This window comes from Schistocerca americana, chromosome 3, assembly GCF_021461395.2.
Source record: "Schistocerca americana isolate TAMUIC-IGC-003095 chromosome 3, iqSchAmer2.1, whole genome shotgun sequence".
Classification (NCBI taxonomy): Eukaryota; Metazoa; Arthropoda; class Insecta; order Orthoptera; family Acrididae; genus Schistocerca; species Schistocerca americana.
The window spans coordinates 245393477-245537655 of NC_060121.1; the positions used below are offsets into that span (position 1 = coordinate 245393477).

At 44.0% G+C, this 144179-nt stretch overlaps 1 protein-coding gene and 1 non-coding gene across 2 annotated transcripts; one reads left to right on the forward strand and one right to left on the reverse strand.

Moving 5' to 3' along the window:
• Positions 1–66819: 66819 nt before the first annotated feature.
• On the reverse strand, positions 66820–111312 carry LOC124605999 (skin secretory protein xP2-like). Its single transcript, XM_047137962.1, has 3 exons — positions 110745–111312; positions 110318–110705; positions 66820–67115 (listed from the first exon to the last, which is right to left on the reverse strand). The coding sequence occupies exons 1-3, from the start codon at positions 111099–111101 to the stop codon at positions 66820–66822; spliced, it is 1041 nt and encodes a 346-aa protein (XP_046993918.1). The 5' UTR covers positions 111102–111312.
• Trnas-cga lies at positions 80699–80772 on the forward strand. Its single transcript has one exon. It is a non-coding gene; the product is annotated as a tRNA-Ser (tRNA).
• Positions 111313–144179: the final 32867 nt, after the last annotated feature.

Genomic DNA, 144179 nt, shown 5'->3' on the forward strand with positions numbered 1-144179 from the left:
CGGAGCGTATTTTCATCCGGGAAGGAAGTTCCTTGAAGTTTGTTCGATAGAGAGCGCGAAAGTGAAAATTTTAGGGCGCAAGACTACGTGATTAAGGTGGGTGTGGATTGACTTCCCAACCAGACTCAAGTATAGTGCTTTCTGTCAGTCTAGCAGAATGCGAGTGGGCTTTGTCCTGGAGTAGCATGACTTCACGCTGTCTTGCTGCTTGTTGTTCGTCGACTGCGCCTGCAAGATGTCTCAGATGTGATGGTTACACCTCGGGGAAGAAATTCGTAGTACATTACACCGTTGCTGTTCTACCAGATGCACAACTTTTTTTTTGTGGGTGTTTGTACGGGGAGGTTGTACGGGGAGGTTGCTGCTTTAGCCCGAGGCAGGATTCGAACCTGTGACCGTAGAGGCAGCGCGGTTCCAGACGGAAGCGCCTAGAACCGCACGGCCACAGCGGCCGGCTGTCCCCTTTCCAATTATATATTATATTCATACATTTAAGTAAACGGCCGTGCGGGCGCGACCATGTATATTTGACGGTTTTCGGACTGAAATTTGATTTTTTTGAAACACCCGCCTCCGAGGGCAACTATTTAGGAGGCGGGGATTCAAAAGTTTTCAAAACCCATTCTTGGCCTTTGCCCTCCAGGAAATGATTCATGGCACAACAGACTACAGGAAAATGGTGAGAAATTTGTTCACCGACGAGCAGTACCTTTTATCATAGTAGAAGTCCTGAAAGAAACTTTCAAAGATTTGTTAGATATAATATTATTGACGAAACGTCTTCAGTGCCGCACCCAGAATCCTAACGAGTCAATCAGCAGCATAATCTTGGCCATAATTCCTAAGACAGTGTTTGTGTCAATTAGTACACTGCATACTGGTGTCTTTGATGCCGTGGCAACGTCCAATGAAGGAAATATTACAAGATTTGAAGTCCTGAAGAGAGTACTACAAACTGTTGGTCGTATCGTGGTGAAACTGATGGTAAATTTAGATAAAAATGTCTTAGGCCGTCAGAGAGAGAGAGAGAGAGCTGTCACAGACGTCGAAACAAGGGATAGACAACGCAGGCGAGCAGGAGAAAAAATACTGTAAGATGTGATACTAGTGGATGCAGACAAATCGTCATAAAGAAGCGCCCGCCCCTGGTAGCTTAGTGGTGCCGGCATGGTAGCTCAGCGTGTTCGGTCAGAGAGCTGGTTGGCCTCTGTAATAAAAACACTGAGTGGAAGGATCAACAAACGAACTTGAACGGATGTCATGTGACGTCCGAAACGACCAAACACAACAATCAACAACGAAGGAAATGAAAAAAAAAGTGGTAAGCGTGACGGAATGTCATGCCTAACTGTCCGGGTTCAATTCCCGGCTTGGTCGGAGATTTTCTCCGCTGAGGGACTGGGTGTTGTCCTTATCATCATTTAATCCCCGTCGACACGCAAGCCGCCGATGTGGCGTCAACACGACAGACTTGCTCCAAGCGAACGGTCTACCCGACGGGAGGCCCTAGCCACATGGCATTTCCATTTCCATCATAAGAAGTGGGGATGTATTGCAACTTTAACGGCTGTATTTTTTTTAAGAACAAAGTGTACTTTTTCTCAGATTCTTCTAGTCAGACTTTGTTCAGAATTGCGGGATATAGTTATTGGAATGCTTTGTGCATGTTTTAATGTAGTGGTTTTCATATTTTATAAATCTCAAAGAAGTTAGAGCTTTGAAACTTCCTGGCAGATTAAAACTGTGTGCAGGACCGAGACTCGAACTCGGGACCTTTGCCTTTCGCGGGCAAGTGCTCTACCAACTGAGCTACCCAAGCACGACTCACGCCCCCTCCTCTCAGCTTTACTTCTGTCAGTACCTCGTCTCCTACCTTCCAAACTTTACAGAAGCTGGAAACATCCCCCAGGCTGTGGCTAAGCCATGTCTCCGCAATATCCTTTCTTTCAGGAGTGCTAGTTCTGCAAGGTGCGCAGGAGAGCTTCTGTAAAGTTTGGAAGGCAGGAGACGAGGTACTGGCAGAAGTAAAGCTTTGAGGAGGAGGCGTTAGTCGTGCTTGGGTAGCTCAGTTGGTAGAGTACTTGCCCGCGAAAGGCAAAGGTCTCGAGTTCGAGTCTCGGTCGGGCACACAGTTTTAATCTGCCAGGAAGTTTCATATCAACGCACACTCCGCTGCAGAGTGAAAATCTCATTCTAGTTAGAGCTTTACATACATAGAAAAATGTGGAGAATTATTTATTTTTATGTCGACTTGTTACAAAAACATTTATCTTGAAATTAATCAGAAGTTTTAGAAATCCTTCCTTTAAAGTGGTTAGAAATGTGTAGCGTACATTTCCGTTTTTCTTAGAATTTTTATTCTCAGAAGTTTGTGAGAAAAGGTACTATTTACATGAACAGATTTTCCATTGTTTGTTATGATTTTATTTTTAATTTCGTCATATTTAGAGTCTGTATGGCAGAAGAGCAGCCACCTTATCGCTGCCGTTGTGAAAATAAAAAACAATTATTGGCTTCAGGCAGTTTGTCATTCACTGGCTCTCGGAGGATGCCTTTGAATACACATAAATCAACAAAGACTAAAGCCTCCAGTATTGCTGTCAACAGAGAGACCTATTTCGCGAGGAGCGTGGCTTTAAGCTAAATAAATAGTGTAAGCAGAAGTGGTCCATTAAGAAGGCGTGGTTGTATCGGGCCGCGCTATAAATATCAGCGGTTCGTAAATTTGTCCGTTCATTAAAGACGCTGACGTAAATATACGGCGAGCGGCGTGATGCATGGGCCGGGCGTCGTCCGTGCCGGGGTCTCGCCTTTTATTTGTCGCCGCAGCCAACAAGCTGTGTCACTGCCAGGTGGTTACGGCCCGCAGGCGCTGTCACAGCAATGCTTAATAACTCTAGCCCAGTTATTCAGCAGGCTTATTCGTTACTTGCTGCGTTATGTTCACTCCACATGCTAGGTAGGTCAACGAACAGAGCCTTCCCACCACTTGCAACTTTCTAACATTAACTCGTCTCTGCAACTTGCCTTCCAGGGTCTTATACATACTGAAGAGTCAAAAAAACTGCTATAAGCATGCGTATTCAAATGCTGAGATATGTAAACAGGTAGAATACGACGCTGCGTTCGGCAGCACCTATGTAAGATAACAAGTGTCCGTAGCAGTTGTTAGATCGGTTACTGCTGCTACAATCGCAGCTTATCAAGATTTAAGTGAGTTTGAACGTGGTGTTATAGTCGGCGAGGGAGATAGAACACAGCATCTGCAAGCAGCGATGAAGTGCGGATTTTCCCGTACAACCATTTTACGAGTGTACCGTGAATATCAGAAATCCAGTAAAACATCAAATCTCTGGCATCGCTGCGGGCGGAAAAAGATCCTGCAAGAAAGCGACCGACCACGACTGAAGAGAATCGTTCAACGTTGCGGAAGAGCAACCCTCTCACAAATTGCTGCAGATTTCAATGCTGGGCCGTCAACAAGTGCCAGCGTGCGAACCATTCAACGAAACTTATCGATATGGGGTCCGCGGCTCGTGGTCTTGCGGTAGCATTCTCGCTTCCCGCGCAAGGGGTCCCGGGTTTGATTCCCAGCGGAGCAGGGATTTTCTCTGCCTCAAGATGACTGGATGTTGTGTGTCCTTCATTATCATTTCATCCTCATTCACTCGGAAGTCGCCGTAGTGGCGTTAAAGAACCTGCGGCGGCCGAATCGGCCGGCGAGGGGTCTCCCGGCCACCAATGCCATACGCTCATTATCATTATTAACGATATGGGATTTCGTGTACCCTTAATGACTGCATGACACAAAGCTTTACGCTTCGCCTGGGCCCGTCAGCACCGACATTGGATTGTTGGTGACTGGAAACATGTTGTCTGGTCGGACGAGTCTCGTTTCGAACTGTATCGAGCAGACGGACGTGTACCGGTATAGAGACAACCTCACGAATGCATGGACCCTGCATGTCAGCAGGGGACTGTTCAAGCTGGTGGAAGCCCTCTAATGGTGTGGAGCGTGTGCAGTTGGAGTGATATGGGACTCCTAATACGTCTAGATACGACTCCGACAGATGACACGTACGTGAGCATCCTGTCTCATCACCTGATCTATTCATGTCCGTTGTGCATTCCGACAGACTTGGACAATTCCGGCAGGACAATGCGACATCCCACACCTCCAGATTTACTACAGAGTGGCTCCAGGAACACTCTTCTGAGTTTAAACATTTCCGCTGGCCACCAAACTTCCCAGACATGAAAATTATTGAGGATATCTGGTATGCCTCGGAACGTGCTGTTCAGAAGAGCTCTCCATCCCCTAGTACTCTTACCGATTTATGAACAGTCCTGCAGGATTCATGGTGTCAGTTCCTTCCAGTACTACTGCAGATATTATTCGAATCCATGCCACGTCGTGTTGCGGCAGTTCTGCGTGCTGGCGGGGAACCTACATGGTGTTAGGCAGCTCTACCAATTTTCTTTGGCTCTTCAGCGTATTACAGCCCGTTGTATGAGCTGTTAGGCTGGTGCACAAGTTCATAGTGTTTTTGTTTTGAATGTTTGTATCCCGGTTGCTATGGGTTTATTTATCCATTGTCATTTTTTATTTCCAGTTCATTGTTGCTATTTGAATTTACATATTGTCATTTGGCCATCTGGACACAGTGAATGGAGCTGTGGACACCAGAAAATGAAATGCCAGGTGGATAAATCGGAACATTTCCGACATATTCTTCTGGTTGAGTGCAGTAGGGGAGTGAGAGCTGCGAAGGCAGCCAGAAACATTCGTGCCGTGTATGGGGGACGAGGTATTTGGATAGAGCACGGCAAGGATACGGATTTCCAGTTTTAAGGATTGACAGTGGTAACTCTCCACGTTTATGGTGACGTTCAGAATTCGATGAAGATTATGTAAAGGCATTAATGCAGTATGATCCACGTTAGTGTACTCGAGAACAGGCAAATGTGATGAACTCTGGTCATTCCACCATCGTGCGACATTTCCAAACAATGTGGAAGGTACAAAAATCGGGTGTACGTTTGCTGCATGCTCTAAGCCAAAATCACAAAAACCAGCGGGTCACTATAGATGCATCTCTGCTTGCTCGTCATTAATGACTCGTGAACAACACCGACCATTCCTGTCCCGTATGGTTACTGGTGACGAGTTATTTTTTTTTTGCTAAAGTAAGGTAAAGAAAGGACTGGTTGAGCCCAAACAATGGAGCAATTCCCTTACACAGACCTACACGCATCCACAACCGATTATGTTGCGCATCTGGTGGAACGACGATGGAGTGGTGTACTACGAATTGCTTCCCGGAGGTATAACCTTCACTGCTGACATTTGCTGTCAACAACTGAGACATCTTGCAGAACTAATCCAAAAACAGCGACCCGGAAGACTTAGTGGAGTGATACTAGTACACGATAATGCCTGCCTGAATTCTGCTAGAATGACAAAAAACACTAATCAGAAATTGGGTTGGGAAGTGATTCCGCAACCACCTCATTCACCTAATCTTGCACCCTCAGATTTTCACCTCTTCCGCTCTCCATAGAAAAACCTTCAACAAACTTCCTTTCCGGACCAAAATGCTCTCCGAAATGGCTCGAAGAGTTTTTCGTGTCAATACTACGTGATTTCGACAGTTGGGAATCCAAAAGTATCCCCAGACTGTACTAAGTAGTGAATAATGAAGGAGAATATACTGTATTATTGATGACTAAAATCTCTGTTACCTGTATCTGTTGCGATAAACGTATATCAAAACCCTACGAACTTATGCACATACACAAAATGTTTTTCTGAACCCACTTCGATCCTTCTTTCGGTTCTTTCCCAGATTATGCGTCATCTGTAGCCACTGTTTATACCTCATTGGCGTCTGGAAACTACGAAGGCTATTATTTTTTCAGTGTTCAATCGGTCGCGAAATTAAAACCATAATGAATATCGGATGAAGCTTTGCGCAGATGTGTTGCTCAGTGTCTCCACGATAACCGTTGACGCCTCACGTCGCACTTTTCAGTAATGAGTCCTCTGTGACGAAATACAGATACCTAGAACAATAAGGTCTCGCGCCAAGTGTGAAGTGCGTGCTGTTATTCGATTTCATCATGCTGAGGCGTTCCTCCTGATTTCCAAGCAGCCCATATATTGTAACTGTCAAGAGTGACAGCAAAATTCGGTACCGGTGAGAGTAGGTGGAAGCAGGACGCACAAACGTTTATGATGCGGTTCGAAGGTCAAAGCAGAAAAACCGGAGAGCGATGTTGTCCTTCAATACACTGTTCTGCCGCACACTGCAGCTCCAACAAAGATGCTTATGCAGCGTTTCATCAGCCATCACTCATACTGGAGTTGGTTCTCTCTGATTTTCATCTCTTTGCTCACATGAAACGCTGGCTGGCTATGAGGACAGCGTTTCGGCAGAGAAAACGAGTTGCAGATCAGGGTAGAGAATTGATGGAAAGCACAGGCGAATGCCTTCTTTGACGAGGGTATTGGAAACTTGTACAATGCGACGCCAAATGTCTAAGTCGGTGCGGCGGTTATGAGGACAAGTAGCTGGAAGGTGCTAATGTTGGGAAAAAAAGTCACTATGGTTTCCATTTTGCGGCTGATCGGATATTGATAGCAAAATAGCTCCATATAATATCCTGAGTCTAAGTGTCTCATTACCTTCTCACGATTTCCAGATTTCTAATATTAATTATTCTACACCGATTTCGCCTCTCCCCGTTGTTTCTGTAACTTGCCTTACAACGTTTTACATCTTCTGCTGGGTCCGCTTCGATCCTTATTTCACTTCTTTTACCAGCTCACTGTTCATCTACAGGTACTGTTCACAACCCACTCCCATCAGATACCTGTACTACGAGGTACGCCTATAAAGTAATGAGACTGATGTGAAAAAAAAATGTTGGTTACCGTTTTATTCAAGTTCAGTGTTGTCTCCTTCAAAGTAGTTCCCTTCTGACTGCACACACTTTTTCCAGCCCTTCTGCCATTGAGGGTAACATTTCTGGAATTCATATTCTGTAATATCCTCCAAGACCCTCGTCACAGCTTTTTGGACATCTTGTGTTGTTTGAAAATGGCTTCCCTTGACCGCCTTTTTGACTCTTGGAAATTGAAAAAAGTCGCATGGAGCGATATCTGGTGAATAAGGTGGCTGTGGTAGTACTGAAATTAGTTTTGAGGTTAAAAATTGCTGTATGGACAGAGAAGTATGGGATGGCGCATTATCGTGATGCAGAATCCAATTATCAGCAATATTGGCACGGACACGAAGAACTCTTTTACGAAGTCTTGCTGAAATTTCTTTTTAGTAATATTGGTTAACTGTTTATCCAAGAGGCTCCCACTCTTTATGAACAATTCCCTTGGAATCAAAGAAGCACACAAGCATGCATTTCACTTTTGACTTTGACATGCGAGCTTTTTTTGGTCTGGGTGATCCCTTTGCGCACCATTGCGAACTTTGGCGTTTTGTCTATGAATCGTACTGAAAAAAACAACTTTCATCACCAGTCATAACACGGCTCAACAATTCTGGATTGATTTCCATTTGCTCTAACAGACCGGCTGCCACATATTTCCGTGTTTCTCGTTGTTGTAGTATAAGATTTTTAGGGACATTTTTGCAAAAATCTTTCTCATACTAAGATCTTCAGTTATTATTAGACGAACCGTTTCTCGATTGATGTTCAGTTCTTCTACAATCATTTTCACGGATGATCTTCGATCAGATCGTACGAGTTCACGCACCCTGGCCAAGTTGACATTTGTCCGTGAGGTTGATGGTCGTCCACTGTGGTCCTCATCTTCAACATTGGTTCTGCCTTCACTAAACACTTTATGCCAACGAAAAACTTGAGCTCTTGACATAACCTCCTCTCCAAAAGCCTTCTGAACCTTACCGTAAGTTGTCGTCACGTTTTCACCCAATTTAACGCAAAAAGAAATGGGATACCGTTGCGCAATATTATGCGGTTCCATTTCCGTGACGAGAGACACAAACACGTGTTAACTTATTACAGCACAACTCACGACTGAACAGTTGCATCGATGTGCCACTTGGACTAGAAGCAGCTTATAGACCAAGGTCAAAGATATTGTGCCTACGCAAGCCTGCAGGGCTGCCACATCTTGCAAAGAAAATCAGTCTCGTTACTTTGTTGTCACACCTCGTATATTGCCTCCAAATACCTTAGTATTACTTAGCAGCAACCGGTGCTCTCTTACCATTGACCCATTCTACAACCACCATCTTCATAGTTCACCATAGGTCCGTTCCGTTTAAATCAGAATTCCAAGGCATATGACCTCAAGAGTTAAGATGGCAAGAGCGTGGAGACTACCCAGTACAAACAGATGGAAATGGAAAGGAGCGTTTGACGTCAGTAGGCGGGAGGCCCCTTACGGGGCAGGTCCGGCCGCCTTGGTGCAGGTCTTATTACATTCGAGGCCACACTGGGCGACCTGTGCGCCGGATGGGGATGAAATGATGATGAAGACAACACAACACCCAGCCCCTGAGCGCAGAAAATCCCTGACCCAGCCAGAAATCGAACCCGGGCCCCTGAGGACGGCAGTCCGTCACGCTGACCATTCAGTTATCGGGGTGAACAGTACAAACAGATAAAGGAGTAGAAGTCACACAAGACAGGAGCACAACAAATGGTGGGGAGGGCAGTGGTGTAGAGTATTCCTTACATATTAAGAGGCCAATTCAAACCGCACACCGAACTCAGAAATGAAACAAAGCATAAAAACATTAACCACGCTAAAGGATGCTTCTCTATCCATAGCCTTTACGGCGAGGTGACAAAAGTCGAGGGATAGCAATATGCACACTTACAGATACCAGTAGTATGGCGTACACAAGGTATAAAACAGCAGTGCATTGGTGGAGCTTTGTTTCCACTCAGGTGATTCATGTGAAAAGGTTTCCGGCGTGATTATGGCCGCACGACGGGATTTAACAGACTTTGGACGCGGAATGGTGGTTGGAGCTAGACGCATGGGACATTCCATTTCGTAAATCGTTAGCAAATACAATAGTCCGAGGTCCACAGTGTCAAGAGAGTGTCGAGATTACCAAATTTCAGGCATTACCTCTCGACGGCCTCACTTAACGACCGAGAGCATCGGCGTTTGCGTAGAGTTGTCGGTGCTGACAGACAAGCAACACTGCAGAAATAAATGTGGGACGTACGACGAATGTATCAGTTAGGACAGTGCGGCGAAAATTGCCGTTAATGGGGTACGGCAGCAGATGACCGACGTGAGTGACTTCGTTAAGAGCACGACGTTGCCTGCAGTGCATCACCTGGGCTTATAACGATATCGGTTCATCCCTAGACTAATGGAAAACTGTGGCTAGTCAGACGAAACCCTATTTCAGAAGGTACGAGCTGATGGCTGGGTTCGAATGTGGAGCAGGCGCCACAAAGTCATGGACCCAAATTGTCAACAATGCGCTGAGCAAGCTGATCATGCCTCCATAATGGTGTGGGCAGTGTTTACATGTAATGGACTGGTCCTCTGGTCCAACTGAATCGATGGAATGGAAATGAGCGTTTGGCGTCAGTGGCCGGGAGGCCCCTCGCGGGGCAGGTCCGGCCGCCATAGCGCAGGTCTTATTACATTCGGCGCCACATTGGGCGACCTGCACGCCGGATGGGGATGAAATGATGATGAACACAACACAACACCCAGTCCCTGAGCGGAGAAAATCTCCGACCCAGCCGGGAATCGAACCCGGGCCCAGAGGACGGCAATCCGTCACGCTGACCACTCAGCTACTGGGGCGGACTACTGAATCGATCATTGGCGGCAAATGGTCATGATTGGCTACGTGGAGACCATCTGAGCCTTTCATGAACTTCATGTTCCAAAATAACGATGGATTTCTTATGGATGGCAGTTCGCCATGTCACCGGGCGATTGGTTTGAAGAACATTCTGGACAGTTGGAGCGAATTATTTGACCACCCAGATCGCCCGGCATGAATCCCATCGAACATTTATGGGACATAATCGAGAGGTCAGTTCGTGCACAGAATCCTCGACCTCAACCTTGTAGCAAGTATGGCCGACTATAGAGGCAGCATTGCTCAATATTTCTGAAGGGCACTTCCAACGATCTTTAGAGCCCATGCGACCTACAGCTGCTGCAGTATGCCGGGCGAAAGGAGGTCCGACACGATCTTCCTACCATCTGATATACAAAAATCAAAATTAAATCGGTCTTTTATGCAATTAATTAAGATCAGCCCCAGAAACTACATGCCTTAGAAACAATATGGGTCGACTTATTTCTTTTTTCATTCTTATGTGCCGCCCTGTGTCCTTATTTCCCTTTTTTTCACCCTTCCTGAAAGTGTGTGGTCAAGTGTGAGTGATTTGAATGTAGTAGCAGACGAACCAGAGAAGTGGTGAGTTTCTCAATCTTCTACCAACCTAAACGGTGTCGGTGGATAGCAGAGAGCAGGACGAGGAGGGTTTGGCGAAAGATGTGTAAAGCAAAACGTTTTTCTAGCAGAGGTTGGTCTTCCCCCCCCCCCCCCCCCCCACCACCACCACCACCACCACCACCACCACCACCACCAACTCGGGCGGTTCGGAGAGAGCTCCGCGCGACGGTTACAGAGTGAGTTGTTCTGAAGACAGGTAAGCGAGCATACATTCCCTCAGAATGGCTGTGTCGAACAAGGGTTAAAAGGTATTTAAATAGGTTATTAATTTGTTAAACTCAAAAGTTTCTTTTCGTAGCTATTTTTGCAAAGACCATTAGGTACTGGTTATAATTTTTGGTTCAGTTAATGTGATTTCCGTTAGGTGCAACCACGCGGTCTATTAAATTCAAATCTCAACCCATCCTTAAAAGTTACACTTTGTCTTCTTATTTTTTATTTGTGGTGAACATTTTAATTTATAAAAAAAATGAATCGAGCGTGCGTTTGGCAAGATGAGTCGATTTGTTTCCAAGCGCTTCGCGATATGCAGCCACCAAATCCTGCTCGATGCCAACCACGAGGTGCATACAATTCTTCTGACTAAAAATGCTGTCGACATTTTGCTTGCCGTGTGGATTTAGCGCATGTGAATGTCTGTGTTTCAAAATTGAGCAGTGACCAGGTGCTACCCAGATCTCCCAACCCCACAGGACTCTGAAGATTAAGGCCAATGTGGCTTGTAATCCTCAAGTGAGGAAGACATAGGATCATTTATACAAATGTATCATGAATGTTTTGTCCATCTGTTAAATACAAAAAGATTCCTGTTAACGCGTGAAAGATTAGTCAAAATAAAGATTTTGTCATATGAAGCTAACTTCCGTTATCGTTAATTTGTTTCTTGACACGTCGGAAAACAGTGTCACAGTAGTAGCATTTGATGGATACGCTCCCCAAATCTGAAGTTCTTGGCACAAGATTACTTCACAGCACGTAGTTTTCTCTGAGTGCCCCAAAGAATATCATTACGTTATCCGTTGCGACCTTAATAAATTCAGCCAGTAAAGGGATTGTTCTGAAAATTTAGATGGGCCTAAACCTTAATCAAATAACGGGCAAAATAATCAGAGAAGGTTACGTCGCCAAAGATAAATAAGAATGTACAGAAGATATTCTATCACAGCAGGCTGGAACAAAAAGAAATAATAAAAAAGAAGTTCCTGCTAGCGAAAGTAAGCGACCCTTCATAGCCTGCCACGAATAAAAGTAAGTAACATGCAAAAAATTGAGTTACAAGCTTATTCTACTATTCTCACATTTATCCTTCATGTTGTACGGAAAACCAGCTTCGCGGTGTGGTCGAGACAGTGCACTAGATATAATGTTCAGCTTGTGAGGTTTCCAGGTTGCTTTTGGTATTCTATGAAAGTGATGTGAGCTCTCTTGTTATTCGATGTCTCATACTTCATATCTGTACGTCGGATATTTTTCAAACAGAAGTCTTCAATAGTCGATATTCTTCGCAATAGAGGTTCTGAGTACCAGTAATTTTATCTTTGGTTGACAGTTTTGTCGTTGCCAGTCTAGCATTCAGGGAAAAGCGAGTGAGAGAGTAGTGTTTTGGTAAAGCTGCTGAGCGGTCTGGAAATAACCAACAGAACACAGAGATGTAAATGCAGAGAATTTTTGGAAATACTATTCTGTAACGACTGATTTCAGAAGTGTGAAAATATTCCGGTAATGTTGCCGCTATCTTGCTTGTTCGCGCGTAATTTATGATGAATTTGAAAGAGGCAGTTTTTTAGGATGATTTTTATTTATTGATTCGGGTCAGTTACTCTAATTTTCAAGTCAAGATTAAGCACAATTATCTGCCCAAGTGGTTTGCACTCAGAGTTATAGATTCACCACTCCTTAACCAGCCAGGACACAGTAAAATCGTTCAGTCAAGCTTTGCATTTCAAAATTATTATCAGCTTTAGTTTAGTGAAGCTTAGTTCAGATCTCATTTACTTTGTCAGACGGTCGTATTCTTACAGTGTAGTGTTGCATACGCGCCTGTGTGTTATGTAGTGTTCGGGATTTTAGTTAGTCAAGTTGCTTACGTAAAATCAAAAGCATTTTAACAAAAGCATTTCAGGCACTTATTCTTTCAAAATTCCATTTGCAATTTCAAGTAAAATTTTTATTCTGTTAGGTTTTGTGTGTTGAAATTACGAGTGACGTTCACTGCGCTGCTCGATACAGCTTCCTTCGTATACTATTTTTCGCAATAGTTTCAGATGGATTCGGCAACTCATTTCACCAGGCAGCGTTTACATAAGCACAGCACTTGCATTGTTCACGTTCACATAACTACGCAGACATACACGAAAGTTTAAAAACAGGAATTCTGTCTACAGTTTACATACACAACAACAAAAAATAAACAAAATAATAAAAGAAAATAGCTACATACAAGACTGAAATCAGTCCTCAAGATTGACCAACCAATTACTCTCGGCAGAGGAAAATTAACAGTAGATAGCTTAGCATTTGCAGACGATCTAGCCATCTTAACTCGCGATGTTTCAACAGCCGAAAAACAGATTGAACTCCTGAAAGAAACTGCGGAAAAAGTCAGCCTGCAAGTATCTTTTGAAAAGACAGAATATATGACTTGCAGCAAATAAGCACCAAAATTCGTGGAGACAAAATGTGGCAAAATTAAATGAGCCCCACAATTTAAATATCTCGGTGAAACGATTCAGGAAAATGGAATAGAAGCGAAAGCCAACGAAGTCAGATGCCAAAAGATGGACACTGCTTATCGACTGACTCAAAATATCTACAATAAAGTATGTGTCTCCAAGCACACAAAACTACAACATAACAATACCGTCGTAAAACCGGAATGCGTATATGGATCAGAGACACTATTTTTAAACAGGGGAACAGACATAGAAAACATTCAGAAAAAGGAACAGAAGATCATAAGAAAAATTTTAGGCCCAAAACTTGTAGATGAACAGTGTCGGCTCAGAGGCAAACAGGAAATCAAACAATTCTCTAATATTCACAGTGAAATTAGAAAACGCAGATTAATATTCTATGGGCACATCAAAAGAATGAATCCGGACAGACTTACAAAGCAAATAGTTGAATTCTATGAAAACAGGAGTAAATCTAAAACAGACCCAATGAAATGGATTGGCTACACCAAAACAGATCTGAAACTAGCAGGAATTACACCAGAGAATATCCAAAACAGGGAAATCTTCAGATCCAAAATTTACAAATGGCAAGTTGACCAAGTGGAGAAACGAAAGAAGAAGACTGGAACAACGTGGTCTCAAGAAAGAAAAGAAGCCCAGAGCAAAAGAATGAAAGAAGTATGGGCATAAAGAAAGGCAAATGCACGGCGCAAAGTACTTTGCGTAGTCCTAATGGGCTCATTCGTTACAACCGGCATTGTCATGGAACTTCTGTTTTTATGACTGAAGTTTAGATTGAGAGACACATCACCGAAATTTCATTGAGTTTTTCTCCTCAGTACTGTTATTTTTTTGCGTACAAGTTCCCTTCAAGTTCGCTATTTCTGTTAGTAGTTGTATTTTCGCTCATTTTTTTAGTTAATGCAACATTCAAGACTTCTAATTACTCTGGGGTCACTTCAAAATAAGTTTCTGCTTACCAGCTCTGTTGAAGTCCTTGGTTTCTGTTTGTACAGTGTGTTCTTGTACCGAAGTGGCATTTTTTGAGCTACTGCTAATTAGAAGTTGTTTACATGTGGTACAGTCGGCCAGATGTTTGCGGCAGCTCTTCTTCGGACGCTAGGGAAGTGTTTTGCGGTGCTGTAATCTATACTTAGTAATGAATTAAAGTCCCACGCCGATTTCTTCCGTTTGTATGTGAAGGCTAATCTCAGAAATCGCTGTAGGTATGATGGTACGATTTTCACTAACAGACAGACTGATTCACAAAGAAAGTTTGTGCACGTAATTAATTACCGTTACATCAGAAATGTCGTCTGGCCCTAGGTATTTAGTGATACGAGGGGCGTTTGAAGAGTCCGTGCAAAGTCCGAGAGATAGCACCACTGGCGGTTTTGAGGTCATGTTTAGTTAGTAGCATCTTTGGAAAGAACGCAGACCAAGTGTCAGCCATATTGGTCTATTTCTTTGTGTTTGGCATTCGTGTGAATCAAGGAAGTCGAGTAATTGGAAAAAAAATGGACGAAAAAGAATTTAGTGTGGTGATTAAACATTACTTTATGAAAAGCAAAACGCCTCAGGGGACTAAAGAGAAGCTTGATAAACATTACGGTGACTCTGCACCTTCCATTAGAACAGTTTATAAGTGGTTTCAAAATTTTCAGAGTGGCCATATGGGCACAAGTGATGCTGAACGTTCTGGTTGCCCTGTGGAGGGTACGTCTCCAGAAATCATTGACAAAATCCATGATACGGAGATGGATGACAGAAGAGTTAATGTGCGTGAGATTGCTAGAGCTGTGGGCATCTTGAATGAACGGGTACATAATATTTTGCATAAACATTTGGACATGAGAAAGCTATCCGCAAAATGGGTTCCGCGATTGCTCACGCTTAACCAAAACCGGAATCGTGCCAAGTGTTGCAAGGATAGTTTGCAGCTGTTCATGAAGAATATGCAGGACTTTAAGCGTCGTTTCGTCACTGTAGGTGAAACATGGATACATTACTATACTTCTGAGACCAAATAACAATCTAAACAATGGGTTACCAAGGGAGAATCTGGACCAAAAAAGGCGAAGACCATTCCTTCGATCGGAGCGTTTATGGCGACTGTCTTTTGGGATTCGCAAGGGATAATCTTCATCGACTATCTGGAAAGGGGTAAAACTATTAGAGGTTCATTTAATTCATCGTTATTGGACCGTCTGAAACCGAGCTCCAAGAAAAACGCAGGCTATTGGACCTCAAAAAAGTCCTTTTCCATCGCGACAATGCACCAGCACACACCTTAGCAGTTGTGGTCGCGAAATTAACGCCGGCCGCGGTGGCCGAGCGGTTCTAGGCGCTTCAGACCGGAACCGCGTGACTGCTACTGTCACAGGTTCGAATCCTGCCTCGGGCATGGATGTGTGTGATAGCCTTAGGTTAGTTAGGTTTAAGTAGTTCTACGTTCTAGGGGACTGATGAGCTCAGATGTTAAGTCCCACAGTGCTCAGAGCCATTAGAACCATTTGGTCGCAAAATTAATGGAAATAGGATTCCAACTCGTTTCCCATCCCCCCTATTCACCAGACTTGGCTCCCTTGGAATACTATTTGTTACCCACTTTGAAGAAATGGCTGGCGGGAAAAAGATTTTATTCAAACTAGGAGGTGATTGCAGCAACTGATAGCTATTTTACAGACTTGGACAATTCCTATTATTCGGAAGGGATCAACAAATTAGAATAGAACAGACTATGTCGAAAAATAGAAAAGGTTTACCCCAAACACGTAAGTATTTTTTTGTTTTTGCACGGACTTTTGAAACGTCTCTCGTACCCACACCATCCCACGGACTGTGTGATATTAGCCTGGTGCATAAAACGTAAGGACGACAAAAACTTTCGCGTAATGTCTCACTGCCTAGTACCATAATTCTATGAAACTTTGATGCACATAGAAAAAACTACTATAGTGTTTACAGAAGTTAACTGACAGGTATATACAGTGCGACAGTGCGACGAACAGAAATAATACTTTTAACCAAAGGTAATAATGACACTGAAGTCACCGCGATTGATGATGGTCGTCTGGACATTACAAACGGCGAGACATGGTTCTTAATAAAGTGTGTGATCAACACTGACGGCGCTGAGCGCTCTGCGACATGCTGCCATTCTTGTCGCTGAAGTGCTATTCGAAGACTGTTCAATTGCAAAGAAGTAAGTGTGTAATACTACGTGAAAAACACTAGATCAGTGTCGTAATTCGGCAGCTATAAACGATAAAAAGTCTTTAGTCGTACATATATCAGAAAAGTCGCCACATTGTGAAGTATAAGCGAAAACCGCAGCTCCAGATATTTGATCTTTTTAGATATCCTTGGGGGTGGTCTGGCCTCTCTTTGTTGCCTGACTCTACATAAAACTCACAGTTGCGTGAACTGTTATATCCGGTATGACACCGTGACCACGTTAATCTGATTGTCTCCCAAACTGATGGCGTTACATTGCAGTATCGATGCTGTACTAAAATTGTTGTGTATCGAGTGTAACGTTTCGGTAATCTTCTGTTGCGTTTCTTGTCTCTTGTAAGTACTATTGATTATTTGCTCTGGCAGTTAATCCACTATTCGCAAAAAAAAGCTAAGTTACCATCAAGAAAATAACGACGACGTCGGTAGTATAGAATAAGATAGGGAAACGACAAAATTGCAAGTGACATAAAATAAATGTTAAAACATTGAATAATGCAGTAAGTTTTAATGACGGCGTGCATGTACATAATTTTCGATTTACTGTGCTGTTACAAACGGCAGTCACATGGTATGGCGAAGTTGTGTCCTGTTTGGTTACATACACCACGACAAACTCTTATGCAATCTGGAATGCTTTTTATTTCAATGGCTCAAGGAAAAGGTCATGAATTCTCCAGAAATCGTATGTCTTACTTCTATGATCGCTGCACAATGAGTAAGGTTCATAGCTCTTCTAAACTATGTAGAAAGAAATCACATGCAGTGAAGTATTTGAATGTCAGGTACCGTTGTAAGGGACCGACACAAAAAGTCACACGTTTTAAAAGGCTTATATCGATTGCTGTTTCTAGGTCTCTGGTAAATCCTGCTGCGTCATTCGTGTGTGTCCAACATTCGACTCTTACACACTTTTTCCCTCCACCAAGGCTGAATGCCTCTTTATCTGCAACTCTTTATTTGCTTTTTTCATTCTCAAATCATCCTTTTCAGGGCGCAACTGAATAGAATCGATGATGACACATACCTTTCTTTCACTCCAGGAGGTCGCACCTCATTGATTCTATTTATCTGCGATTTAGAAAATAGCGCAGCCACAAAAAACGGAAAATCCTGCAGTGGCACCTGCTACTGAGCATTATGTCTGTGGGGTATGCTAATAGTGTCATACTAAAATGCATGAGTGAATTCTAAATTTCATGACGGGTTTAATGCAATGCTATGAGTGGTTTTCACGATTCAAAAGTGATTGTCGGGCCACTGAAGAAGACCGTCGACCAGGTGTGCCTTCCACCTCATTTAGTCTTGCTCATTGGAAATCAGGGATCTAGTGAGGGCCAGTCCCCGCCTTTCAGGTAATTTGCTAAAGATATACGCCTAATGAGATTTTAACCGAAAATTTTGAACATGCATCACTTTGCACCGCGTCAGCAATTGGACGCTCTTGGTACCAAGCTTTTCAACCTGACTTTGGAAGCAGCTGTTTGGAAACGCCACACATCTGGTTGTTTATACAGAAATTCTACTGCATAATGGCACATGCCGACAATGTGGCCATTATAATTAGAAAAAGAGGGCCTCTGGAATGAACGGCGAGTGAGTCGAAGGAAGCCAAACAACCACAAGTTCTTGCTTTCAGTTAAATAAAGACAAAGTACATGATGTCCATCAGGTCGGAAAATAACAATGAACCATTAGTTTCGAGCAGGTGCGGAAACTGGCACATATGGGACGTAATATTAATAGGACAGATTAAAGAAAAAATGGTCAGTTGCGCGGCCTCGCGCACTGAGACTTCTGTACAGACATAACTATGTGTACAGACAGTTCATCCATGTAGGGAATCAAGAATCTCGATGATTTTTGGCTGTTATTGATATCGCTGCTGGCAAGATATCGGCCGCGGGAATACCAGGAGTTTCGAGAATAATGTAACCCTTTCGGGACACGAGGCCCGTATACGTGGCCCGATTGTCGCGTCACACACCCAGCGATGTATCTAGGGACTGGCTTGGAGTATCGACACAGGACGGTGCGCATCCTGACAAAAGGGTAATTTTTGTGGCTAATTTCAGGTGGGGATCGTCAACTATTTCTTGCTATATGTCATCATAGCAAAGAAAAGAGGAGAGACACCAAAGAGTCATTTGCAGTTTCGGAAGAGTCTCGTCAAGGAGCTTGTGGGCGACGTCAGGGCTCAACCAACCCATAGGGGAAGACGCCACGCTCTGAGCATGGTGACCTACACAGGATGGACGGCCTGTACCATGCTATCGCAAGAATGGACGCCGTTTGCAGTGATCGCTCCAAGACAGGAGGGTGAAAACGGTCCCCCTTTTTTGCGAAACTTGTCCGTCCAACCCTTCTCTTCGCGTGCCTGAGTGCTTCAACAGGTATCACAAGGTACCAAAGTACGGAAAGGACGTGTAAAATGTGTTTTCCTATCGAAAAATCGATATGCCAAAGTTCTAAAGTTTGTTTTAAGCAAATTTTATGAAATATGAAATTTTGTTGTTTATTGACATAAATTAAAAATGGACTTTTTATTTTTCTCCCCACGGACGTCCCATAAGAGATAAAATTGTATTTTATATGTCGTTTTAAAGCTAAAACTTTAAAGAATAAGGTACAACTAATTTTAATATGTCTAATTCAATTCATTACCTTTCAACTACAAAAAAGTAAAAAAAAAATCATTTTTTTCTATTTTAACACCACCGCCAAGTCAAAAAGTGCGCGATATGGAATAATGAAAATAGAATTCCAGTAAAGAGTGTGTTTTAAGCTTCATTTACAACAAAAAAATTTACACCGATTAGTCAAAAACTCTGGATTTTGTAAGCGATGAAAGAAACCTAAGGGATATGGAACCCGCACAGCACCGCCGAATTGCTCCACTTTGGAGAAACGCGCTCCGTCCCAAAGGGTTAATTTTAATTTTGAACTCAGATAACAAATGACAAAAGAAATATTTTTTTCGTGTGATATAATTACAAATTAAAAATTTTCTGATTTTTTTTCCCTTTACTCGTAATGTAAAACGTTGCTTCCTGCAAAATTCCATGATTGTAGGTCAACGGGAAGTATCCTATAGGTTGTAATGAACTACTTTGCGAATATCAAATTATGTGACATAAATGGCCATAGCTTCCGACTGTATTAACTTAGAAGCTTTAACTTTTCTACATCACCAAAAAACAGCAAACCTAAGTATTTGACATAGATTTCAACTTGATACGTCTATTTATTCCTGAGAAAAAGGGGTCTTAACAGGTGAATGGACAGCCAGATGGATAATAAATTACAAAAATATTTTTTTCGTTTGATGTAATTACAAATTTACAATCTTCGGATTTTTTTTCCTGACTTGTATTGATAAACCTAATTTCTTGCCAAATTTCAGTATTCTAGGCTAACAGGAAGTACCCTACAGGTTTTGATGAGTGAATTTCGGAGTATAAAAGTATGTGACATAAATGGGCTATCTGTTGAGCGCATTGACTTAGAAGCTTCAATTTTTTACACCACCAAGAGACTGTAGATCTTAGTACGTGACATAAATTTCAACTTGCTACAGCTATCGTTCCTGATAAAATGACAAACAGACGGAGGAGTGATCTTACAAGGGTTCTGTTTTTACTGATTTAGATATGGAACCCTAAAAATTACAGACGAAATTAGGAAGAGAAGTTTTATGTACCATGGGCACAACCAAAAAATGAATCCTAGCAGACTTACAAAAAAAGTAATTACAATAAAGTGAATTCCCCGTAGCTGGATGCAGGCGTTGATATAAGTCAACGGAGACAGTCGAAAATGTGTGCCTCGACCGGGTCTCGAACCCGGGACCTACTGCTTTCATGGCAGACGCTCTATCCATTGTTTTTTGAATTTTTTGTTTGTTGTTGGTCGTTGTTTTTGGTGGTTTCGGACGTCACATGACATCCGGTCAAGTTCGTTCGTTGATCTTTCCCTTCAGTCCTTTTATTACAGAGGCCAACCAGCATCCATCTGGGCCACCGAGGGCACAGAGGATAGTGCGACTGTAGGGACCTATCTCTGGCACGCCTCCCGTGAGACCCACATTCCCAGCTTATTGTCCCGCACTATATTCATAGTGCCCCTGTCGATTGTGCTCATTACTTGCGGCTTTTTTTGCCGATTCCCGTAACAGTTCGGGCACTATTTGTGCATGCACACAGAAGAAGATGATCAAATGGCCGAAAGAACAGAAACCATCTTCATATTTTACTAAAAAAGAATTACGTGGTATTGTGAAAATTTAAAAGACGAACTCAGCTTACAGGCAAAGTGCATTAAGACCTAGAAGAAACTGGCCTAAATAAGCGAGACAACTGTATCTCCTGTAAACAGCGCCGCACAACTTCAATGTATTTAAAGAACGGCATCATAGTACCTCCAAAAGCTGCTGTAATGTTTATGTATTCACGGACAATGAGTTCCGATCAGACGACCATCATCGTGTCAGAGATTGACACTATATCATGTTAAAGGAGGGTTCCCTTCGTGTACACTGCCTGACAAAATGAAGAAGCAGCCAGAAAGGGAGGCGGAAACGAAATGAAACTTCGCGGATTGAGAGGGTACGTGATGTTATTTCAGTTATTACAAAATCGAGTCAAATTTACAAAGAGTTTGGCAGTACGAGCCCACCTACCAGTATGGTGTTGCACCACCTCTAGCTTGGATGTATGCACTGATTCGGTTGGGAAGTGTGTCATAAAGCTTCTGAGGCAAGTTCGTCGATAATTCTTGCAACTGGCCCTTTGTATCCTGAGTACTGATCATGGGATGAACTTGACGTCAGAGGTGGTACCACAGATTATCTACTGGGTACAGAGAAGGGGACCTTTCTGGCCACGGATTACCTCAACACGCAGTTCACGACACACGTGCCATGTGGAGACAACCATTGTCGTGCTGGAAAGTGGCACCATGATACTGTCGTGTGGCAGATAAAGCATTAGAATGCTAGACGTCTGTGATCTACCATTGTGCCATCATAATTCCCTCAGGCACTACCAGCCGTGACCTCAAGACAAACCTGATGGCTGCCCACACCATGACGCCTGGAATAACACCGCTGTGCCTCTCCGAAACACTGGAAGAGTGGAACCTTTTCCCACGTCACAGCCACACTCACCCACAATGGTCATCCGGGGTAGTGCAAGGCTGCGATTCATCGCTGAACACAATACGACGCCATTGATCTGCAGTCCATTTATTGCTGTTACGCACTAGTCCAAACACAGACCTTTGTTTGTGGTGTTAACGACTACCTATGTGTCGGACGGTAATTCCCTATATCTCGCAGTGCTGGTCCCTGATCAACGGCGTGGCATGACAGAATGTTGCTGGTCGTTCATTACTCGTTGTCGGACGGTACACCTAGATATGAAGCGGTTGCGATGGGCTTGGTGCACAATACGAAGATACTCTCTTGTGCTAGTCAAACGTGATCGAATGGAACCTTGACCAAAAGTATGCCTGACATAATGTTCCTATGAAGTCCAACATGGACCTAATGTCGCATGCGAATGCATGAAGAATCTGGATATGGCTCGATTAGACCAGCCAGCCAATTGGAGACACATAACGAGCCGCTTCTCAAAGTATTACGTGCTGATCATGCTGTCTCTCACGAGTATGTGGCAACTACGTGTCCTTCAGTGGTCACTCAACTTCTGAAGCTGTTGACGTCCCTTATATGCCCTACCAGACCTGTGGACACCACTCAAAATGAACAACGATAATGTACTCTGCTGGACGTTCTGTCACAAAGAACAGTAAGTCTAAAATTTACATATATGCCATGGTGTGTACGTGTATGAAGTTACATTGACATCCAATCATGTCTTCTGGGTGCTTCACTTTTATTTTCAGGCAGTCATCGGACTGAAAGCCACTACAGTAACAAGAATTTTTATAGAGTTCAGATCTTTGAAAACTTCACAAATTAATCATCCTATTGCAATTGAGCTTTCAAGTGATAAGTTACAGGGGTTGGACAAAAATATGGAAACACTGCAAAAAATGCGTGCTTGAACGTAAATGCAGATTACAGCCAAGCCTGCAGCTTGTGCTGTTGTATTTGTCGCGAACGGCACCTGTGAAATCTCCTCAGTACGTTCCATGTCTCAGTTGCGCTCAGAACAGTGTTTTGTGGAAGATGTGAATGCGTTATGTCGGAGCTAAGTGAATTCGAACGTGGGCAAATTGTTGGTGCTTGTATGGTGGTTGATTCCATAACCAACACTGACGAAGAGTAAGGTGTTTGAAGAGGCATCGCATCAATGATTTATACCGAATACGGGGAAGGCAGAAAAATGTCTCCTCTAAATCACAACCCGAACGAAAGAAGGTGTTAAATAATCATGACAGACCGTCACTGAAGAGGGTTGTGTCGAAAAATAAGAGGACGGCAGATGCAAAAGTCATTGCAGAACTGAATGTCCATTTGCGATCCTTGTCAGCACCAAAGCAACACGGAGAGAGCTCCATCAGCAGGTAACTGCAGGGCAAGCTGGGATTCCAAAATCACTCAACAGTGATGCAAATGCCCGTACCTGACGGGAATATGTGGCGCCAGAGCCATAAAACCTGGACCATGGGGCAATGACAGAAAGTCATTTGATCGAATGACACTTGTTTCACACTGTTGCCAACTTGTGGACGAGTTTACGTCCCAAGAGTGAAATATGGCGGGTTTTTTTTGGGCAGCTACACCGTGATATTCCATGGGCCTCTTGGTTGCTCTGCAGGATCGCATTACTGCCAAAGATTACGTGACCATTTTTGTGACCATTTTGGCTGATCAGGTCCATCCCATGGTACAATGTTCGTTCGCAAAAACACGTGTTCACATAGCTCGCATCGTCCAGGATGGTTTCGTGAGCACAAGGATGAACTGTCGCATCTTCCCTGGTCACCAGATTTCTGTATTACGAAGCCTTTGTGGTCTACTTTGGAGAGGAGAGCGCGTGATCGGTATCAACCTCCATCATTCTTACCTGAACATGGTACTATATTTCAGGTAGAATGATACACTATGTGATCAAAAGTATCCGGACGCCTGGTTGAAAATGACTTACAAATCCGTGGCGCCCTCCATCGGTAATGCTGGAATTCAGTATGGTTTTGGCCCACCCTTAGCCTTGATGACAGCTTCCACTCTCGCAGGCATACGTTCAATCAGGTGCTGGGTTTCTTGGGGAATGGCAGCCCATTCTTCACGGAGTGCTGCTCTGAGGAGAGGTATCGATGTCGGTCGGTGAGGTCTGGCACGAAGTCGGCGTTCCAAAACATCCCAAAGGTGTTCTATAAGATTCAGGTCAGGACTCTGTGCAGGCCAGTGCATTAAAGGGATGTTATTGTCGTGTAAGCACTCCACCACAGGCCGTGCATTAGGAACAGGTGCTCGATCATGTTGAAAGATGCAATCACCATCCCCAAATTGCTCTTCAACAGTGGGAAGCAAGAGGGTACATAAAGCATCAATGTAGGCCTGTGCTGTGATTTTCCCATAAGAAACAACAAGGAGTGCAAGCCCCCGCCATGAAAAACACGACCACGCCGTAACACCACCGCCTCCGAATTTTGGCTCTGAGCACTATGCGACTTAACTTCTGAGGTCATCAGTCGCCTAGAACTTAGAACTAATTAAACCTAACTAACCTAAGTACAACACACACATACATGCCCAAGGCAGGATTCGAACCTGCGATCGTAGCGGTCGCTCGGCTCCAGACTGCAGCGCCTAGAACCGCACGGCCACTCCGGCCGGCGCCTCCGAATTTTACTGTTGGCGCTACACACTCTGGTAGATGACGTTCACCGGGCATTCGCCATATCCACACCCTGCCATCGGATCGCCACATTGTGTGCTGTGATTCATCATTCCACACAGCGTTTTCCCACTGTTCAGTCGTCCAATGTTTACGCTCCTTACACCAAGCGAGGCTTCGTTTGGATTTTATCGGCGGGATATGTGGCTTAAGATCAGCCGATCGACCATGAAATCCAAGTTTTCTCACCTCCCGTGTAACTTTCATAGTGGATCCTGATTCAGTTTGGAATTCCTGTGTGATGGTCTGGATAAATGTCTGCCTGTTACACATTACGCCGCTCTTCAATTGTCGGCGGTCTCTGTCAGTCAACAGACGAGGTCGGCATGTACGCTTTTGTGCTGTACGTGTCCCTTCACGTTTCCACTTCCCCATCACATCGGAAGCAGTGGACCTAGGGATGTTTAGGAGTGTGGAAATCTCGCGTACAGACGTATGACACAAGTGACACCCAGTCACCTGACAAAGTTAGAAGTCCTTGAGTTCCGTGGAGCGCGCCATTCTGCTCTCTCACGATGTGTAATGAGTACTGAGGTCTCTGATGTGGCAGCATACTCCGCCTAATGCGAAAAAGTCTGTTTTTGGGGGTGTCCGGATATTTTTCATCACACAGTGTATGATTCCCTTAAAATTCATACATGATCTTTATCCATTTCGAGGCGAGTGGGAGCTGGTTTGAATGCCGAAGGTTTTCCTACGTCGCATTAAGCATGGCAGTGTGATGTGCTTTTGCTGTTTCCGCATTTTTATCTATTCCCTGTATATTCACTTCATGTCAGTTTAAAGAGAGCTGTTCTTTGAGAAAACAAATGCAATGTGTCCTACTCGAAGAAGCCCCATAAACATGTTTAGTAATTCCGCTGAAATTGCACTGTGTAATTTGTGACGATGACATGGTGTTGTGACTTGGCAAGACACTATGAGATAGCCGAAAGGCACGCGGTTAGTTCACGCAGGCTGGCGTGAGGTCTGGAACAGTTAAAGGAATAGAGACTAGCAAAAAAGGTACGTAGCTTCTGGAATACTTAACTTTAATCCATAATTGGTGAACATCGGTCTGACGGTACACGCATCACAAGATAAATAGCAAATGATAATGGCGCCTTGCTAGGTCGTAGCAAATGACGTAGCTGAAGGCTATGCTAACTATCGTCTCGGCAATTGAGAGCGTAATTTGTCAGTGAACCATCGCTAGCAAAGTCGGCTGTACAACTGGGGCGAGTGCTAGGAAGTCTCTCTAGACCTGCCGTGTGGCGGCGCTCGGTCTGCAATCACTGACAGTGGCGACACGCGGGTCCGACCTGTACTAACGGACCGCGGCCGATTTAAAGGCTACCACCTAGCAAGTGTGGTGTCTGGCGGTGACACCACACATAGCAACACAGCACTCTGCAACATCGTTTAACGCAACAGTGTGTTTCCGCGTGTCTCTGTGGTTGGTGATCGGTGTTCGGTGTTTAGTGACAATGTATTACCATTCTGTCGAAGAGCGCGTGTTTCTTGTGAAACAGTATTGGATTAGTGGTTCTATCAAGACATGTCAGTGAATGTTTGTTGAACAGTTTGATGACCAACATATACAGTTTAAATGTTGTGCACAAAAGTTAGAGAATAAGGTGGAGAGCAGTGGAACGATGTTGGATCTTCATGGCGGGGAACGGCCACCATTACCGGAAGAAAAAGCGACTGACGTGAAACATCGATTGTTGACCTCTACTGCTAAGTCTATTTGACGTTTGTCTCAGAAATGTGGAATGCCACGGAGCACATGCCACAAACCTGCGAAGAAGGCTGGCATGTGCCCATACAGGTTTAGAGTTGTTCAGGAACTGCATGTCAATCACAAAGACAAACGCATTACATTTTGCTGCTTGTTTCAGCAATTTATCACTCAGAGGCCAGGAATAATGCAGCACACATGGTTCAGTGATGAGGCGTGATTCCACCTCTCTGGCTATGAAAAGTCTCAGAATACACGTTTGTGGTTTAACGAAAATCCACAATCATTGGTCGATCGACCCCTGCATTCACGAAAGATTGGCGTATTCTGTGCAATATCACAGCGTCGCATCATCGGATCAATATTTTTCGAGTCTTCTGTGGCAAGTGCAGTTTACACCGATATATTTCAGGAATTTGTGAACGAGCTGGACGATGAAGGACTTACCCTCGGCTGGTACCAAAAGGAGGGGAGCTGCATGCCACACGTCTCGGGTGACCGTGGCTTGGGTCAATCATTTTTCTGTGACAGAGTGATTTCAAAAGAACTGTGGTCCCCAAGGTCACCTGACTTAACACCACCTGACTTTTTCCTCTGCGGTGGCCTAAATAGCAAGGCCCACAGGAACAAATGGCACACCTTGTAAGATTTACGACAGGACATACTTCTGTGAAATCCAGAGAGTGACACCAGAGGATCTGGCAACAACATTCGAGAGTCAGCGGCGTTGTGTCCAACTGTGTTTACAAGTCGAGGGCGGTCACTTCCAGCACCTTTTGTTAATCTGCTTTAGCCGGCCGAAGTGGCCGTGCGGTTAAAGGCGCTGCAGTCTGGAACCGCAAGACCGCTACGGTCGCAGGTTCGAATCCTGCCTCGGGCATGGATGTTTGTGATGTCCTTAGGTTAGTTAGGTTTAACTAGCTCTAAGTTCTAGGGGACTGATGACCTCAGCAGTTGAGTCCCATAGTGCTCAGAGCCAAGCCAAGTTAATCTGCTTTATTTCTCCTCGGACAAGGTATGGCGTATCCATCTCGTTTCATTTCCTGAATTTTAAGCAAAACCTTTAAGTGTAATTTAAGCAAATGTTTGTTTTTGTGATCTCTTTGGAACGGGACAACCTGTACATTCGAGCCGTACACGTCCTTTGACACGCACAGGTGCCGTTCCTCGCCGCAAGCGAATGGCCGCCGTCAGCGGGGCAGCTTACGCGGCTGGCTTTAACGCCCGCGGTAGGGGCTGACTGGAGTGAGAGGGGCCTGGCCGATCAATGGAGCCGGCCGTGTGTCGCCAGCCGATCACAACAATACAGCGTGCAGTGCGTACACAGCTCGGCGCCAGCACACACGCCGTGGCGTACGCAACCCGCCGACGCCGCGGCCGCTGCGCTCCAAAAGCACCGGCGGCGAACCGCTGCGCTGCGTGCAATAGCAGGCCCGTCCAGCCGCAGAGACCACACCTACACTGCTGGCTAGAGCTGTAAAGCTACCGTAGGCTACCGTGCACTATACTTTATTCGCCATAAGAAAAAAAACCTGTTGTAAACAAACACAAACGCGATGATTGTTCAGCAGCTGTAAAACTACTGTAGGCTACCGTGGGCTATACTTTGTTCGACATAAGAAAAAACCTGATGTAAACAAACACAAACGCAATGATTGTTCAGCAGCTGTAAAACTCCCGTAGACTACCATGGACTATACTTTGTTCGCCATAAGAAAAAACCTGACTTAAACAAACCACAAACGCGATGATTGGTCAGCAGCTGTAAAGCTACCGTAGACTACCGTTGACTATACTTTGTTCGCCATAAGAAAAAACCTGACGCAAACAAACACAAACGCGGTAATTGGTCGGCAGCTGTAAAACTACCGTAGGCTACCGTGCACTATACATTGTTCGCCATAACAAATGTTCAAATGTGTGTGAAATCTTATGGGACTTAACTGCTAAGGTCATCAATCCCTAAGCTTACACACTATTTATCCTAAATTATCCTAAGGACACACACACACACACACACACCCATGCCCAAGGGAGAACTCTAACGTCTGCCAGGACCAGCCGCACAGTCCATGACTGCAGCGACCAAGACCGCTCGGCTAATCTCGCGCGGCTCGCCATAAGAAAAACCTGACGCAAACAAACACAGACGCAATGATTGGTCAGCAGCTGTAGTAAGCGTACACTGGTGTCGTTAGGCTCTTTGAAGTAGGTCCTACTCATGTGTTAGATATCTATTTACTATGCTACAGCCGGCCGAAGTGGCCGCGCGGTTCTGGCGCTGCAGTCTGGAACCGCGAGACCGCTACGGTCGCAGGTTCGAATCCTGCCTCGGGCATGGATGTGTGTGATGTCCTTAGGTTGGTTAGGTTTAACTAGTTCTAAGTTCTAGGGGACTAATGACCTCAGCAGTTGAGTCCCATAGTGCTCAGAGCCATTTTTTTTACTATGCTACACTAAATCAACCTCTATGATACACTAATGTATTAACTACCATCAACGTTCATCTTAATCATATGTTAGCTATGTAGTTTTTATTTCAAAACTTATTTACAGCAGCAGCCTATGTACCGTTGTGCTCCGAATCCGCACGGAATAACGCGACCGGTAGTTGCGCAGTCGGTAAGGTCGCCGTGGTGGTTGCGAGCAGGCGATGCAGGGGAATCACCGTTCCAAGTTGAAGCTTACGCTATTTCTTTGGTAAATATTAAGTGGACCCCTCCACGTCCATACTTGTATGGTGACCAATCAAAGAGATCCACTGTCACCTCTGCTTAGGTAATTATCTAAAACGAATTCCGCTGAAAATGCAACAAGAGTAGCGATTTACTTTCGCCGGCCGAAGTGGCCGCGCGGTTCTGGCGCTGCAGTCTGGAACCGCGAGGCCGCTACGGTCGCAGGTTCGAATCCTGCCTCGGGCATGGATGTTTGTGATGTCCTTAGGTTAGTTAGGTTTAACTAGTTCTAAGTTCTAGGGGACTAATGACCTCAGCAGTTGAGTCCCATAGTGCTCAGAGCCATTTGAACCATTTGATTTACTTTCACCTGGCTTGTTAACCACCTGTAACTTGCAGAGAAGCGCCTTGAGTGGCGAATTTTCAGTAAAATCTGCATTTTTCTTCTTGCCATGTTAAAATTTACTTCTTTCCCCAAAGCGCAGTTTATGAAATGCACCTCACTAGCATGTTGTGTAGTCGCAACTGCGAAAGAATTCTGAAACAGTGGTTTCAAATGGTTCAAATGGCTCTGAGTACTATTGGACTTAACATCTGAGGTCATCAGTCCCCTACAACTTAGATCGACTTAAACCTACCTAACCGAAGGACATCACACACATCCATGCCCGAGGCAGAATTCGAACCTTCGACCGTAGCAACAGTGGTTTATTAATTTCACTAAATGAGGAACTAGGAAAAAGTGAACTCAATAACTTAGGAAAAAGCTCATCACCGTTATAAAAATAAAAGTGTAATGTCTTCACTTAAGGTGTGCCTAAACTCACATCATTGTTCATTTCACCAACTATCGATGGCCCCTTGAACTTACATTCTTTCATCTAAAAAGCCTGTAGTTAGTGGAATAATAATGAAGTTTTGTGTAATAACTACATAGCAAAATAGTCTCCTCTTCGAGTGATATCATTTTCCAAAATCTCATTTCGATACATCAAACTGTTTGTGATACATGATAAATGTTGTGGATATTTCAATCTGGCTTTATTGCTGCTGCGCTCGATGGCAAATGATTGTGCTTTATCAGATCTATTTTCTCGAGATTGGTGAAAGGTAGAGACCTCCACCTAAGCCTAACGAAAACTTAAAGTGTCAGCTACATTTCATACGCAGCAACATATTATTTAATATGTACCAAACGCAAAATTATAGCGACCCCTATTTTTCATTACAAACTTTTTTGAATTTTGCGCAGTGTTTTACTTCAGTGTAAATATCACAATAACTATGACCATTAACGACATGATGGGCACGTCATCATGAAGCTGACATACAAAGCTACAAGTAATGCAAGAGTTATTTTTTAACCGAATAATTTCTGTAAAATAGTTTGGGAAACTCTGCTGGGCATATTTCTCGATTCTGTCATCGCAGCGTGTCGCCGACCGGCCGAAAGCGGGTAAACAGCGTTGGCCTCCCCTTCCGACCAAACAAGAGTTGGTTGGTTGGTTTGAGGAAGGAGACCAGACAACGTGGTCATCGGTCTCATCGGATTAGGGAAGGATGGACAAGGAAGTCGGCCGTGCCCTCTCAGAGGAACCATCCCGGCATTTGCCTGGATTGATTTAGGGAAATCACGGAAAACCTAAATCAGGATGGCCGGACGCGGGATTGAACCGTCGTCCTTCCGAATGCGAGTCCAGTGTCTAACCACTGCGCCACCTCGCTCGGTCCAAACAAGAGAACTAGCTCAGTGCTCTGGACGAAAATTTGTCACTGAGCATCGCCCACCGATCCTTCGCGGACGCTACAGTCTTAGTCTCTGTAGTGTTGTGCTGTGACAGGTTCGCTGTTAATACATAGTGTGAAAATGGCTGTGGCCGCGGTCCGCCCCGCACTGAAACACGTGTGTCAACAAATGGTTCAAATGGCTCTGAGCACCATGGGACTTAACATCTTAGGTCATCAGTCCCCTAGAACGTAGAACTACTTAAACCTAACTAACCTAAGGACATCACACACATCCATGCCCGAGGCAGGATTCGAACCTGCGACCGGAGCGGTGGCGCGGTTCCAGACTGAAGCGGCTAGGAACCGTGCGACCACTACGGTCGCAGGTTGGAATCCTGCCTCGGGCATGGGTGTGTGTGATGTCCTTAGGTTTAAGTAGCTCTAAGTTCTAGGGGACTGATGACCTCAGAAGTTAAGTCCCATAGTCCTCAGAGCCATTTTTTGAAGCGGCTAGAACCGCTCTATCACAGTGGCCGGCTGCGTGAACACTATTAAAAAGTGGCGAGAAAAGATTGTTCTCAATGTTTTCAAAAGTTTACAGGAAAAATCAGCTTTGATCTTTTCCGAGAAACTGTATTTACTAGAGTACTGCCGTTTTCAGTACGGGAAGCACAGCTGAATCTGCAACGTCAAAAATAGTAATCCAGTTGAATCCATGGTTCGAAGGTTCAAATCTGGCTTTTGTCGAGCCCTTTTTTTCGTGCAGTTCGAATACTTACATCATTTAAAAATAAAATTCATCAAATATAGCGAATTAACACATACCGCGTCTTCTTATTTCTAATCATTTAAAAATAAAATTCACCAAATATAGCGAGTTAACACATAGCGCGTCTTCTTATTTCTAATTTCATATTGCACGCAAAATTCCAATTTCATTGCCAATATAAATTCTTAATTATCGATGTTCGTCCCCGGTAGCTGAGTGGTCAGCGCAACGGAATGTTAATCCTTATGGCCCGGGTTCGATTCCCGGCTGGATCGGGGATTTTCTCCCCTCAGGGACTGGGTATTGTGTTGTCCTAATCATCATCATTTCATCCCCATCGACGTGCAAGTCGCCGAAGTGGCGTTAGATCGAAAGAAGGGAGGCCCTAGTCACACGACATTTTTTTCAATTATCAATATTTTATAGTATATTGTTAATAAAACGTGTTAAATTAAAAAAAATGGTTCAAATGGCTCTGAGCACTATGGGACTTAACATATATGGTCATCAGTCCCCTAGAACTTAGAACTACTTAAACCTAACTAACCTAAGGACATCACACAACACCCAGTCATCACGAGGCAGAGAAAATCCCTGACCCCGCCGGGAATCGAACCCGGGAACCCGGGCGTGGGAATAAAAAATAAAAAATAAAAAAATAACATAACTAATTAAATGTATAAGACAAAAATGAAAAATCAAACACAAACATTCTTTATTTGGCCTATGTCCATTCTTTTATGCCACGGATGGGGTGTCACATGAGCCAGAGTGATAAGCAATTTGGAAACATGGACAACAATAATTTTCACAGCATCGAGTACATTACAAAAATGCTGCATGTGTACATTTGCCACCGTATGACTACAATAGGAACCCAAAGGAAGTGACCCGCAGCCACTTCAAGGGATTTTTCGCGAGAAATAGCAAGACATTTAAGCTGCCGGAAGTACTGAAACGAATGCACGAAGCTTTGTTAAATCACGTCACTGTCGGACGTTGCCAGGGCACGGAACGGAAGGTCATACACGAAGAGGAGAAAATGTGGCGCTTGGATGTCTTCGCATATTCCAGTGTTGATCGACTCGTTATCAGTGTGGCAGACGGCACTACCAGTACCGAAATGTATTTCTCGGATTCGGGTGTGGAAGGAGTTCAGAGATTTCTGGACGACTGACTGCAACTAATATCTTTAATGGCTTCGATATTTAACTCATACCGCGAAATCCCTGCAATAACTTTTGCGTCACACGCACCTCTCGCAGAAAAATTACCCTGTGCTTAAGTCAGGAATCTTCATCACTCTCGTTTTTAATTACAGTACTGTGTCAGCTAAGAAGGAGAGCATGTCATTCTTTCCGTCTGACTCCCTAAGCAGCGTGCGGTACCGCTGGTTTTGCGGTTTATTTCTTTCTGTTTAAAAATTAAATGATATTCGAAGCTCTATTGTCTCTCTGCTCGTCTCTTTTTACGTCTTAACTGCAACTGTTCAGATCACAGCAGGTTAGCTGGACCACCTGGATGGCCAGTTTGTCCAAGTTAATGGTGCCGGTAAAGCTGTTGTCTCGTATCACCGCTCAATCAAGTACGCGTAACGCACAGCGTGAAATATAGCCTCTTTATCGTACTTGACTGTACTCGAGACAGCTTGGCTTCCGCTCCACGTGAAGAAAATTCCAATGAGATTCCAGCAAACACGAAACAACACGTAACATGACGTTTACATCAGGACTATTCACAGTATACCGTAAGGAAGAGTACAGTGTGATAGTTTTCATTATAACTTTGGTCAGTTTATGTCGTACCAGCGTTACCCGTAAGTTGGGTGTGTTGCGTACTGTCGGGCGTTACCCCATAACGGGCACTTTCGTTTACGTATGTGATCGAGTCTTACTAGATTCTCGTAAAAACTGGAATCTGTAACTGTCTACAAACTGAGTGAGGATGTATAAAGTCCAATTTTGTTCTACGTCTGTTACTTAAGAATAAACAGTATTTATAGCAAAACTGAAAAGTCAATGTTTAGTTCAGGTTTTATTCGAAAATTGTTCATTTGTGTTGCCAAACAGAGTGAAATTGTACTAAAAATAAAAGAAAAGAAAACATACTTATCATATCAAAACAAACGCCTTACGAAGGTCTAAAGGTACCGACCGGCCGCCAAGTCATCCTCAGGCATTAGCCGTTATCAGATGCGGATACGGAGGGGCATGTGGTGAGCACACCGACCTATCGGCCGTTCTCAGTTTTCGTGACCGGTCCATATTTATCACATAGCGGCAGAAAACGCAGTTTCCTCGACAAGTAGTTAAATACGAAAATGTGTCAAACGTCGTTTCAATAATCCGTCGAACTTATATAAAACATGTTTCTGTTAGTCGTAAACAACTTTCACACTTATCAATAATAATCGGAAACTTTTCCCTTTTATTACGATGAACGTTCTATTGAGTACAAAATAGCAACGATAATAATTATACTGTATATCTTTCTATATGTTTGTGAATGTAAACTGCACTTTCATCTAAAGTAATTGCTTTGGCTACATCAAAGCGCAAAAGTTATGGCATCAACTAATGTTTATTACCTATAAAATTCAGTTTATATTCTGTAAGCATATAAAATACACAGTGGACTAACACTCAATGATGTGCGGCTCTAATTATGTGCAAAACAAACAAGCAAACAAACAAAAAAAAGAAGTCGTCGGCTCATTGTTTCTCTCTTGCACATACGTTTATGTTTCTTTCCCTACCTTTTCCGCCAATACTACAGGTAACTATTTATGTAGCGTATCAAAACTACAGCCAGCCGCTGTGGTCGAGCGGTCCTAGACGCTTCAGTCCGGAACCACGTGGCTGCTAGGGTCGCAGGTTCGAATCCTGCCTCGGGCGTGGATGTGTGCGATGTCCTTCGGTTAGTTCGATTTAAGTCGAGGGGACTGATGACCTCAGATGTTAAGTCCCATAGTGCTTAGAGCCATTTGAACCATTTTTTGAACCAAAACTACAGGATCGTAGTTTCTACTGCTGACCATAAGAACTGCAGCATCATGAAGACGGATTGCAACAAGCGTCAAATCGGCGTTACGAGTACTGCGTGCAAGGATTCGTAAATGTTTAGCATTTCAGCGCAATCTCAACCCACCAGGGTAGCCGAGAGCGCTAATGCGCTGCTTCCTGGACTCGGGTAGGCGCGCCCGCCCCGGATCGAATCCGCCCAGCGAATTAACGACGAGGGCCGGTTTGCGTGCCAGCCTCGATGTGGTTTTTATTCGGTTTTCCACATCCAACTAGGTGAATACAGGGCTGGTCCCCATGTTCCGCCTCAGTTACGCGACTCGCAGACATTTGACGCATTCGCACTACTTCATGGCTTACACTAGACACAGACAGCGGGGGTACACTAATTCCGTCTTGGAGGGCTCGGGGTGGCGACAAGAAGGGCACCCGGCCATCCACTAACACTGCCGCATCCATAGGAACAAGGCCGAAACCGCGTTGAAGCGGGACAAAGGCCCAAAGGAAATGATGATGATTTTAGTGCAACCCCACGTAGTGGATAGAGGTAATACCAGCCACACCCTGTATATCCAATCAAAGGTATCCGCACATCATAAGTAAAGCAGCATTGACAACTAAATGAAATGAAATGAAATGATCGTGTGCCAATGTTGGCCGTGAAGCCCCATTCAGGGGAGCTCGGCCGCGGTATTGCCTTTTGAGTTGAAGCCATTTCGGCGATCTGCGAGTCAATGATGATGAAAGACACACAACACCCAGTCATCTCGAGGCAGAGAATATCCCTGGCGCCGCCGGGAATCGAACCCAGAACCCCGTGCGCAGGAGCGAGAACGCTATCGCAAGACCGCGAGCTGCGGCCTGCAACTGTATGATACGAGAGGCAGACCTTCCAGTGCAAAAGGAGGTGGAGTGCATTGCGTTGTCAGTAGGGAAGCAGCAACAGCAGAATTGCTCGGTCAGGAGACCTCAGATACTTCGAATGTGGAGTGGGCACTGGATGTCACCTGAGTAACAAGTCCATCAACGAGATTTACATCCTTCCAAAACTGTTCTGTTCTATTGTTGGTGTATGATTATGAAATGTAGACGCAAAGGAAGAAACACACGTAAAACAAGAACGATTCGTGTGTTCAAAGTGCTACCAGCAGTGCATCTAGCACAGTGATTGTTCGTAGGGAATTAGGAAGTGAAAATAGAGTGGGGTACCTTGTGATGGTCGAGTAGTTCCTTATAGACCCCACATCTCGGTAGTCAACGTTAGGTGACGCTTGAGGTGGTGTAAAGAGCAGCACCACTGGATAGTAAATTACTGAAAACTAGTAATTTTGGGTGATGAGTTATACCACAGACAGCAGAAAACCGAAGGAAGGATTTGGGTTTGGCCAATTCCTGGAGAGCGTTACCTGACATCGTGTTAGTGCTAACAGTGAAGTGTGGAGGAGATGGCTTATGATACGGGGGTGTTTTTCGTGACTAGGATGTGGTCCCCTTATTAAGCTTAAGGAATCGCTAAATGCGGAATAATATGAACACATTTTACACCATTAAGTACAGTGTTCAGTAGACGAACGGTGCAGAGACAATGGCTGTTTCCATCAGCATGACAATCCACCCCATCATTAAACAGCACCTACGAGGCAATAGTTTGTGGGCAATAACATTCCTGAAATGGACTGCCTTGCCCACAGCCCCGACCTACACCCAGTGGGACATGCTTGAAAGGAGTTAGAACGTCGACTACTATCCAGACCCCAGTGTCTAACATCACTGATCGGACACTTTTACTTGGCCCCTGAGCGGAGAATGCTGGGAGCGTAAGCTTGCCATCGGCTCGTAGCACGTTGGCTACTGAGATAAGCCCTGTCTCCTTCTCCCAGAGTAGCCAGCTTACAGCTTATAAAAGAAATAAATGCGTAATAGGTTAAAGCGTCGCGGAGCTGACACTAAAGTTGATGCCGAGTCGCAACAAGGACCAGCTCAGTTCTGTAAATAATATTAACATTAACTACGCGCGACGCTGCACACGGATCACAACGGCTGCTTATTGTTACTGTGACGTATCTAATGTTGACAGAGACAGTAAACATTCCGGCGCGGCATGAAGTCAGCCGACTTCAACCGATCGCAGAGGGGCCAACTAGAAGTACGCGATCAGTACATTCCCTGGTTTCGACTCTTGAGGTTGAATGAGCTGGCATTCCTCCGCAGACATGATACATCACTGAAAGTGTCCCCAGCGGAGTGCAAAAAATTGTTCAAATGGCTCTAAGCACCTAACTAACCTACGGACATCACACATATCTATGACCGAGGCACGATTCGAACCTACGACCGTAGCAGCAGCGCGGTTCCGGACTGAAACGCCTAGAACCGTTCGGTCACAGCGGCCGGCCCAACAGAGTGCAAGCCGTCATAAAGGCGAAAGTTCAAAAAAAAAGGCTCTGAGCACTATGGGATGTAACTGCTGAGGTCATCAGTCCCCTAGAACGTAGAACTACTTAAACCTAACTAACCTTAGGACATCACACACATCCATGCCCGAGGCAGGATTCGAACCTGCGACCGTAGCGGTCACGCGGTTCCAAACTGACGCGCTTAGAACCGCACGGCCACACCACACCGGCCGGCAAAGGCGAAGGGTGGACACACCCCATACTAATGTCCATTATTAGGTGTCGGATGCTTTTGCCCAGATAGTGTATAAGGAAAGATTACACAGTGGATTTATTATCCAGTTGCCACATGTGAATGTTGGTTTTATATAAGAAGATCGAATAACGCCTCGTATTAAAAAGAGAAACTTCTACCAGTACATTCTGAATTCGACAATGATGGTGGTCTATCGAGTCATCAGCCCATCGTTCTGCAGTATTGCTTATGGCATCATTCAGAACTGTCAAGCGAATATGTAATCGAGAGGTTCAGGAGGGCCGTTCTCAACGCTAAGCAGGGTGTCAACGGCCCCACGCGACTAGCGCCGGAGAGGACACATATTGTTCACCCGGCAGTGCAGAATCGTAGAGTCACATCTCTCACCTCGAGGCAGGAAATGGGCTTGTTCGTCGCATGATCCAGACAGAGCGACAAGGTTTAGGAAACCAAGTACTGACATAACGACGGCAATTAGAGCTGCTGCCATTGGTACAACAGCAAAGACGGGCGCGCCTATAGTGGTGCGCACTACACTGGACACGGGTGCACCACCACGTCATAATTTCAGAGGAGTCTCGCTTCTGCATACAGCATCACAATAGTCTTATCCGCATGTCGAGGCTCCGAGAAGAACGAACGTTAACAGATTGCATTCGTCACCCGTTGACAAAATAGGTCGACGAGAGAATGGTACGCCATCACTCAACAGCCAGTACCATTAATGAAATTTGACACAGAGTTGAAAGAACAAGGAATAACCTAGCCGTATGTCTCATAGACAATCAGTACAGCTCGTTGCCAAAAATTTCATTGGTTGCTATCCTTCCTGCTGTTGGAATTATTATTGGCACCTGTGCACATATATGGTGAGTGTTCATCGGAGGTGAGGGTATCATCTGGAGTGCCCCAGGAAGTGTGGTAGGTCCGCTGTTGTTTTCTATCTACATAAATGATCTTTTGGATAGGGTGGATAGCAATGTGCTGCTGTTTGCTGATGATGCTGTGGTGTACGGGAAGGTGTCGTCGTTGAGTGACTGTGGGAGAATACAAGATGACTTGGACAGGATTTGTGATTGGTGTAAAGAATGGCAGCTAACTCTAAATATAGATAAATGTAAATTAATGCAGATGAATAGGAAAAAGAATCCCGTGATGTTTGAATACTCCATTAGTAGGGTAGCGCTTGACACAGTCACGTCGATTAAATATTTGGGCGTAACATTGCAGAGCGATATGAAGTGGGACAAGCATGTAATGGCAGTTGTGGGGAAGGCGAATAGTCGTCTTCGGTTCATTGGTAGAATTTTGGGAAGATGTGGTTCATCTGTAAAGGAGACCGCTTATAAAACACTAATACGACCTGTTCTTGAGTACTGCTCGAGCGTTTGGGGTCCCTATCAGGTCGGATTGAGGGAGGACATAGAAGCAATTCAGAGGCGGGCTGCTAGATTTCTTACTGGTAGGCTTGATCATCACGCGAGTGTTACGGAAATGCTTCAGGAACTCGGGTGGGAGTCTCTGGAGGAAAGGAGGCGTTCTTTTCGTGAATCGCTTCTGAGGGAATTTAGAGAACCAGCATTTGAGGCTGACTGCAGTACAATTTTACAGCCGCCGACTTATATTTCGCAGAAAGACCACAAAGATAAGATAAGAGAGATTAGGGCTCGTACAGAGGCATATAGGCAGTCATTTTTCCCTCGATCTGTTTGGGAGTGGAACAGGGAGAGAAGATGTTAGTTGTGGTACGAGGTACCCTCCGCCACGCACCGTATGGTGGATTGCGGAGTATGTATGTAGATGTAGATATGTGCTCTGCGAAACGTTATAAAACGCACAAGAGAGGGTATACTTTACTGTACAGTGTAGTAAAGGTTATTCCTCGCTCAAATCACGTGTTCCTGCTTTTATAGCCGGCCGGAGTGACCGTGCGGTTCTAGGCGCTACAGTCTGGAACCGAGCGACCGCTACGGTCGCAGGTTCGAATCCTGCCTCGGGCATGGATGTGTGTGATGTCCTTAGATTAGTTAGGTTTAATTAGTTCTAAGTTCTAGGCGACTGATGACCTCAGAAGTTAAGTCGCATAGTGCTCAGAGCCATTTGAACCTGTTTTTATAAGTTTATAATCTCGTCCGAAGGACAAAGGTGTCGTGACGATGACACATTTGCTGCTCTTCGGACAAATACATTTTAAAATATGAACATACTTTTAAATATATATGTAAATGAAAAAAATATTTATTTTGTTTTTCACAAAAGGCGGTTCACTGTAACACCGAAATCAGTCATGTCGGATTTCTTGTAATACTCTAAGACGAAGAAGAAGAAAAAGGTTCACCAACAAGGAATTACTGGAATAGGAAGGAAATCGGAGGATGTGACGTACATGTACAGACAAACAAATAACTACAATTTCAGGAAGAATGGATAGTACATTCAAGAGAACGAGCTTCGCAAATTGAGAAAGTCAACAACGCGTTGGCCCGCCTCTGGCCCTTATGCAAGCATTTATTTGACTTGAATGACATTTTGATTCCGCAGCGGAGTGTGCGCCGATATGAAACTTCCTGGCAGATTAAAACTGTGTGCCGGATCGAGACTCCAACTCGGGACCTTTGCCTTTCGCGGGCAAGTGCTCTACCAACTGAGCTACCAGAGCACGACTCACGACCCGTCCTCACAGCTTCAATTCCTCGAGTACCTCGTCTCTTACCTTCCAAACTTCACAGCTCTTCTGCGAACCTTGCAGAACTAGAACTTCTGGAAGAAAGGATATTGCGGAGACATGGCTTAGCCAGAGCCTCGGGGATGTTTCCTGAATGAGATTTTCACTCTGCAGCGGAGTGTGCGCCGATATGAAACTTCGTGGCAGATTAAAACTGTGTGTCGGACCGAGACTCGAACTCGGGACTAAGATACTGGCAGAATTGAAGCTGTAAGGACGGGTCGTGAGTCGTGCTCGGGTAGCTCAGTGGTAGAGCACTTGCCCGCCAAAGGCAATGGTCCCGAGTTCGAGTTTCGGTCCGGTACACAGTTTTAATCTGCCAGGAAGTTTCACTTATTCGACTTGGCATTTATTGATATAACTATCGGATGTCCTCCTGGAGGACATTGTGGCAAATTCTGTCCAATTGGCGCGTTAGAACGTCAAAATCCCGAGCTGGTTGGAGGGCCCTGCCTAGAATTCTCCAGACGTTCTGAGTTGGGGAGAGATCGGGCGACCTTGTTGGCCAAGTTACGGTTTGGTAAGAACGAAGACAAGCAGTAGAAACACTCGCAGCGTGCTGGCAGGCATTAACTTGCTGAATTGTAATTCCAGGATGGCTTGCCACGAAGGGCAACAAAACAGACATGTCTTCAGCATGTGGTCTCATTGACCAGAGTGACGAGTTCCACCTAGAACTGAGCCCCCATCTCAGCGAAGAGTTGTCTGCAGACGCCCCGGATACCAAACTGACGCCACAACAAGGAATGATGGTCTGGGGTGCCATTTCTTTTGACAGCGGGATCACTTTGGTTGTCGTCCGCGACACCTTTACAGCACAGCGTTACGTCGAGGATATTCTACCCCCCGTTTTGCTGCCTTTCGTGCAAGGCATTATGGGTTTAGATTTCAGCAAGCTAACGCCCGCCCGCATACGATCAGAGCTCATACTGCTTATTTTAATGCTTTACAAACTCTACCTTGGCCAGCAAGGTCGCCGGATCTTTCCCCGACTGAGAACGTTTGGAGCATTATGGGGATGGCCCTCCAACTAGCTCGGGTTTTTGATGACCTAACGCGCCAGTTGGACAGGGTTTGGCATATATCCCTCAGTAGGACATCCCACAGCTCTACCAATCAACAGCAGCCCGCATTACGGCTTGCATAAGGGCCAGAGGTGAACCAATGCATTACGGACTTGGTGAATTTGTGACGATCTTTCTCTTGAATGAATGAATTTTTCTGAAATTATATACATTTGTTTGTCTGCACTTGTACATCACATCTACCGATTTAAGTCATATTCGGATAATTCTTTTGTGGTGCTTCGTTTTTTTTTTCTGAGAGCATATGTACGAGGTATTCCCCAATGAGAGCAGAGGCTACAGTAGCACGAACTATGAAACTTGACTCGCAGTGACTAGTGGACATTAATACAGGGTGAATCCATCCTTCGCCTTTATGGCGCCTTGGACTCTTCTAGAGACACTTTGTGACTGTACGTCACATAAATGGACATTTGGAGAAACGGAAAAGAAGTTTTTGTTATGACACGTGTGAATTATACATTATTTCAAAACTGTGTACGTGTGCGCGATGTATAACAAATAGTAAAGAACGTACGTTATTATTATCAAAACACAAATATCGATGTAATTAACAAAACACCGTTTTTTGGTATAATCTCTGTGTATCATAGGCTAGGAAGATCAGAGACAATGCTTTGATTGAAGGAACTCTCCTGTTTTTTTGTTTCGTCTAGAGCTAGGCCGCCATTGTAGCGCTGGATAATAATTAATGTAAGCTTTTCTGTATTTTTTGCAAAATATAATAGAAATTGTTATTAGAAAGTGTGTATTATTGACTTAGTTGTCACCTCTCATGATCGCAACCTTTAATTTTCGTTAACCAACATTTTTTACTGAACTTCGTAGTCCAGGGAGCTCATCTCCCCTTGCAGGATTTAGTCGGCCATTACGCTAACTGTAATTTCAAGTCATAATATTAAATGTAAATGTGAGAGGTTTTTCCACCTTGATCTTACAATAGTTTCAGTGGAAACCGAGTAAAAATAGATTTCGTTTATTAATATTTAGAATACTGAATGAGTTCAGTATGTTTCATTTTGGCGGCCTAACGGCAGATAAGGTTCTCTCTAGTTTTGCCTTGCAAATAATGAACAAGAAATATTGAAAATATTTTTATTCAATAAGTTTCGCAATATCTCAGTTAATCATTATGTAGTTTGGTACATAAATAACCAGTAGCCCCTGAGACCCATATTAATAATTACAGTTTGCGTAAGAATACGCATATTTTCTTTTCTAAACAGCAGCGCTCACGTAAACTATTTATTAGAAGGCGGTGAGTCATGCGTTGTGCTTATAACATATTATATCGTACGTATTTCGGGGCAACCGATGTCCGTACGAGTGTTATCGCGGTATAAGTTAATTAAAAGTTTCATGCTAGCCAACAATACTAAAAGCCACCCCAACCAAAATCATAAAAATATAGTACTTATAAAAATAAAAATATATAATTATCCCGTGATAAAGTGCCCACATCCACATCCATATACACTTATACCGTGATAACTTTCAATGGGTGTCTGAATGTACCTAGAGAAATGATATCACATTCTTCTGTAGAAGCCAAAGCTGGAGAAGGTATGATGTCGGACGTGGAGGTCTGGACAGAAAACGACGTTGTAGCTTATCCTAAAGGTTTATCCTTGCGTTCACGTCGGTATTCTGCGCGGGCTAGTCCGTTTCAGGAATGTCGCTGACCACAAACCATTGCCTGACACATGCTGCTTTATGACAATGTGCACTCTCATGCTCATGCAAACGACCATCGCCATTGAATTGTTTCTCTACTGTCCGCAGAATACAATGGTGTAAAATATGTTTATATCCTTCTGCACTTAGCGTTTTCTTAAGCCTATTAAGGGGGCCACATACGAGGGTAATCCCGAAAGTGACGTCTCCTATTTTTTAATATGTACATAGACCTGTTTATTTCTACAATGGTTTACATCAGTTTACAGCTTGAACATTTAGCTATTTTTCGACAGCATCACCATTTCTGTCGATGCATTCTTGTACACGCTGTGGCAGTATTTGTATGCCCATGTCATACCAGCTCGCCGCCATGCTGTTCAGAAAGTTATGAACGTCTTCATTCACCTCGTCTTCGGAGCTGAATCGCTTTCCGACCAAATGTTCTTTTCACTTAGGGAACAAATGATAGTCACTGGGCCGGCCGGGGTGGCCGAGCGGTTCTAGGCGCTACAGTCTGGAACTGCGCGACCGCTACGGTCGTAGGTTCGAATCCTGCCTCGGGCATGGGTGTGTGTGATGTCCTTAGGTTAGTCAGGTTTAAGTAGTTCTAAGTTCTAGGGGACTGATGACCTCAGAAGTTAAGTCCCATAGTGCTCAGAGCCATTTTTTGATAGTCACTGGGCGCCAAGTCAGGACTATAGGGTGGGTGGGTGATTATGTTCCACGGAAACTGTTGCAGGAGAGCAACCGTTTGCCGAGCGATGTGTGGGCGAGCGTGGTCATGGAGAATGTGCACGCGGTCCGGCCGAAGTGGCCGAGCGGTTCTAGGCGCTACAGTCTGGAACCGCGCGACCGCTACGGTCGCAGGTTCGAATCCTGCCTCGGGCATGGATGTGTGTGATGTCCTTAGGTTAGTTAGGTTTAAGTAGTTCTAAGTTCTAGGGGACTGAGGACCTCAGAAGTTTCGTCCCATAGTGCTCAGAGCCATTTGAACCATTTGAATGTGTACGCCCTTGCTTAACATTCCTCTTCTCCGGTTCTGAATTGCCCGTTTGAGTTTTTTCAGAGTCTCACAGTACCTGTCAGCGTTAATTGTGGTCCCAGCTATTCAGCTCCGACGAAGAGGTGAAAGAAGAGGTTCATAACTTTCTTAACAGCATGGCGGCGAGCTGGTATGACATTGGCATACAAAAATTGCCACAGCGTGTACAAAAACGCATCGACAGAAATGGTGATTATGTCGAAAAATAGCTAAATGTTCAAGCTGTAAACTGATGTAAACCATTGTAGAAATAAACAGGTGTATGTACTTATAAAAAATAGGAGACCTTACTTTTGAGATTACCCTAGTATAAACCACGAAAAACACCCCCTTACCCTAGCATCACCTCCTCTAAGCTTCACTGTTGGCATTAAACATAATGGCAGGTAACGTTCTCCATGCATTCGCCAGTCCCATTCCTTTCATCGAAGTGCCACAGGGCGTAAAGTGAGTCATCGTTGTCCCAGTAATCCAGTATAGATGGTAACATCGTGCTGTGCTAGACATCAGAGGCCGAAACGACTCGAACCATTTGCTCATGACCTGTTTCAATGCAGACGGTATTACTCTGGTCGTGTGATTTACGAGGTAAGCTATTTGCGCTGCGCGAAAAGCTAATTGTGAAACAAAACCACACACCGTAGTGGAAGTAGCGGAGGGGTTGGGTGAAGGTGAGAGGGGGGGGGGGGGGGGACGAGCAGCGGCAAAAGCCTTTGATGTTGACAACCAACCGCCCGCTCGCGTATAATACGTTAGCAAGTAGTTCATACGGCGACTGGGTCTGTAAGGTCAGCGAGGGACCTACTGCCTGTGTAACAGCCTTTGAGATAGACGTATAATCAATCTGAAAATCTGTGATCTATGCAAGGCTTCTTCTGATTTTCCTCCTTACGCCAGGGAGCATGACTGTGAGAGATCTAGCCTTGGCGTTTCTCCAAGCTCGGTCGTAAGAAGCGGTAATTGATTCCGGAGCCAACTGAAAAAACTGTAAGCGGTCATACGCTCTCTTCCAGTATGTATGCCACGTTTATAGCCAGTATCTCTACAATGCCAGCCCGTACGAGTCTAGAAAAAAGCTTCTTTTGTCGTCAGGGATTCCTCGGAAGAAGTAGAGAACACAACAGTTGTACGGTACGGATAAGCGGGTGAGTGTATTCAAGTGGAACGAGACACCACATCTCGTACAGAATGCTTAACGAAATACTGAGCAGGAAGTTTCTGATTTTTGTCGTAAATTAACTTAGTAAACCATCTTACCATGCCTGTTAAATCAGAAATTGATGATCTCCAGCATTGACAAGATTATGTCTTTTTAAGGGAAGGTTTACTATCTTTTGGTTCAAAAAAATCGATTTTTTTAAATTGCATTTTTGAATCCATAAAAGTGTTTAGAATCCATCCCTGAAACGGTTTTTTCGATTACGGAACGGAAATGTTTGTTATTCGCGGTTGAACAAAACAATGCACCTGCCTGAAATCGGCCTTTTTCCCGCACCAGTTTTTTTTCTTTCGGAGGACGAGTTATTGTACCGGTGCTTGGGAGGAAACACACAAAATTCAAATGAAACTTAAGACGCGTTTTTCTCGAAATAACTTTTTTTTTCGCGCGGTATGGTAACTTCAAATCTACTGAACCGATTGGCATGGTTCTTTGTTTCCGACAAAGCTAACCAAATTGTCTAGGAGATGTACCACTTTTATTCCGATCCACCAACTATAAATATTTTTACTTCGCCGACGAAGTCGAAAAATCGATGAAAAAGCCCTATTTTTTTCAAATTTGCCGCCATTTTGTTTCCTATGGTCCAAATAACTTAAGCGAGGTACAACTCCTAAAGAATCTTATATACTTCGCTAACGTCAACTCAATTTTTATTTCAGACGAGCCGGCTGACCTGTGACATACCACGCGTGGAGGTCTACATCGAAATTTTGTTTTGTTCTGACGGCACTTCCGCCTTTGCTCTTCGACATTCCGGTCGAAAAATTTCCAGTTTGTAGAGGAAATATCAACAAACATTTAGACCAAATTTGACATGATATCTATATCACTTCCCGAGAAAAAATTCTCAGAGAACATGCTTTTTTCGGGTCAAAGATAGTAAACCTCCACTTAAAGAAAGTGGTAAACAAATATAGCGAGGTTCTTCGATTGCGAAATAATGCAGAGAAAGTCGACTCGTTGCTTTTTCCAGCGACTGATGGTCGTTACACAAGTACTTCCCTCGTGAATCGAAGCCCCTTTCCTTACGGGCTGCTCGTTCTGCACGGGTCATGGCCTGCAGGTTGCTTAAAAACTACAGACTAACAGCTGAACACTTTCGATGTGTGCTTTTAGTTCCACTCCCCCAGACAAAAAGAGACAATGCGTCACGTTTACCTTCTCGCTTTTCTGGGACTCTGTTAACTATCCTGGCTCGTAGTTGAGCTATCAGCCTTAAGATTTGCGTTCTGACGCTGAGATTTTATGTTTTTGTAGGCAAAGTATTTTATCGTCAGATGTTTAGTCCAGGCATTGCCGCTTTGGTGAAGGATACAGCAGAAGTATACAGAGCATACGATGCAATATATAACAGCCTAGATTACAGAAGGACCGTGATTGGAATCATATCACTCCCAGAACGTGACAAAAGGAAGAAACTAGGAACAAATGGTCGCGAGGTCGTAAAGGAAGTCCATTCAAAATTACTATGTGTATGATTCATAGGTGAGCATCTCTTGCGCACCTATTTAAGCAAATTCAAGTTGCAGAAACAGCAGGCTTATTCTGTTATGAAAATTGGTGAAGTTGTTGTTAACTAATCATTTTATTTGAAAAGTACATTGACACTCGTATTCTTACATGAAAAGTGGGAAATCATTTACCGTTCTCTACAGGGTCAATCAACGAATGTTTAACACTCGTTTCCGGCCGGGGTGACCGAGCGGTTCTAGGCGCTACAGTCTGGAACCGCGCAGGTTCGAATCCTGCCTCGGGCATGGCTGTGTGTGATGTCCTTAGGTTAGTTAGGTTTAAGCAGTTCTAAGTTCTATGGGACTGATGACCTTAGCAGTTAAGTCCCATAGTGCTCAGAGCCATTTGAACCATTTTAACACTCGTTGGTAGCTACCGGGAGAAATATTACTTGTGGCGAATTGACGGTGTTGAAAATTTAGGCTAAAACTTCTGAACACATATTAAAGTTCAGTCTTCTTTAAAAATTATATACCATAAGATGTACATGAAGCCATTCGTAAATTATAATGGCATTTAGCCTTCCAATGAACCATTGATCTTGCAGAGGTGGAGTTGGATTGTGTTCCTCAACAATACAGACAGACGTACCGTAGGTGCAGCCACAACGGAGGGATATGTGTGGACAGGCCAGACTAATCTCTGGATGATGAAGAAGAGTTAGTCGTATTTTTGCACAGCTTGCTCTCTTATTTATTCTAAGTCCGTTTTGTTCCGCGATAATTTAACCTCAGTGAGTTGTTATAACTTTGCCTGCAATTCTTTGCTGGGCGATACATTCAACTCTCTGCATAAGAGAGACAAAGAAATGAAGATATTTTGTCAATAAACTGGCGAATGTATTCCCCTTCTTTTCTCCTTTTTCTTGTACCTTGCCCCGCATCTGCGCAGGGTCGACAGTATTATCAGCGGATGCGGTCTGGTTAATGTAAATGGTGGGGGGATGCCCTCAGTCCCCGTGGGACAGAATATGTGTGCCCCAACTGTCTGCGTATTGTGTTATTCATGTGAAAGTGAGCAACAGTTATCTAAATGTTTGCGAACTGTGTAAATGAGGCGGGACTTTGGTAGCAGGCTGATATTTACCCAAAGGGATGTGGAAAACCGCCTAAGAGCCACACCCGGCATATCGAACTTTGTCATTAATCTGCCGATCGGTTTCGATCCTGGTCCGGTGTATCTCCCCGTACCAGAAACGACGCTTTAACTAGCACGGCTATCCAGGCAGTTGAAGCCGTGAATGTATTGCAGTAGTAAAATGTTTATACTGAAGCTTTATAAATTTTTTGTATGAAACCTGCTGTATTAAGATATGTTTCAGCGCTGATATTTTGCCTAATGAACAGCATCTGGAATAGTACACTGCCTTGGATACGGGATTCCTAAAACTAGCGAAAATGTTTTCACAATCACAACTTTGCTCTCTTTCCATCGACATCAATTTCAATTCCTCAGTCTTTGCCACAAGTTTGTGCGTTTCACACAAAAGAAATGTATTTATATTCTTCGCGTTTTCAAAAGGGTATTATCGCACACTTACTATAGGTATGCTGCATGAGGTACATTTATCGCTATTACTTTCGAGTTTACAGCTGAAAGACAGTCACGATTTTTCGTAGAGGGATAAATAGCTCAGATGTTTAGCAGATGGCTCAGTCGTATGTCGAGCTCTGTCGTGGAGGTAATGCCGGAAGAGAAAATTTGCAGCATTCCACGCAAGAGCGCTTGCGTCTCAAAGCGTAGTGCAGCAATGAGCGGGAGAGCGCACGGCTTTACGTAAGATTGCAGGGCAGTTAGCCGCGCTTGGACGCCCAGGCGACTTCTTTGAAGTAGCGCATTAAATGGGATCTGGAGACAGCTGCAGTGTCGGGAGAAAAGCGTCCAGGGACGTTTCTGCGGACTAACGACTCCCCAGCACCGCGCACTAACAGGCGAATATTTCATCAAATCGAATGCTTACTTTTGGTAGCTAAACAGCGACCGATTCAAGTGCATAAGCACATGCGAGGACAGACTAAAACTTAAAATCTCGTAACAAGTTTTAGCATATTTTTGAAAGAAAAGACAGATTTGTGTTTAACGTCACGTCTGCTTGTTACCTCACACAACACAATCCTACAAAGTCATGCTAAGCATCTGCCCACCAAACCCGTAATAGCCATCCCCATCCGTTCTAGTACAGCATCATTTCATTCAAACAGTTCACTAGCGCTGACAGTATCACAGACCTATAGTACTACAGTCTCGGTTTTTAAGATGGCAGTTATCCAGGAAGGCTATCCACTGACAGCCATCACCTCGCAGCAGAAGGAACTTGAACAGACGGCCCTGTTTGGAAACATTGGGGGGGGGGGGGGGGATGCTGGTACAGGACCCAACTTCTGGAGGGTCTGTCTAGATCGTGGTGCCCTCATTTTTGTCTGTGAGGGGTGCACACGGTGAAATAGCTTAAGGACAAGGTGCCCATGATATCCCTGTGGGAGGATGCAAAGCTGCTGGTCAATTTGGCAGTGGAGCTTCTTAAGACTGCAAAGATATCAATATGGGTAACAAAGATCCTTAAGACGTCTCTCCAAAGACTCTGTTCAAGAAAACAGGTGTCCAGAACCCAAACGACTCGACAGAGGACTGGAGAGTAATCAACCAGAAGGCTGTACCGGAAGGACGAACCCTGGTGGTGGAGGTCGGAGAGAAGTCCCTGAAGGTGATGCAAGAGCAAGACCTGAAATTGTTTTTAGGGTTCTTTCAGGTTACAGTCAGGGTAATCAAAGACCTCAAAGACAATGATGGCAGCAAGACGGACTGCCCTGATCCGCTGCCTGGGGGGACAGGAAGTGGATGTGGCCCTCATACAAGAACTCTACATATATAAAGGGGGCGTATCGGACCCCAGAGGCACTGGAGGTAAGCTGAGTTATGAAAGAAATCTAAGAAACTTCAGAACATGCATCTATGTAAGAAATGGAATTTCCTTCATGCCAATGATGGATTTCTGCTCCAGGGACCTAGTGATCATCAGGGCGCAGCAACGTGAGGAAGGTATGACGAGGGAAATTGTTTCGGCCTCAGCATACCTTCCTTATGAAGACAGCTCTCCTCCTCCTTTGGATGTGAAGAGACTGATAGAAGCTTGCCATCAGCAGGGTGACCAACTATTTGTTGGATGTGACGCCAGTGCACATAACCTATTGTGGGGCAGCAAGGACACCGACAATAGAGGTGAGTACCTTCTTCAATTTCTCTCCTCTAACAACTTGGAGGTCCTGATTAGGGGCAATGAATCTACATTCAGGAATAGCAGAAGGGAAAAAGTAATTGACATAAGCTTTGTTTCCATGATGATGGGCACGTATGTCAAACAATGGCATGTGGCGTTAGAGTCATCCTCATCGGACCACATGTACATTAAATTCAAGGTTGAAACGGGAGTCAGACAGATCATGGCCTATAGCAATCCCAGGAAAACAGATTGGGAGACATATAGGAGGGACCTTGACTCAAGCTTATTGGAAATTAAAACCTCGATAAGGAATCCAGTAGTTTGAGGAAATAGCAGAGGCTGTTATCTCTGCCACAGTGACCTCATACCAGGACAACTGCACAATCACCAATAAGTGCACAAATAGGAGTGTGCCTTGGTGGAACAATAACTTGCAAACACAAAGAAAACAGGGACGAAGACTGTTTAACCTAGCGAGACGTAAAGGACAATGGGCAAAATATCGTGAGGCCCTTGTCAACTACAACCTTGAAATTAGACAAGCAAATGAGGCATCCTGGAAGGCATTCTGTGAGGAAGTGGAGAGCACAGCTGCTCAAGCCAGACTTCACAGAATCCTCACTAGAGTACCAAACAATCCAGGAGGTACATTAAGGAAGGAGGACGGGGAATATACAAAGACAGCACATGAGATGCTGCATCTCACTTTCCACAATATGCTCTGACAGGTAACACAGACCAGAATGTGATCCCAGAGAGGCAATGGTTCTCAGGCACTCAAAGAGAGGACTGGGAATCCGCCAAGGGGTGTGTGGACTTCAATAAAATCTAATGGGCGGTGGGAATATTCCAACTGTCCAAGTCAGATGGCACAGATGGAATCTTTCTAGTTCTCCTGCAACAGGCAGGAGAGAATCTCATAATAGTCCTATGCAGGTTATTCAGGGTTAGCCTAGCAATAGGAATCATTCCCAATGTTTGGAGGGCTGTGAAGCATTACAAAGCAAAGGGAGAATTAATCATACCAAGGCCAAGAATATGAGACCAATCAGTCTGTCCTCCTTCATTCTTAAAACATTGGAAAAACTGGTTGATGTATACTTTGGGGAGAGGAGGCTAATCAGGCCCCTCTACATTCAAACCAACACGCATATCAACCAGGTAAATCATGTGAGACAGCTCTCCATCAACATGATGGGAGGGTGGAGAAAGCACTTCACTTTCTAGAAATAGCCCTCTGCATCTTCCTGGACATCGAGGGGGCATTCAATAACACGACCTTCGATTTCATGGTAAGGGCAGCAGAGGAGCATGACCTAGGGACCACTATATGTAAATGGACTAGGGCCAGTGGAATAAAGGTAGAGGCTACCATGATGAATGAAAAGATAGTAATTAACACCACTAGAGGCTGTCCAGAAGGAGTTCTGTCCCCTTTATTGTGGAATCTAGTGGTGAACGAACTCATTGAGGAACTAAATTGAAGACAGAGCTTTTGCCAAGGATGTACAGGTGACCTCGTCATAGTAATACTTGGCAAATTCAAAATTGTTAAGGCTTTCGTGGCCACTTGTTGACAAACTGCCTATTGGCTTTTGTCTCGGGTTCTTCGGCCGACGTTCATCTAATGATTTTTCTGACGTTTCGCCAGCACGAGTGGCTGGCATTGTCAAAGCTTCACCCTGCATTGCCGGTGGTGAACTGGAGGCGAGCTCGCGGACGCAGACTATATGTACCTGGCGCGCCAACGTCCGAGGGCTTCTCCGCGGTCATTTCCGGTGCGGTTCTCCTCTTGCTACCTGTGACGGTCGTTCGCTGCAGTACGGGAAGCCAGGATCCGTTGACCTTAAGGCTTTCCTCTTTCTTGTTCAAACTGTTCGCGTGTTTTTGTATTTCTACAGCTTCTCTGAACAAGCGCGTGTGATAGTGCTTCTCTACAGCCAGAACTCCCGTGTCTGCGAATTTTATTACGTGGTCGGTCTCATTGAGTGCGTGCTCTGCCACGGCCGATTTCTCCACCTGCCCCAACCTGCAATGTCGCTTATGTTCGTTGATCCTGGTGTTGATGGATCGTCCAGTCATTCCGACATAAACTTTTCCGCATGTGCATGGTATACGGTATATTACCGACATTGCAAGTGGGTCTCTTTTCTCCTTCGCCGATCTAAGACACTCTTTGATCTTCCTTGTCGGTTTAAAAATCGTCTTTACGCCATTTTTGCGCAATATACGGCCGATTCTGTCCGTCACTCTGGGAATGTATGGCAGAAAGGCCGTACCCGACATTTCTTTTTCTGGTTCCTTACTTCGCCGAGTGTTTGGCTCTGTTACACTTCTAATATAATTTTTGGAGTACCCATTGCTCCTCAGGACAGTTTCCAGATGTTGCATTTCTCGTTTGAGGTGTTGCGGCTCACATATTCGTCCTGCTCTCGTTACGAGCGTACTAATCATGCCTCTTTTCTGGCTCGGGTGGTGGTTTGACAGTTTGTGCAGGCATCGATCCGTGTGTGTCGGTTTTCGATACACGTTGTGTCCCAGGTTTTCGCCGTCCCTTGCGACCAGCACATCCAGAAATGGCAGGTTCTTGTCCTTTTCTACTTCCATGGTAAATGTTATGTTGGCATGGAGGCTGTTCAAGTGTCTTAGGAAGTTCTTCACCATGGCTCCACACCACGAAAGTATCATCGACGTACATGTACCACACCTTAGGTTTGCAAGTCGCCGAGTCCAGTGCCTGTGCTTCGAATTGTTCCATGAAGAAGTTGGCCACCACTTGACTGAGAGGACTACCCATGGCCACGCCTTCCAGCTGTTCGTAGAAATCTCCATTCCACGTGAAATAGCACGCGGTGAGACATGCATGGAAGAGCTTTCTGATGTCCTGCGGGAAAATGGAACCGATGTGCTCCAGAGCGTCACTGAGTGGCACTTTCGTAAATAACGAAACAACATCAAAGCTGACCAAGATGTCGTTTGGTGCAAGTTTCAGTTTCTTCAGCTTCTCAATGAAATGTCCTGAGTCCTTAATGTATGTGTCGGTCTTCCCCACGTGTGGCTGGAGCAGAGAGGCCAAGTGTTTTGCCAGTTTATATGTCGGTGATCCAGGAGCGCTAACGATCGGTCTCAGTGGAACGTTGTTCTTATGGATCTTGGGTAATCCATACAGCCGAGGTGGTAGGGCTTCTGTGTTGCGCAGGTTTCTCTGTATGTCCGCCGGCAGAGAAGACGCCTTGATTAATCGATTCGTATTCCGTGTGATACGCTGCGTCGGATCTGCGCTTTGTTTTCGGTACGTCGTCGGATCTAATAGGTCTCGGATCTTTTGCTCATAATCTTCGGTCTTCATTACGACGGTCGCATTCCCCTTATCGGCAGGCAGTACCAATATACTCTTGTCGGCGTTGAGATTCTTAATGGCTTGCACCTCTTCTTTCTTCAGGTTGCAAGCTGACACCTATTAGATCCGACGACGTACCGAAAACAAAGCGCAGATCCGACGCAGCTCCTGCAACAAGATCTAAGATTCTAGCAGAATGCCGGCCGGAGTGGTCGAGAGGTTCTAGGCGCTACAGTCTGGAACCGCGCGACTACTGCGGTCGCAGGTTCGAATCCTGTCTCGGGCATGGATGTGTGTGATATCCTTAGGTTAGTTAGGTTTAAGTAGTTCTAAGTTCTAGGGGACTGATGACCTCAGACGTTAAGTCCCACAGTGCTCAGAGCCATTTGAACCCTTTTTGTGGCAGAATGCCACAGGGCTCTGGTGGAGCTAGGGGAAGCAATAAGGTAAACCTAGTATGGGTCCCCGGCCACTCAGGGATCCGTGGCAATGAACAAGCCGACAGATTGTCCAGATTGGGTCAACGACTGCATTCGTTGGACCGGAACCTGTCTTGACAATCACCAACGCTATGATCAATCTATAACTAGGGAACTGGATAAGAAACAGCACGTAGAATACTGGCCCAAGGTCTATAAACAAAAACATGGTAAGGTAATGCTGCCTAAGCCATGTTTTAAAAGAAGCTCTGTAATCCTGGGATTGAACAGGAAAGAGATTTAACTCGTGACTGGACTGACGAAGACCATGGGAATTTCAGAAAACACCTACATACAATGCGTATAACGGAAGAAGACCCTAAATATAGGATCTGTGATGAGAGTGAAGAAACTGCATCACACCTAATCTTCGAATGCACGGCACTGGAGAGCAAGAAATAGCATTTTCTGGACAACTAGACCTGAAGAAATTTTGTCTAACAAAGAACTGGTACAGGGACTCTTTGCACTATTTAAGGACATTGGTTGGCTTTGCTAGATATACAGGGAGCGATACGGCACAATAAACGCGGTGTCGGTGCGGGCAGTGGCAGGTTGGACCATAGCTGTTTTAGCTTCCCTGTCAAAATCAAATCAAATATGTTAGAAGCTAATTACTTCTTTTTTGTATAATTACTGACTCCTGCATTATTAGTAGCTAGCTTTAAGGAAGTCAATCGGGATTTTCCTCTGGCTAGTAACTCTCTTTCTCAAATACTTGCTTCCCGGCGGGGTCAGGGATTTTCTCTGCCTCGTGATGGCTGGGTGTTGTGTGCTGTCCTTAGGTTAGTTAGGTTTAAGTAGTTCTAAGCTCTAGGGGACTGATGACCATAGATGTTAAGTCCCATAGTGCTCAGAGCCATTTGAACCATTTTTCAAATACTTGCGAAGAACGGTGTTAGGTGATTGTCCACTTGTGTCGTCTTTTTCTGAATCTTTTTTCGTCGCTAAATGTTTGTAAGAGTTGGTGGTGTGATTCTACATTACTGGCAATTAAAACTGCTACACCTCGAGGATGACGTGCTGCAGACGCGAAATTTAACCGACAGGAAGAAGATGCTGTGATATGCAGACGATTAACTTTTCAGAGCATTCACACAAGGTTGGCGCCGGTGGCGGCACCTACAACGTGCTGACATGAGCCGGTCGGAGTGGCCGTGCGGTTCTAGGCGCTACAGTCTGGAGCTGAGCGACCGCTCCAGTTGGAGGTTCGAATAGTGCCTCGGGCATGGATATGTGTGATGTCCTTAGGTTAGTTAGGTTTAATTAGTTCTAAGTTCTAGGCGACTGATGACCTCAGAAGTTAAGTCGCATAGTGCTCAGAGTCATTTTGCTGACATGAGGAAAGTTTCCAACCGATTTCTCATACACAAACATCAGTTGACCGGCGCTGCCTGATGAAACGTTGTTGTGATGCCTCGTGTGAGGAGGAGAAATGCGTACCATCACGTTTCCGAGTTTGATAAAGGTCGAATTGTTGCCTATCGCGATTGCAGTTTATCGTATCGCGACATTGCTGCCCGCGTTGGTCGGGATCCAATGACTTTTAGCAGAATATGGAATCGGTGGGTTCAGGAGGGTAATACGGAACGCCGTGCTGGATCCCAACGGCCTCGTATCACTAGCAGTCAAGATGACGGGCATCTTATCCGCATGGCTGTAACGGATCGTGCAACCACGTCTCGATCCCTGAGTCAACAGATGGGGACGTTTGCAAGACAATAACCATCTGCACGAACAGTTCGACGACGTTTGCAGCAGCATGGACTATCTTCTCGGAGACCATGTCTGCGGTTACCCTTGACGCTGCATCACAGACAGGAGCGCCTGCGATGGTGTACTCAACGACGAACCTGGGTGCACGAATGGCAATACGTCATTTTTCGAATGAATTCAGGTTCTGTTTACAGCATCATGATGGTCGCATCCGTGTTTGGCGATATCGCGGTGAACGAACATTGGGAGCGTGTATTCGTCATCGCCATACTGGCGTATCACCCGGCGTGATGGTATGGGGTGCCATTGGTTACACGTCTCGGTCACCTCTTGTTCGCATTCACGGCGCTTTGAACAGTGGACGTTACATTTCAGATGTGTTACGACCAGTGGCTCTACTCTTCATTCGATCCCTGCGAAACCATACATTTCAGCAGGATAATGCACGACCCCATGTTGCAGGTCCTGTACAGGCCTTTCTGGATACAGAAAATGTTAGACTGCTGTCCTGGCCAGCACATTCTCCAGATCTCTCACCAATTGAAAACGTCTCGTCAATGGTGGCCGAGCAACTGGCTCGTCACAATACGCCAGTCACTACTCTTGATGAACTGTGGTAACGTGTTGAAGCTGCATGGGCAGCTGTACTTGTACACGCCGTCCAAGCTCTGTTTAACTCAGTATCAAGGCCGTTGTTATGGCCAGAGGTGGTTGTTCTTGGTACTGATTTCGTAGGACCTATGCACCCAAATTGCGTGAAAATGTAATCACATGTCAGTGTGTACAGTGTACAATATATTTGTCCAATGGATACCCATTTATCATCTGCATTTCTTCTTGGTGTAGCAATTTTAATGGCCAGTAGTGAATATGCCTATTTGTTAACAGGCTCTCCTTTATCATACCTCAAATGAAAAAAAAATGTATCACCTTAAAATACGGAAAATTGACTGCATGAAGAGCACGAAAATTTTCTGCTGTATTTCAGACGACAGAGCACATGACAAAAGATGGATGGAATCAGAGTAACAGCGTACAGTCAAACACTCCACTAGAGTACCATTCATTTCCAGTCAACCATTAACAAATTGTTTCTGAAGCAAAAATTTGCATTCAGAACTTCGAATAACACACATATTCACGACTCTCTGGCTAATGCTTGAGTAATGCTATCTCACAGGAAAAACTAAATTTTTCAAATACCAATAACTGCTATCATGTTAGACAATATTTCGTGTCTGACGATTGCAGCTGTTGAATAATAGCGAACAGCAGAAAATACACCGCTTCAGTCGGAACTGTGTTCAGTAAGTAAACTTACAAAAAGTAATTTCACGACACCCGTCTGCTGTTATTTGCAGTTGCTATGCGCGCTGTTTCGCTATAGAAAGTGGGGAAAATTGACAATTCACAAACATTTTTACGTGCACCACTTCCCCATTTGCTTTATTCGTAAATCCATTTCTAAATAAAGGCCTGACACATTTTCGATCTCTTCCCTTTCACACGGAACAATAAGCAAACTTTTACGAAAGGAATTTTCACGTACGAGTCATAGAGATCATTAGTTCCAGTAGAAACTTTAAAATACTATTCGTTAGTAGAAATGAAACGGTGACGAAGAGCATAGCAGAAAAATACAGTTCTATAGAAAGTAGGATAAGGCAGGAATACACAAATTTCGTTGCAGGAAGTAGATAACTTCTGAATGCAGCGAAAGATCGCTGTTCTCTTTTGTGACACCGAACGCTTTCATAATTTAAGAGAAATACAGATGTCAACAGCAATTGGTCTTTGAATTCAATTCAATGGCGGACCGCGTTTCGAACCTGGATTTTCCGCTTTACGCTAGCGGTCGCCTGAACTGCTTCGATTATCCGGACACGCCTCACTTCCTACTCTAATTCCCAACCTGTCGCACATTACACATTACCGTCCATCGTCCATTATCCTATCTGCGTGCTGCTCAGCCTGGTTCTCGTAAGAGTTCGGACACATTGTGCACCAGCACTAACGTTATCATTACCGTCAAGGCCCATCTGTATTCTTATATGTGTGGTGTCAGTTGTTAGGAGCTGTCTGACAGAACAGACACCACACATATAGTAATAGTGTGCTAAGGTCGTCAATTGAATACCTGTTCTTACGGGATACCTGGTACTGAAGGTGCAGGGCCTGAGGCTGAAGGATGCTTTCTTAAAACATCATTTCTAATTCTACTAAAATGACTTCCTCGTTACTTATTTCTGTCTTCTCATTTATCTTTGTATTTTTTTTAAACTGTTGAGTGTACATGTTGCGACATGAAATTTTGGTTCTCTTGTTTCTGACAGAAACTAAGCAAAGAAAGGGAGATGTGCAGAGGGACACCCTGCCTATCTGTCTATGATCCTGGTGAAAGATATTCCTTCAACAGTTCTGAGCGTACGTCTGGACTAGAGAATCGTCCGGGAAAAGCCCAGACACTCATTGTGGACATCGTCGAATTGACGCTGCAAAAACGTTTGATCTTTTTCTAGAAATTGCTATGAAATTGTACGTCACGTTTATGGAAATAAATGGTTGGAATTTCGTTGTACGTTGCATTGAGAAGTACCCTTCATTTATTGGTGCAACTTACGACGGAATTCAAACCATTTATATCAATAAAGAGAAAGTTGCGGTCCTATCTCACCGTCAGTATGCTGGAAGTCTATTAATAGAAACTGATAAAAACCATTCAAAAGCCAAGATCGCACAAAATAATTTTTTGCTCAAGACAAACTGTTTCAACAATCTTATCTGTCATGTTCAGGTCTTTAACATTTTTTTAGTAAAACATGTTCATTTTACTACAAAAAATGTTTAAGAGCTAAAGATGACAGCTAAGACTGTTGAAACCGGTTGTCTTGAATAAAAAAAAAATATTTTGAGCGAGCTTGGCTTTTGAATAGTTTTTAACAATTAAAACTGATCGCCATTCAGTATTCTCATAATGAGAAAATTCAATAAACAGGGACGTTTATAGTTTTGAGGATTCAAAATATATTCATTACAAAATAGACAGACACATCCAAACTTTAAAAAAATATTGCATCGGTTACTATTTCGTAATTTCCATTTTTCATTTCTGACGTGTTTCTTCATTACCCACTAATATAGAAAAGTCTAGTTCATAAATTCAAAGTTTTAAACTTGTATCCTTCTTAAAATAAAAACAATAATAAAGGGTAAAGAACATTTAATAATTTCGGCAACTCCTCCCACAATATTTTTTTCTTCGGCTTCTAACCATTTATGCAACTATGGTTTTGTAGTTGAAATACTTTCTCACTACTGAGGACATCCTTGTCTGACACCGATTTTCAAGGCAGTAGTAATAATAATAAGAATAATGATAAATAGTCAGAATTTAAAATCAAAACTGGTGTAAGGCAATGTGACAATCTTCCCCCAGTGTTCTTAAACTGCGTTTTGGACAAGGTAATTCGAGAATGGAATGTTTGACTTCAGGAGAAAGGTTTTCGAGAAATCAGATTTAGATATAAAAGATCGAAGACTCAGCCGTCTAGCGTTTACAGATGATTTACCAATATTTTCCGAAAACATTGATACAGCAACTGAGCAAATCAACTCATTGAAATAGAGGGCGCAAAAGGTAGGATAACAAATCTCTTTCGAGAAGACAGAATTCATAACGAACAGTGAGTAAATTTAAGTAATTATCAGAAATAATACAGCCACATGGTCTAGTTACAGAAGCAAACAAAAATATAGCCCAGAAGAATGGAAACTGATTGTCTCTTAACGATGTAACTTTACAATAAAAAATCCCTCCTGGCAAAAACAAAAATCCAACACTACAACACTGTCATAAAAGCGGAGTGTCTTTATGCAATGGAATGTTTAATGCAGAACAAAAAGGAAGAAACTGAAGAGTTAGAGAAAAAGGATGATAGTTGGTACAAGAAAAGTTGGGAGTACGTGGACAAGAAAAATTAATGGATAAATCTAAACCCAAATAGAAAATCTGAGGAAAGCTAGAATTACCTATTATGGCCACATGGTTCGAATGAAACCGTAAAGACAGAGAAAAAAAAATTGACCATTTTCGTAAAAATGCCATAGAGCAAGTCAATTGGTTCAGGGAAGTGAGAAAGGACATAGGAGAAATCAACGTGTCGAAAGCAGAAATCCTAGACAGGCATGCTTTTCGAAACGAGTGTAGGAAGTTCGGGAATTTTAAGCAAAACGTCAGAAAGAGCATCAAAAAAATGGTTCAAATGGCTCTGAGCACTATGGGACTCAACTGCTGTGGTCATAAGTCCCCTAGAACTTAGAACTACTTAAACCTAACTAACCTAAGGACATCACACACATCCATGCCCGAGGCAGGATTCGAACCTGCGACCGTAGCGGTCGTGCGGTTCCAGACTGTAGCGCCTTTAACCGCTCAGCTACTCCGGACGGCTAGAAAGAGCATCATTCTACCGAAGGATGAAATAAGAAGAGAACTAAGAACTAAGTGAAAGAACGAGGAAATACAGGAAAGAGCAAAAATAAAAAGACAAAATCAGGTGGGAGTTGCTGGTCCATACATGGTCGAAACCGGAGAAAGAAGTAATAATAATAATAATTAAAAAAAACCTAAACAGAATTTTGAAAAGGAAGCTTGCACATAATGCATCCAGGAACATTGTCGAACATTTTCACCACCGTCAAGGTCCCCCCCGCCCCCCCCCCCCAGGTAGCTGAATGGTCAGCGTGACAGATTGTCAATCCTCTGGGCCCGGGTTCGATTCCCGGCTGGATGGGGAATTTTCTCCGCCCAGGGACTGGGTGTTACGCTGTCCTCATCATCATCCTATCATCCTCATCGACTGCAGGTCGCCGAAGTGGCGTCAAATTGAAAGACCGGCAGCCGGCGAACGGCCTGCCCGACGGGGGGCCCTAGGCGTACGATTAAATAAATAAACCACCGTCAAGGACATGGAGATGCCGCATGCTAATGTGAGAGGATTATCAGCACCTGACAGGAGTTTGAAAGTGGCCTCAAAGTGGGTCTCCATTTGACCAGCTCGACGAATCCCGTTATACACAGATTTGTGGGGTGGCCCGAAGTTCGACTGCGTGGTAAGTTGAAGCCAGATACACTCGTCACCAAGGTTCCGACCTATAATGTCCAACCACTGCAGGGAACATCTTAACCCCTTCTCGTCTGCGTCTAGAATCCGAGTACATGCGACGGACTCCCTGCAACATTCTGTGTCTTATTGCGCCATTGATCGGATACTATCAGAAGCCGGACTAGGGAATTACCGTACAATGCTTAGGTTCCTGTTAACACCACAACAGAAACAGCTACGTTTGGTGTGGTGTCGTGACCAGGAAGCACGGAATGCCGATGAATGGCGTCGCATTATGTTCAGTGATGAATGGTGGTTCTGCACTACCCTGGACGAGCATCGTCAGCGGGTATGACGGCGCCATGGGAAGAGGTCCCATTCTACCAGTGGCTTGGAGAGGTCCTGGCGTCACGCCGAGGGATCCCATTAGGTATGAAGTGTGTATGAAGGGGCTGTTCCCCTGGAAGACGGCCAATTCGCGCCCTCCCATCGGCATGATGAAGAAGGTATCGAGATTCATCAAACCATTCAACGCTCTGCCACTGCACCAACGACCAGTGCCGATAGTCACGTGCCCATCTCAGTCGTATTTGCCGATGTCGTGGTGTTAATATTGTACATGCATGGTTCGTCGGTTGTGGAGGACCATCATTAGGAGTGTTTGGTGCACTGTGTGTTCAGACACACGTGTACTCTGCCCAGCATTAAAGTCTGGAGTTAGTTCTGCCAAAGTTCACTGGCTGTCCTGTTTTACCAGTCTGCCCAGCCTACAACGTCCGACATCTGCAATGAGGGGTGGCAACCCAACACCACGACCTCTGGACGTTGTTTTAACTTGGTTTCTCCACGTGTTGCAGACTATCACCACAGCACTTCTAATCAAATGGCTCTAAGCACTATGCGACTTATCATCTGAGGTCATCAGTCCCCTAGGCTCAGTACTTGGGTTGGGGTTGGGTTGTTTGGGGAAGGAGACCAGACAGCGAGGTCATCAGTCTCATCGGATTAGGGAAGGACGGGGAAGAAAGTCGGCCATACCCTTTCAAAGGAACCATCCCTGCATTTGCCTGGAGTGATTTAGGGAAATCACGGAAAACTCACATCAGGATGGCCGGATGCGGGATTGAACCGTCGTCCTCCCGAATGCAAGTCCAGTGTGCTAGCCACTAGGCCACCTCGCTCGGTAGAACTACTTAAACCTAAGTAACCTAAGGACATCATACACAAACCATGCCCGAGTCAGGACTCGAACCTGGGACCGTAGCAGCAGCGCGGTTCCGCACTGAACCGCCTAGAACCGTTCGGCCACAGCGGCCGGCACCACAGCACTCCTCGAACACCCAACAAGTCCTGTAGTTTCCGAAATGCTCGTGCCGAGATTTCGGCCCGTCACAATTTCCCCTCGGTCAAACTCAGATGATCGCCTGCCTTGCCCATTCAACATACTGACAGCACGCTCGCTGATACTACATACATCGTGCGTGTGTCTGAGTAGCTGTCATTCCAAGCCAGGTGATGCTGCTATCATCTGGACAGGTTTATAGCGATAGTAGGTCGGTGGTCAAAATGCTCTGGCTGATCAGAGTATGGTAGGAAATGCGCTCGAAGGGAAAGACATTCACGTGAAACTGAAGATAAGAGATCTATGACAGTGAAGCTTTCAGTGATAGGAAGTAGGCAGGAGAGCGCAACAGGCAAGGGCGAATGTTTTAGTTCAAGAGGGCGGTGAGCTGCAGGACATCATGTAGTCGTAGTAGCCATATCATCATTGGTAGCACCAAAGGCAACCACGGGAATCAGGCTCACCTGCAGGAGGTGCAGATATTTGTTGCTTGTGAGGCATTGTGGAAGGATGACTGGTCCCAAGAGGTGGTCGCCAGGAATCCCCTCCCGTACATTGAGGCTAAACCAGCGACGGTCCACTGGTACCATGCCATGGGAATTCTCCACAGGCCACAGGTGGGTGATGTGAAGGTCGACGATACCGTTCATCGTAAAGGTAGCCTCATCTGTGAATATGGTGAATGACAGGACTGGAAGCACTGTGGTGGCCTATATAGTGAACCAGCGACGAAATCGCCGTTGCAGATGCAAAATTCGTAAGTAATAAGTCCCACACACTTTGTACCAGTTATAGATAACGCCAGTTGTCGTGGAGAATGTTCCACACAATACTGCAGTGCCCGTGTTGTTCATAAGTACGGTGCAACGTTCCTTCGGACATACATGCATTTCACTCGTTGTGAAATACATGTGATTTATTCGCAGTAGCAAAATGGACAACCATCAGCTATATAATGGAATGCCGACAGTGAAAATTTGTGCCAGACAGGGACTCGAACCCGGATTTCCATACAATTAGGATACCCGAGCACGCTCCACGGCCAAACATAAACTTACATTTGTCATCAACCATGTGTCTACAACCTGAAGTCGTACAATCGTTATATACATACATCAAAAAAAGTTTTGCATCACCCCAGTTCCCAGAACTCCTGAAGATACATGTTGACTGTGGATGTTGTATCACAGACACAGTCCCTTTGACTTTTCACAGATGTCACTAACCCCCCCTCGCCCCCTCCCCCCAAAGACGTAAACAACCATGTATGAGCAGCGCCTATTAGAAGGAGGGGGTCGGACAGCCGATCAGTTCCAGTCAATCCACCAGGAAAGAGATACACGGCTCGTATTGTCTGTACTTCAACCATGGCTAGACGGTCAATACTGCGGTTCGATCGCGTCCGCATTGTTACTTTGTGCCAGGAAGGGCTCTCAACAAGGAAAGTGTCCAGGCGTCTCGGAGTGAACCAAAGCGATGTTGTTCGGACATGGAGGAGATACAGAGAGACAGGAACTGTCGATCACATGCCTCGCTCAGGCTGCCCAAGGACTACTACTGCAGTGGATGACAGCTACCTACGGTTTATGGCTCAGAGGAACACTGACAGCAACGCCACCATGTTGAATAATGCTTTTCGTGCAGCCACAGGACGTCGTGTTACGGCTCAAACTGTGCGCAATAGGCTGCATGATGCGCCACTTCACTCCCGACGTCCATGGCGAGGTCCATCTTTGCAACTACGACACCATGCAGCGCGGTACAGATGGGCCCAACAACAGCCCGAATGGAGCGCTCAGGATTGGCATCACGTTCGCTTCACCGATGAGTGTCGCATATCCCTTCAACCAGACAACCGACGGAAACGTCTTTGGAGGCAACACCGTCAGGCTGAAGGCCTTACACACACATTCTAGCGAGCGCAGCAAGGTGGAGGTTCCCCGCTGTTTTAGGGTGGCATTATGTGGGGCCGACGTACGCCTCTGGTGGTCATTGGAGGCGCCATAACGGCTGTACGATACGTGAATGACATCCCCCGACCGATAGAGCAACCGTATTGGTAGCATACTGGCGAGGTATTCTTCTTCATGGACGACAATTCGCGTCACCATCGTGCACATCTTATTAATGACTTCCTTCAGGATAACGACTCACTTGACTAGAGTTAGAGTGGCCAGCATGTTCTCCAGGCATGAACCCTATCGAAAATGCCTGGGTTAGGTTGAGTAGGGCTGTTTATGGATGACGTGACCCACGAACCACTCCGAGGAGTGAGACAAACTGGACCAACAGTGCCTTGATGAACTTGTGGATAATATTCCACGACAAACACAGGCATACATCAATGCAAGAGGACGCGCTACTGGGTATTAGACATACTGGCGTGTACAGCGATCTGGAACACCTCCTCTGAAAGTCTCGCTGTGTGGTGGTACAACATGCAATGTGTGGTTTTTATGAGCAATAAAAAGGATGGAAATGATGTTTATGTTTATCTCTGTTCCAATTTTCTGTACAGGTTCCGAAACTCTCGGAATTGAGGTGATGCAAAACTTTTTTGATGTGTCTGTATTCCTGTACAGGGGAAACATTGCAATTAAAAATCATCTGACCAGGCCACAGTTTTCCAGTCATCTATAGTGCAATGATATGTGTCAGGAGCCCAGGGGACATGCTGCAGGTGATGTCGTGGTGTTACCAAAGTCAGTCGTGTCGGTTGTCTGCTGCCATAGCCCAATAACGCAAAATTCGGCCACACTATCCTAACAGATACATTTGTCGTACATCCTGTATTGATTTCTGCTGTTATTTCACACAGTGTTATTTATCTGTTAGCACTGACAACTCTATACAAGTGCCGCTACTCTTGGTCATCAGGTGAACAGTGTCATCCACTGCATTGTCTGAGGTGAGAGGCTATGCCCAAAATCTGGTAGTCTCAGCACACTCTCAACAATGTGGATCTTGGAATACTGAATTCCCTAACGACTTCCGAAATGGAATGTCACATGTGCCTAGATCGAACTACTATTCTGCGTTCAAAGTCTAATAATTTCTGTTGTGCAGCCATAATCAAGTTCAAAACTCTGTCACATGAAGCACCCAAGTACAGAGGCCAACTCTGCCAATACTTTGGCCTTTCATACCTTCTTTCTCCATACTGCTGCAATCTGTATTGGTGCATTCCATGACTTTTGTCACCCTCAGTGTATAACGTCTATTAGGGAGAGCCTGAAGCAGTGAGCTGGTGTAATGATTAACCCATTGTTGCCACGTACTGAGGTAAGTAATGGCTGAAGCTTGCGATGTGGGTAAAAACAAGGGCACACAGGCGACACCGCAAAGTATTCGCCATCTCTGTCTGTGCAGGTGTATCACACCACCTCCTTTTTGTAGTGCCCTGCTGCATGCCACTATAGCGCCATGCAGCCCGCCTTCTTACGTGCACACCACTATAATGCCACGCTGCCGCATTATTATGTGTACGACACTATACCACCACACTGCCGCCTTCTTACGTGTACGCCACTATAATGCCATGTTGCTGCCTTCTTACATGCACACTACTATAGCACCACAATGCCACATTCTTACTTGTGCACTGAGCCGTGCATGGCTCATGTGCCCGCCGTCATGTATTTTACATGCTGTTTCTAACATACTTCCACCTCACTACGTTAATTTAAATTATTACTGTCACTGAGTTGCTACTTTGCTTGATCGTGAGCGGTGCTAGCAGCGCATATTGATATATTCCCTCTCGTAGTATCTTTGCTCGACTGCTGTTACTTCCTGCTCGTTGTCTGTTGTAAATTAGTTGGTCACAGTTTGGAAAGCAAATTTGGTTAGAGAGTTCGGGTCATGAGTTCAGGCTGCCAGTCGGACTGTCTGGAGCGCAGTCCACACCTGCCAGCCGGGGAGTTGTAATGCAGCACTAGTGCAGTCGGGTGGAGCAGCAGTGAGGTCTGCATCAACATGGTTCGCCCGACCATTGCCGCTGCGCATCACTTGAGCCAGGCCACGGTCTTGGTGGATCGTTGGTCGGTCGTCCTACTGGACGATGCGTTTTGGCTCGCCGATGTGCATGAGTTGGCTGTTTGTGTATTCATAGAGTCCGGATTCGTCGTTGTGTGTACTTAGTTACTGTTGGGTATCGTTCAGGAATTCTTGCAAGTGTTGTCAGGCTGTGTGTGTAGTTGGCGTTATTTCTTTTGACAAGCTGTTTTAAATGTTGTGAGCGTGCTGCCCCTGAGAGGTTGTTCGTCTCATCGGGTGATGTGTAACTGGTTGTCCGAGTGCTTCTGGGCCCTTTCAATTACCATCTTGTGGAACTTGGGCCAGTCTTTCCTGGTGCAGGGATGTCGTTTAGCCAGTGGGCATGTTTCCTCTGCATCGTTGGGTCCAAGCCATTATTTCCACCATCGTGTGTCTGGAAGTGAGTGGCAGACGCACCAGCAGTGAAGTCGAGACGGAGCAGCAGTCGCGGACGGAGCAGTGGGCAGTCGGTCAGTTGCTGCAGACCGGGGAAGATATCTCTGCACGGTGCAGTCTGCAGGGTCCGCTGCCAGTCCCTGTGCAGTGTTGGAGCATGTGTGGAGCTATCCGATCGCTACAAGCTTCGTGGTTCACCGACCCAGGACGTCAGAGTTGAGTAGTGGTTTCACGTATCCAAGCAACATCCACTCATGTTGCGTGTTTCGGTTTGGTGGTTCGCTGTTGGCGAGATTTGCTGTTTGAATTCTCAAATACCGACTAGTGGCAAGCCAGTCGTTTGTCGGTTAGTCTGTGGGTGCCCCCTGGTTGGGTTCCGATGGATCGAGTATAGTTGGGCTCACCACCTGTCTCACATAAGTGAACGAGGGCAGACCGACCTTCCTGCAGGCCTTTGAGTGCCACCGGTGTTTAATTATCTGTTGTCAGCTATTTTAAATTTTAGGCTTGTGGTTATTGTTTGTTTCTTAAAATTTTGCAAAATTATTTTTAAATTTATCTTTAAAGCCTAAACACTGTGGCCTCCTGCCCTTAAACATTATGGTAATATAGTTCGAAATTTTTAAGTTTGATTGTGGCCCTCAGCCATTGGTGTTGCACCTTACATATGTTGTTTCTTTAAATTATTATTATTTGGTTTTTATCTTGTTGATTTTTAATATTTCTTGTTGTTAAACATGCTGGCCTTCTGCCTTTAAAGGTCTATGGTAATATATTCTGAAGTTATGAAATTTAATTGTGGCCCTCAGCCATTTGTATTGCACTTTGCGTATGTTGTTTTTTCGAATTATTTTATTACTATCTTAATTGGATTTTTATCTTGTTAAGATTTATTGTTGGAGGCCTTCAGCTGTGAAAGAGTTGCTAAATTACAATAAGTGACAATCAGAAGCAGAAACTGACTTCAACCCTTGGCCCTTTCCACAGTCCTACTACCTGTTCTGTCCAGTGGGTTTAGCGGGCATCTCACGCACCACTATAATGCCACGTTGCCGCCTTCTTATGTGCGCAGCAGTATAGCGGCACGCTGCCGCCTGCTTACGTGCGCGCCACTATAGCACTGGTGCAGCAGCGCCGCGCCGGCCTCTGTGGCAGTCCAGGAAAGCTGCTGGCCGGCCGGTGAACGGCGGCCGTGCGGGCGCAGATTTGCGGCGCGGCCTTTGTGGGCCTGCGGACAGAAGTGCCGTGGGGAGCAGCCAGCTCTGGGGAGCGCAGCGCGGCCGACACCGATTGTTTCCGTAGCGGCAGGGGCGCCCGGGATGGGACCACTGTACTCACGTCGCCACCATCGATCTGCGACGTTCCCCTGTCGCGCCGTCCGCCCCCGCACTCCACTAAAGGCGCATCCGGCGCCCGGCGCAGCTCAGCTCACCTCACCTTTGTCCTGCGCCCCCTCCCCCCACTACCCCCCCCCCCCCACCCCCAGTCGTTTCGTCGCTCTTACGCCGCCAGCATTCGCCTCTTCCGTGTCTTTACCTTAACTCTCCGACTTTGACGTATTTACTTCCTTGAGAATCCCTCAAATAGGCACACCAACAGCAAAAAACGTAAGCCGCTGCAATCGTTCAGTGGATAAACTGGCATGGAACCTAGTGGGAGGATTTCAGTAGATGTGTTTGTATTTTTACATACATCAATTTCGAAATATCTCGGTTAATTTTCTTAGATAAGTGTAGCATGAAAACTAACTCTCGAAAATTACAAAAATGGCTCTGAGCACTATGGGACTTAACATCTGAGGTCATCAGTCCCCTAGAACTTAGAACTACTTAAATCTAACTAACCTATGGACATCACACACATCTATGCCCGAGGCAGGATTCGAACCTGCGACCGTAGCGGTCGCGCGGTTCCTGACTGAAGCGCCTGGAACCACTCGGCCACCACGGCCGGCTCGAAAATTACAAGCCACATTTAAGTCAGTATACTTTTCAGCTCCTTGTGTGAAGGTCTATGTGTGAAATCTTATGGAACTTAACTGCTAGGGTCATCAGTCCCTAAGCTTACACACTACTTAACCTAAATTATCCTAAGGACAAACACACACACCCATGCCCGAGGGAGGACTCGAACCTCCGCCGGGACCAGCCGCACAGTCCATGACTGCAGCGCCTGAGACCGCTCGGCTAATCCCGCGCGGCTGTGTGAAGAATGTCTGCCCACTTTGCATAGATGGGCTTACGATCTCACGGCGAGATTTCAGTCAAGTAAAGAAGCACATTCCCTAGATGGTTGCAGCTGCTGTCAACAACAGTTCTGACACAGTTCATAAAAAAACACAACTTTTCAGTGCATAATGACACAAATGTAATTTTCCTTAACAAATAACTCCACTCCATTTGTACTTGAAAAAGGCTTCATTTGCATAAATCGTACACACGACCCAGGTTTCAGGATGCAAAAGCCATCTTCAGGAGAAAAAAAAAAAAAAAAAAAGCAGCGAAAACGAAGAAGAACTCTTCATAAAATTAATTAACATTAAAAGGACCCATGCAAAAGTGACACCTTGATTGCATACATGAAAGTCATGTAACAAATCCAGCAGATTTGTCAAGTAGCATCTGACATCCTGTGCAGGTGAGGCATGAAAATGTTTTCTGAGTTAACCAGTACCACACCGGGTAAATGTGGCGTAAGGAAAAAACCATATGTGACACCAAATAAACACACATTGCCAGCTTAATGTAACTTATGAACAAACTGCAAATGACTTAAGAAATTAAAATGAAGGCATAAAACCTACAAAATGCAAATTTGTGAACTTTGAAAGCGGCATACTATGTAAGTGCTCAGCCCATCGGATACCGTGAAAGCCCAGCAAGACCAATCATGGCGAACCGCCATGAGACTCTTGTGAACACATGTACATCAGAGAGTGGCCTGTCACCGGAACTAACACCGAGGAAAGGAGAGACCATTGATGAAGTCATAACTAACAACACGGCCGCACCTTCAAGTTTCCTCCCAAACGCTACTCGGTACTAATATCGAAAAAACAACCTTACTTAAGCATGGCACTAGCTAAGTAGTCGTGGTTCACAGCAAACAATAAAGGCCAGAAATGCAATAGTCAGGAACTACAAGTAATACAAATATACAGTATAATTAAATTGTTAAGAAATAAAATTAATAAAACCATAGTAAAAAATATAAAATTAATAGAACCATGGCATGAAATATAAAAGGGGCCAAACCGACTAGCCACAAATTAAACATAATAGTGGAAAATGTGAGAATATACAGAGTACATCACATTAAGAATGCAAGGATAAGAATGCAGATAGTGCAGCACAACTTGCAGTGTAACCTTCATAACCATAGCGCACAAAAATCCCCAGTAGCGGAGAAGGCAGTGTAACTAGTAAACTCCAAAAAATATTAAATATATAATCCCACAGAAAGAAATCACTTCGAGTCAGATCACAAGATCTGGGTGGCCAATTTACATCACCCTTGGTGAGAAGTCATCCCCACCAGAGAAGTCTCGCCTAGAACTACGTTATGAAATCGATATGTGACTGGTTGCGCCATCTTGTTGAAAACAAACCTCTTTAGCATTCACAAAAACTCTCTTAGAATATTACTCTGGCGTTCGCTGTTCACTTTTAATGCGTTTCCTGCATCGACTTCGAAGGAGTACGGCCCAATTACACCCTCAGACCAAGCGCCACGCAAAATGTTATAGCTTTTCAATAATTACTCGAGGGTTTTCTGTGCCTCAAAAGCCTGATATTTTGCTTTTTCGGGAAGCTATTCAAGAGAGAGTGCATCTTATCAATGAAGGTCGTTTTCTCGATGAAATTGTGCTCCCCTCTCGCGAGCATCAAATGAAACGTTTAAACGAGTTTCGTACACATCACCTTCAGGCGAAGTGATCCCTTTTTAATCCACCGCGTGAATTCCACCTTGATCTGTCTTACCTCCGTGCCTTGGAAACTAGCACATAGCGCGGTACGATACGAGGTGTGGCTAGAAAAAAACCGGACTAGTACTGTTGAAACAATAAAACGAATGCAATAAGGCTGAAAGTCGCGTGGCCTGTCACGTGACTCTCGCTCCGCCTACTGCTCGAGCTTCATCTGCCTCCTGCACTCAGTCTGCCCGTGGCGTCTGTTTTAAGTAGTTGACGTTTTGTCTGTGCGTCGGAAAATGTTGAGTGTACAGAAAGAACAGCGTGTTAACATCAAATTTTGTTTCAAACTAGGAAAATCTGCAAGTGAAACGTTTGTATTGTTACAACAAGTGTACGGCGATGATTGTTTATCGCGAACACAAGTGTTTGAGTGGTTTAAACGATTTAAAGATGGCCGCGAAGACACCAGTGATGACACTCGCACTGGCAGACCATTGCCAGCAAAAACTGATGCAAACATTGAAAAAATCGCCGTTTAACAATCAGAGCAGTGTCTGAGTTAACAGGAGTTGACTTGTCTTGTCGAACAAGTTTTCAATGTTTGCATCAGTTTTTGCTGACAATGGTCTGCTAGTGCGAGTGTCATCACTGGTGTCTTCGCGGCCATCTTTAAATCGTTTAAACCACTCAAACACTTGTGTTCGCGATAAACAATCATCGCCGTACACTTGTTGTAACATTACAAACGTTTCACTTGCAGATTTTCCTAGTTTGAAACAAAATTTGATGTTAACACGCTGTTCTTTCTGTACACTCAACATTTTCCGACGCACAGACAAAACGTTAACTACTTAAAACAGACGCCACGGGCAGACTGAGTGCAGGAGGCAGATGAAACTCGAGCAGTAGGCGGAGCGAGAGTCACGTGACAGGCCACGCGACTTTCAGCCTTATTGCATTCGTTTTATTGCTTCACCAGTACTAGTCCGGTTTTTTTCTAGCCACACCTCGTATATGAGAGCAAGTCAGTAGCTCATTTTCCAGAAATGTATACACCTCTCGTGGCCAGGCGTAAAAAAACCATTGACATCGAGGGTAGCCGAGAAATCAAGCAGAGCTTGGTCAGAACGCATCCCTCTGCTTCATACAGTGGCAAAGCTGTTGAATATTCTGACGGCACGTCTCGACCTTACCAGCCCCCGGTGAGGTGTGCTCTCCCCAATTAGTCCGCTTCCCGACCACTTCGCAGCACAAACACGCGGTCTGGTAACTGTCATTGAGGCCGCGAGTGTGGCCAAGTTAACGGCCAACAGCGGAAGTGCACTGCACACAAGCGAGCCATTACTGGGCGATCTGTTCCTCTCGGTCGTAGTCGTTCTCGTGATCTCAGCGAGCTTAGCATGTTTACGAAGCTCGCCGAAAGAAAGGTCTCTCCTCTAGAAATATTAAGCACACCATAGATTCTACTTCCATATCTATGCTAGGTAATTCGGAAGAACGCTTGCAAGCGATATCTATCGAAGGTGCGACTGACAAGGTGCGAAAGAGGCAGATATCACTTTTATGTACAGCGTTGAAAACTACAACGACAAAAGATGATCGAATTACACTACTGGCCATTAAAATTGCTACGCCACAAAGATGACGTGCTACAGACGCGAAATTTAACCGACAGGAAGAAGATGCTGTGATATGCAAATGATTAGCTTTTCAGAGCATTCACACAAGGCTGGCGCCGATGGCGACACCTACAACGTGCTGATATGAGGAAAGTTTCCAACCGATTTCTCATACACAAACAGCAGTTGACCGGCGTTGCCTGGTGAAACACTGTTGTGATGCCTCGTGTAAGGAGGAGAAATGCGTACCATCACGTTTCCTACTTTGATAATGGTCGGAGTGTAGCCTACAGCGATTGCGGTTTATCGTATCGCGACATTGCTGCTCGCGTTGGTCGAGATCCAATGACTGTTAGCAGAATATGGAATCGGTGGGTGCAGGAGGGTAATACAGAACGCCGTGCTGGATCCCAACGGCCTCGTATCACTAGCAGTCGAGATGACAGGCATCTTATCCGCATGGCTGCAATGGATCGTGCAGCCACGTCTCGATCCCTGAGTCAACAGATGGAGACGTTTACAAGACAACAACCATCTGCACGAACGGTTCGACGACGTTTGCAGAAGCATGGACTATCTGCTCGGAGACCATGGCTGCGGTTACCCTTGACGGTGCATCACAGACAGGAGAGCCTGCGATGGTGTACCCAACGACGAACCTGGATGCACGAATGGCAAAATGTCATTTTTTCGGATGGATCTAGGTTCTGTTTACAGCATCATGATGCTCGCATCCGTGTTTTGCGACATCGCGGTGAACACACATTGGAAGCGTATATTCGTCATTGCCATACTGGTGTATCACCCGGCGTGATGGTATGGGTAATTGGTTACACGTCTCTGTCACCTCTTGTTCGCATTGACGGCACTTTCAACAGTGAACGTTACATTTCAGATGTGTTACGACCCGTGGCTCTACCCTTCATTGGATTCCTGCGAAACCATACGTTTCAGCAGGATAATGCGCGACCGCATGTTGCAGGTCCGGCACGGGCCTTTCTGGATACAGGAACTGTTCGACTGCTGCCCTGGCTAGCACATTCTCCAGATCTCTCACCAACTGAAAACGTCTGGTCAATGGTGGCCGAGCAACTGGCTGTCACAATACGCCAGTTACTACTCTTGATGAACTGTGGTATCGTGTTGAAACTGCATGGGCAGCTGTACCTGTACACGCCATCCAAGCTCTGTTTGACTCAATGCCCAGGCGTATCACGGCCGTTATTACGGTCAGAGGTGGTTGTTTTGGGTACTGATTTCTCAGGATCTATGCACCCAAATTGTGTGAAAATGTAATCACATGTCATTTCTAGTATAATATATTTGTCCAATGAATACCCGTTTATCATCTGTATTTCTTCTTGGTGTAGCAATTTCAATGGCCAGTAGCGTAATTTTTTTGTATAGCCTGTCAGGCGATTTTCATTTTTTAATTAAATTATGGGCCTAGGTGGATGAATGGGTCAAAAGTAATAACACATTTGGAGGAGAAGAAAGACTGTAAATATGATCACTGCTCGATCCCGTCGCAGCAACATGTCACGACTTTCGATTAGGCGGGAACCTAATAGCCCAGTTTTAATTGCTGCGACTGATACGGGCAGAGACCTTATTCCCTGTCTTGTTTCTTCTCCGAATATGTTACTGCTTTTGACAATAAAAACTGATCCACATACGTTCACCCAACCACCTACCTACCTCCGTGATTTAAGCATAGAAAAAAAGTCTTTTGAAACATTGAGCATTTTAAATGGGGATTGCTTGGTCTTCATTGCATATGTAGAGTATAGATGATTATTACAAACGTAAATGAGCTCCTCTTTCGGAGTTAATTACGCTGCTGTGCTTTGCAAAAGTAATAAAAAATATTTATAACATTGTAACAGTCATGTCTATCTTTAAGTATATCAAGTCGGCGCAATTATTATCGTGTTTAGATATTAACATAGCACGACACATTAGCTTCATGTCGTATTGGAAATGTCGCTCACATCGTCGCACATTACGTGTCGATTCCTAGAATCGATATCTGGCTCCGTGACAGTCACACCTTCGATATATATCACTTGCAAGCGTCCTTTCAGATTACCCAATGTGTTTGAGAAACTAGTGAACAAATCTAGTCTGCGACTAGTTAAATAGTGACATTTCCACACAGTAGACGGAAGACACGTGTTGTTAACGGGACATCTGGTTGGAGAAACCTTTGGTTGTTTGTTGCCTCCCTTTCAGCAGCGAAATTAAGTCTTTCATTTTTTCTCTTTAAGCACTGACGACGCACGATTTATCACTGGGAGGCTATTTCCCTACAGCTCACTGACTAAAATAAACTTTGCTAACTTGACAAAAGCCGTCACTTTTTCATTTTCATTTGCCTCAGTTCCTACATGTAAATGTATAAGGTTAATTCCGTTCTCTCATTGTAGTTCTTATTTAAGCGAAGAAAATGAAAATCTAATTTTCATTTAATCACTACGTGCAACATGAAACGTTACGAAGTCAGATGTCCGTCTTTCTTTAACAACTTCGGAAAATTTTCCAAGGGACGACCACTCCACTGAGCTAAGATTTCTCATCCTACCTCGCGGCGGACCGCTTCTTATGAGAGGAACGGTTAACAGGTGAAAGTGTAATACAACGGCGGTTTAAACTTGTTATGTTGCTAATATGTTTCTTCCAGGTTTCATTGTTATCACCTTGTGCACGATGTTTTAATTTTATCCTCCACTACTGTGCACTATGGTTCAAATGGCTCTGAGCACTATGAGACTTAACATCTGAGGTCATCAGTCCCCTAGAACTTAGAACTACTTAAACCTCACTAATCTGAGGACATCACACCACACCCATGCCCGAGGTAGGATTCGAACCTGCGACCGTAGCAGCAGCGCCGTTCCGGACTGAAGCGCCTGGAACCGCTCGATCACAGCGGCCGGTGAACCTCCGACGGGGGGAGCCGCACGAACCGCGACAAGGCGCCTCAGACGGGGCGGCTACCCCAGTTTTGTTAGTGTCGCTCCCCCCTCCCCCAAACGTAATTTGCCCCCACCCACATATTTAACATGTAAAAGGTGCATAAGATATTAATTATAAGAACAATAAAATAGAGGGAGACCCAGAAGTCTGTAGACTAACTAATTCACAGAATACTGTGGGTAGAGAGGTGAAACCTGACACACGTGCCTAAAATGACTTGGGGTTTTATTGAAACGAAAAACGAGTGCAAAAAACGGCCAACAAGTGGGGCAGGGCAGCAACTCGTCAGTGACACCGTATGAGAATCGTGTATAAAATGAACCACAGTGAGAGAGGGAGTCAGATGCGCCAGTAATCGAGGCATATTGGCTTTACCAGAAATGGTAGTGTTAGTGAAGCTTCCCTATCAGGATGGTGGATCCATCACTGCTGCTTTATGATCCTATCGCCATAAGAAGGGTCTTCGAACGGGTAAAGGTCCTGTGACAAGTAAGTGTCACTGTGAAATGATCACGACTTTGGAAGCTACAGGTTGTTTAGACGATCGGCCCTGTAGTGGGCGACCAGACACAAGTGCTACTGCTGCCTGGACGTTTTAGGAAGAAATGGAGATTTTAGCCGGTTCATCTCTGAATGGTGAAGTCTGCGCTCGTGAAGTTGCGCGACGCACTGCATTCGACGCGCTTCTGTACAGTAAGGTGTACCCTCCAATGCTATCCGCACTAAATCTAGCGTCATAACGAACTGATAGGCATCGATTTTATGACGCGGACAGCATCTGCTATTTAGAGACTTCAAAGATGGAGGAAGATGACGACTGCTTACCTAACGTGTTGTGGACCGACAAAACCCATTTCACACTTCGACGCTCTTCAACAACCACACCTGCAGGATTTGGGCTACCGAAAGTTACAGATCTGGCGCGGAAACACCGGCATGGATGTGTGTGACGTCCTTAGGTTAGTTAGGTATAAGTACCGGGTGATCAAAAAGTCAGTATAAATTTGAAAACATGCTTGGAATGACATGGGGGTTTTTATTAGAACCAAAAAAATATAAAAGTTCAAGAAATGTCCGACAGATGGCGCTTCATCTGATCAGAATAGCAATAACTAGCATAACAAAGTAAGACAAAGCAAAGGCGATGTTCTTTACAGGAAATGCTCAATGTGTCCACCATCATTCCTCAAAAATAGCTGTAGTCGAGGAATAATGTTGTGAACAGCACTGTAAAGCTTGTCCGGAGCTATGCTGAGGCATTGGCGTCGGATGTTGTCTTTCAGCATTCCTAGAGATGTCGGTCGATCACGATACGCTTGTGACTTCAGGTAACTCCAAAGACAATAATCGCACGGACTCTGTTCTGGGGACCTGGGAGGCCAAGCATGACGAAAGTGGCGGCTGAGCACACGATCATCACTAAACGACGCGCGCAAGAGATCTTTCACGCGTCTAGCAATATGGGGTGGAGCGTCATCCTGCATAAACATTGTACGTTCCAGCAGGTGTTTATCAGCCAGGCTGGGGATGATGCGATTCTGTAACATATCGGCGTACCCCTCACCCCTCACGGTAGCAGTTTTGCTGTCCAACGCCATCTGTCGGACATTTTGTGAACTTTGTCTCTTTTTTTTTTGTTCTAATAAAACCCCATGTCATTCCAAGCATGTTTGTCAATTTTTACCTCTCTATCTACATTATTCCGTGGTTTATTAACTTTTCAAATTTATACTGACTTTTTGATCACCCGGTAGTTCTACGTCTAGGTGACTGACGACCTCAGATGTTAAGTCCCATAGTGCTTCGACCCATTTGAACCGTCGGAGGTTCGAGTCCTCCCCTAGGGCTTATGTGTGTGTGTGTGTGTGTGTGTGTGTGTGTGTGTGTGTGTGTGTGTTGTCCATAGCGTAAGTTAGTTTCAGTTAAGTAGTGTGTAGGCTTAGGGACCGATGACGTCTGCAGTTTGGTCCCATAAGACCTTACCACAAATTTCCAATTTTTAGTAACAAACCGTAACACCCCTTTCATCCCCCAAACCATAGCCGAATCCTGGACCCGTTCCTGTCTTGCAGTGGTGATTCAGGTAGAGTCTTGTCTGCTCCAGGAGCTAACACCACTCCAGCAGATAACCCACAAGGAAAGTGAGAAAATTCTATCTAATCTCGCTAGCCGTCTGTCCTCAACGCCGTCTTGGTCTGCCGTTTATACTGCATTTCTTATCACCCTCTGTACCAGTTTCCGCCGAGCAAATAACGAACACGTGCGGCCGAGCGTTGAAATACTGAGTCATCGGCCCCGGCGCTCCCGTTTAGCAACATTTCAAAATGTCAGAGACACTGGAGTGATCCGTATTCGTGTCGCTTACAGCGGAAAATTGACCCCTTTAAACAATTTAATCTGTTAGCGCTGCGTAATTTGCGATAACATGCAGTGGCAATTACGTAACCAAACAACTCGATAAAAACTATTTGCACTGTTTTAAATTATTTTTTAAAGTCTGCATCGCTGCCATCATTTTCTGTCCGAGTCAGTGCGTTCTGCCCGAGCAGAAAGAAAGAAGCGCAAATGGTATTTGTTTTAATTAACCGCTGGTTATTCAGCGAGTACGCTCGAAATATTGAGTCGCAGTAAACTCGCCGCACTGGCAAGGGGCCACGGCGAAATTGTTCCACATCGTGTTAGGGACTGCGCGAGCACTAGCTTATAGTGGAACATCAAGGAGTCTTACAAGGCAATCGATAATAGGAAACGTGAAGGAGGGAGAAATTCTTTTAGGGCCAGTTGGCCGTTCTCCGCACCCGCGGCTGATAGCTTCTCGCCCACTCACGCCGAGGCTGTTATAGGTAATCGATTAACTCTTACGGCCACAACAAAAGGGACAGGACGCAACAAACTTGTCTTCGAACCGCGTACTCAGTGGCATGAATGTAACTGGGACGCGAGAAAGATTAAAATTAGTTGTAGCATGTTTAAGCGGATAATTAAATAATGAAATGAGAACGCACTATGGAAACAACAGCTATATCTCCTTGTACGGCGTAACACGCTGCTGTTTTACATTAACATTCACATCTACACAAAGTCAAAAAATTGGTTCAAATGGCTCTGAGCACTATGGGACTTAACTTCTGAGGTCATCAGTCCCCTAGAACATAGAACTACGTAAACCCAACTAACCTAAGGACATCACACACATCCATGCCCGAGGCAGGATTCGAACCTGCGGCCGTATCGGCCGCGTGGTTCCAGACTGTAGCGCCTAGAACCGGTCAGCCACTCCGGCCGGCAACACAAAGTCATAAAACATTGCCAGATGGCCTCCTATGGAGTGGCCAAGATAAAAGAGGCCCCGTGTTATACTAAACGTGATATTTGAAGCAATCTGAGTGTTGATATTTCCAAACTTGAAGGCGGTGATCGAGCGGGGTTACGTACGTCGAACGGTGCTTAAGCGTCCAATGCTGCGTTGACAGTAGTCTGTTTGAAACTTGTTGTGAATACATGTGCTGCAGAACGCCTTTTTCAATCGAACAAAGAGTGTTTATTATTGTCGGCCGGTGTGGCCGAGCAGTTCTAGGCCCTTCAGTCTGGAACCACGCGACCGCTACGGTCGCAGGTTCGAATCCTGCCTCGGACGTGGATGCGTGTGATGTCCTTAGGTTAGTTAGGTTTAAGTTGTTCTAAGTTCTATGGGACTGATGACCTCAGATGTAAAGTCCCATAGTGCTCAGAGCCATTTGAACCATTTGGTTTATTATTGAATATGTTTTTGGATTAAATCACTTAAAACGTTAAATAAAACGCTCACGCTAAAATATCCAGAAACAGCTGCTCCTGCAAAATGTGTTGTTGATCACTAAATTTAGAGCAACAGGTTCAATCGTTAACACCAAAAGAAACCGTGGAAAGAAACTTTGCTCGTCGTAAAATATTGAACGTGTTCACGAGACTATGGTAAGAAGTTCAGACATCAACTAGACATCTATCCTCCCAACTCGTAAACATCAAACGAGTGTCATGGCAAAACACGTTGAAGCTGTTCCATACGCGAACATACAAGAGGGATGCAAGCATTAAACCTACGGAGTACTCACAACGACAACACTATTTCGAATCAGGTTACCTTCCATTCAGAATGCTGTTGCACGCAGTGACTATTATATTGATTGTAAATAATAGATTTCAGCTATCAATCGTCCTTTTAAAATTTTATTGGCAGATCTAGATTTCAGACAGAAACTAGCCATTCTCAATGCACTATCACTTTTGATCAATGCATGTAATGCCTGTTGGCCGGGCTTCAACCACAGTTCATTGAATATCAGTTGGTCAAAAATGTTAGTGCATTGAGAATGGCTGCTTTCTAGCTGAAGTCTAGATCTGCCAATAAAATTTAAAAAGGACGACTGATAGCTGAAATCTATTATTTACAAACTGTTGCGAATGGTAACACATTTGTCGCTGATGGTTGCCTGATACAGATCTTTACTTCAACTGCGACGAGGCGTGGTTTCATCTTAGGAGGTAGGTGGACTATCAAATAGCACGCTATTGGCAACAGACAGTCACAGGGAACTTTTTGAGGTGCCTCTGCAAGATCTGAATGTAGGCGTTTGGTGTGTAGTTTGAGGCCAACGGATTGTAGGTCCTGTTCTCTTTAACAACGTCGAGAACTCTCAAGTGTGTGTAACGGAATTGTTGCAACCATTCGTAGCGCAGCTAACGGACGAAGAACGAGAGTATGAGTTTTTGCACCAAGATGGCGCTGCGGCGCATTCTTCACGGTTTTCAGTGTCACACGTCCATGAAGCTTTCGGAGAAGGATGTACAGTTTTCACGGGTTTATGGCCTATCAGATCGCTCGATCAGTTCACCTGTGATTTCAATTTATGGGGTAATTTAAAGGATAAAGTCTACAGTAACAGTCCGCATACAATTGAAGAGCTGAGAACAAACATTGGCAATACGAACGCGGAAATGACACGAAATGAATTGGCAAAAGTTTCACGTAGAGGAAGGTGTACGAAGATGAATAACGAACACTACACTTAACGAAAGTTTATTCTGCACTTGCACATAGAAGAGCGCGGAGCGAACTGTCTCCGCCCAGAACACATACAGTATATATACAGCTACAGAACATACCAGTACAATGATTCTTGCCATTTGTAGATACTTCTAGAATATACTCGAACCGAATATAAAAATTAAAGTATTTCAATTTCAGGTGAGTTTTTAACTCACGGCCCTGCAAATAACAATCTAGTATTTAACCCCCCCTTTTTTTTTAAATCTCATTTTGTTCTATATTGTTCGTTGACTTTGTTCGTGGCAGACGTCCTATCACACTTGTTCTGGTTGTTTGTTGATCCGTTCGTTCAGATTTTTATTACAGAGGATAGCTGAACCGTCTGACCGAACACACTGAGCTACAGTGCCGGCATCAACCGTTGCTGAGTTGTGCATCGAAGTCCTTGCCGAACATTTTCAGCACCTCCTGTGAACTGTTGACCTAATGAATGTTCAGTACGCTGTTTTTCATAATGATAATTTATTGCTCTATGGTCTATATTTACAGTAAACCAGTGAATTTTCTATACGTCGTTTATAAGACATGGGCCCCTTTTATTTCGACCACCCTGTTCGTTCAGGGTCGTCGCGTGAGGTATAGTAGCGGCAACATGTTGGCATGCTTCGACGTGGAGCTTGTTCAAACTTTTATTTACTACTCCAGTAACTGCGATGCAGCGTTGTGGGACTATGTTCATAGAGCAATGAAATATTGTGCAGTGCTTTATAGATGAAGCAAGCCCACAAGGGAATTACCGATGCCTAGATTCAGATACACCAACTAGGTTTACCGAGCGAGGTGGCGCAGTGGTAGCACATTGGACTCGCATTCGGAAGGACGACGGTTCAATCCCGCGTCCGGCCATCCTGATTTAGGTTTTCCGTGATTTCCCTAAGTCACTCCAGGCAAATGCCGGGATGGTTCCTCTGAAAGGGCACGGCCGACTTCCTTCCCCATCCTTCCCTAATCCGATGAGACCGATGACCACGCTGTCTGGTCTCCTTCCCCAAACCAACCAACCAACCAACTAGGTTAATGTGGAGTGCAGTGAGATACTGAAGGACCGAGGAATAACGAAATGGGTTTGAAGTCCTCTAAGTCTGCGATAATTAATATCACAGAAGGTATTTCAGCTCCAGAGGAATGGGCCTCTCTAAAATGGACATTCATGGTAGTTGGACAGACAGTAGGTACAAGGATGGTTAACTGTGAGGAAATATAGGGGGAAGGAAGATACATTACAATTCCAGAATGAGATTTTCACTCTGCAGCGGAGTGTGCACTGATATGAAACTTCCTGGCAGATTAAAACTGTGTGCCCGACCGAGACTCGAACTCGGGACCTTTGCCTTTCGCGGGCAAGTGCTCTACCAACTGAGCTACCGAAGCACGACTCACGCCCGGTAGCTCAGTTGGTAGAGCACTTGCCCGCGAAAGGCAAAGGTCCCGAGTTCGAGTCTCGGTCGGGCACACAGTTTTAATTTGCCAGGAAGTTTCATATCAGCGCACACTCCGCTGCAGAGTGAAAATCTCATTCTGGAAACATCCCCCAGGCTGTGGCTAAGCCATGTCTCCGCAATATCCTTTCTTTCAGGAGTGCTAGTTCTGCAAGGTTCGCAGGAGAGCTTCTGTAAAGTTTGGAAGGTAGGAGACGAGGTACTGGCAGAAGTAAAGCTGTGAGTACCGGGCGTGAGTCGTGCTTCGGTAGCTCAGTTGGTAGAGCACTTGCCCGCGAAAGGCAAAGGTCCCGAATTCGAGTCTCGGTCGGGCACACAGTTTTAATCTGCCGGGAAGTTTCATACATTACAATCGTTCGACGAAAGAAGAAAGTACGAAAATGTTGAGGGAAATACGGGAACACAGCAATACAAGTCACTGTGGAATGAAATAAATAGAAAGTGCAAGGACGTCAGCCGGCCGATGTGGCCGAGCGGCTCTAGGCGCTTGAGTCCGGAACCGCACTGCTGCTACGGTCGCAGGTTCGAATCCTGCCTCGGGCATGGATGTGTGTGATGTCCTTAGGTTAGTTATGTTTAAGTAGCTCTAAATGTAGAGGACTGATGACCTCAGATGTTAAGTCCTATAGTAGTTAGAGCCAAGGAAGTCAAAGCGAATGGATGCAAGATAAATATAAAGTAATCGAAAAAGATACGGCCATCGGAAGAACCGAGTCACCACACAGACTTCGGTGAAACTGAAAGCAATGGCTTCACTATTAAGAGAACAATAAACATTCCACTGCCAAAAAGAACAACTAGAGGGAAGGAGTACGCTGAAAGCCTCTACGAGTGGAAAGAACTCTCTGAAGGCAGAAGTGATAGACAATTTTTCTTCGAAATTTGTAAAATCTTTGGGGGGAAGTGGCAACCAAAGGACTTTTCAAGTTGGTGTATAGAATTTGTCAATTCGGAGACACATCATCAGACTCTCGGAAAAGTAACGTCCCTACAATCCCGAAGACAGCAGGGGCAGATAAATTCAAGAACTATGGAGTAATCAGTATAACAGTTCAAACATCTGAGTTGCTTTTCGCGGGCAAATGCTCTACCAACTGAGCTACCCAAGCACGACTCACGCCCCGTCCTCACAGTTTGGAAGGTAGGAGACGAGGTACTGGCAGAAGTAAAGCTGTGAGGAGGGGGCGTGAGTGGTGCTTGGGTAGCTCAGCGGATTAGCCGGCACGGTAGCTCAGCGTGTTCGGTCAGAGGGTTAGCTGCCCTCTGTAATAAAAAAAAAACTGAGTCCATCGATCAACAACGAACTTAAAAGGATGTCTTAGACGTCCGCCCCGAGCAGAGGCAACGAAAAAAAAAGTGGTAGATCACTTGGCCACGAAAGGCAAAGGTCCCGAGTTCGAGTCTCGGTCCAGCACACAGTTTTAATCTGCCAGGAAGTTTCAATAATGTTACTGTTAATAGTTCTTGTGTTTGGACTGAACTAATTGTAGACCCTGCATACGGTATGACGTAATTTATTATTTTGTTTGTATGGTAAATATCGATAAAGGTGGTGTAGAGTAAAGGCACTGGATTCGCATTCAGCACTCGTCGATAGCCTTGGTATGATCATCCTAGAGTGGATTTTCGGTGGTATCCCCAAGTCACTAAGGTGAATGTCGGAACGATCTCAATTGAAACGCCATGACCGACTTCCAAGTGCCTGCCATACTCTTGCTGGATCCAGTCCTACATCATATGTGTTGTAAATATGTGTAAATATATTTGAAATCCATTTGACCTGTCTTATACTATTAAGTGGTAAAGGGACATATAAATAAATAAAACTCTTGACCGTCGAAGTAAAAGCACGTGAATCAGTCGAGCAGTAATCAATTAAGATCATGATTGCATTAGAGTTTATTTTTTAGAGTTCAGACCATAAGAGGTGCAAACTGGAAAAGACACGCAGCGCAGATTTACCAAGCGCTCACACGACATCCAGCTGCAAACAAAAGCACCAGAACAGGTGTTTATGAACCATCTGGAGCAACATTAACAATTCAGTATTGCCAAAGCGTGTGAGAGCCGTTTCGTGTGGGGTTGCCACACAAAAATCCGCTTGCGAAAACGATTACTTTGAAATATGAAAAATGTCCAACGATCGATTCCCTAAACCACATATTTGTCTGCAAAGAGCACCCTCGAGTTTGAAACTGGATTTATAGCAAGCGACTGATGCCAGTGACAACATATCGCTAACACGTGGTATCTTGGCTGGCACATGTAACCAATGGCAAAACAAAATAGTCAGATGGTTTACCACTTCACTGAGTGCAAAACAACCCGAAACACAAGAGCTTGCTTTCTCCCTCGAAGAAGAACAGCAGCGGGTTCAAACCAATTTCAAATCAGATTAATTCAGTCGATTCCATAACTTTTTACTGCTTCGTACTATTGAAATATAATTATGGAAGCACAGTATCATTAAAAATTTAGTTTTATACGAAGAGTGGCTTCAAGAAGAGTGAATGGTAAACAAATTTCGCAATTGGTTCCATTTTCTGATAACAAGTGTTAAGAAGTCAATGTTGCCGACGAATTAAGTTTTTGCTTTGATAATTTCACAAAGAATACTCCGTGACAGAAGAAGATCCATCAGAATCAACCTCAGAGATCATTAATTTAAAGCAATATAGCTTGTAAGAAAGAAATTATAGCGGAGAGATAACCGAAGAAGGCAAGCTGGAAATCGAAAGGTTAAGATGAAAGGGAAGAAAAGGGCGGTTTTCACACTCGTCTATGCAAACGTCTGGCTGTTTCCATTTTTCCGCAACGGAAAATGAACACATAAAATACACAAAGTATAATTAAAAAAGAGGGAAACTGAAGACGGAATTAGTACTGGACCAAAGAAAAAAATAAAAATAATATGGAAATCGTGGAAAGGACTCTGTCCTTCATTAGGAGACGCTACAAACGCTGAAAAAGAAGAAGAAGACTAGAAAAAAAGATGAGGAAGGAAACACAGGAAAACCCGTTCCATAAGAATGAACAGGTGACTGGAGCATCTGCTATGATATTCGAGAATAGTTACACTAACAAGTGAAGGAGCTCAGTGGAGAGATGGGGAAGGGAGAGAGCGACTTGCATAAACATAATATAGAAAATGTATAACGTATCTTAGATTATTGTGGTTGTAGTAGACATGCCAAGCCGGCCGCTGTGGTAGAGCGGTTCTAGGCCCTTCAGTCCGGAACCCCGTTGCTGCTACGGTCGCAGGTTCGAATCCTGCCTCGGGCACGGATGTGTGTGATCTCCTTAGGTTAGTTAGGTTTAAGTAGTTGTAAGTCTAGGGGGCTGATGACCTCAGATGTTACGCCATAGTGCTTACAAGGGAACCTCCCCATCACACCCCCCTCAGATTTAGTTATAAGTTGGCACAGTGGATAGGCCTTGAAAAACTGAACACAGATCTATCAAGAAAACAGGAAGAAGTTGTGTGGAACTATGAAAAAAATAAGCAAAATATACAAACTGAGTAGTCTATGTGCAAGATAGGCAACATCAAGGACAGTATGAGAACCGGAGCGCCGTGGTCCCGTGGTTGGCGTGAGCACCTGGGAAACGAGAGGTCCTTGGTTCAAGTCTTCCCTCGAGTGAAACGTTTAATTTCTTTATTTTCGCAGTTATGATCTGTCCGTTCATTGACGTCTCTGTTCACTGTAATAAGTTTAGTGTCTGTGTTTTGCGACCGCACCGCAAAACCGTGCGATTAGTAGACGAAAGGACGTGCCTTTCCAATGGGAACCGAAAACATTTGATCGCGAGGTCATAGGTCAACCGATTCCTCCACAGGAAAACACGTCTGATATATTCTATACGACACTGGTGGCGGCATGTGCGTCACATGGCAGGAATATGTTGTCGACTCACCTAACTTGTACACTTGACGAATGGGTAAAAAGATTCTTCTACCTTGCGTGATTTAGGTTTTCTTGTGGATGTGATAATCAATTCCAAAAAAGTGATGAAAACATAAGAGTTTGTCACATAAACTGCAACAAATGAATGCAATAGTTTCACAGTCGCACAGTTTTCCCTGTGCTCTGTCAAAACATATGTTTTTAACGTTTTCAAATTTTTCCGCGTGTAGACCGTCAAATCCTGCATATGTCCAAGCAAATCTGAACATGTCCTGGAATTGTGGAGAGCGAAGTTGATTGTGTGTGTGTGCCTGAACTTTCATAATTGTCTGAAAATAAAAAATTAAAATTTCCACGCGAGGGAAGACTTGAACCAAGGACTTCTCATTTAACAGTTGCTGACGCTAACCACGAGACCACGGCGGTACTGAACTTACAGGCTCCTTAATGTTGCCTATCTTGAGCATGGACTACTCAGTTTGTATATTTTGTTTATTTTTTTCGTAGTTCCACACAACTTCTTCCTGTTTTCTCGATTGATCTGTGTTCAGTTTTTCAAGGCCTATCCACTGTGCCAACTTATAACTAAATCTGAGGGGGGTGCGATGGGGAGGTTCCCTTGTTAGAGCCATATATATAGACATGCCGAGACGATATATTCATAATAATCTAGAGAGAGACTGAGGACGACATTAAACTTGTCGGAAAAAATTAAGATTTTTCTAAAATTCTTAACTAAATGCAGCTATCTCACAAGTCAAAATTTGAAAATGACAGTCAATCACTGCGCTTGTATTTCTGAATGAATATACAGTCTAAATTATCAAGAAGTACATTTTAGTATTTGAAAGAAAACTATAAACTAACGTTTCACGTTCCTTGGACAATAACCGAAAAAATAAGTCGTACACTGAAGTGACAAAAACAATAGTATAGTGGTATGCAAATATACAGATGGCTGTGGTACCGCGTACACAAAGTATAAAAGGACAGTGCATTGACGGAACTGTTATTTGTACTCATGTGATTCGCATGAAAAAGCTTCCAAAGAGATTGTGGTCGCACGACGGGAGCAACATACTTTGAACGCGTAATGGTAGTTGGAGCTGGACGCATGGGATATTCCATTTCGGAAACCCCTAAGGAATTCAGTATTCCGAGATCCTCAGTGTCAAGAGTGTGCCGAAAATACCACATTTCAGACATTATCTCTCACCACAGACAACGCAATGGCTGATGGCCTTCACTCAACGACCAACAGCAGCGGCGTTTACTTAGAGTTGCCAGTGCTGATAGACAAACAAAATAACCGCAGAAATCAATGTGGGACGTATCACAAATGTATCCGTTTGAACAGTCGGCGAAATACAGCGATAATGGCCCATGGCAGCAGACGACCGACGCGAGTGCCTTTGCTAACAGCACGGCATCGCCTGCAGCGTCTCTCCTCGGCTCGTGACCATACCGGTTGGACCGTAGACGACTGGAGAACTGTGGCCTTCCCAGATGATTCCCGATTTCAGTTGGAAACAGCTGATGATAAGGTTCGAGTGAGGCGCAGACGCCACAGTCCATGGGCCCAAGTTGTCAAGAAGGCGCTGTGCAAGCTGGTGGTGGTTCATAATGGTGTAGGCTGAGTTTACAAGGGACGGACTGGGTCTCCTGGATGTTCGTCTACTCGGAGACCAAGTGCAGCCATTCACGAACATCGTGTTTCCAAACAGCGATGAAACTTTTATGGATCACAATCCGCCGTGTCACCGTGCCACAGTTGCTCCCGATTGCTTTCAAGAACATTTTGGACGGTTCGAGAGAATGGTTTAGTCACCAAGATCACCTGACATGAACGCATCGAACATTTATAGGATATAATCGAGAGGTCAGTTCGTGCATAAAGTCCTGCTCCTTCAACACCTTCGCAATTAATGACGCCTATAGAGACAGTAGTGCACAGTATTTCGGTAGGGGGACTTCCAACGACTTGTTGAATCACTGCTATGTCGAGTTATTGCACTACGGCAGGCAAAAGATGGTTCGACACGTTATTAGGAGGTGTCTCAAGACTTTTGTCGTGTAATGCCACTGTTTTCCACCTTTCTCCTCTTGTTGTTGTTGTGGTCTTCAGTCCTGAGACTGGTTTGATGCAGCTCTCCATGCTACTCTATCCTGTGCAAGCTTCATCATCTCCCAGTACCTACTGCAGCCTACATCCTTCTGAATCTGCTTAGTTTATTCATCTCTTGGTCTCCCTCTACGATTTTTACCCTCTACGCTGCCCTCCAATACTAAATTGGTGATCCCTTGATGCCTCAGAACATGTCCTACCAACCGATCCCTTCTTCTGGTCAAGTTGTGCCACAAACTTCTCTTCTCCCCAATCCTATTCAATACTTCCTCATTAGTTATGTGATCTACCCATCTAATCTTCAGCATTCTTCTGTACCACCACATTTCGAAAGCTTCTATTCTCTTCTTGTCCAAACTATTTATCGTCCATGTTTCACTTCCATACATGGCTACACTCCATACAAATACTTTCAGAAATGACTTCCTGACACTTAAATCTATACTCGATGCAAACAAATTTCTCTTCTTCAGAACCGCTTTCCTTGCCATTGCCAGTCTACATTTTATATCCTCTCTACTTCGACCATCATCAGTTATTTTGCTCCCCAAATAGCAAAACTCCTTTACTACTTTAAGTGTCTCATTTCCTAATCTAATTCCCTCAGCATCACCCGACTTAATTCGACTACATTTCTCCTCTTATAATCAAGAATAATGTTTTCCACAGTCCGCTTCCATTGCTTCACAAAAACAAAAAACAAAACAACTACCTGCATAAAGCTTCCATCTCTGAGGATGGAACATAGGTTTTAAGATTCATGCGATCAATCAAAAGAGTTGAGTATTGGCTCAGTAGTTCCGTCCTGGACAGGTAATGTTGCTTATGCGGACAAATCAAGTAGACAGAAACTGGGGTACATATATATTCTAGGTCTCATTATGGACTCCACGGCCAGAGTAATTTATTTATTTACTTACTTTTTTACAAGGTCGTTCGGTCGCGAAATGGAAGCCACAGAGTAAATAAAAAAAGTTTTACTTGCATAATTTAGGTACTTCTTCCAGCTACCCCTTCTACATAATATTACTCCTACTTAGGCATCTGTCGTAGCGTGGTGCCAACTTTCTAGTATCCTCGTCACAGAAGGCAGCCATGAGTCCTCTCCACCAGTTCTCTACGCTGGTCTGCAGCTCGCCGTCTGTGCGAAAATAGTGTCTAGCCAGCGGTTCATGTGGGCAAAGAAGTGAAAATCGGAGGGAGCCAAGTCCGCTCTGTGTGGTGGGCTGTCAAACATTTCCCATCAAAAACGCTGCTGTAGCATAGTTGTTGCACCTGCAGTGGACAGCTATGAAGATTAAAATGCATGCCAGTTGCGCTATGTGGGCTGCACGAAATTGGGTGGAGCCCCTCACGGCAATTCGCACTTGGCGGGAGACACTATTGTTCTAAGCATCATGACGTGCTTACTGTGCACTCAGAACTGAAAAGTGCGACGTGACGCAATTGATGGGCGTACTAGAGACACTGCTTCATCGGATTTTCAATGAGGTTTTAATTTCGCAACCAATCGGAGCTTGGAAAAAATATAGTCCTCGTGTAATGCGAAACAGAGACAAGTGGCGAGTTACAGATATCGTACAAGCACCACATAACTGTGAAGCGATGAAGACTAGAAGAATGCCTTGGATATGGCCATGTACGTTCTGCTGTCTAGTAGTGCACAATGAACAGCACGTGAGTGAACTGTAGGAGAAGGGGAAAAAGAGAAAGCGAAAAAACCACATGCGCGATGACGTGTAGTGGCTGAAAGATGTTCAGGACAGAGGATGTTCGACCAGCCAGATACTTGTCACAACTCAAATAAGTTAAAGTAACTAAAAAATTAAAATCGACTTGTTTCCTCCTCCTGGTACTTAATACGACAATGTTCATACACCAGAATAAGACCAACGAAACATCGTGAAGCATTGATCCGATTGCGAAGTGCTTGGGTACTAATGCCTCACTACAAGTGTAATCAATGGTATTCTTAACTTACGGCTACAGGTCTGCAGGATGTTCGGTGCACGACAGAGTATACTTCGCACCATTACTTACAGTTTGCCTTACTCATAACTGAAGCATTTCCCCTTTCAAGAGTGTGCATTCCACCTATGTAATAAGGCGGCAAGAGGATAGGTGATTATTACTTGCAAAGGACGCAGGTTAAGCCCCAATACCTAGGTTTCAAATTTGTCGTGCCTTAACTTACGGATAACACGGTATAGACAACAGGTGGAAGGTATGCAGCAGCAACAATCTCGTCCGCAAACTGACAAAGACCATGTGGGGAGAGCAGCCCAGTGTCCTCCTCATCTCCGCTCTTTACTGTTTGTTTCTCTGCCGCAGAGCAAACCTCTGCTGTCACGAGGGGCCCGCCACATTTCGTCCGAGAACATTCCTTGGTCTTTTGACTTTATGGGACGTCGCAGTTTCTGCAAAGTGTCTTCATACCGCTGCGCATTGATTGTGGCTCCACGCTCGAGGAACTCGACGAGTAGATAACGCCTGCCCCCACACTGCCAATCGGACGAAGTCTGCTCTTCGGCGATTTGTTTGGGAAGCACTGCAACATCCTCCGTACAGCTCGGATCTTTCACAGTGTGATTTTCACATCTTCGGCGACCTGAAGAAAGACGTGCGTCGACATCGGTTTCTGTCGGACGAGGAAGTTCACATGGTTCAAATGACTCTAAGCACTATGGGACTTAACATCTGATGTCATCAGTCCCCTAGACTTAGAACTACTTAAACCTGACAAACCTAAGGACATCACACACATCCATGCCCGAGGCAGGATTCGAACGTGCGACCGTAGCAGCAGCGCAGTTCCGGACTGAAGCGCCTAGAACCGCTCGGCCACAGCAGCAGGAGGTGCAAGGGCGGGTATGGTTGTGGATCCCTCATTGGCTGCTCGCGTTCTACGAAACAAGAATTGTTGAATGTCTCGTCTCCCAGCTGGATAAGCGTGTTACCGCGTGTGAGAATTACTTCTGAATGCAACGATTCCATGGTCCCGTTGTGGCGGCTGTTTGATTTTCATTTGACTGCCCCTCATACAATCCGTGCCCTCCCAAAACCGTATACAACTAAGCCAAATACATCGTACGTGTTATGTACAAGAGAAGATTTAAATCCGACGCCTGTTCTCTGATAATTAAAATATTCTCTGTCAACGTGTCCATAGATGCGCTACATTTTTCCCAGATTTCTACTCTACATCTACATCTACATACATACTCCGGAAGCCACCGTACGGTGCGTGGCGGAGGGTACCCTGAACCACAACTAGTTGCTTTCCCTGTTCCAGTCGCAGATAGAGTGAGGGAAAAACGACAGTCTACATGCCTCCGTATGAGCTCTGATGGCGACCGTAGGATCGTTCTCCATTGAGCTTCAGATTCTGGTTTTCTAAACTTTCTCGGTAGTGTTTTTCGAAATGAATGTCTGATTCCCTCCAGGGATTCCCACATGACCTCCAGAAGCATATCCGTAACACTTTCATGCTGATCTAACCTACCAGTAACAAATGTAGCAGCTCGCCTCTGAATTGCTTCGATGTCTTCTTTCAGTCCGATCTGGTACGGGTCCCAAACATTCGCAAAGTGCTCACGAATATGTCGCACTTGCGTCCTATATGCGGACTCCTTTACGAATGAACCACACTTTCCTAAAATTCTCCCAATAAACCGCAGTCGACCATTCCTCTTCCCTACCACAATCCCTACATGCTCGTCCCATTTGATATCGCTTCGCAACTTTACGCCCAGATTTTTAAACGGCGTGACTGTGTCAAGCAGGGCACTACTAGTCCTGTATCCGAACATTACGCCTTTGTTTTTCCTAATCATTCTCATTAATTTGTATTTTTCTACATTAAGGGCCACTTGCCATTCATCATACCAACTAGAAAGTTTATCTAAGTCGTCTTGTATCTTACTACTGTCACTCAGCCTCGACGCATTCCTGTACTTCACAGCATCATCAACGAACAACCGCAGATCGCTGCCTATCCTGTCTGCCAGATCGTTTATGTATATAGAAAATAGCAACGATCCTATCACACTTCCCTGGTGCACCACTGATGTTACCCTGTCCCCGATGAACACTCGCCGTCGCGGGCAATGTACTGGGTTCTATTATTTCCGAAGTCTTCGAGCCAGTCGCATATCTTCAAATAGTTCAAATGGCTCTGAGCACCATGGGACTTAACTTCTGAGGTCATCAGTCCCCTAGAACTTAGAACTACTTAAACCTAACTAACCTAAGGACATCACACACATCCATGCCCGAGGCAGGTCGCATATCTGGGAGCCTATTCCGTATGCACGTACCTTCGTTAAACGTCCGCAGTGGATGCCGTGTCGAATGCTTTTCTGAAATCTAGAAATATGGAGTCAGTCCTTCATCCATAGTTCGCAGTATATCATGTGAGAAAAGAGCAAGCTGGGTTTCGCACGAGCAATGTTTTTTAAATCCGTGCTGATTCGTGGAAATTAGCTTTTCGGTTTCTAGGAAAAACAAGGCCCGGGGAGTAGACAACATTCCATTGGAACTACTCACGGCCTTGGGAGAGCCAGTCCTAACAAAACGCTACCATCTGGTGAGCAAGATGTATGAGACAGGCGAAGTACCCTCAGATTTCAAGAAGAATATAATAATTCCAATCACAAAGAAAGCAGGTGTTGACAGATGTGAAAATTACCGACCTATCATTTTAATAAGTGACGGCTGCAAAATATTAACGCGAATTCTTTACAGGCGACTGGAAAAACTGGTAGAAGCTGACCTCGGTGAAGATCAGTTTGGATTTCGCAGAAATGATGGAACACGTGAGGCAATTCTGACCCTACGACTTATCTTAGAAAATAAATTAAGGAAAGGCAAACCTACAGTTCTAGCATTTGTGGACTTAGAGAAAGCTCTTGACAATGTTGACTGGAATACTCTCTTTCAAATTCTAAAGGTGGCAGGGGTAAAATACAGGGAGCGAAAGGTTATTTACAATTTGTACAGAAACCAGATGGCCGTTATAAGAGTAGAGGGTCATGAAAGGGAAGCGGCTGTTGGGAAGGGAGTGAGACAGGGTTGTAGCCCGTCCCCGATGTTATTCAATCTCTATATCGAGCAAGCAGTAAAGGAAACAAAAGAAAAATTCGGAGTAGGTATTAAAATCCATGGAGAAGAAATAAAAACATTGAGGTTCGCCGATGACATTGTAATTATGTCAGAAACAGCAAAGGACTTGGAAGAGCTGTTGAACGGAATGGACAGTGTCTTGAAAGGAGGATATAAGATGAACATCAACAAAAGCAAAACGAGGATAATGGAATGTAGTCAAATTAAGTCGGGTGATGCTGAGGGAATTAGATTAGGAAATGAGACACTTAAAGTAGTAAAGGAGTTTTGCTATTTGGGGAACAAAATAACTGACGATGGTCGAAGTAGAGAGGATATAAAATGTAGACTGGCAATGGCAAGGAAAGCGGTTCTGAAGAAGAGAAATTTGTTAACATCGAGTATAGATTTAAGTGTCAGGAAGTCGTTTCTGAAAGTATTTGTATGGAGTGTAGCCATGTATGGAAGTGAAACATGGACGATAAATAGTTTGGACAAGAAGAGAATAGAAGCTTTCGAAATGTGGTGCTACAGAAGAATGCTGAAGATTAGATGGGTAGATCACATAACTAATGAGAAGGTATGGAATAGAATTGGGGAGAAGAGAAATTTGTGGCACAACTTGAATAGAAGAAGGGATTGGTTGGTAGGACATGTTCTGAGGCATCAAGAGATCACAAATTTAGCATTGGAGGACAGCGTGGAGGGTAAAAATCGTAGGGGGAGACCAAGAGATGAATACACTAAGCAGATTCAGAAGGATGTAGGTTCCAGTAAGTACTGGGAGATGAAGAAGCTTGCACAGGATAGATGAGCATGAAGAGCTGCATCAAACCAGTCTCAGGACTGAAGACAACAACATAACAGGATAATTTATTGTATTCGAATTGAGAATGTGTTCTAGAATTCTGCAGCAAACTGATGTTAAGGATATTGGTCTGTAATTTTGCGGGTCGAAATCATTCGTACCCCCTATCATCAATTTTATGTGCCCATTGCATTTTGTGTGGCAATTTGATGTCTGCGTATTTAAGGCAACTTTGCTCCCATGTACCCAGATGGTATACTATTTATCCACGGTTAACACTATGTGAAATCACTAGACGAACTGAAAATCAATCAGTCTGGTCTCCCTTACAGTTATTCTGCGAAGTCAGTTCCCTACATACAAAAGCATGAATAGCAAACATTGGACTTGGATGGCAAATCAAGCGCTTTAAATCCGTAGCGATTAACATTTTAGGCTGCTAGGAAACAGCATTCGTGTCAACACATTCGTCAAGCAATGAAAAATTGCTCCCTGACGTTCCTCTAAGTGGTTCGTTTCCACTGGCAATGCACAGAAGGTGATGTGATGTGTATGCTTGATTCGACATGCGTTTCAAGATGTGGATCGTTGTCAAGTACACCTACAGACAAGAAATCAGTTATTTATTAAAGTTTCATTCCCGTCGGAGAGTTTCTCAAATACCGTTTGCGCAACTGTTATGCTGACTGTACCAGTCTGCAACGAACTTCTTAAGACAGGTATTTTTATTACCAATTTAATGAGAACGTTGCTTATATCTTTGATTTTCTCATTTGTTACAACCTCTATCGTGCATATCTTATGCTAACAACTAGAAGGATAATACTTTTGCAATAGTTACACCGTACATAACGTAGCTTTCTGTCATAATGAAGTGCTGTCTTAACAAAAGAAACGCAAGGAAAAATTCAAAGTCGAATCGGATCTCGACCTATTTCTCCCTGCGGTAGAAATTACTAAGTGGCTATTAATGTAAAGTCACACGCGGGATAAAATGTAAAAAAAGTTGTAGCCCTTTAAACTATAGGGCCGGCCGGGGTGGCCGAGCGGTTCTAGGCGCTACAGTCTGGAGCCACGCGACCGCTACGGTCGCAGGTTCGAATCCTGCCTCGGGCGTGGATGTGTGTCATGTCCTTAGGTTAGTTAGGTTTAAGTAGTTCTAAGTTCTAGGAGACTGATGACCTCAGAAGTTAAGTCCCATAGTACTCAGAGCCATTTGAACCATTTTTTTAAACCATAGGGATGACGAGCCTGACATGGAATGCGTATGCGAAATGGAACAAGCTTGATCGTGTCAACTGCGTGTTGCCGATTATGAGTTTGAAGAGACTATACACCTAAGATCATCGTTATCTTGTTGAACCTCAGGACGGAATCCACGTATCCCATTTGTCTGCGTCCAAATCATGTCCTATTTGCAAGTGTGAGGACGTCTTCTAAGTGTCTGTGTAGCGCGTATCTGAGGCAGAAATGGTGAATCAGCTTGCTATTCACACAGTGGGATGGGGGAAACCGCCGAAAAGCCACATCCACGGTGATAGACTCACCAGCCCTCGTCGTTAATCGGTCGGGTCAGGCTAATCTCCACGTGTCCCGGATGCGGCATGTTAAGACTCTCGGCTGCCCAAGTGTGTGCACACTGTATGTAATATTTAGAAGAAATATTGTTTGTGAAATGATCGCGTAGAATCAGTTAAAGGAGAACGGAATACTTATAATGGGAAAATGCAGTGCACTTGTAACGTAAGTAAAATACAACATTCTACTTCCATAGGTCTAGAATATTGTTTCACTACGCAGGCATGACAATATATAGGAAAGAACTGAGAGACATGCTGTTCGAATCGCAACAGGTAAATGTAGCACATGCGAAAGAGCAACAGAAATGCTCGGGGAACGTATATGGGAATATCTGGAAGAAATACGACGTATTCTTGCGAAAATAATATAAATGAGCTGTTTAATTACATCTCGCAGAAAGGCACGCAAGAAGCAACTTTCCCCCCTCCTGCCAGTGAAGGGAGCAAGAGGAAAACTTGATATGTGGCAAAATAACAGCCTTATAGGAATTTCCTTTGATATTTCACCATCTTGTCAACTTTTCCGACATTATTGTTGGTAGCAAAGTTGTAATCTCGGAGTAACCCCTTTCTGGCATGAAACATTTTGTCAGAACTTATTTTCTCATTCGTGGCTTTTATTCAGAGATGATTTCTGCACCGTTCTTCCTTGAGTGGTTCGTCATTGGCAAAGAAATCTTACACAAAATAAGCGACCAAAAATCAAGTAGCTAGTAGAAGTTTGGAGAGCGGTATTTCGGCTTCTATGAAACACACTGACGTACTGGAAGGAACTGAAAATCCGTTATCCCGTTCTGGATATTCAGGACAGGAATGAAACATTGCATTTTGAATGGAACAGAACCTGTGTAAAAATCTAATTAAATCATTAATTTTAACGTAGAAGCTGCATCACAAATTATGGTAGCCACGCTCGATTAAACTGACGAGTGAGAATCGATTGCCTTATAGAGCTTCAGGCACAATGGTTAGCAGAACAGAAATAACGTTCATTTACAGCAGTTACTGTTTGAAAAAGTGTACGACCTTACGTAATAACTTTTTTTGTTTGTTTTTGTTCAGCCAGTTACAAACATCACTCATTAACGCACTGCAAATATGAAAATTCATCTCTGATCGCAGGTGGCTTTTTAACATTCATGATAATCATTCATTAACAGCAGTTCGATAGGATGCGAGGGGAGCATAGCACGGTACCTCGAATTAGGATAAAAACATGCTGCAGTGATAACACCTAACTTCCTTTGTGGTACGAGGAATCATACTAATCGTTAGAAACGAAGTGCGTACTGCAGATAACGTAACTGAAAACACGCCGATCTATATTCCTATCATTTTCAAATATTTTTAATTGCCCCATTTACGACTAGGAAGCTTAGAAAACCAACGAAGTATGGATTAACATAGGTAGTTTTTTTCTAAACTTGTGATCTTTCTTCGAGTTTTCTTTTTTGATATCGGGTCGTGCGTACTACGCTCCATAAAGTGAGATCCGTTGTAATCTTTTCCACAAGATTACGTCATTCATTCGGTAACGCAATTTAGAAACTGCAGCGTCATCGTCTGAAGTAATTACAAAAACGAGCCTGAGTTTGAAATTATTTTATATGCTGATACCTTTAAATCCATATAGGGCGATTTGGATTAGTTTAATTTTAAATGCCGCTTGGAACTAAATTACAACATACATTTGATGCACATTTTTAAACAGCGTCTCCTTTGAACGACACATGTTGACGATTGCTGCTTTTGTCACGTTACTTGGTATCCGATCCGGAATTAATGGTAAATGCCATTAAATAGTACTTCATTATAGTTTCATTACTAGATTTGGTCGTTGTTCATATGAATCGAAAATCGCCGCGGCACAAGCGAAGATACATTGTTTCACGTCTTAGTATCTCCCGCAAGTTCAACTTTTATGCTGTGAAGAAAACATCAAAAAAATGGCTCTGAGCACTATGCGACTTAACATCTGAGGTCATCAGTCCCCTATAACTAAGAACTACTTAAACCTAACTAACCTAAGGATATCACACACATCCATGCCCGACGCAGGATTCGGACCTGCGACCGTAGCGGCCGTGCGGTTCTAGACTGAAGCGCCTAGAAACGCTCGGCCACTCCGGCCGGCGAATAAAACATCAACTGGTTTGTTTGTGATCAATGCGATAACAACGTAAACAAGGGTATCGCCACGTCTTTACTGTGGCAGTGAACATAGTATTTCATTTTCAAATAAAACTCGTAGTGATTTAGGTCTCTGGGAATTACAAATCATTCCAAGAACGTACACAATATAACGGTCAGATAGTATTCTGTCACCTCTACAGACAAAGACATATATGTGTTACTACAGACTTTTTGTTTGGTACATTTATATTCACATTAATTTTGTATTATTATCTAGAGCGCTCATCCCAAACCATATTGAATGATTGTCGGTTTGAACACTGTTTTATGACGATTTGACTTACAGAGACTACTTTTTTCATTGAGAAAATGTCATGGGCACCTCCGATTTCGCTATTCGTCTCCCCGAAACTGTATTATACTAGTGAATAAGAAATCAATATAACGTGTTAACGTTCAAAAGTTACTAGTTCTTACATGTTCGGTTTACATTTTCTCCGTCCATTCAGAAAGCATTCCAAACAGGCCTTTGTAACCAAATGCACTTAGCCCACCATATAACATTCAAGTAATTTATGTTAGCACACTATGAAGTCGGGAATGTCGTCGTAATACTTAAGATTGATGAACTGAATAGTTATTGCCAATATGCGACAATGGTTCACGGAATATAAATTTTAAATGCCACTTTAATTTTTTTCAAAAATTTTGGCCACTATCTTTGGGAAAAGGTATATGATACAATTTGATACAATTTATGGAATTGCAACGCGAGCTACCAAAATCCACTACGTCGCGAATAATGTCGAGACCTAACAAACACTGTACACTGGTATAACGCGTAAGAATCATTGTGATGTCACAGTACCTTCTTTTTAAAACTGAGAATCAGGTAAATTTCATCTTTGTTCTTCGTCGATCTGTCTAGTACCTATAGCTGTTACTTTCGTTAATAATTAGACGTACTGCAGCGTTTTTCGTGTGTAATCGCTGTGTGTCGCCAATAATGGAGACAGTGTCATTAACCTTAGAGTACTAAACCTTCATAAAATTTACGGTTGCATTGGGTATAAAACAGGACTTTTTGTACTTAGTTTGGTGTGTAAAATGCCAGTGGAGATCTAATAACTGTAATTAACTAATGCCTAACCCATAAATTATGATTTCCTTTCAATAATTATGGAATAGTACAATTTACGATGGTTTAGTAACAATGCTACATTTTTCCTCCCTTCAGTGTTCTGGCGCTAAGTGCAACAGTAGTAGCGCATGTACCAGCAGTACGACATCAGCGGCTCTGACTTTCACCATCGGAAACCGTTAGCCGACGCAAAACCCAGTACACGCCGCAGAAAAGAGCGAGTTTGCAGTACAGCCGCGTTGGCAACTGCCAGCTAAACGTTTTACGGGTTCCAAGTAATGATTATACAGCCTCCACTTGTTTTCATTCTCGAAGCCCAATTAGAGTCATTTCCCAAACACGCCGACAACGTTTCGTATTTGAAACAGCGGTGAAACAGTAGCCGCTAAAACTGGCACCAAGCGCGGCGGTACTAAACAACAGTATTGAGTAAATATTCGCTCAGTGACGTATTTGTCACGATCGAGGTGAACTGAGATGGGTGAGCAACGCAATTCAGAAAGCAGGTACGGTCTAGATTGCCCAGAGAAGATCCGTAATGCGCTACATAATCCGATGAATTCTGTATTACCCGTAGAAACGTGCGCTCGGAACATGAATTCTGAATTTAATCCGAGACTTTCGCGGATAAGCTTAATCGCTGCAAAAGAGTTTTGCTTAAATTCAGTGTTACATACGTACAGTCTTTTATCCTGCATATGCTTGGAGTCATCTTCAGATCTTTAAACAGGGAATATGAAAAAAAAACAAGAATTAATGAAACATATCTTAATCAGGTTTGTCTCGTATGTTCTGATTGACTTCAACGCAAATAAACTTCAACAGAAAGTGGAAAAACGTAATCCCCTAATTTGAAAAATTGAATCGGAAAGTAATTATAATTAGACTAAAGTAATGTGTAAAATATTGTCGAAAAAAATAGTACAAGCTAACAATGCTGTAACTGAGTAGATGGTAAGTGTGTATTTTGCAAAGCTGAAGACGATAACTGTTACATAGGAAACGTAAAAAAGTAAAACCTAGCACGCGCCGGTTTTGGTAAGCTAAACAGGGTTTGCAAAACTATTCTTCTGATGGGTCTGAAGTGTAAAGTATACAATCAGAGAACATTACCAGTTTTGATTTGAAGCAGTGAGACGATGACTTTTAAGTGAATGCCATTCAAAAACTTAAGGTAGGATGCCGAGAAATGGAGAGGTGTAGGTTGAGAATTTCAAGGAGAGAGACGAAAACAAGTGCATCGAGGAGTAGATAGGCGTGGACGTGGAAGGCGTAAATTTATGGTTACAGTGAAACTGAAGTTGTGGCGGTTACGGGAGATTTATTGACTACATTAGAAAACATGCTGAAGCAACTCAGATGTATACCAGTAACTCTCATGCGTAAAACAGCTTCAAACGTCTGGTTACCAATGAGTTAACTGTTTTTCCTTCATAATTTTGTGAATCTATGAAGGAGAAAAAGTTTAGAAAAGGTTTTAAATTTTATTTAACGTTTACTGGAAGTCGCTAAGTACTCTAACAAACACTGCATGAGTAGGCCTATAAACTGGGTAATTTTGGCTTAATTCTACAAAGAAACTAGTTTTTCATGCATCTCACGGTTTCGACGTATCTCCTGAACAATTTGTAACGTAGTGATATGATTTTGAAGGTACATTCAGTGGTATATGTGGATACTGTCTAGAAAATGTGTCGCGAATAGCGTTAGTAGTAAAGAAGTAATAAATTAAAACGTCATGTCTGATGCTGAATAGTCGAAATGTACTACCCGGTAAACTTTTTTTTCTTTATTTATCTTGAGAGCGGTGTCAGAAAGAAAATTTTTGAAAGGGTCTGAAATTACGTGCAAATTTTCTTCGAAGTCGCTAAGAGCTCGAATTCTCGAATAGTGGGTGAATATACTCTGCGTAATTTCGGCGCCTTGAGGTCCGCTGCCTCAAGACATTATCTGCACACAGTTTCTAGCATACATACTTGACTTATTGTGTTAAACATTGAGCGTAAGATTATGCATCTTAACGAGTACATTATGATAGCATTTTAAAGTTTTAAATTCGATCAATAATTACGCAAAATACTGAAACCCAAATTTGTATTGCCTCTGGATAACTGAGATAGTACACGTTTTGTAATATAAATAATCGAAGGACGTAATAAGTGGAATAATTTAGATTACGCCTTTATTCGGTAGAAATCAATGATTGTTACAAGAAATGAAATTAGCTCGTTCCTCTTGACGAAGTCGCGTTTCTCACATACAAATTAGCATCTCAGACGGTATTGCAACTTGGCGTTGCCTGATCGCCTCCCTTATATCTGTGTAGGAGTTATTCTGCTACAGTTGAATTTTGAATCTGTTTTACATGTTTTCCTCGTTCGGAAAATAAACTCGTCTGTTTATCGCTCATCACACAGTAAAACAAAGTACAAGTTCCGTGACTACCCAATAGCTGATAGTGAGTTTTTTTGGATGTTCCTTGCTGAGGAGAAAATCGAGAATTCCGTCTTGCTTTTCTAGAAAGTGAAGCAGCTATGTCATAGTGCTGTAACGATAATGTTCACAGTTTGCGTGACAGATTGAGAGGGCACACCGCAATAGACTGGGGCGTTTCAAGCGGTACATAATGACTTTGTAAGCATCTATAAAATTATTCCGTTGATTATTTTAGCTGCAAAATTAAGCAAACTGAATGACTTTTTTTCTACTCTGTCGTTTTGGTTCTACGTTTCAAGTGCTTCTCATACAATACTAAAATTCAGTGTCTATCAAACCATGTCAAGCCGCGTTCCTCAGATGTAACTTCTCTGTATTTATCTTGTCTGAGTTTCTTATGAATGTCATCTTACTTCTACTTAAATATTCAAATTTTGATGTTATAAGTCTGGTTCATTTTCTTATATGCATAAGACACGACTTCTGTGCCGTCTGGAATTTGCTACGTTATTTAAGGCGGGACGTTTGCAGCATCAACTTACGTCATAGTGACAGGAAAGTAATATGTTTTCCCTTAAAATGATTACTCAACAAAATCCGTCAGGCATTCGAATAAAATTTCGTACTGTGAAGTTGGAAGTGGAAAGCAGTGAATGTTCTGTAGAAGTTTTATTTGATATACAGGCCTGCTTTCGGCATATAAAACCATCCAGAAACAGCAGTTGACTATCGTCATAATGTAGGGTGAAAGGGACGTAGGTATTTAGTCTAACTGCGGAAACGAAACGTTGGAAATATGGAACTTCAAACGATCCGATCCCTACTGCTGCTCAGTGCGGCATGAAGGTAACGTTTAAGAATTGTAGCAAGTACCGGAAATCAATAGTAGCTATTTTACTGTCACGAGGTCTGGGAGCGTTTTATGCTATTAATACCGGAAATATACACAAGTTAAAAGTACGGATAATACTGATACATAACACTGTGATATTCACAATACTGAATGCTTAGAACTAACATCTTAAATCAAAAAATTGCATATAGAAAGAATGTTAAGCAACAATAATGCGTCCCTACTCACATTGTTTCCGTGTTTATTGTTGTGTTCACGTTCATTCTGTTGAATGTAGATCACCATTCCCTCCTAGGTAAAACGGTCTTGTTCTATAATACATTATTATGGTACACACATGTAGCCTTATGATTAACAGGCGCCACCCAAATTATTATACTGCAACATGCGTCGCTTACAGACTATGAGATAACGTTTCCTTCCAAATCGTCGCATTTGTTGAACGCATCCTGTTGTTCAATAAGGCGAATGCCGTCCCACAGTAGAAATGAAGTTTTATTATCTGCTTTTGGGTTTTATCTTTCGCCAGTACAAAAATAGTTTTGAAAGGAACAACTTTTGTCACCATCGCTGCTTTACTACCACTGTTAACTGAAGCGGTTTATGGAAGAAAGATTAATCCACAAGAGCGTATTTTATATGCTTGGTTAAATTCAATGACAAGAACATAAACACAATAACAAAAATCATTTTATATAGAAGAATGTTCTTTCTAGCGTTACTCGTTACCAGAATGTGTTGCATTCGAAATTATAGCCGATAAGATGATCAAAGTAACCCTTAATAAACTGAGGTTTAGTAATTCCCACCTCATACCCCTTCCATTGCAAGATAGTCTGTGATTTTTGGTGACCAGTATGTTAAGGTCGCTTCCAGTTCCATCCACAGAGCGTGGTAAGAGTGACTTGTTTTATATTTCTGTGGTTCTACTATTAGTACAATTTTACGTTTATGGTTTCTACAAGAGTCGTGTATCTACTCTGCAGAACATTCCTATGTTCATCAATCAAAAGCTGTTAGCTATATTCCTAAGTAGGCCTTTGCGAGATGCATTAATTAAAAAAATATATTTTGTTTCCTAGCATTCTTTCAACGAACAAAAGTCTATCACTTTCTGCACCCATGACAGCCTCCGAGGTTTGTCCATTTCATGTGCCCATGAAATGTTACTATCAAGTAGGCTACTTGTATCACAAGGTTGACCTCTAAATGATAACTAATCGTTTAGCCAAGAGCAACAGTATTTTTTTTCTTTTGTTAGATTGTGCGGGACGCTTATTTTTAAAATTCTCTGTATCTAGAGCCGAATGGTAGTCTTTGCGTCAGGGTGGAATATTGTGGTGGCCTAGCATAGTATAGGGCAGTTTCGTTCTGTTAATGTTTCGTCGTTATAGGTCATCTTTTGTGGAAATAGTGTCGTCGGAGATGATGTTGCCTGACACGCTATTATAAAATGAGGAGCAAAAGACGCTTCCCTCCTCGGGGGAGGACACCCGTACTTTCATCTCCATTTGTGTATTGTTCTCTGTGTAGTGCTGCTTTTTCCCTGCAGATATATCCGAAATCTTCTGTTCATATCTTGTACTATAAGAATGAGTTTTTCTGTAGCTGTCCACGATGTGGTACTAGACTAAAACATGGAAGTGAACAAAAACGGTGTGTACGTGATTATGATTCATTACTTTTAACGCAGTGTGGGAGAAACGCAGAAATTATGCTTTGTTTGGTTGGTGTTTTCGGAATCTAAGTTGGCTGTTACGGACAAGGCACGTAATTCTGTCCGAATCCCTAGAATGCTGGCACGTACAAACGTCAGCGATAGATACGGGTATTTCTGTGCGTAACGTTTCATGGCATTTAAGTCATTGCTGAAACAGACGATATTTAAAACCCACTGTCGTCGGTTAATTTCAGCTGCATCAGCAGGTTTCCAAGGTTATGACATACCTCTCAACTCCCAGCAGTGAAAGTTGTGTACTTTCCATTACATGCGGCTTCCGAGCCAACATAACAGTGTATTACGCCACAGTCGTGGCAGGTCGTTTTTTCTAACAGCAATACAGCGCACGAGACAACGGGAGTGACTGAGGCAATGTAATCGCATTTAGGATGAGCGGGTTTCATTCTCCCCTCGAGACATCCTCATGAATACTCGCCAACGACGCGGCGCTCTGGTACACATATCCCTTACAGTCAGGCAACAACCGCCGTAAGTGTAAGAATCACCTACCTATCATAGTTCAGGGGATGCGAAGTCGTAAACAATGAGATGCGTAATGGACTGCCGTATCATGTATGACGTTTAAATTTATTACTTTTGCGCGACTAACTCTGTTCGTAACAAATTTCGCTGACAGTATCCATACATGCCGCTAAATACCCCTCCAAAATTATACAGCGATACCAGACATAGTTCAGATGACATGACGTCATAAACAATGAGATGCCTGAAAAACTACCGCATTTTGCATGACGTTTAAAATTGTTGGTTAAAATGGCTCTGAGCACTATGGGCCTCAACTGCTGAGGTCATTAGTCCCCTAGAACTTAGAACTAGTTAAACCTAACTAACCTAAGGACATCACAAACATCCACGCCCGAGGCAGGATTCTAATCTGCGACCGTAGCGGTCTTGCGGTTCCCGACTGCAGCGCCTTTAACCGCACGGCCACTTCGGCCGGCTTTTAAATTTATTACTCCTTTCTACGAGCTCTGTTCGGAACACATTTTGAGGACAGCATCTACATGTGCCGCTGAATGTACCCACAAAGTAATGTCACAGTATGACGCGTAGATAAGGAGATATGACGTCATAAACACTGAAATGCGTGAAAAACTGCCGCTTCATGCATGACTTTTATATTTATTACTTCTGTGCTTTTAACTCTATTCGCAATAAATTCGCAGGCGGTATCCACATATGCCACTAAATGTACTTGCAAAATTATATCACTGTTCGACACTGAGACACGCGATAAAATGCCATAAAGTTTCAATACATTTATTCTTTACTACTAAGACACTCCCGCCGTCTGGTCAACTTACGGAAATCCCTGGCACCTGGCAGCGCTTTTGACAGCTTTCAATTGCTGTAAGCAAAAATGATATCAGTTTATAGAGCTATGAAGAGGCGTTCTCATGGAGACGTTTATAATATCGCGTTGTAGACAGGCGATAGGCGATGCAGCTGGACCTAGCGTACAAAAGCTATCCGGGACCAGTTCACACCGAGTCTACTGCAGGAGTACATATAAGATTTCTTTTCTGACAGAAAACTGGCAAAATGAATACTCAGGGAAGTGTCGGGTTTGTCAGCTAGTGACAATACAAAGATCTACACTCCTGAGCACTAGTACACCCATTCACTGTAAACTATAACCCTCGGTAAACGCAACTGAACACAGATTTTCGAAAATAGCGCTTTTTATCTTTCTTGCACGCCCTCTTATTAATGGGACTACCCTATTGTATCACTGCAAAGTGTCCCTTATAGTTCTAATAAAGAAACTGATTGTGGAATGCATAACATTGAGAGCAGAGACCTCCCTTGTAATCGTAAAACAGTCCACGGATATTCCCTGGAATTTTGAAGAGACAATCAAAGTGGACGGAACTATAGCCAGTTGCAAACCCCAGTCAGATGACATCTCTTTAATGTCTGTTTCTAGCTTCAAACGTGAGTAGGCCTACATGTTTTGCACATGTAAATGTTGCCCTTCCGGAACGTTATTACAGTTAGTGTATCTTGGTAAAAGTGTGGTACTAGACTAGTGTAGAAATATTCACAACAAGGAGATGTAAAAACAAAGTCCTTGTGAGCAGCCAAGATATCATTATCGTAATTAGGCTAGTCATGCCCAGCAGTCCTTATTTAGATGGGTGACGGCTGATACCGATGATATTTCGTTTTATTTCAGCATAGTTATTTTTTGTGTCAAATACATACTATTTGTTGACAACTGTAATATTGGACAACGAGCGATTTTATATATGTAGTCGCTGTGTATATTAAACGCTGTGTTCTAGAGACTCAACAAGGCGGGTCTTGGTGTCGAAACAATACATAAAGAAAGAAACAGAAAGAGTGAGGAGAGGATAAATAAACCGATCCAGCCAATTTAATCACATCCCAGGATTCATTAGTGGTATGATACATCTAACAGTCAGCAAATATCCGCTCAAGATACCTGTCTACAGCCGCCATTAAAGACCAAGACAATGAGGAAAAAATGAATGGAGCACTGGTTGCTTAAAAAAATCGTACAAGAAAGCACCCAGTTACTCGGGTAGTTTAAAGATCTAGAGTAGAAAGGCCGTCAGATGTGTGGGCGTTTCGGGATACCTGTGTGAGTATCGTGATATGGAGAGTGGAACTAACGCCGTATTATGGCAGGAGTTCACAGCCCCTAAACTTTATGACCGAGCTAGGCAACACAGTAGTGTTCGAGTGGGCGTTGGTTCCGGAATAAGATCAACGCGAAGCTCTGGGTTCGATTTTAAGCGTGGCACATGGTTTAAATCTGCCAGGAAATTTCAAAACATCGAACTCTTTGCCACAGAGAGAAATTTTCATTCTGGAAACAACCAGACATTGATTTTCCGTGATTTCCCTACATATTTTTATGTGAATGCCAGAATAGTTTCTTCAAAAAACCCGCGGCCAAGTTCCTTTACAGTCCTTCCCCAGTCACTTATGACCTCGTGATCGACCGGTCGTTAAATTCAAATCTTACTTTTCTTTTTAAGCGTATAAATATTTTGTGACAGAACAGTTACGCTGTAGAAGAAATGAACGAATCCCCACTGCGCCAGTTACTTTAGACACAAGGTTGGTTTTGAATTACAATGATTAAATCCGCCAGTATGAGGTCATTCACATGAGTGCTAAAAGGAATCTTTTAAATTTCGGTTACATGATAAATCAGTCAAATCTAAAGGCCGTAAATTTAACGAAATACCTAGGAATTTCAATTACGAACAAGTTAAATTGGAAAAGATTATATAGAACATGTTGTGCGGGCGGCCAACCAAAGACTGCGATTTATTGGTGGAACGCTCAGAAGATCCAACAGATCTACTAAAGGGACTGCCTATATTAAGTTTGTCCGTACTCTTTTGGAGTACTGCTGCACGGTGTGGGATCCTTACCAGAGGGGGTTAACGGAGGACATCGATAAAGCTCAAAGATGGACAGCACGTTTTCTGTTGGCGAGCAATAGGGGAGACAGTGTCACGAACATGATACAGAATATGGGGTGGACATCAGTGAAACGAGGGTGTTTGTCATTGCGGCGGGATTTTTTCACGAAATTTCAATCACCACCTTTTTGCTCAGAATACGAAAATATTTTGCTGACGCTGACCTACGTACGGCGAAACGGTCATCGTGATAAAACAAGGGAACTCAGAGTTAGCACGGAAACGTGTAGGTGTTCGTTTTCTCCACGCGCTGTTCGAGAGTGAAATAATAGAGAATTATTGTGAAGGTGGTTCGATAGACCCTGTGCCAGGCATGTAAGTGTGATTTGCAGAGTATCCATGTAGGAGTAGATGAAGTGATCTATCTTCCTTTCAGAAAGTATATGCTACAGTAATTTATGAAAGATTTGACCCTAAACGACTTCCCGACTGAATTATCATCATCAGACTGAATTGCACTTTCACAGACATAATCAAAAAAAAGGGAAGAATTTAGGCAACGTAACTATGAAGTTTATTTCAGTCGATGTTCATCTGAACTGTTTAATGACTATACTGGTTACGACGGGCTAGTCATCGCCAGTAGCCCATAAGTGCTTCTAATCCACTAGCTGCGTCAGGGCAAGCTATAGGAGTCAACATTTTCATGACACTCCCATTACAACCCTCCAATCCTCTTTCAACTGCGAAGTTTATTTCAGTCAACGCTCATATGATCTATTTAATGGCTATATCAGTTTGAATGGCTTGTCATAATCAATAGTCCGTAAATACGTCTTGGCCGATGGCCGCACCAAACCATGACAGGAGCCAACATCTCAAAGACACTTCTGCTAGAGGGCGAATTTACGTTCACTAATAACGGCAAGCCTTTCGAAATCCATATAAGCATTGACTAAAATAAATTTTACGTTTGGGAGAAGATTCAAGTATTATAGTGAGAGTGTCATGAAAACATTGATTTCAGTAGCATGCTCTGATGCAGCTGACGGGTTATGTGCAAGTTACAGCGAAATTGATGTAGTCATCAAACAATTCACATGGGCGTTGACTTACAATAATTTTATGAGTGATGCTCACCCGCCTATAACATTAAATATTGTCAGGGAACCCACGTACACCGTACTCATTGTTTATGAGTAACTGTTCCCCGAAAAGAGAAATGTTAGATGGAGTGACCACACCAGGACGTCTTCTACGGCCATAGAACGGAACACATAACTGGGAAAGGAGCAGAATTCAAATAACCTACGCGCAATGTATTCGTTGTTTACAAAACAGAGCCCCCACGTCACAAAAGAATTATAACTAGTAATATAAAATTTTTTGTTTTCATTGCAATGTATTTACATTAATGAATGACCAGTTTCAATGCTTTATACACCATCATCAGGTGTAACATACTTGGTTGCAAATAATACCTCGATATGGAACTCTAATATCACAACCATCAGAGTGTATATTACTGGGGTTCACATTGACATACTATTTGCAGCCAAACAATTTATATCTAATGATGAGTATCAAGACATTGTAACCAGCCATATGTTAATGAATCTCGAAATTGAAATTTTTTTTATTAGTAACAGTATTGCAGTCGGCACGTCCCAGTTATAATTCCACCATTTCAAGGATTATTACTACAGTCGGTACATTCATCACGAGAGAATTCAGCAACTGTACTCACGTTTAAATTTTTTAAAATTCCGTTCATTTTTGAATCACAGTTGCAGATTTGTATTAGGTCTACAACTTTGCTTCCGACGTTTTTTCACGAAATTCAAGGGTTTATTGTGAGAAACGTACAAAAAATTACCCCTAAAAGTACTGATCATCGCTGGCTACTACTTTCTCCCATTTTTCGGGCAGCATACGAATCCCGCGGTGGAAGAACAGGGCGTCTTTTGAGGAGATCCATGAACTGATGCAATTTTTCACTTGTTCATATGACCGGAATTGCTGATCTACCACAATGTTTGCCATTAATCGAAAATGGAGATAGTCAAAGGGAGAAAATCTCTGGAGAACACGGCGGGTGTATTAGGACTTTCCATTTTAACCTCTGCAAGCATCTTTTGACAGGTTTTGCGACGTGGATGGAGCCCTGTCATGCTGCTAAATCCTCTTTTCGTGTCTGTTGCTGTGTTGTGGCCGTTTGTCTTCCAATGCTCGTCTGAAACGCATGAACTGATTTCGATAATGATCTCTTGTGATTGTTCCCGTCGGTTTCAGTAGCTTCGAAAACCTTCTCTCTTCCACCGCCATGCCGGCCTTCGAGGTCAAAATGACTGTGCTTCGAGCGTTGAAACGATTCTCTTCTCGTTCTAATAGGAGCTTCACTATTATTTTTTCCCAGCATTTTATGAGCCTCAGCCGCAGATTTGTTCATGTTAAATTAAATTAAAACTTCCAAAAATGACAAAAATGTTGACATCGAGATTAACTTAATGATGGGATGACAAGTCGACTAATATTTTGACGGCGTCATGTTTACAAATGCGACAACTTATTGTATAACATTTACGACCTAGCAACTGCACCAATACTTGCCGCTACTGCTGTCTATTGCAAAACGGCGGAAGTAAAGTTGCCGACCTAATAATTGTGATATCCCTGGAACATCATCAGGTCTATGTAGTTCTGTTAGCAACCCATTGTATCTGTATTGGAACCACAGTTTAGAATACGTATGTGACAGGTAGCTGACACAGCTATGTAGATCTGAAGATGATCCACTGAGGTCGAAAGTAGTTAGGTTGTTTGTGGGAAGAGGCCAAACAGCGAGGTCATCGGTCTCACCGGATTAGGGAAGGATGGGGAAGGAAGTCGACCATGCCCTTTCAAAGGAACCATCCCAGCATTTGCCTGGAGTGATTTAGGGAAATCACAGAAAGCCTAAATCAGGATGGCCGGACGCGGGATTGAACCGTCGTCCTCCCGAATCGAAAGTAGTCACATTGTAAAAATATGAGAAAATAAACGATATATAACATTTTTTTCAAGTGTTATTATTGGCGACCCTGTCAGGATGTTTTCTTCAGTCATGGAATAACTGAAAAAGGAGGAGAATTGAAGTATTTTAAGTGGAATATGACGAACACATGCCTGTGTGGTGAGCCACATTCTGGGATTTGGGAAGGTGAGCCTGCCATGGGTTGAATGTCCGTTGTGGCCTAATCACAAGGGCTGGTGAGCCAGAGAGCCTGAATGTCGTTTGTAGCCGCTTTCCAAGCTCCAGTTAATACTGGCCTTGTACGCACATCCCACCTCTGGTACAAGCTACACAAACATTTAGAAAAACGTTGTCACACTTGACCATGTGATTTACCCCAGATGCAGGCAGATGGAGTACACAACTCCGATCTTAGAGGGAGTTGTGGACTGAGGAAGGGTATCCACCCATGAACTGTCACTGACATTGCCAAAACACGTGTTACAAATGCCAACCCTTATAGAGAAATGAGAAAAGTCAAGGGAGAAGAAGAAGAAGAAGTTTACGAGAAAGCGTTCCTCGACCCTGATAGGATCTCTTTTCGGACCAGGACATATACGAGGGCTGTCCAGAAAGTAAGTTAGATTGATCGAGAAATGAAAATCACAGTGAAAATCAGAAATGTTTCATTTGTAACAGTTAGCTACACCTTTCAGCTACTTCTCTACGTAGTCGCCGTTCTGACTCAGACATTCGTCGTAGCGTTGTACCAACTTTCCAATACGCTCATCATAGAAGGCAGCCGCCAGTGCTTTCCGCCAATTCTCTACGCTGGCCTAAAGCTCGTTGTCTGTGCCAAAATGTTGTCTTCATAGCCAGCGGTTCGTTTGAGCGGAGATGAAACTCAGTGGGAGACAATTACGGGCTGCATTGCGGGTAACCAAACATTTCCAATTGAAACGATGCAGGAACTTCTTCATTGCCCCTGCAGAATGAGGCTGAGAATTGTCTTGAAGAAGAAACCGCACGACAGTTACGTAATGTTGGTTGCATAGCTTCGGGGAAATATCTCAGCAGGCCCTCGTACTTGGCAGGAGACACTATTTTCTATAACATCTTACGCGCTCACTAAGAGCTCAGGAATGAAAAGAGCGACATAATTCTACCTAGAGTCATACTAGAGACGTTGCCCAACACATCTTTGCAAAGCTTTATCGTATTTTCATAGTCGTTTCCATTTCGCGACCGATCGTAACTTACTTTCTGGACAGCCCTCGTATATGCACTGCCGCAGTGGAAATATTAGCTACGAGTGAGGGGCAACGTTACAGAGAGGCTGGTTGCTCACCGTGGTCGGGAGACCTGGAGTCGACGAGCACGTGCGGCCTCCAACAGCAGCCGGCGGCGGGGGCGTTGTTGTTGGCGGCGGCGGGCGCGGTGCGGCCGGTGAATTTGTTGGGGTCGAGGATGTTCTCGACGGAGAAGGCGAGCCTGCGCTGGTGCGCCGCAGCCGCCACTGCCCCCGCGGGCGTCGCCGCCACGTCGTTGGTGAGCGAGCCGATGCTGGAGACGCTGTCCGGGCGGCGGTAGTGCGGCGCCAGCTTGTCGTCGGCCGGCGTCGGCCCCTGCGGCGAGGGCGACGGCAGCGAGCTGCTGCACGGAGAGTCGAGCCGCGCCGCCCCCGGCAGCTGCAGCTGGCGCGCCGTCAGGTCCACCGGCGCCGCCGCCGGCTCGTCCTCCACGTTGAGCTCCTCGCTGCAGTCGTCGTCGTCCGCCCCATCCTCCTCCTCCTCTTCGTCCGCGGGGGCGTCGCGGACGTCGCCCGGCAGCGACGCCGGCCGCTCTTCCGCCCCCGCTGCCGCCGACGCGTCGTCTCTCGCTACGGCGGCGGACGGCGCCGGAGAGGCACCCTCGGCCGGCGGCGAGTCTGCCGGCTGCTTGGCCGAGACGAAGTGGTGCTGGTGGTGGTGGTGGTGGTGCAGGTGGTGGTGCTGGCCGAACGAGAAGAGCCGAGGCGCGGGCTCTTCCACCGGCGACGCGCCCGCCGGCTGCTGCGGTTGCTGCGGGTGCTGCTGCGTCTGCTGCTGCTGCTGTTGGCACATCAGTCGCTGCATCATCATCATCGTCATCATGCTGACAGCGGCCGTGACATCTCCCGGCGATAAAGTCACTACCTCCACTGTGGCGACCTGTCCGAAATCACTGCACTGTCACGAACGTCCACTTATCCCATTACGGTCGAGAGAGCCACGTCTACGAGAAGGCTGCTACGTCCCCTTTTCACAGCTGCACTAGTGTGGAACACGCCGGGACATGGCCGCGGCCGTGGCGCGTGTTCGCTGGCAGAGAGGCCGGCCCGCACTGACAGCGCCGCCGCCGTCACATGGCGCCCCACCCCACGACGCCGCAGCCGCCACCGCCGCCGCCGCCAGCTCTTAGCACCCCATACAAAAACATGGCGGGCAGATTCATCTCCCCGTCCAAACTGATGATGGAGCGCGTGCAGGCCGGCGCCACCGCCCGGGGGGCGGGGCCCCGCGGCGCGTCGGCGCGCTCCCATTGGCCGCCGGCAAATTTGTGACCGCGCGGTGGGGGTTCGCCACGTGATTGGGCGCCCCGGTGGTGGGGGAACCGCCCCACCCCTCAACCTCTCCCGCTCGCCGCGCGCCGCCGCGCAGGGAGCGCGGACACGAGTTTGCGGTCTGTTTAGGGCGCTTCGCGGCCGGCGGATTAGTCATCGCGCCGCTGATGACGGCGCGTCATTAAGCAGCGAGCGGCGCCGCGATCGCCTGCCGGCCAGCAGGAGAGGATCGCTCCGCCGCCCCGCGCAGGAATAGCGTCCTCTGAAACTACACTTCTGCTGTATATGCTCTATATCCCCCTACTACGAAAGTACTTTTTCCCTCGTCAACACACCTCCCTCTTTCTTTCACGCCCTTCATGATCCATATTTAAAAACTTGAACTGTAAATCACGTATTAAAGATATTCCTCTTCCTAATGTAGTTTTTTTCCCCTTCTTGTTTTAGGCATACTATTTATTTTATTTAAAAAGCTTAACTCACTGCGCGATGGGTCCGCCCCCGGTAGCTGAGTGGTCAGCGCGACAGACTGTCAATCCTAATAGCCCGGGTTCGATTCCCGGCTGGGTCGGTGATATTCTCCGCTCAGGGACTAGGAGTTGTGTTGTCGTCATCATTATCATTTCATCCCCATCGACGAGCAAATCGCCGAAGTGGCGTCAAATCGAGAGACTTGCGCCTGGCGAACGGTCTACCCGACGGGACGCCCTAGTCACATGACATTTTTATTTATTTTGCTGCACACGATGGGCTGCATAGTACAGCTACCGGTTTCCGCAATTATATGAAGAGACAGTCTCAGTTTCAATGTTATTTTTATTACAAATAATGCGTTTCGTCCGGTTAAGGCTTCAGCAGATTTGTCAAGGCTATCAAAGCATTACGTATCATTGGCTGGTACGGTGGTTCGTCAGAACAATGGTAAGGAACTATGTAAGGCAGAGGTGTCCAACCCGAGGAAGTTTCATATTGGAAATATTCAATTTATCATGACTTTAAATAAACATAATTTTTTGGAATTTTTGTAACAGATCTTCTGCTACGTGCTGGTGCTCACTTCTTGCGCCGTGTTGATACTTGCTTTGGGCCGCATGCGGCCCACGGGCGGCCGGTTGGACACCCCTGATCTAAAGGAAGAAACGTCGAATAAGATATACTTAAAATATAGCCGCCAGGTGAAACGCAGCATACAGCTTCACGTACATCGAATGACATGGATTGCAGGTGACTAAACTGTCTAATAGACACAGTACATTCAGTGTGGCCGTCTAATAGACCGTTTAGCCAACTGATATCATTCGATGTTCATGTGGCTCTGCAATGCGCTTCACCTGACAGCTCTGAGTATTTTAAGTGTATCTTTTTCTAAGGTTCTTCCTTTAGATGATTTGTTACCGTCGGCCTAACTACCTGCCCTACCAACCGATGGTATGTTTGACAGCGTTTTAAAATCAGAAGAAATCTTAACCAGGCGAAACGTGTTATCAGTATATATTATAAACGTAAGCGTACAGTGTGCGCGTCGTTAAAACTCGCAACAGTGACTGAATATAAATCAAAAATAAAGTTTGAAAAGCGTGTAAAGTGTATTTAGCGTATTTGTTAGTAAAAAGTTGATTTGAGCTATATTTTAGACAATGCTCAAGCGTAAAAGAGGAGGATATCTTGCTAGTTCTGAAGCAAAACAGCGAAAACGAACGATGAAGGGAATTATATGGCGTGATAGCCCTCTATCCCGTATCCATGAAGAAGGTTCCCGTTTTTATCTGAACTGCATGCTTTCGAAGATACAAGGGCTGGGAAGATTCCCCCTCTAAAAATTTCTACAACATTTCAGAACATTCGAGAGTATTCGAGAACAATCTATAATATTCGTGAGGCATTCCACAACACTCCAGAATGTTCCGGAATGTTCCTCAACGATCCGGGATGTTCTGGAATATTCCAGAAAAGTCTGCATCATTCGGGAAGATTCCAAAATATTCGGAAGCATCCCAGATCAACTCTCGAATGTTGTGAAATGTTCTGGAACACTGTGGATTATTCGAAGCCTTTCTGGTATGTTCTGGAATTCGCCACTGGCTTTTTTATTTTTATTATTTATTATTTGAGTCATCGTTAGGAGTATATGAAGCAAACCCGTCTTGGGTTCGAAAGTCAGTCTCTTATCAGTGACAAAGGGAGAAACTGAAAAAGTAGTGCAGTTAGTGAATGAAAATAAACAGTGAAGAGTGAGTAGTCAAAGTGATACAGTGGCTGAATATAAATCAAAAATAAAGTTTGAAAAGCGTGTAAAGTGTATTTAGCGTATTTGTTAGTAAAAAGTTGATTTGAGCTATATTTTAGACAATGCGCAAGGGTAAAAGAAGAGGATATCTTGCTAGTTCTGAAGCAAAACGGCGAAAACAAAAAGAACAACGAGAAAACGAGACAGACGAAGAGCGCGAAGCACGTTTAAGTTCCCAACGAACGAGAATGAGCACCGTGAGAAGCAGAGGAACCGAAGAACAACGAAATCAACGGATCGAAGAATCAAGAACTGCGACACAATCTTATTATAAAACACTGAGAACTCAAGCCAGCCACAAAAATATCACGCTACGAGAACAACGGGCGAGGACAAGTAAACAGTACAACTCAACAAATGAAACACGACGAGAGAATACAACAAACACGAATACGTCGTAATCGGAAAACTGGATGACATATGCCAGTTTTGCAAAGCGAAAAACTTAAGTAGACAAACACAAGAATTCTCTTGCATGAATGGAAAAATTCGATTACTAACTCCCTGAGCGAATCCGGGTAGCCCAGCTAGTTTGTAATAAAAACAACTTTGCAGCCGACGTTGTCTCTTAATATAATTATTTTATTTATTTATTTCGCTAAGACAGTCTAGAACCATGATAACTTTTATTACATTTGGCAGTGAACTTTGTTTCCTTTCAAGCCCAGATTTCCTTAATTCTTTGTGATTGGGCACAGCGTCTTCCTTGTAGTTGCTCTTCTCGGTGCAAACAATAACAGACAAAATCTCTAACGCCACCTATGAAGAATATAAACGAGCACAACCATACGTACGACGAGCCTTTTGCTGTCCTGCCCAAAGTAGTGTTAAGAACATAAAAAGAGAATTATTTTATTTTCCATATTTTGGCAATATTTGTCTTGCGACTATACTGCGCCTCATTGGTTTGATCTAGATTACATAACAGCTCCGTAGCACCAAGGATGGATACCACGCCGGGTCCCGCTGAGCTAGGAAAGCTATCCACGGGGTGCTGATCAAGTACCGCATTCAGAAGGTCCAAAGCCAACCAATGGGACAGCAGAGATAGGTCACGTGGCGTGTGGGGGTTGGACGGTGAGGCAGTGGCCGCAGCAGCGGATCGCACTGTGGTCTACCAGCCATCTTACCTACGGGCTAGGAGCGTTATTAGGATATCGATCTATCGATATTTTTCCAATAATTGTCGATGTGTACTTGCGGTATCTTATTCACTTACATATCGATATGGAAATGTCGATGTCGAGAGCCTATATTCTATTTTATATTATATTTTGTTCACAATTTTCGATAAATATTTGAAGCTGTTATTCCGAAATTGTAGTAGAACATAATCTTCACCAGCTGCGACATAGTTGCAGTAGCCAGTTGCAAAAATGACTGTGTGGACGATGTGGCCTATTCTACACCTTATTTTAGATCTGTGTGACGATGCTGTGCTGAGTATATTTATATGTTTTGACGATGCCATTGCCGGCCGGAGTGGCCGAGCGGTTAAAGGCGCTACAGTCTGGAACCGCACGACCGCTACGGTCGCAGGTTCGAATCCTGCCTCGGGCATGGATGTGTGTGATGTCCTTAGGTTAGTTAGGTTTAAGTAGTTCTAAGTTCTAGGGGACTTTTGACCACAGCAGTTGAGTCCCATAGTGCTCAGAGCCATTGAACCATTTTTTTGACGATGCCATTACGGCCTTATCACTTTAAGACATGGTGTAGAAAAGATCTGAGGATGGTCATTACTCACTGAAACCGGTCATCGTCAAAAGAAGTGATATTGTGATCAAAGACTGGAGTAAAAAACATTGAACATAATCTTACTTTCGCTGTGTGAAGGGCTCTTATGACTTTTTGAGCTTTCATCACGTCCGGTCTTTCTATTTGACTGTGTGAAGCATGTATAGATGGCACAAAGGAGAAGATGGATTGCACTGGGAAGTGGAGGTGTGAATGGAATAACAAGATATCCGATGTGAAGAAATAGCACAACAGTTGCGTGAAAAAACAGTTTTTTACGCAACTAGTATGCTACCTCTTCACATCGGCATTCTTCAAAAACAGTTGCTGAAACTGATGAACAAAAATGTAAATGACAATATTTGTCTTTGCAGTGTACGGAGACGTTTGAGGGGAAATGCTGACGTCATCGGCACTCGGCGCTACCGACAGAAGCTGCAACATTTAAGTGCGCCAGACAAATCCGATATGTGACGAAACCGAACCGACGGACCCCTCGGGCACTTTTTATTGTGCCACTTACCTGCAGTTACGACTGTTAGCCAAGTGGTAATCGCCAAGCGCGATCGTGCGTCGTTTTTCTTTCACTTCTTGCTTTAAGGGGGGTAAGTAGGCTGCCAGCTTGTTGATGTGCAGAATATCTAATAATAAATGAACATTTAAACATATAGATACTTCCAGAATGAAATTTTCACTCTGCAGTGGAGTGTGCGCTGATATGAAACTACCTGGCAGATTGAAACTGTTTGCCCGACCGAGTCTCGAACTCGAGACCTTTGCCTTTCGCGAGCAAGTGCTCTACCACCTGAGCTACCGAAGCACGACTCACGCCCTGTACTCACAGAAGAGCTTCTGTAAAGTTTGGAAGGTAGGAGACGAGATACTGGCAGAAGTAAAGCTGTGAGTACCGGGCGTGAGTCGTGCTTCGGTAGCTCAGATGGTAGAGCACTTGCCCACGAAAGGCAAAGGTCCCAAGTTCGAGTCTCGGTCGGGCACACAGTTTTAATCTGCCAGGAAGTTTCATATCAGCGCACACTCCGCTGCAGAGTGAAAATTTCATTCTGGAAACATCCTCCAGGCTGTGGCTAAGCCATGTCACCGCAGTATCCTTTCTTTCAGGAGTGCTAGTTCTGCAAGGTTCGCAGGAGAGCTTCTGTAAAGTTTGGAAGGTAGGAGACGAGATACAGGCAGAAGTAAATCTGTGAGTACCGGGCGTGAGTCGTGCTTCGGTAGCTCAGATGGTAGAGCACTTGCCCACGAAAGGCAAAGGTCCCGAGTTCGAGTTTCGGTCGGGCACACAGTTTTAATCTGCCAGGAAGTTTCATTTAGATACTGCTCTAAAACTGGCGGTATATTTAAAATGTGCAGCCGATTTTTTTTTTCTTTTTGACTGGTACGTCTGTGTTTTTCCGTATATTTATCGATAATTTTTCGATATATCAAGGCCCGTGACGATATTTTTTTTAAAATATCGGTATATCGGAATGCCAATATTTTTAAAAGTATCAACAGTCCTACTACTGACGTCTCCACCCGCTCCTCCCACTAAGGGGAGAAATGCTCTCCACAACCATGTGCTATTCCATCCGTGGCCGTAGCAGCCGATAGACGAAATTTATCACATAGAAAAAGAGAAGGAGATTAAATATCCATTTTTTTGGCCACTCTGGTTATCATTTCACATTACGGAATGAACAGCATCAGTCCTGGACGCTCTCTTACGCTCCTTAACTCACCCTGACACGTACAATGCAGCTCCGTGGCTGATAGGGGGGGGGGGGGGGGGGGGGGAGATGATGAAAAAGAGGAAGAAGGAGAAAGCTACAGATAACTCACGATGTAACTTTGAGCTTTGAACCACAGACAAAAGTAAACTACGCATATGTAAGAGCAGGCGAAATAACGAGTATTGCACACTAAATTTGTAAAATAAGTTAATAAAAATACATGAAAGCCCATGCTTTTTGTCGCAAAAACAAACTATAAGTACTCGTATGTAAAGAATCGCATAGAAAGTAGTTACACTATCTTTAAGTACGACAAACGGCGTGAAGAAACTATTCCGAGATATCAGTCCCACTCACAGTCATCTATCCTGTCTTCTATTTTATTCTTCTTAAAAATCATATCATTTCATTTCATTTAGGGGGTCACGTTTCCTTTTCTCATTGACAATGTGATTCAGCTGCTCCTGTCGCTATCGTTTTATGCAACCCACAATGTTATGTCTGGCCGTCATAAACCACGCGCAAGATTTCCATATTCTCTAGCTCGCTACGGGCAAACGGTTGATCCTACAGAAAAAAATGAAAGGATCTTTTTGTGGGAAACGTAGTACAGTTAAATTTTGTATTGGCATACGTTTTCGCTACATGCTGTAGTTCTCGAGTTACTCAAAAAAAAGTACAAAAATGACCTTCAAATGCATCCCCACTCCCACACTCAGACCTCACCGCTAATGATTTCTAGAATGTTGTTCATGGTAATTCCACCTCCAACTGCACAAAAATTTATGACTGCGCTAATTATTTCCCACATCCGATCTTATTTAGTCTTCATAGACTGGCCTTATCGTACCAACGGCTTAGTGGAGCCCTTACGAATTGAATTTTGTGCAAATTTTTCCTAACAATTTTGTGAATTTGAAGAGAAATAAATAAGCAATTACATCGTTGTGTTCGTCAGGCCTTCTGACTACTAAACTATTGAGCTTGTAAGTGTTAAGTCTGGATCGGATTGTCAACGTAGTTAGTTTTAGCGTAACGTTTACAAAAGTCGTTTTTCTTTCATTATGTTCAAGGGCACGTTTAAATTAATAATGTTAACGGAGTAGCGATTATGCTGGTGTCATAACAGCCTAATAAATAGAAAGCAAAGAAAGTCGTGTATCGGGAATGTTTCGTGTAGTCCGAAATGTTTGTACAGTGGTAGGAGGGATGTGTCGAACAAAATGCTAGAAATCCTGACTGGTGAGGGATAATTGGAAGGGGGGGGGGTGCGTTTACATGTCACTTTTGTACGCTTTTCTTGAATGACTCGATAACCGTGAGCTTCGGCTAAGAACATGTTTTTTTTTTTTTTTTAACTAACTGTTTGTGATTAGTGAGCGAGAGAATATGAAATTCTTCAGCGTGGTTTATGAAGACCACTTAACACATCACGGGTTGCATAAAACGACAGCTTCTGGGGCACCTGCATCACCCTGCATTTGCAATTATTCAGCTTTAAAAATGCTGGAGACAACAACAATAAAAAAATAGATATTAAAAGACGTCTGCCTCAGCTTGGCAGGTCACGGGCAACGGTGTACTTGGATCTGGATGCTGGAGGAAGTCGAAACCAGTGTCCCTCATAGACCTACCCTATAAACAGATCGTAGCAACTAAGGGGCTAATTCAGTTTTCGAGCGGGCACGCTGGGGTACTGAGTACCCCACTGCGGAATATCGTAGTGCTATAACATAGCGCAGAGCACTGTGACACGGCAGCTCTAGATGTTTGTTTACCTGACCTTCTCTCCCCCCCTCCCCCCGCCCCCCACCATCCCTCTAGTCTTCTTCCTTAACACAACACAGAGCCCTCAGTATTGTAATGTATTGCGAATACATAGAAAGAAGGATCCTTTATTGTATGATTATATGATAGCGGAACAAACACTGGTAGCAGTTACTTCTGTAAAATATCTGGGAGTATGCGTGCGGAACGATTTGAAGTGGAATGATCATATAAAATTAATTGTTGGTAAGGTGGGTACCAGGTTGAGATTCATTGGGAGAGTGCTTAGAAAATGTAGTCCATCAACAAAGGAGGTGGCTTACAAAACACTCGTTCGACCTATACTTGAGTATTGCTCATCAGTGTGGGATCCGTACCAGATCGGTTTGACGGAGGAGATAGAGAAGATCCAAAGAAGAGCGGCGCGTTTCGTCACAGGGTTATTTGGTAACCGCGATAGCGTTACGGAGATGTTTAATAAACTCAAGTGGCAGACTCTGCAAGAGAGGCGCTCTGCATCGCGGTGTAGCTTGCTCGCCAGGTTTCGAGAGGGTGCGTTTCTGGATGAGGTATCGAATATATTGCTTCCCCCTACTTATACCTCCCGAGGAGATCACGAATGTAAAATTAGAGACATTAGAGCGCGCACGGAGGCTTTCAGACAGTCGTTCTTCCCGCGAACCATACGCGACTGGAACAGGAAAGGGAGGTAATGACAGTGGCACGTAAAGCGCCCTCCGCCACACACCGTTGGGTGGCTTGCGGAGTATAAATGTAGATGTAGATGTAGATTGCATTGTTTCGCAAAGAAAAGAGTTGCAGGCTATTCCGTACATGTTTCTTTCTGACAATTTTGAACATGTGTGCCATGTTCATTTATCTGAGCAAAGGACTGAACTGTAAAAGCACCTTTTCACGACAGTATTTACCACAAGGAGCGCAACACACGTCAGTAATGTTTTTTGTACATATTTCGCGATGTAAGAGTCGTTAGCCAACAACTAGTGTTTTTTGTTTATTTGTTTCTAGGTCCAATGATTTTATAATGCTTGAGAACGTACCTTCAAGAACTCGACGAAGCCGAGAGACTATTACGTTTGCGCAACTGATCTACTGTGAGTACAATATATTTGTAAAGAGTTACCATAAAATAATTAAAATTAAAATATATAGAAAATTTATGCTACTTACTAGTTAACTGTCTGTCTCATATTAATTAAATAATGCATTTCTTCCCTTTGTCACGTATTTTTACCGTTAGTTCCTACATTCAGGTGCTGATTAAACTTTTGAGACAAATATATGATAATATTACTGCAAAATATACATATTTAACCGGTTCCTAAAGAAATTACAACTTCGCACTTACTCGTGCAAAAGAAATCAGTTGGCGGGCAGTTTAAATATAAAGCAGCAAGTGAAAAGAAAGTGAGTGTAGGTCGTTCGTCATAATCTTCCTGTGGAAGAGATACTTGCCACATGCGTTTTCGGGTTTGATTTAAAGTAGTTTCATGTCTTCTTTGTTACTTCTAAACCAGGGCACTGTGCTTTTGGGATCTGAATCAAGAAAGCGGATGATCTTCTTGACCAACCCGTTCCCGTCTATCCATTTGAGGCGAAATAAAACCGTACACGTATTTTGCTGGTTCTGTCTGTAATTTTCCCCGTTTTGTTTCAGACTTTCTTGCCGAATCTATTTTGTTGGATTCTCGAAATTGGATCCGACGACTGCCATAAAGATTTTGCGCTCTTTTTTTCTCTAGTTCCTCGAGAAGGTCTTTATTTTCACTTTGGGATAGGGTTTCTGCTGCTCGCCTAACTGCTTGCTTCATAAATTTTTCACACTGATGTAGCCTACGTAAGCGTTTTGTGAAAGGCACTAGTGTTGTTGTAGATCGTGCGTGTGGTTTCATAGTAAATAAGAATCGAAGAATCCACTGATAATCGTGATATTTATAGCCGAAACTAGTTTGGAGGAATAAATGAATAAATAAAAAAAAAGTGTTTTGCATCAAGGTGGACCCACAATCGTATGATGTTGCCTAAACTCCATGGTTTGCATCCTTCCTGTAGATTTCATGCCATATATTCTACGTGATCTTTTTCGTTGGCAGTCACGACTTCATCTTCCCAAATTGCAGTACATACAAGCAGGGTTAACCCACGTACACCAATACCTCTGCATCCTTTTTGCATAGATTTAGAACTTTCGGTATATATAAGTTGTTTAAACGGGGTGGATGACACACGACGGCTTAAAGGGTACTGTAAATCGAAAAGGTTTTATATCAGACACGGTTTGCTCCATTTGTAGGCACCGTCAGTGGTGCTTCTATGACTGTCATAGAATGTAAACAGTTTTTGTTTCGAATGAGCTGCTTTGTAGCAGTTTCTTACGGAGTTTGTTCCTCCACGTTTCCTTTAACCGCAGTGAAAGCCTGATTTCACTATTGCTCTTAGCTTTTTTTGGGTTTAAGAAGCCTCCTTCTACTGTAACTGCAAGTAAAGCAAAAGTAGACTTCTAAAACCCGAAAGAAGCTAAGAGAGAGAGTGAAATTAAGCTTTCTTCGACTGCAATTTCTGCTACCAACGAGTGCAAAAAAACCTGTTGTCCTCAAAACACGATAAAAAAAAGCGACAAACGGCGTAAGTAGCTACTAAAAGACAGCACATTCGTACACAGAACTATTTAACTCTGTAGCAATCAAAATGTGAAAACGATAATGTGTGCAAAAGCTTTACAAAACTTCATTGATAGGGGCTTATCAGCAACTTTTTAAAAGGCATCATGGTCGCCATCTATCGTAAAAATTATTTGTTTTCCAGATCCACTGTTGCAGTTCTGATCTTTAGCGATTTTCGAATGAAATAAAGCGAAAATTTCATACTTCAGCATATCCGAAATTCAAAAAGATGGGATACGTATGTACGTCTTTATCACAGGTCTCGTGTCTGTTAGTTTGAATGTATGACTTTTTGGCATCTATTTTGCATACAAAATCGAACTACTTCACGAGTTCACTGCCGCGTTGTCTTCATGAAAGAAGATGTTCTTTTCCTTTTCTAATTCGAATAATACACATGTGTGGCATTTAGCAGATATTATTTCACCCTTTGATCACAGTAACGAAAATAATGGCTTTTCTATTCCAGGAAACGACGGCCATAGTATGTCAGGCAGATGAAACCGACACCAATCTTTCTTTATGCCCACCGTTTGATTAAGATTTACTTTTCGGCATCAAATGGTACATTCACGTCACGTCAGTATAACAAAATGCCTCAAAAGGCTAGTTTATTTTTTAAACGCTACAGTAACTGCTGAGAAATTGAGTTCCTTTTTTGATTTTGATGTGAATACATCAGATGTATGACCATTTTCGCACAAAGGTTTCCCCTTTCATTTTTCTTGTAAAATGTACCGTACTTTTTCTGCTAGTTTGCCTGTGGTATCAGCAGTTCCGTAAATCTTTTATCGATAATCTTCCGATATCATTCTGTGCCCTTTCTCGTCGTTTTCAAATCGTTCAAATAGCTCTGAGCGTTATGGGACTTAACATCTGAGGCCATCAGTCCCCCAGGCTTAGAACTACTTAAACCTAACTAACCTAATGAAATCACACACATCCATGCCCGAGGCAGGATTCGAACCTGGGACCGTAGCAGCCACGCGGCTCCGGACTGAAGCGCCTAGAACTGCTCGACCATAGCGGCCGGCTCGGTATTTTCAGCTGTAGTTGCAATTTTGCGACATGCCCCCTCCGTTAGACGTAGTGCCACATTTAAATTTGTCCAATTCACTAGTTGAAAATTAAAGAAAAGAACTCTCAAAAAATCTCTTCGTCTTTGTACTCGTACGAATCTACACATGGTAATCTATGTTACTGTTGCTTGGACGAACAGCACTCACACAAGATTTGTTGGTACACAACGATCCAGCCGGGGTGGCCGAGCGGTTCTAGGCGCTACAGTCTGGAACCGCGCGACCGCTACGGTCGCAGGTTCGAATCCTACCTCGGGTATGGATGTGTGTGATGTCCTTAGGTTAGTTAGGTTTAAGTAGTTCTAAGTTCTAGGGGACTGATGACCTTAGAAGTTAAGTTCCATAGTGGTCAGAGCCATTTGAACCATTTTTGATACACAACGCAACCATGCCACGCGTCTTATAACTGGTTCAATCAAACTTACACCTACTTTCTGGCTACCCACAATTAGCCACGTACCACATCCATCTCCGCGGCGGGGAAGCGCATGTGAACGAGAGTACAGAAAACTACCGAAAAATCCTCAACTCCCCCACTCACGCAACATTCCGACCAAGCCACCTGGCATTGAACTGCCACGTAAGATACGGTCGGTTTTTAACCGAATAGGAGTCAACCCTGGCAGGTGTGCCGCCAGTCTGCACAAGTGAAGGAAAGCGACTTCTCTAAACTGTGACTGTGGCGCTGAAAAGCAGACTCTGCGCTATGTAGTCCAAGGGAGCTTTCCCTGGCGACGAAACAGAATGCATGGTGAAGTTTGTAATTTGAGGTAACTGTAAATATTAAAGTTTAGTGATTTAACCATACGTTAAATAAATAAAATCTTGTTGAGGACAGGTCTCAGTCTGCAACTGAGAATCAGAGTGATTCGATGCTACATATTGTCTGTACTCCTTTATGGGTATGAAGTTGGATCTTGGACCCATGTATTGAAATTCGAAAGAGGCCTTCGAAACGTATTTATCGTCGTCTCTTAAATATATCATGGATATTACAAACATCAGATGTTGAGGTTTTTCGTCATATGAGAAAGCAAAAAGAACTGATAATCTACATACTATAAAACGAACAGAGGCTCAACACTAGAAAGATGTTTGAAGATTGAGATCAGCGATTACAACATATTACTGAAAATGTCTGTTGTAAGACGGAGAAATTGGTAACCGAAATAGTGGAATATGTACATTCTACAAATATTTTGTTGGAGATACATCATACTGTTACCGAAGTACATTTATTTTAACAGCAATTAAAAATCGTGGAAATTTAAAATACTGTAAGGAAAGATGAAGGTAAAGAAATTAAGAAAACAAATTAAGAAAAACAAGAGAACACATCTCAAATAAGAAATCTATCAGAACGACGAAATTTTTTGAAAAAACTGGAAAAAAGGCAAGTTATCTAGTACGTACATCAAATATTTGTATAAACTAGTGCTCTATTTGTATACAGTTAGTTAAGCAGCAGCCTCGGAAAGACTTCCTACACAGTCGCACTTAAACCGCCTCATTATTCAAGTTTTCTTGGGACTGTAGTTAGTCTTCCTACTGGACTAGAGCGATCCGCCATGCATTCTAGTCTTGCGCGAATTTCTTCATCTCAGAGTACCACCTGCAGCAACGTTCTCAATTACCTGTTTCATGTTGTTGTTGTTGTGGTCTTCACTCCAGAGACTGGTTTGATGCAGCTCTCCATGCTACTCTATCCTGTGCAAGCTTTTTCATCTCACAGTACCTACTGCAACCTACATCCTTCTGAATCTATTTAGTGTATTCATCTCTTGGTCTCCCTCTACGATATTTACCCTCCACGCTGCCCTCCAATACTAAATTGGTGATCCCTTGATGGCTCAGAATATGTCCTACCAAGCGATCCCTTCTAGTCAAGTTGTGCCACAAATTTCTCTTCTCCCCAATTCTATTCAGTACCTCCTCATTAGCTATGTGATCTACACATCTAATCTTCAGCATTCTTCTGTAGCACCACATTTCGAAAGCTTCTATTCTCTTCTCGTCTAAACTATTTATCATCCACGTTTCACTTCCATACATGGCTACACTCCTTCCAGATACTTTCAAAACGACTTCCTGCCACTTAAATCTATACTCGAGGTTAACAAATTTCTCTTCTTCAGAAACGCCATTGCCAGTCTACATTTTATATCCTCTCTACTTCGACCACCATTAGTTATTTTGCTCCCCAAGTAGCAGAACTCATTTACTACTTTAAGCGTCTCATTTCCTAATCTTTTTGCCTCAGCAGCACCCGATTTAATTAGACTCCATTCCGTTATCTTCGTTTTGCTTTTGTTGGTGTTCATCTTATATCCTCCTTTCAAGACACTTTCCATTCCGTTCAGCTGCTCTTCCATGTCCTTTGCTGTCTCGGAAAGAATTACAATGTCTTCGGCGAACCTCAAAGGTTTTGTTTCTTCTCCATGGATTTTAATACCTACTCCGAATTTTTCTTTTGTTTCCTTTACTGCTTGCTCAATATACAGATTGAATAACATCGAGGATAGGCTACAACCCTGTCTCACTCCCTTCCCAACCACTGCTTCCCTTTCATGCCCATCGACACTTATAACTGCCATCTGGTTTCTGTACAAATTGTAAATAGCCTTTCTCTCCCTGCTTTTTATCCCTGCCATCGTCAGAATTTGGAAGAGAGTATTCCAGTCAACATTGTCAAAAGATTTCTCTAAGTCTACAAATGCTATAAACGTAGGTTTGCCTTTCCTTAATCTATTTTCTAATATAAGTCGTAGGGTCAGTAATGCCTCACGTGTTCCAAGATTTCTACGTAATCCAAACTGATCTTCCCCGTGGTCGGCTTCTACCAGTTTTTTCCATTCGTCTGTAAAGAATTCGTGTTAGTATTTTGCAGCCGTGGCTTATTAAACTGACAGTTCGTTAATTTTCACATCTGTCAACACCTGCTTTGTTTGGGATTGGAATTATTATATTCTTCTTGAAGTCCGAGGTTATTTCGCCTGTCTCATACATCTTGCCCACCAGCCATTCAGTTTCCTCGTATACTTGCTCTAACTCATGAATTTCCGTTTGTGACGTCGGCGTTTATACCTGAACTGTAATTTGTCGGCGTTGTTTTAATTCCGAATGTGATGAGAATTATCTTTTCACCAAATGCTCGTACTAACTCACTTTTATTCTGCTTCAGTATTCATAATGAATTGTTCTCATATTACAGCATTTTTACATGGTGTAGTTGTTACCCTGTATTCGTTTGACAAAAAAAGCTTACTTTCTTCCCATTTCAATTCAATGACTACATCTAGATTTAGCCTTCCGTTTTCCAGATCCTAGCTTTCCTTTCACATTCAGAGTTCGGATATTTCATGTTCCGACTCGCAGTGTTTATTTTCCATCTTTCTCGCCTATTCATCTTCCCCTTGGCAGTTCCCTCCACGAAATCCGAATGGAGACCAGTTCGGAATCATTTGCCAATGTACTGTTAATCGTAACACTTTCTGAATTACAGGCCAGCTTTCCTGTGGACACTAATTAAGAATATGTAGAAATCTAAAAGGAATGATGGATGTTGAAATTGATTGAGTAAACGAATTAAATGATTTAATATAAACTTGTGGTTACCTGGTCAAATGTTGGGAATGGCGTTCTATGTACACTTTTATGCCTCGGCAAATACGTACGCTTTCTCATTGTAATGTGCATTAAGCTGTCCTACTCCTGCGTCACCGACGAGATAAATTCTGTACGCCCTCCTCGGACAACTTTTTGGAGTCTGTCGCACCAACCACAGGACACCTGCGAAATGTTGTCCGCCCAGAGGTTTCTTCATAGTGCCGAATAGGTGGTAATCAGAAGGAGCCAAGTCAGGAAGATAACGGTGGGTACGGCAGACGCCTGGAACCCAATGTCAGCGATGGCAGCAGGGTTGTCCGACTCTTCCTGCACAAGCACTCTTTTCGTCCATTTCCCTGGTCGTTTCATTTAAATGGCTCATTGCAACCTCCGAAGAGTCTCCACATACGCTTTGATCGTCCGTAGGTCCTGCCACTCAATGAGGGAAATTCCATCCCTGTCCCAAAAGACTGGGGCCATGTGTTTCCCTACTGAAGGCGCTCTGCAACTTATTGGATGGGGGTGGGGGGTCTGCCTGTGTACGCTTCCATTACATTGATTAGGCTTTGATCTCTGGCTTCTGGTAGTGAAGTCAGATCTCGTCGCCACTCACGAGTTTGAACATTTAACCATCCGGACTCTGGCTGTGGCGTCGAAGGAGATCACTGCACACTTGCGCTGTTGTCTTCGTGCTGCATTCAGGGATTTGGTAACCCACCTGGCAGCCACCTTTCCAAGCTTAAGTCCTGTGGCCGCCTTTAGTCCCGTGAAAGTGATGCACCTATTCTACAAATACGCTTTTCAATGTATACTGATACAACAGCTCCATATTTAACAATGGTTTTCAATCGCTCGCTCACCGGTAGAACTGTACCTAAAGACTGGAAAGTTGCACAAGTCACACCAATGCCCAAGAAAGGAAGCAGGAGTAATGCGCTGAATTGCAGACCCATATCACTAACGTCGATTTGCGGCAAGATTTTAGAAGATATTCAGTGTTCGAACATGATGAGTTATCTCGAACAAAGTGATTTATTGAGTAATAGCCAGTGTGGATGTAAAAATCGTTCTTGTGAAACACAACTAGATCTATTCTCACGAAGTAATGAGTGCTTTCGACAGTGGTTGTAAATTGATATCATAATTTTAGATTTCCAGAAGGCTTTCGACACCGTACCTCACAAGCATCTTCTAATGAAATTGTGTGTCCATGGAGTATCGTCTGAGTCGTACGACTGGATTCGTGAGTTGCTGTCAGCTACGTCACAGTTCGTAGTATTGACGGAAAGTCATCGAGTAAAACAGACATAATATCTCCTCTTCGTATGTCCATAATTGAAACGGACGACTTGGGACGTCAGCTAGTATAATATATGTTAAAAAATGACAAAATTCCTCCAGCTGTATTAAGGTGTTGGTTTTATTGGCAACTAGTTTCTATGTTGTTACAACATCATCTTCAGGCCTTAAATAATAGCAAATAATATTATCATTAAAATGATCCGTTATGTAATGTGGTTACAATAGAATTGTTTTACATAATAACTCATAAATTATTGTTGTTGCATTGGTTGTTTATGTATGCTATGTTGTATTAGGGCCTGAAAATGATGTTGTAACAATATCGAAACTAGTTGCCAATAAAACCAAGACCTTAATACAGCTGGAGGAATTTCGTCATTTTTTAACATATGACGTAATATCTGGTGTTCCGCAAAGAAGTGTTATAGGCCCTCTGCTGTTCCTGATCTATATAAACAGTTTAGGAGACAAGCTGAGCAGCCCTCTTAGATTGTTTGCAGATGACAGTGTCATTTGCCGTCTTGTAAAGTCATCAGATGATCAAAACCAACCGCAAGATGATTTATACAAGATATCAGTATGGTGCAAAAATTAGCAATTAACTCTGAATAATGAAAAGTGTGAAGTTATCCACATGAGTACTAAATACTTGCCGGCCGCGGTGGTCTCGCGGTTCTAGGCGCTCAGTCCGGAGCCGCGGGACTGTACGGTCGCAGGTTCGAATCCTGCCTCGGGCATGGATGTGTGTGATGTCCTTAGGTTAGCTAAGTTTAAGTAGTTCTAAGTTGTAGGGGACTGATGACCACAGATGTTAAGTCCCATAGTGCTCAGAGCCATTTTTGAACCAACTAAATACTTAGTGATTACAATTACGAATAACTTCAATTGGAACGATCACATGGATAATATTGTGGGTAAGGCAAACCAAAGACTGCAATTTACTGGTAGAATACTTAGAAAATGCAATATATCGACTAAAGAGACTGCGTACACCACGTTTGTCCGCCCTCGTCAGAAGTATTGCTGTGCGGTGTGGGATCCGCATCAGATGGGAATTGACATCGAAAAAGTTCAAAGAAGGGCATCTCGTTTTGTATTATCGCGAAGTAGGAAAGAGAGTGCAAAGGACATGATGCGTGAATTAGGGTGGCAGTCATTAAAACAAAGGCGTTTTTCGTTGCAGCAGAACCTTCCCGTGAAATTTCAGTCACCAACTTCCTCCTCCGAGTACGAAAATATTCTGTTGCCTCCCATCTACATTGCGAGAAATGATCATCGTGATAAAAAAGAGAAATCAGAGCTCTCAGAGAAACATTAAGTGCTCGCTTTTCCCGCACGCTGTTAGAGAGTTGAATCGTAGAGAAATAGCGGGAAGTGACTATATGAACCCTTTGCCACGCACTTAATTGTGTATTGCAGAGTAATCATGTAGATGTAGATGTTCTACTCTTGAAACGTTGACTGGTATTATGTCAGGCACTTTCCTCCTCCGAGAAATGGTTCCTTTCTCTGTTGATAGCGGTCACTTTTCCTGACATCCACCCAGAAGTATAGGGTTTTTCGTGACAGTGCACACTTTCCACACAGTGGAACCAATCGCCTGTGAATATCCGCAGTGTTTACTCCCTCCTTCGACAGCAACCATGTCTTTTAGCACTGTCCTTGGTATTCACACTCCATATTGTCGGCTCGCGTAATAACAGCAGTTGCGAAAATGGGTTGTACTGATTGTTCTACGTACTTGTAACTGTAATGATGCGTCAGATGGCGCACCATGAACGATGGGAATAAGTAAAGCGTAAGTGAATGTGGAACGCCCCTCGTGCTAGGATAGACTTGTAAATCCTTTGAATTTGTGATGGCTAATAAGTATGTATGCCGAAAGTCAATGCGATTGGTTCCACGGCCTTCTGCATTATCATGCTGTTGATCATTCCTGATTCTTCTGCCTTCAGGTCCAGATCCCCGCCCGAGAGGTGGCGAGGTGCCCCAGAACATGTAAGTGCTGCTGCCATCGAAAGTCTGATGATTTTTATTCAAAAGCTAAAAGGTGGCTGGGGTCAAAACAAGGAGTCAGGGCTTTTGGATTAGTAATCTGAGACATTACACCTAAACCATTTTGCCATCCACACCTTTTAGCGCATTCATACGTTCATCAGGGTTTTCCTTTTGCTTTCTTAGGCCCGCACCTCCTGCCTTCTAAAGCTTTCGGCTCATAAACTGAAATCTTTTATCTTGAAACAAATCTTATTCAGTCTGAACGCTGGAATTTTTTGACCTCTAGAATGTTCTTTTCAATTCCTATGAATCTGAAATCCCGTTGCGAACCAAAACTTTCCAGTTAAGTAAAATCATTTGCTAACCTAAAAGTCTTTAGGTTTATTTTGATCTTCCGGTGATACTGAATTCTTCTGAAAAAAAATTTTTGGATAAACTAAGAAAAACGAGTATGGGAACATTTACCTGAATCTAAGCCACCTGAATATAGGGACAAACCAGAAACCCGGCGATTGTTAAAAAAAAAAAAAATCTTCTATTGTGACTGGTAGTTATTATTATTCTATACTCTTAGCGGAAGTCACGGAGTTCACCTGCAACCATTATGGATAAAATATAGATACATAAAACAAGAATCTTCTGAGAGCCTGACGTCTTGTAAAATGAGTTATAAAACATCTACCAGCATCTAATTTAAAGACTTTTTGTTCAACACATTTTATGTTTCCATGCCATTGTCGGTTTCGAACTTCTGTTTATCGTCAGGTGAACTGCTAACCAAATGTTCGTAGTTTTGCTTACCATGACGCCCTATAGTAAAAATATATCAACTGGTAAATATTCATAAAGAAAACGAAGAAATCTGGAAATTGCGCAGTGGCTGTTTATCACCAGCACTTACCATGAACGTGTCTTTATAACTTTGCAGACTATGTTTAATTATTTTCCGTCGCACATCGATTATTTGTTTATTATTTCTTAAAATGTATGGATGTTAAAGTCATAACTTTCACCTCCTGCCTGACACCAACATAAACAATGTAAACATTTCTTTCAGCATCTTTGTAAGCTATCAGTACATACACTGAAGAGCCAAACACACTGGTACACCTGCCTGATATCGTGTAGGACACCCGGTAGGTAGCGTGCACAGTGCCGCAATACGAGGTGACATGGAGTATTCAAACATTACGGGATTATTTTTCCTATTCATCTGCTGAACTGTCTGATGTAGTGCTGAACTGTCTGATGTAGTGCTGGGGAGGGGGGGGGGGGGGGGAAACAAACACCATGAATCCTGCAGGGCTGTCCATAACTCCGTAAGAGTACGAGGGAGTGAAGATCTCTCCTGAACAGTACGTTGCAAAGCATCCCAGATATGCTCAATAATGTTCATATCTGGGGAGTTTGGTGGCCAACGGAAGTGTTTAAACTCAAAGGAGTGTTCCTGGAGCCACTCTGTAGCAATTCTTGACGTGTGGGGCGTCGCATTGTTCTGCTGGAATTGCTAAAGTCTGTCGGAATGCACAATGGACATGAATGGATGCAGGTGATCAGATAGGATGCTTACGTACGTGTCACCTGTCAGAATCGTATTTAGACGTATCAGGGGTCCTTTATCACTCCAACTGTACGCGCCCCACACCATTACAGAGCCTCCACCAGCTTGAACAGTCCCGTGCTGACATGCAGGACCCATGGATTCATGAGGTTGTCTCCATACTCGTACATGACCATCGATGATGTTTCGTTGAATGGCTCGCACGCTGACCGATTTTGATGGCCCAGCATTAAAATCTGCAGTAATTTGTGGAAGGTTTGCATTTCTGTCACGTTGAACGGTTCTCTTTAGTCGTCGTTGGTCCCGTTCTTGCAGGATCCTTTTCTGGCCGCAGCGATGTCGGAGATTTGTTTTAGTGGATTGGATTCCTGATATTCACACTACACCCGCGAAATGGTCGTACGGAAAAATCCCTCTTCATCGCTACATCGGAGATGCTGTGTCCCATCGCTCGTCCGCCGACTATAACACCACGTTCAATCTCACTTACATCTTCATAACCTGCCATTGCAGTAGCAGCAGCCGATCTACAACTGCGCCAGACACGTGTTGTCTTATATAGGCGTTCCTGACTGCTGCGCCGTATTCTGCCTGTTTATGTATCTCTGTATTTGAATACGCGTGCCTGTACCAGTTTCTTTGGCGCTTCAGTGTATAAAACACGTAGAGCGCATGTGAAGTCAGGCTGTTCGTTGTAGAAATACTAATGGTAACTCAACCTTTACTTTGTGATTTCGTGGATGTACACAGGGACACGTTTATCACGATACAACTGCAAGATACACGGAAAACAACAAAAACTCAAAGCTATCAAGAGGCGTACACTGTAAGCACCGGTGCTAAGCAGCCATTATGCATTTTCGAGGTTTCATTTACCCCCAATTCCTTTATGAATATTTATCAGTTAATATACCTTCACGATGGGGCGTCACAACAAGCAAAACAACAACGTTTGACTAGCATTCCATCCTGCAATGTAGCCTTTTGACAATGAACAAAAATACGAAACCGGCAATGGCATGGAAGCATACCATGCGTAGAACAAAAAGACTTTAAATTAGTGCTTGATAGTCGTTTCTATAACATATTTTATAACGCAACCACGGAATTCTCACAGTGTCAATTACAGATAAAATACGACGGTTGTTCGGAAAGTAAGGGACGATATGTCGCGAAATGGAAACCGCCGTGAAAATCAAAACTGTTTTCTTTGTACTTTTAGCTACACCTTCCAGGTGCTTCGCTACATAGTCGCCGCTCCGACTTAGACAGTTGTCGGAGCGTTATACCATGTTCCAATTGTCAGCCATACGAATTCGAGAACAACATTTCTCTCAGGAGTTAGTTTGATTTTTACGTTGGTTGTAACTTAAAATATCTCTGACACACGTTTGTCTTGCAAATGTAGTCCGTGCTGTTGATGACCATCAGCTGATGCCGCGGCCTGTGCTGATGCGATTAATTGTTTTCTAGGCACGTCGCGTTAGTTCCATACCGACTGGTCTCGTGTCAGGTCTTTGGAGGGTCTGATGTTTCTCATGGGCAACAGTGTTCCACATTCCTGTCCACTTTTTGTTGATACTGAAAGCAGCTGCCTGTAGATGTTCTGCCAGTAGGACAGATGGTTGCCTAGATTTTAATCGGTTCATCCGAAGTGCAGGAACGTCAGAGTGCATTGGATGTAATTTTTGGTATTCCTTGAGGAGGGCACTCTGTCTTCGGACGTCTGGTGGCGCAATGTTGTTTAGAGGTGGTAACCAGTACAGAGGAGTAGATTTGATGCAGCTTGTTATTGTCATCATTGCTGCATTTAGCTCCACGTCAATTTTTCTCACATGCGTGCTATTGAGCCACACTGGGGCACAGTATTCAGCAACAGAATAGACCAGCCATAAGGCAGCGCATCAATGTGTCGTAGCTCTTGCGCCCCATCAGATACCACTCAACTTCTGTATGATGTTATTGCGCGATCTCAGCTTTGCTGCGGTGTTTGCTATGTGCTTATACATCTACATCTACATACATACTCCGCAATTCACCATACGGTGCGTGGCGGAGGGTACTTCGTACCACAACTAGCATCTTCTCTCCCTGTTCCACTCCCAAACAGAACGAGCCCCAATCTCTCTTATCTTTGTGGTCTTTCCGAGAAATGTAAGTTGGTGGTGGTAAAATTGTGCTGCAGTCAGCCTCAAATGCTGGTTCTCTAAATTTCCTCAGTAACGATTCACGAAAAGAACGCCTCCTTTCCTCCAGAGACTCCCACCCGAGTTCCTGAAGCATTTCCGTAACACTCGCGTGATGATCATCCACAAATCTATCAGCCCGCCTCTGAATTGCTTCTATGTCCTCCCTCAATCCGACCTGATAGGGATCCCAAACGCTCGAGCAGTACTCAAGAGTAGGTCGTATTAGTGTTTTATAAGCGGTCTCCTTTACAGATGAACCATATCTTCCCAAAATTCTACCAATGAACCGAAGACGACTATCCGCCTTCCCCACAACTGCCATTACATGCTTGTCCCACTTCATATCGCTCTGCAATGTTACGCCCAAATATTTAATCGACGTGACTGTGTCAAGCGCTACACTACAAATGGAGTATTCAAACATTACGGGATTATTTTTCCTATTCATCTGCATTAATTTACATTTATCTATATTTAGAGTTAGCTGCCATTCTTTGCACCAATCACAAATTCTGTCCAAGTCATCTTGTATCCTCCTACAGTCACTCAACGACGACACCTCGTACACCACAGCATCATCAGCAAACAGCCGCACATTGCTATCCACCCTATCCAAAAGATCATTTATGTAGATAGAAGACAACAGCGGACCTACCACACTTCCCTGGGGCACTCCAGATGATACCCTCACCTCCGATGAACACTCACCATCGAGGACAACGTACTGGGTTCTATTACTTAAGAAGTCTTCGAGCCACTCACATACTTGGGAACCTATCCCATATGCTCGTATCTTAGTTAGGAGTCTGCAGTGGGGCACGGAGTCAAACGCTTTTCGGAAGTCAAGGAATGTGGCATCCGTCTGATACCCTTCATCCATGGTTCTCAAGATATGTGAAAAAAGGGCGAGTTGCGTTTCGCAGGAGCGGTGCTTTCTAAAGCCATGCTGATGCATGGACAGCAACTTCTCTGTCCGAAGGAAATTCATTATATTCGAACTGAGAATATGTTCGAGAATCCTGCAACAAACCGATGTTAAGGATATTGGTCTGTAATTTTGAGGATCCGTCCTTCTACCCTTCTTCTATACAGACGTCACCTGCGCTTTTTTCCAGTCGCTCGGGACTTTACGTTGAGCAAGAGATTCGCGATAAATGCAAGCTAAGTAAGGAGTCAATGCAGTAGAGTACTCTCTGTAAAACCGAATTGGAATCTCATCAGGACCTGGCGATTTATTTATTTTCAACCCATTCAGCTGCTTCACAACCCCAGGGATGTCTATCACTATGTCCTACATACGGGAATCTGTACGAGACTCAAACGGCGGTATGTTTGTACGATCCTCCTGCGTGAAAGATTTCTCAAATGCTAAATTTAAAAGTTCAGCTTTCGTTTTGCTGTCTTCCGATACCCGGCCAGACTGATCAGTGAGTGACTGGATGGAAGCCTTCGACCCGCTTACCGGTTTTACGTAAGACCAGAATTTCATTGGGTTTTCAGCAAGATCTTTTGCTGAGGTATGACCGTGGTAGTGGCTGGATGCTTCGCGCATCGCTCTTTTTACTGCAGCACGAATCTCTACTAACTTTTGCCTGTCCTCACTCTCCCGATCTTTCTTGTACAGCGAGTGCATCTGCCTTTGCTTCCTGAGCATTCTCCGAATTGCGCTGTTATACCACTGTGGGTCTTTTCCGTCCGTAACCCACATTTTCAGCACATAATTGTCCAATGCGTGATTTACAAAAAAATGGTTCAAATGGCTCTGAGCACTATGGGACTCAACTGCTGAGGTCATTAGTCCCCTAGAACTTAGAACTAGTTAAACCTAACTAACCTAAGGACATCACACACATCCATGCCCGAGGCAGGATTCGAACCTGCGACCGTAGCGGTCTCGCGGTTCCAGACTGCAGCGCCAGAACCGCGCGGCCACTTCGGCCGGCCGTGATTTACAATGTGTTTAAAATTTGCCCATAATTCTTTTACGTCCATCGTACCGAAAGTAAATGAAGTCGAGTCATTTACTAAGTGGGATGCTAACAACTACTTATCTGCTCTTTCTAGTAAGAATACTCTCCTAACCTTCTTGACCGACTTTTCAACTTTCGTAACCATAGTCGTAATGACAAAATCATGATCACTAATTCCTGTCTCAACACTGACACCGTCGATGAGGTCTGGGCTGTTCGTGGCTACCAGATCTAAAATATTTCCATTACGCGTTGGCTGTCGATTTAGCTACTCAAGACAGTTTTCGGATAATGTGTTCAAAAGTAATTCACACGACCACCTGTAATGAATCCATAGACATCCCAGACTATACTAGGTAGGTTGAAGTCGCCTCAGACTAATATAGCATGATCCGGGGACTTCTGCGATACAGAATGTAGACTCCCTTTGAATGATTCTAGAACTGTCACGGTGGAACCTGGTGGCCGGCAATAACACCCCACAGTTAACTTTATCTCCCCTAGCCCTGTTAAACGTGTCAAGATAACTTCACAATCACACTCTACTTCGACCTCAGTAGACACAATATTTTTGTCAACTGCAATGAAGACACCACCTCCTGCGGTGTCTAATCTGTCTTTCCGCTACACGTTCCAACCCTCACTAAATATTTCAGAACTTCCTATCTCAGGGTTCAGCCAGGTCTCAGTCCCGAGAATAATTTGCGCGCCACACGCTTCCTGCAGGGCAGTAAATTCAGGAACTTTATTGCGAACACTCTGAAAATTTACTGCTAATATCTTGATAGCTGAAGAGTCTTTACACGGAGCGCGTCCTGATTTCCCTGCCTGCACGTCGACTGGTGAGTGTTCATCAGGACACCTCGCACTACTGCCTAGCCTAAAAAAACCCCATGAGCACGCCACAAGTACTCTGCTACCCGAGTAGCCGCTTCCTTTGTGTAGTGCACCCCTGACCTACCTAGGGCGTCCTACAATTCCCCACCCACTAGTGCAAGTCTATAAATCTGCAGCCAAGACCGTCACAGAGTCGACGAAGTCTCTGGTTGAGACCTTACACTCGGCTACAAACCAAAGGACCCAGATCCACTGTGGGAACGATGCTGCAAATCGAGAGCTCTGCTTGCACCCTGCGTGCGAGGCCAGCGGTCTTCACCAAATCCGCCAGCCGCCTGTACGAACTGAGGATCGCCTCAGAACCCAAGCGACAGGCATCATTGGTGCCGACGTGAGCAACTACTTGCAGACGACTGCACCCCGTACGCTCGATAGCCGCAGGCAAGGCCGCCTCCATATCTCGGATGAGGTCCCCCGGCAGACAAACCGAGTGCACGTTGGATTTCTTTTCAGCCGTGTACGCTATTTCCCTAAGGGGCTCCATCACCCGCCTAACGTTGGAGCTCTCAATAACCAGCAAGCCTTTGCCCCCGTGTGCCTGCTCGGGCCCTGCTGAAGGAGCGGCCACCTGCCCACTGACAAGATGAACGGGCGATGCCAGCCGGCCAGCCTCCACATTGGCCCTCCTCCTCGAGCGACGCGAACGCGTTGCAGTCCGCCACTCACCCTGAGGTGAGGACGGCCCCAACGCGCCGGGTACACTAGAAGGTGCCTCGGCGGCTGAGTCAGCGGACGCAGCAAGCGACACCTGGGGTGTCTCAAGCAACGCGCCAGACCCTCCGCCGTCGCTGCACCTCGAGGCAGCAGCCCGAAGGCGGCTGACCGTGGCCAACAGCACGCTCAGCTGCTCGCGAACCGCGGCCGGTTCCTCCTGCGCTCGCACACAGCACGCACACACCCTATCCATCCTACTGCTAAATCTAACGACTCCGCGAATTTATACTCTACGGCTATCAATAAGTAATATAACTCCTCGCAAATACGAGAATACGCAAGGATTTTATGTAATTAAATATGCAAGCGCACAAACACTCGGAAAGAAATTAAGAATCAAACTACAAAACAAATATGAAAGCTAAATATGCGACTCGCTACTGCACTGCTGCTGCACTGATACTTCACTAGCGGCTGCTCAAGGATCACTGAGCTGTGTCAAAAGCGCACTGGCTGTCCGAAACAAACAACTGACTAACGACTCCGCGAATTTATACTCTACAGCTATCAATAAGTAATATTAATCTGCTCAAATACGAGAATACGCAAGGATTTTATGTAATTGCTTCCAGCAAGTGAGGGTTCTGTCAAGAGTCAAATGGTTCAAATGGCTCTGAGCACTATGGGACTTAACTTCTGAGGTCATCAGTCCCCTAGAACATAGAACTACTTAAACCTAACTAACCTAAGGACATCACACACATCCATGCCCTAGGCAGGAATCGAACCTGCGACCGTAGCGGTCTCACGGTTCCAGACTGTAGCGCCTAGAACCACTCGGCCACACCGGCCGGCTATCAAGAGTCACTCATAGATAATTTGGAGAGTCTTGGTAGTGAAGGACCTGACCATTGAAGGTGATATTCAACTTCGCATTGGCCATTCTGTTGTTAAGGTGAAGTTATTCCTTAACTAAAACCTAACTTTTTTATACGCAGTTGACGATAATTTTGCCAGGTTTTTATTAGATCGCTTTCTTGTCTGTCTGTTTAGCACTAATTTTCCAGTAGAATTCAAACTTGCTCCCAATGAGCTACAGACTGGAAATCTTAAACATAGCGCAAAACTGGATGATAATGCAATCATAACTCGCTTACTTGCCAATCTGATCCATAGGGATGGAGGTGAAAAGTATCTGTAAGCCCAGGCATCTCGACTGCCCTGCAGGGCCAGTTTGTTGTGTGGGTAGTATTGGAATGCATTCTAGGCAGTATGAGAGGAGACGAGCAGGGTTGAGCAGTGAGAGGGTGAAGAGGAGATGGATATCGCTTTCTTATATAACTGTCTATGTGTTCGGTGCAAATTATGTAAATGATTTTAAACGAACTTCTCGAAGAGCTAGAGACTCGGTATTTTAAACATAGTTCAGAACTAGATGATAATGCAATACTAACTCACTTTCTCCTCTGGCGTTTGGCGGAGGGTATTTTGTTTGCCACTGTCATATCCCCCTTTTCCTGTTCCAGTCACAATGGTTTTGCGAGAAAAACGGTACCTGGTAAGCCTTTGTGTGATCTCCAGCCTCACAAAGTTTTAACTTCACGGACTTAAGGCGAGATATACGTAGAAGAAAGCAGTGTACTGGTTGAGTCAGGCGAAGATAAACTGAAATAAAATCGAAATTTGCCGGCCGGTGTGGCCGAGCGGTTCTAGGCGCTACAGTCTGGAACCCCGCGTCCGCTACGGTCGCAGGTTCGAATCCTGCCTCGGGCATGGATGTGTGTGATGTCCTTAGGTTAGTTAAGTTTAAGTAGTTCTAACTTCTAGGGGACTGATGACGTCTGAAGTTAAGTCTCATAGTGCTCAGAGCCATTTGAACCATTTGAACCAAAATCGAAATTTACTTAATGACTGTGCTGTAATCTCATCAAAATGTTTAAAACAGATTAAAAATTTCAGACGCAAGACCAAACACCACAAAATAATTATTTTAAAAAATGAATTTTTAGTATATCATGCTCCGAAATTGGAACAAAAACTACAAAATAATTTCTCCTGGCACCACAGATGCCTATCCACTTACAGATAGTCCTCAAAATTTATGACTGTGGATTTTTAGTAGCTATGAAAATACTCGTAAGATTTAATAAGAAGCAAAATGTCGGGCGCATACAGTACGTAATTTCTGTAAGAACAGTTCGCCTTCTTAGTATTGCACTACTTACTAACAGTTGTATCAACACTTCAGACAATAAGAGCTGGAGCCATCTCAACATGACAAGCAAAGTAAGCTTAAAAATTTATTGTAATCTTCACTCCTAAAAGTAAGCTTAAAAATTTATTGTAATCTTCACTCCTCTCAGATCTTAATGAAACACTTTGCTTATTAATTACTTGGTCTGGGCATTGTTTAATGTGGACAATAGAAGGAAGAAGGAAGAAGGAGGGGGGGGAGGGGGATTACAGAGTCTACAACCATTTATGGGCAAACCTGTCGTCTTCTCGGCAAATTCTTCTAAAGTATAACCTCTATTTTTTCGGGAATCAAACTTCAGGCTTCGTGCTGAAGAATCCTTCTTTAGTTTTTGTGCTACTTGTGCAATAAAATTCTCTATCACCACATCACCATCTTGTAGTGGGATTTGCTGTCGTTTATCAGTTTCTCTATTTCTTTGCAGAGGTCTTGTGTCTCCTTGTCGGAATGTGACGAGATTGGTGAAAGATGTTAATGGTTTTAAAACGAGTTTTACTGTGAGATCCTTTCAATATCTGTATCATTGTTTTTAGCATCCTACGTCTTAGCTGTAGTGTTTTAGCGGCAGCATTGTTCCAGTTGATTACAGAATACCTAATATCATGGCAGTACTGTCCGCCCCGGTAGCTGAGTGGTCAGCGTGACAGACTGTCAATCCTAAGGGCCCGGGTTCGATTCCCAGCTGGGTCGGAAATTTTCTCCGCTGAGGGACTGGGTGTTGTGTTGTCCTAATCATCATCATTTCATCCCCATCGACGCGCAGGTCGCCGAAGTGGCGTCAAATCGAAAGACCTGCACCAGGCGAACGGTCTACCCGACGGGAGGCCCTAGCCACACGACATTTCCATTATATGGCAGTACTACAAGGTTTTAATGTTTTCGTTGCATCTAATCTAGTCCTTAGGATCTTAATAATAATAATAATAATAGTAATAATAATCTGATTTGAAACGTTTGACCAGACTTACGATAAACGTTCATGCAACAAGTTAGCGATACATTCCTATCAGTTTTCCGCTGCAAATCTACGGGCTGATTCACAAATATTCAACGAAACGTTCTACTGTTCTCAACAGAGAAATCATGCACTTCAGTTGTCAGTAGGTTGTAATCATAACAGTATGAGATACTACAAGTGGACGAAGTACACAATTCAGTATTGCTTTAATTTTAACTGCCAGAAGTTTGTATTACGACATGTTCTTGCTCCTGATGTCTTACAGATTGTGTGTATATGGCACAAACATGTTTCAGAAGAAAGTCATATGTTCGCCTTTAGTGATTATCGTTACAGAGAGTCAAACGAAAAGAACCGTCTAGTTAGTTTCCAAACTGCCGTTACAGAAAATTTGGACTTTATCATTTCCTACACAGTAAGAGAATGACATTTGTAGCGATAACTGATATTACTGCCCCGACTTCTGAAGATTTAAGGTGCGTTCACAACTGTACGCCTTGCGGCTAGTCAGCGTGCGGCCATAGCTTGCCCCACACGCAAGAAGATGCAAGCGTGTATGTGCATGCCTCTTCCTCAATGTGTGCGTGCGAGTGATTCAGTTCACACCTCTGTTCACACTGGGCGCCTCTGGACTGGACTGATTTGAGGGAAAGAGACCAAACAGCGAGGTCATCGGTCTCATTGGATCAGGGAAGGATGGGCCTTCTCAAAGGAACCATCCCGGCATTTGCCTGAAGCGATTTAGGGAAATCACGGAAAACCTAAATCAGGATGGCCAGACGCGGGATAGAACGGTCGTCCTCCCGATTGTGAGTCTAGTGTGCTAACCACTGCGCCACCTCGCTCGGTGGGGCGCCTCTACTTCCGTGTGGGGAAAGCTACAGCCACATGCCGACTAGCCACAAGGCGCGCGGGTGTAAAATCACCTAACTCTGCTACATCACAATGCCTTAATAGTGGTACAGAGTGGTTACTGAGGCAAAATTGTGTGTATTACGTAAAAAAAATGGAATTGTTGCTTCTCCACCCTCCTCTCCGCCTCCTCCCCTCTTCTAGTATTCCACATCGGCTGTTATTCTGTGTTTATTTTAAATCTAATTTGTGGCCCATGTATTATCCTACCATATGTTGGTATTTATTTAACATTTAATCATCCGTATGCCGTGTCCAGCAGCGCTAGGTTTCCACGTATGTATTTATGTCATCTTTATCTTTATCACCATAATTTATGAGACCATACGGTTAACGTTTTTCTTACCTATCCTTGTATTAAATAGTACAGTTACAAAATGGCAAACACACTGTGACATCAGTTTCAGATTGCCCAAGATGAGTCCGACACTATGACATTACAATGTATGTGTGAAAATGGCGGTAAATTAAAAAAAAATCCGAGTGAATAACATGGTCTATTTATGTAGAGACTATTCTGCAGACGTGTATCTATGAGTATTACGTTAAAACACACATGCTGCGGGTCACACAAGACGTCACTAAATTACGCTGTGGAGGTGCATAAACAAATTATAACCGATATCCCATCCCTCCATTTTTAACAATTACGACAGGTGTTAAAAAAAAAAAAAAAGGTTCAAACTGCTCTGAGCACTATGGGACTTAATTTCTGAGGTCATCAGTCCCCTAGAACTTACAACTACTTAAACCTAACTAACCTAAGGACATCACACACATCCATGCCCGTGGCAGGATTCGAACCTGCGACCGTAGCGGTCGCGTGGTTCCAGACTGTAGCGCCTAGAACCGCTCGGCCACCCCGGCCAGCTAAACGCATCAATACTCCAAATGTGCTACGACGGTCGGCCTCCAGCCAGTGAAAGTACGCACCACCCGCCACGACCTCCTGCCGAGAAGAGGCCTAGTGTGTGGAATTATTGGGGGCTAGGAAGGCAAGTAGTAGTGGGGAGTCGTACATGGATGTCAGACACCGTTGGACGATACATGACCACATACCATGAGAAGTTCGATAAATCCGTTAAACGTTACAGTGTTCGTGGACCAGCCTGAGAACTCATCAATATAAGAAGCGAGTTGTTAGCAAAGTTCGGTAGAAGCAATGATTACCTCAGAAAAATAATACCAAGCCGAAGTAAGAGTGAACGTCAGTACATGTGCATAGAAACGTTAGGAGCATGTACCGTGCCTTGTACTAGAGACAACGAAGTTTCTCAGTTCTGTGAAGTAAGTGTCGCCTTTCGAATGCTTTTCATATCTATTAGAACTGAGTCTGAAGATTTTTAATGGCAAGTGTGGCGATTTGATAGTGCATGTACTGGTACGCACATGGCCCCATTTTTTGTCGTCGGCTGCGTGTTCCTTGAGAGTAAGATACCCACTTCAAGCTGTGCAGCCTTAGTCCGATGGCCGTAGTTATAGAAACAAAGCTGGTTTTAGAGAGAAACTTTGCTTTGATAAATAGGAATAACGGAGTAGGCATTTTACAGTCTGCATGAAAAGAATAGACTCCCCTGCACTGCAGTATGGTCCGCAGCAGGTGTCACACATGCTTGCATATTAGGTCTACCGATCACTCTGTGTTAATTCCACATCCTTTTGTTACACACAGATATAGAGAGTGATTTTTCAGCTGTAATAATATTACAGTTGTTTTTTATTTCGGTGTTCAGCTACGGAATGCATATATACCCTTCCACATGGGCAATTCAAAGGCATAAACTTGCTTGTCTCTTATTTGCTCGGGGTGCACTCTGTGAGACTGTGCATACACTACCACATCAGAAATACCTGGACACCTGTCAGTGGACATCGCATGACGTCTCCACCAGACGAAATGTACACCTTATTAAATAATAAAAAAATTGACTAGCAGTATAAAAAAAATTCTCTACCACTGTGCCATAAGTTCCTTTGCAAAGAAACAAGCTGATGCTAGCGTATTTATTTAAGAAATTATGCATCTACCACTGCTGTATAGTCCGTATTTAAAAAACAAAATAATGACTGGCGGTAGAAAAAAAATTATTTTATAAAAAAAAAACAATACGTACATCTCATTCCGAAGAAAGAACAGTCTTGCTTGTTACCGATTTGTAGCTTAGAGCCTCAAGGTGACATACGTACGGGAATTGCGACCATTTGCGTGGTACACTGATAAGCTGCGAGCTGTTTAAACATCCACATACGAAATTCTTGAGCTGTTTTCTCATATCTCCACAATAATTGGAATTCTATGAATTTTAATTGTTTTGTTTCGATGTAGTGTATCGTAATATTCTCGGTGATTCTCTTGGAATCTGATCACAGTCTAAGAATAATTTCATAAGATAGAAAGCTGTCCTAACTTCCAACCTGATACTGTCGATGTAGACGAATATCACAACGAGAAAAATAAACCTCTAAAAACTATACTAATTCCTTAGAGAAGAACACAACGGATTAACCCCCCCCCCCCCCTACTTCTACCTAATGCATGCTTGCACTCCCTATATTCATTACAATAGACAACACTGTACATACGCTACACAAAGCTTTTCCCAGCCGATGCCATGGTCTATAAGCAGACTGTACCAGAAATCAGATGCATAACACATGCATGGCTCCTTACAACGTGTGATGGAGAGTACTTCCGTCATATAATTCCCTTCCCTGCTATTCGAGAGTGGAATGGTGTATGTGGTGGCTTTGATATTATTTTTTTTGGGCAAGAGAATGACAGCGCATTCATCCTGCCACTCGAGTAATGTACATGTACGAACTTGCCCCCCTTTTATATCTCTATCATTTAAACCTCATCCCTGTTCCACTGGCAAATGTCACATGGAAAGAATGATCGTCGACAAACCTCCATACTGTAAAATTTGAAATTTTCCCCGGCGAATCAACTGTCCAGAAGGATGTCGGGCTTGCATCCGGTCGTCGTTAACTTCATTGCACGATATTTCGGCTGGACAACTGCCAGCCATCTTCAGGTGAGCCGAACGAGT

Excerpts from the sequence above, each read along its gene's own strand:
- LOC124605999 (XM_047137962.1), bottom strand. The coding sequence starts at position 111,101 with ATGATGACGATGATGATGATGCAGCGACTGATGTGCCAACAGCAGCAG. Across the intron at positions 110,706-110,744 it reads AAGAGGAGGAGGAGGATGGG|GACGAGCCGGCGGCGGCGCC; the intron begins GCGGACGACGAC and ends CTCAACGTGGAG. Across the intron at positions 67,116-110,317 it reads CTCCAGGTCTCCCGACCACG|TGGAGTGCGGGGGCGGACGG; the intron begins GTGAGCAACCAG and ends ATGCGCCTTTAG.